Consider the following 131,616-nt stretch of genomic DNA (forward strand, 5'->3'; position numbering starts at 1 on the left):
GACATATGAGTTAAATCACTCAGTGAGGTGTTCTGTCAGAGAGAGGTGTTTAGCTTACAGCAGCCTGTGACGGCCAATAATAATTTAAATGTCTTCCTTACTGTAAGCAGTTATGAAATACCTGTTTGTGAAAGGTTATTTGTTTTCTTTATTGTTCAGATAGAAACCACTGCTTTCTGCTCACTGGTGAGTTAGCCTCTGAGTGTTAAGCACATCAGGCTGGCAGCTGTATGGGCATTGCTCTATGGTAGCTGTTATTTGCACATTGTTAATCATGAGCAATGCATCCTTACATTGTTTAACTGTGAGGTGTTACACAATTGTACTCTGGAGAGCTTTTAAAGGTAAAAAAATAAACGGCATGATGGGATTTGCAGTACCAAATATGTAAAGCACTTTTTTGTTAATGTATGATTTGCTGCATATAAGGAATAAAACAAAAATCCTCTGTCGTACCATATTGAAGTATCATTATTTTTGCATCGTGTTGAATCGCATCGTATCGCCCCGAATCGCATAATGTTGAATCAAATCGTATCGAACTGTATCGCAACAGGGGTGAATCGTATCGTATCGCATCGCCTGGTGTTTCAAAGGTATCGTTAATGTATCGTATCGTGGCAACGTATCAAGATGCGCATCGCATCGGCCTCAGTGATGGAGATGCACATCCCTAGTCTATAGACAGAGCATAGACTGTATATATAAATGGACGTAGGGTCCGTGACATCACCCATAGGATTCTGCAGAGTTGCCGAGAAGCCCTTAGTAGGCGGAGTCGGCCACTAACGGCTCGACACTGACGTCAGAGTTCAACTCCCGCCTTCTCCAGCCTGCTCCAAATAAGGGCAAAGAGGCGGAGCCGAGGCGGGACCTCCTGCCACGAGCTGAAAGTTCCAGAGCTAGCTGAAGTTACCAAGCTAAGCTAACATGCTCCCCATATGCACACTGCCGTGGCATTTCACGTTTCTAAGGTAAGCGGACATGAAACTATTCATCAAAACTATAAATAATAATCTAAGTTATTGAGTTTTTAGCATAATACTTCAGAATCTTAAAATCCCTAAATGTTTGTATGCAATTTTGCTAAATTCAGCACTGGAATCAAGCAAATATTAATATGTTTGCATGACATTAGTTATTTATATTTTGATATCACTTAATTATATGTTTAATACATTTAAGTCAAGCTAAGGTACATGTGATGGTAGTTAGTGCTCTTACCTTTGAGGACTCCTCCAAACAGCATAATAACCAGACTGTATCATTAAAACTAAGTACCAGTTCTAGATCCTTGACTTTAGACAAACAATTCAAAAGACAACATGTATTTAAAGACCAGAGGTTGCGCTAGACTTTTTCACTGCCCGTAATTTTGACGGACAGGATCGTAACATTTCCGTCAAAATTCAGTATTACCCGTCAGCCTTTACACTCTGGGGAGGGGGGAGGGAGAGAGAGAGAGAGAACTGTCAACCGGGGGGTGAGAGAGAGAGAGAGAGAGAGAGAGAGAGAGAGAGAGAGAGAGAGAGAGAGAGAGAGAGAGAGAGAGAGAGAGAGAGAGAGAGAGAGAGAGAGAGAGAGAGAGAGAGAGAGAGAGAGAGAGAGAGAGAGAGAGAGAGAGAGAGAGAACTGTCAACCGTCAACCGGGGGGGAGGGAGAGCACGGTCGTGAACTGTCAACGGGGGGCGGGGCGCACGCTTGTGAACTGTTAGCGCCGTGTTATGCATGCCCACTAGAGATGTTAAGATTCACCGATTCGCATCGGTGCACCGGCATAAACGTTCAAGATGCGAGTGCACCGGTTGAAAGAGTGCACATCGGCTACAGTTTGGGTTGAACTCGCGATGCATCGATTGCGTAGCGTCTTTGCATCGGTAAAAAACCGATTCATTCATATAAAATCCCCTTATCTTGTCAACGTTCAGCAGAGACGATCTTTGATATTTGCTTCGCCACTACGGAGAACGAGAGTCTCAGTTATCAACACACACGGAAGTTGAGGAGAAAGAGAAACACAGCGCAGCGAAAAATACCTACAAATCAAACGTTTGGCAACACTTCGGATTGTTCAAGAAAGACGGTGTAATAGTCATTTATGCAATATAGTTGACCGCAGGTCATGGAGAGTAATAAGGTATCCGTAGACCTTTGTATGAGGTATCTTTATTACTTAACAGGTCTACAGCCATGATACATAGATCCGTCCTAGATGCGGACTTGCATACACACAGTATCACTCCGCAGCCGCACCCCATCAGTAACGTCCTGATGGTATATGTGCGCGGCACTATTACTACAGACGGTCAACTTGAAAAATCACTCGCAAATTGTTAACGATGCCGAGCCGCTTTAAATTACACAAGTAGTACGAGGAACTTAGCGACGCACATAAAGAGGCGACATGGGGTCTGCGGCTGAAAAGAGAAACCTGAAAGTGAGACATATGAGTTAAATCACTCAGGGAGGTGTTCTGTCAGAGAGAGATGTTTAGCTTACAGCAGCCTGTGACGGCCAATAATAATTTAAATGTCTTCCTTACTGTAAGCAGTTATGAAATACCTGTTTGTGAAAGGTTATTTGTTTTCTTTATTGTTCAGATAGAAACCAATGCTTTCTGCTCACTGGTGAGTTAGCCTCTGAGTGTTCAGCACATCAGGCTGGCAGCTGTATGGGCATTGCTCTATGGTAGCTGTTATTTGCACATTGTTAATCATGAGCAATGCATCCTTACATTGTTTAACTGTGAGGTGTTATACAATTGTACTCTGGAGAGCTTTTAAAGGTAAAAAAATAAACGGTATGATGGGATGTGCAGTACCAAATATGTAAAGCACTTTTTTGTTAATGTATGATTTGCTGCATATCAGGAATAAAACAAAAATCCTCTGTCGTACCATATTGAAGTATCATTATTTTTGCATCGTGTTGAATCGCATCGTATCGCCCCGAATCGCATAATGTTGAATCAAATCGTATCGAACTGTATCGCAACAGGGGTGAATCGTATCGTATCGCATCGCCTGGTGTTTCAAAGGTATCGTTAATGTATCGTATCGTGGTAACGTATCGAGATGCGCATCGCATCGGCCTCAGTGATGGAGATGCACATCCCTAATGCCCACTGCTCCTCGCGGGAGTACGCACAGCGTAAAGCCAAAACTCACAGACATTTGTGAGAATGATTTGTACGGCAAAGTTGGGTTTGGAAACGGTATCATTTCCTTTTTGGCAGGCATGCTTAACACTGAAACCTCGCTGCGGGGAAACTGTGGCGCTGTTCGTAGTTTGTTCTAATCCGTCAAAATGACGGACTGCTTTCAGATTTTTCCGTCATTGTTCAAAAACATCCGTCATAGACGGAAAATATTCGGTTAACGCGACCTCTGTTAAAGACCAATCTTTATTTGAATGTGCCTCTTAACCTGATATATTAGTTATACAGTAATAGTATTGACAATCTAAAAAAACTGAGCAACTCAACACTCAACTTTATGTTTCTTATTGTCTAAAGCAGGGGTCACCAACCTTTTTTAGGATGAGGGCTACTTTCAAAAAATAAAGCAAGTCGGGGGCTACTTTTACTCCTCTTTTCTTTTTTTTTTGCAGTGTATATATTTTATATTTATATATTATATGCTTACCTTTAACCTTTGTGTGCTGTTTGGGTCTGTGGGACCCGTTTTCAGTGTTTACTAAAAGAAAATGTATGCAATTTAATAATTTTAACCTGCTTTATTTGGGGGTGGACCTCACATCCTCTAGGGGGGGCCTCACATCCTCCAGGGGGGATCTCACATCTTCTAGGGGGGTCCTCACCTCCTCTAAAAGATATTTTTTTAAATGTTGAAGTGAAATGCACCAATCTGCTGCACTTTGAGTACAAAATGAATTTATGGATACAGCTCTCAACACTCATATGAAAGGGAGCTGTATACTTTTCAATACTCCAATCATCTTTAGAATATTATCACAACCAATAAGAAATCATTTAAACTGGTTTATTCTTATCTTATGTTACCTAATTAGCATTCTTTCTTTTTATTTATGCATATTTTACTAATCACTCCCCTTTTAAACTGTTTTTTGTACTGTCCTATAGTACACACTGGAATGACTTCTTACTTTATCTATATTAAATAGATAAAAGTGTGCTCTCCCTAGCTCTCTCTCGCTCGCTCTCTCTCTCTCTCTCTCTCTCTCTCCCTAGCTCTCTCGCTCGCTCACAGAGGCTGTGTGCTCCTCCTTGGCGATGACGGGTTGCGTTAAAAAATAATAATAAACATATTTGTAAAGTGGGAGGACACAAACGGGATTTCGAAAAGTGCGGGGGACATGTCCCCCCTGTCCCCATTGGAGATTATGCCATGCGTGTGTGTGCGTCAAGTGGAATAAATAAATATATATGCAAGTTAGTATAGGCTGGCATGATAGGCTGTTCAATGGGGCTGATGTGTTGTGTAGATTCTGCCAGAAGGAAAATCAGCGGGGAGGTGCCACATTGCTTTTCTTCCCGACTGCAACGCTGGTCCCGCAAATCAAGCAAGAACGTGATTGGTCGATATTCATTGTGGGGGTGGGGAAGAAGGGGTGTTAGATAGATATAGAGTTGTAGTAAGTAGATAGAGTTCGCTATGATTTAGGTTTTGTTTATGCATAGAGTAGATTATTTTAATTACATTTCCTTTTTTGTTTTGGATTTTCTTGGCAAGCTATTTTTAGAACATGCCCGGCGGGCGACTCACGTTGCCCCTGCGGGCGACTGAGTACCCGCGGGCACCGTGTTGGCTACCCCTGGTCTAAAGCATTTATTATTTTCATTTTCCCCCTCTCATATTCAGTGTGGACGGATTGAGACAGCGTGGTGTCCAGAAAGCTGCAGAGACTTCAGGGAGAAACCTCTGTGTGATGGACGTCCTGTCTGTTTGTTTGGCCCGGAGAGGACTGAGGGTCTTTCCTCTGCGAGGAGGACCAGGCCTGATGGAGGAACCCATGCTGGGCAAAGCTGATACCAACTGCACAGGCCTAGTCTGTCACGTTATTTGACAAAATGTGTTTACTTATACATGTAATAGGTTTACACCTTCTGTCCATATGTGCTTTTATTTAAAACATGTTTGATTAACTTTTGGTTCACATTTCAATAAATTGTGTTTGTATTTGCACTCCTTTTGTCCATTATTCTTACTGAAAATGTTAGATTACACATTCACATCTGACTGAAGATTGGCCCCATTTATTTGTGACATTGCAAACTCTGCGGTACAAGGCACAAGTGATGTGAAGCTCATAAAGCGAGGCAAATACAAATAATCAGCTGATGGAGTGTTGATGTGGAAATAGGTGCATTCAATCAGCTGACTGTTTTTACAATAAAAGTAGTGTCTTAGTGTACTGGTCTTAAAATCTCATAGCATCAGCTTTTAATTTTCCTGTTGGATGTTCTTCTTGACCCTCAGAGAAGGAGAACATGTCGTGTCTTTCAGGCATGTCCTTTCCTAACAAAAATTACAGGAAACATAAAACATATTATTGTAAAACAAGTGTGTTATTTATGAAAGTGGTGTGTTTGTGTGTTTAGGGGCTGTAGATATAATTATTTTGTAATTGTAATGTTTTTTTTTTATTTCAACAGCGAGCTACAAAGACAATCAGATTATGAATGAACAGTATGAAGTTCATCAACATTGAAATGTATGTTATTATCAAAATAATATTTAACTGTAGTGCAACTATAGAAGGTTGCTCTGTTGTCTCACTGAAATAATAACTTTTACCACGTTTTTTACAGACAATATTGAGAGATAAATAGTAGCAGTTCTCACTGTGTTAAATATTTGCCTTTAATACATTAAATCAGATCATATTGCTTGTTAACATCTAAATGTAACTTTTTGCATGGAAAAAACCCTCAACTTCACTGATGTGTAGGTGATCTAGTATTGTTTAATGGAATGTATTTCAGTGTATTAAAGTCAATACTTCAGTCATTTAAACCAATATCTTTCTTGATTCTTTGTACAGTATGAAAAATAGAGTATTTATACCTGTGCTGAAGTTCACTGCTGTGAGGAGTCCAGTTCTGTCTCTCACTCTCTGGTCCAGCCTGTCTGCATCACCTGGACACCTTAAACAAACAGATATATGTAAAGTACCATGTGTACAAACAATATAACTGATTCTCTTCTGTTGAACATGTTGGATTGTGTATTGTCCGAGTCAGGGTCCTTTTTATTTTACTGTAACTTTGGAAGTTGTGTTACCAATGCTTGCTGTTTATTTGATACCCATTTGGTAATGCAATAATAAAGACAACAAGGTTTGGGTTCGTTCTTCAGATGACTGTGACGTTAACGTGTAAGCTCAATAATGAGCTCCAGATCAACCAACCATACTGTATTGTAATATCTAAGTAATCATCTTGAAATATGACATTAATAATTGTAATATACACACATCTTATTATGAGGTTGATTTCACATACACTACTTCGAAGTTAGCTTGTCTACATACTTGAGCACAGCCAATTTAAATTAACCTTAGCGATGCATACAGTTCCTACCTACATAATAAAATATCTCTCTAAGTTACAAGGATGACCTTATTTTATCAACCTCAAACAGAAGCCTTTTGTTGTACAGTATTATCCCACTTAACGCTTAACACTTGTCTATTTCGTTTTAACCTTTATATATAGTCTATGATTTTTACTTGGAGGCTACTATTAGCATCGTTAGTACCGATGTAGCTACCACTCGCTTACACGCTAACCCAAGCCTTAACATTCATTACGTAGCTGATTAAAATCATTAACACATAAACAAAGTACTCAAATTTCACTTACCGCAAAACCGCATTAATGCACCGTCTGTTTTAACCGCAGAGCGAGTCACAATAGTCCGATATACATGTATAAGCATGAAGAACAAACAACCACGGCCGGATCAGGTTGAGTTCTCTGGATGAACTGAGCATGCAGAGTCCCTGTAGCTAGCTTCACGGAGCAGCTAGCAGAGAGACAAGAAACTAGCAGCAAAAGTCATTGAACGGAGCTGTCACTCAATGTGACCACGCCCTCATTTATGCATAACTTTAAGACTGAATATTAATTAAACAGATGAGTTGAGAAAAAATTCACTCCAGGATCCATAGACAGGAAGGGGGAATCTAACTATACTGAGAATAAAATGTTTTGAAACCACGATATAAAAATGTTTATTTCTGCTGTAAAGTTGGGCATTTTAACATTGGGGTCTATGGAAATGTCTCCCTTCTGCAGACTGCTCCTACTGGCCACTAGATGAACTGCAGTTTGAGGCACTTCCTGATTCGCATCCCGGAAGTGGCCCAGAGTTTGCCGCTTGGTCTAGAGCAGGGGTTTTCAAAGTGTGGCTAGGTGAGCCTCCCCTCAGAGAACATAAGAACAGCCGCGCCCCCCCCCCCCTCCCAATTATTATTGCTGTTATTATTATTATTATTATTATTGTTGTTGTTGCTATAATGCAGGGGTATTCAATTGCATTTCAAAGAGGTCCAGTAAGAGAAAATGTAATTAAATGCTCGGTTTTCGCTGTCTACCTTCCGCCATTTGAAATTACTCCGACTGTTTCTGTCCTCTTGTCTCGTCTCTGTGTGTGTGTTTGAATCTATCGTGCTGACTGCACCGATTTGATTGGCTGAGTAGCGTCACCTCCTTAAAACATTAAACAATAACTTTTTAAAACCTTTTTATTTTTATGTTTTAAACATATTGTATGTCTAGCGTCACCTCCTTAAAACATTAAACAATAACTTTTTTAAACCTTTTTATTTTTATGTTTTAAACATATTGTATAAAACTCCCCCACTACTTGGACTATTCCTTGCACCCCTTTAGAATAAGCCCGAATGGTCTCAACCATATTGCATCAGTAACGTGTACTTGTTATTATAACAAGATCGCAAGGACGCTGGTAGCGATCGGAAAATTGAGTGTTGTTCAGTTTGTGTGTTGTGGAACATGCGTGTCCGTGCATGAAAATATAGCACACACCCAATTACAATTGCATGTTCAATTCACTACCCTGGAAGTTAATACAGTTGTTAAAGTTGGAACAGCCTGTGGACAGCCGTTCTTCCTTGCATGTCAGTCGCCTACACCTTCTTACAGAGGACAGTTACATCTAGCTGCAGCACGACCCGTATATTTCAACTATCAGCAGGAGGGCGGGGGAGCCTCGTTGCGGGGAAGCAGTGTCTGGACCTGTCAGCGCAACTTACATGATGCCGAATTGAACAAACACATTTAAATAATTTGTTTAAACGGCATAATAATAAGGACGATCGTCCGTTCTGTGATTCTCCAGAGCACACATGTTATGATATTAGGAGTCAGAGTTAGATGAGATCGCTGTCCCTTTAAGAGAGAGAGAGGGGTGTGGCTTGTGCATGTGTGTTTGTGTGGATGGTAGAGCGACAGTGAGGGAAATTGTGTATGTTTCTGGAAGTGAAACGAGGAAGCAGAAAAACAGAGGTCTGTTATGTATTTTGTGAAACAGAAGAACAGCTAAATAAATGCAACGGCCTCCCAATAAGAGCTCGCCTCTCTCCAGTCATTTAAGCTAAAGTGGGTTATTGAACCTGAAGCTTGTTGCTTCTGCCCTCCTCGACTACGGTCTGGGAGCCGACAGGAAAGTTCAACACACAGATGGCCAGTCCGCCCCTTTGTAGCATATAATTTCGATGAGAGATGAGCAGATCGCCACTGGGCTTTCAACTAAAGACACAGCCACACAAAAACTGCGGCATTTGTACAGCTCCTTATGGGTACTGCTGCAATTTGTGAAGTGCTTTCCTCCGTGGTGAAACAATCAACACTGCACCACGGAGGAAAGCGACAGAAAGTCACCTGGAGTTAAAGAGAGCGGGGCTGCGTTGCGTGCATGGCTTCCTTCTGCATCCAACGGGGAGACGCGCTCTTGCGGCGGTCTCGTTCAGGATCCGAAAATACAATTTAAATATTTTTGCACACTTATTCCACTTATTCCTAGTGTGCCACTGGTTACGGTGCCGCGTGCCAATGCTGGCACGCGTGCCAGGGGTTGCCGACCCGTGCACAGCTATATTTATCTCATTTGTTTCATATCAATTTGATCAAGAAATGTTTCCACAACAGCTTAAATGTAATAAAGGACATGTTATGTAAGCATTTTAATTCTTAAATGGCTTGAATTTTATTTTAGCAACAAAAAAACAATCTTGGACATGTTGTTATGGGAACACAAAATCACATGACCTGGCCCATGACCCACCAGAATGTTCAGTTTGTCACTTATGAAATAAAAACAAGGCTAAAGCTGTACTCTCCATTTAAATGTTGTTTCACGTTTGAGACATGATACTTACTACAACTCTATATCTATCTAGCACCCCTCCTCCCCCACCCCCACAATGACATGACATCCTTATGGGGAAGAAAGCAAACAGGTTCCTGTGCAGCAACAGCCAATCCCTGTGTGTTACATATGCTTTTATCTCATTGGATTATGCTTGAAAATAAATCCTGTGTACATGTGCCAACCCCAAGAAAGTTTTCAAAGGAAAGCCACACTGACAGAGACAGTTGAGTCGTTGCACAACTTTCTTGTTGGCCGCATCTCAAACTGTATTTGACAGAGATGAATTCTGAAGGCTACCCATCTGACAGTGTCCCATTGCAGGGGAGATACGAAGGGTTTCATGGACAGCCTGGAGGATCTACAGTGGTTCAGTGCACATCTGTGAGCGTCCTCCCTGAGCCCCCCAGGGACCACATCATCTGGTCCCTCTGCTGCTTTTTCTACTCAAACCCCTGCTGCCTGGGACTGGCAGCTCTCATCTTCTCCATCAAGGTAAATTTCATTCATGGGAAATATTCTGTTATGGCAAAGAATAGTAAAAAAAGAGTTTAAGGTCGCATTCATGAACGCAGCAATAGCAAGTGAAAACAGCAGTGGTAGCAGCAGCATAAGCGAGGCAGAGGCAGGAAGACCTGGCAGCTTAAATAGAGCAGCATGTTTAGGAGAATGTGTTTGGTTGGTTGTAAGAAGGACGAGGTGCGTCACATGTTAATGTATGATTCAGCCTGTCCTCCTACAAAAAACGACCATATAGGCCGATTGTTCATGCCCTTATTACGACCCAGAGACACGTTTTAAAGTGTATGTTGTTTCTTACACTTGCTCTAGTGGTCGTGTAAGAAACAACATGCTCCCGGCCCGTTCATTGCAAACGCTCCGGAGGGACGTTAATTCACAAATAACCCTCTCTGGAAAATCCTAAATTGTGGAATAGTTTGGCCATTAAAATGCTTTTTGATTCGATTTCTGGCGAGAAGTGTATATTGTACTCTTAGAATGCACGTCCAGTCGATGTGTAGGATCTATAGTTTGATAGATCTTACAAAGAGGATTTGAGGTCTCGCCAGGATAACGTGTATGCAGCTTCCATGTGAAGTTACGTGGGTGAAAACATTTTTTCCGGTCTCGAAGTTTTCATAATAAAAACGGATATATTCCCCTCACTGTCAAATGATTACACAGTGATATCTGCATTACTCATCCACTAAAAAACATCAGTTTATCCTTGTTAATTACACAACATTGATTGGTTTCAATTGTGTACAATGCTTTTGTGTTTTTAACCTTCGATTCAGAGAAACAAATAGTTTTCTAGGAGTTTGGACACTACAGCTTCCGAAGTCACTACTCTACCCAGAATCCCCAGCTATAGTTTAGGACTACAGCCTCCGCCTTGCTTTAAAAACCCCGTGATTATTCATCAAGTCCTGTGATTGGATATTGTAGTGGCAGTGCGACAAGGTTACGCTGAGCGTCAACAGCTTTTTAAACCAATAAATGTTGTATAATTAACAAGGATAAACTGATGTTTTTTAGTTGATAGGTACTGATATCACTGTTAAATCATTTGATCATTGGTTTTATTATGAAAACGTCGAGACCAGAAATACTGTTTTCAACCCGTAACTTTACATGGAGGCTGCCGCATACCTCAAATCATCTTCGTAATATCTATCAAACTATAGATCCTATATCGACTGGACGTGGATTCTAAAAGTACAATATACACTTCTCGCTACAAAATCTAATCAAAAAGCGTTTTAATGGCCAAACTATCCTACAATTTAGGATTTTACAGAGAGGGTTATTTGTGAATAAACGACCATCTGTAACGTTAGCATTCAACGGGAGCACTAGAGGGCGAAAACTTTCAAACGTAATTATAGGTCGTATTAAGCGCTTGAACAAACGACACATTTGGTCGTAATAAGGGCCTGAACAATCGGCCTATCTGGTCGTATGAGTTGGAGGACTAGTATGATTGCTGCTCGAGTTGGCTGCTTGAAGCTCACAGGCTTCACCCCATTTCTTACAAAGGAGAGATTACAAAGGTTTATTTCACGTTTTTAGAAAATTAACATCCCTCACTTAGTCCATGATAAGAATCATTCAGAGGACGGGCTGCTGGGGGAAAAGGAATATTTATCTCAAAGATTCTAGATATGTGCTCAAAACGTACAATTAAAAATAAATAAATAACTTAAATAAAAACACAGACAATTTAAATGTGTTTCAAACTATCTGTACTGTAAGTGACATTTTTGACAGACAAAGAATTAAAGATAAATTATGCAAAGAGAACTATGTGGATGAAGTTATCCCGTTGGAAGCATGAACATATAGCAAAACCTGAATCTAAAGCATTTTAATTGAGACAATTTTCGACATTTAAGGCTCTTAGGGGTTAAGTAAAGCTAAGAATCCAATTTGAAATCAATGTGCTTTTGGTCCTTTCAGTCCAGAGACCGGAAGATGGTTGGAGATATGGAAGGAGCCCGACACTACGGCTCCACCGCTCACTGCCTCAACATCTGGGCCACAGTCCTGGTTTCCATCATGATCCTTATTTTCATTATTGCATTCATCACTGTATTTGTACAGGCAAAGCAGGCCGTCCAAACATACGGTGGCTTCAATTACAATCATAGAGGTTAAATTGTGTGAGAGTTTTCTGCAGCAGTGGCTTGGTGATAATTCTCTTTACCTGCTTTGCGGTTATGGCTCCTGCTTTGAACTTTTTACTTATTTTACAAAAGTCTTAACTGGAACTCCTGCATGTTTCCATACTGACAATTTGTAGTAAAGTTTGACATTCTTGCAAGACGTTGTTAATAAACGAAAAACCCTGTCTGCAACAGTTTCATTTTGTGCTAAACTGTAAAATATGTTTTTTTCAAAATAAAGAACCCCACCCAAAGAAGAAAAGGGAACAGAGTACTATTTCCTTATTGTACTATTTTTGGTGTACTATTGAAATGTTATTGTCTGTAACTGTTTCTACCGTAACTGTCCTGCTATCTCAGCTAAAAAAAACTCTTATTTAAATCAGAGTTTTCCAGGTTTATTGAAACAACACTTGACCCAGTGTTATAGACAGCGCCAAAACACAATAGATTTTCCGTCTTCTGTATGAACATGAAAAGATCAAATGTATGTGTGTATACAAGAAAAAGAGTACTGGCATACCAAAGACCACTGCACGAGATGTAGGTAACAGTATTTAATGCGAGATGGTAATGCATGTAATGCTCAGCACTCCATGCATTGTATTAACACTGCATGAAGTGCTCAGAGTAACTGTGTATGGGAAATATGTTTTTGCAGGGCTGACAACTCTAACACATTGACCGTCAGACTCAACAATTTAAAGATATTTAGTACATTTCATTAAAGGGTAAGTGAGCTCTAATGATATTGTAACACTTCACAAATGTCCTCCTTTTTCAACTCTGATATAGTTAATTTCCTTCAGTGGTCATTTTTGTTGTAATGTATTGCTGTCAGGTAGATGCTGACTATTACCATGCAACATTTAAAAGACAGCTCGAATTACTTTAGAATACAATGATGATTTTGATATTCATACTATTATGAAATAAATTGACACCAGTGGGGTTAAGACTCATGTGTATGACCGCGACTACGGTGGTAGTACTGAAAAAGAAGGACAAATATATCAAATACTGCGGTAAAAATGGTGGTGCAGAAAGAATCCTCAAATGTCGTGCTCAAGCGGATAAACACAAAGCAGTATCCTGAGCCCTATCACGGGTAGCATCCTCCAAGATGTGAAGGCTTAAATCTCCACCAGGGGCATTTGATAAAAAGTCAGCAAATCGGTTTTCATCTACAATCTTTCATAAATATATATTATACCGCGGTGTTTCCCCGACCATTGTCTTGGAGGGGCGCTGCGCCCCGCCAAGGGAGCCCCGCGCCCCCCCTGAAATTCAAGGTGTTTTTCACATTTAACATGCACTCTTTTATTGAATAAACTAAACGCTTTCATTTTAAGTTGTGAGTTTAGTGTTTTTGATCCTAAGAAACACTGATGCACTCATCAATAACAATAATCCACAGCTCTTCTCTCTTCTCCAGAGGATTTAAAAAATATATATCCGAATGCCACCCCCTCCCCGCTCAGGCAGCACCCCCCCAAAGCAGTAAACCTAGGGGAAACACTGTACTGTATATACCCATGGTTAATAGTCTGCATATTACTTTCATCATTTTACATGGTATTACTTTATCGTTACATCTTTACCAAACTAATAGCATCTTATTTCCAATCTATAATTTAAATTGCTAGTTGTATTTAAAGGTCCCCTATTATACTGTTTTTCATCAATATATTATAGGTCTCAGATATATACAAAACATGTCTCTGAAGTGCTTGGCTCCAAACACCAAACAGATCATTGCAGCATTACCCATAATCCCCTCTGTTTCAGCCCTGTTTCAAAAGTGCTGATTCTCTGTCTGTTACTTTAGATGAAAATAAGGAGACACTCCCCACGCCCCTCTGAGAGATATTTGGTTAAAAAGAACACACTGGAGCTCTAGAGGAGATTCAGGTGATAAGGGGGGGGGGGAGGTGTTACCTTGGTTGGTTATTGGCTAATGGTTACACAATTCAAGAAAACGTTATGACATCATGAAGTTGCCAGAATCTGATCAGCTCATTTTCAGACAGGTTTTTATATAAATGGATCAGGACAAAAAGTGACTGAATCTCTTTACACAGAGGGGACACATGTGTATGTATAAAAGAAATGAAAAAGTGGATTTTGCATAATAGGTGACCTTTAAGTATTGTGGGGGAAACTTCTGAAGCAATTGGAAACAGGACTCAGAGAGACACGAGGAGAGCTGGAGCTTTGATGGCAAACACTGACGGTTTATTTGGAGCTTCGGCCGGAGAAAACATTTCACGGGACACGAGTTGACCACACGGATGAGATGCCAAACCAATTCTGAAGAACTCTGCCCCAGACCCGTGTATTTAGCTAGTTCTGAGAGAATAATCAACATTTTGCATAACAAGATAGAACCATAACACCTCTATCAGCTGACGCCAACAGGCAGGAACAGGGAGTCAAAACACTGAGAGCACAGCAGCCAAGGTTGCAGGTGCGTGTGCTCAGTCAGGACAGTTTAAACTGATAAACTGGGTGACAGTTGGTCCTTGGAAAATATTTCCACAACGAGTATATTTTTCGTTTAGCACATGTAAGCATTTCCTTTACACATTGTCATGTGGAATAAAAGACCATATGAGTTAGTTACCTGTAGCAGTTTTTATGCAAATAGACTAAAATACTTGAAACCTCTTCAAGACCTTAAAAGAAAGCAAACAGGTTCCCTGTGCAGCAACAGCCAACCCCAGTGTGTTACGTATGATTTTATCTCATTGGATTTTGCTGGAATATAAATCTTGTGTACGTGTGCAAACCCCAAGAAAGTTCCAAAAGGAAAGCCACACTGACAGATGAGTCATTGCATAACTTTCCTGCCGGCAGCACCTCAAACTTTATTTGATCTGACAGCCATGAATCCTGCAGGTTTCCGACCTGAGACTGTCCCATTGCAGGGGAGATACGAAGGGTTTCATGGACAGCCTGGAGTATCTACAGTGGTTCAGTGCACATCTGTGAGCGTCCCCCCTGAGCCCCCCAGGGACCACATCATCTGGTCCCTCTGCTGCTTTCTCTACTCTAACCCCTTCTGCCTCGGACTGGCGGCCCTCATCTACTCCATCGAGGTGAGTTTCATTCATGGGAAATATTATTTTATGGCCTATTAGTAAAGAATAATGCAAGAAAAAAAAAGTTAGAATACAATGATGATTTTGATATTCATACTATCATGAAATAAATTGACAGCAGGGGGGTTAAGATTCATGTGTATGACCGCGACTATGGTGGTAGTACTGAAAAAGAAGGACAAATATATCAAATACTGCGGTAAAAGTGGTGGTGCAGAAAGAATCCTCAAATGTCATGCTCAAGCAGATAAACACAAAGCAGTATCCTGAGCCCTATCACGGGTAGCATCCTCCAAGATGTGAAGGCTTAAATCTCCACCAGGGGCATTTGATCAAAAGTCAGCAAATCGGTTTTCATCTATAATTTTTCATAAATATATACAGTAGAAGCCATTTTTAGAAGCAGTGTCAGAGCCAGAGGCCATGGGAGCAGCAGGTCCCAGATCAGCATTCCCAAACATAGAAGTCTGAAGTCTAGTTTCATTTCTCGAGGCGGATAAGTGAATCCCTCCTCAGCACGTTGTTTTTTTAGGAGGACATGTTGCTCTGAACAATTTGAATGTGAAATGCATATGAAGATTTTACATCATTCACCTTAAAATGACTTCCATACAGAAAAAAACATTAGATTACGGAAAATGTGTGATACAACAAATAATGTCTCTGTATGGTGGAGATCATTATTAAACTCCAGATTAAAATCAGCCTCAGCAGTCAGAAACTAAAGGCTAAGGTCCTTTAATACTGCAGGTACACACCCTGGGAAAGTCCATCTTTATTTTAAGACTTAGTTGCATAATTAAAGAGGAGTGTGTGAACAGTATAATCAGAGCATCATTTGGGAAGATTATCCCTCCATAATCTTAAATGATATGACCGACGTTGGCTCTGATGAGTGATGTAACTTGTTATTGAGCCTCAAAGGGTTTACAACTTTAAATTCCTCAATAATATAGTTTGTAAGGCAAGTTTAAACTGATTAATTGAGGGGAAAAATGCCTATTGACGAGATACAGACATTTTTTGACGAGATACAGAAATTGTGTTTTTGCCCGGCTGTCCTTGTTTGCCCAAATTCACTCAGGCGTCCCGTGACACAACAGAAGGAAAAGTAGGCACAACCGTGGTCTTGCTTAAACCCTCTGTTGTTCGGTTTGGCCTTGTTTGTGGCGATTGGGGATTGTCCGGTGAAACAGTGTTATTCTTCACTTACTGGCTTTGCTTGAAAAGCCGGACATATCTGGCATAGCTTCCTGCAAGAGGCTTTGTGACCGAGATTAAAAGAACGCTGGAGAGAATCACAACACCAAGCGTGGAGGTTTTCTGTCACACTGGAGGACTGAATGTCCACATCCTGCCCTCCTGCCAGGAACCAGCGCACCATATTTTCTCTGAAAGTCTGAATATAGATGATAAATAACAGGCGCATCTGCTTTGATTTAATATCTGGAATACCCCCTTAGAATATAATGTTATATTGGATGAGAAGATGAATTATTGCACGGTAAAGAATCGGCCTTCAGAAAGTAAGCAGACCCCTTCTTCTGTGTTGTTGGCAAAGCTGTAAAAATCAGTTTTATTAAAGTAACAATGCGTCAATTGACTACAAACCCACCAAACATAACGGTTCTCTTAGCTTTAGAAAGTCCTTAAGCATATAGTGTTAGCCACATGAAATAAAGAACACTCTACTGACTTAGCATTGCACTCTTTTAAACACAGTCTACACTGGCCAACATGAGGCAGGGCTCTCAAGTTTTGAACAGAGTTCAGAGTGAGATTTTGGCAGCGGTGTTTGGTACTCCAACTTCTGGCTCCCCTCAATGAAGCCCTCTGTACCGCGAATGTCAACGGGGGGGGGGGGGGGGGGGGGTGGGGGGGGGTGCTAGTGGAGTGCACGCGTCTCAAACAAGCCTAGTACAAAAATTGCGGCGCAACTTGGTGGGCGGTACCCTGGAAAGAAATCTCTGCGTGAGAAATACAAGGTGTGGCGTGCGAGCGTGTGAATGGAGTGAAATGCGATGCGTGAGACTTGAGAGCTCTGATGAGGCCCCACGCAAAGTTATATAATGAGGCCCTCTGTTTCTGTTCCTTGTGACACTCTTGTTCTTACATAACCCTCAAGGCATCTCTAAAGACGACAGTGTCAAAGAGTTTGAGGAATTGGGTGTGTTATGCTAACGTAGCAGTTAGCCTGACGCAGATATAAGAACTCTACAACTAGCTGATAATCCTACACACATTTGACATATTACTACCTCCTAAAGATGTTTGCAAAAACTCTATTTGTTATTTTTATAAACAGATTCAGCTAATTTGGAGCAACATTAGCGTTAATGTTGAGTTGTATTTGAGGCCATACAATACATGTAAGTCCATAATGACATTTCTGTCTGCTGTTGGATTTAGAGCGAGTAGTGTACAGTTCAGAACGTTTTGCAAAAAACTACAGCTGAAAACATTGTTAAACAGTTAGGGCCTTTACAGGGGAACCGTCAGTGCAGATAGAGAGATAGGTAAATGAAAATCTGGATGCGTCGAGTTAGAAAGAAGGTACTTTACTAGACCTTTGTAGCTGACTTCTGCCCCCATGTGGCCAAAAAGGGAAACATTAGATTAACTCCTTTCAAAATAGATTTTTTTTTAAAGTTTCATATTTTACAGTACTAATGTTTTAAACAGATTTGCAGGGTTCAAGTTCATATTGTCAAAAGTCAAAGTCAGCTTTGTATACATGTGTATACAGAAATCTTGAGATACCGTTTCCCCCAGTCCCACAGTGTGACACATAAAACAAGATACAAAAAGGGCCTAACGGGGTTTACAACTAAGTAATAGTATTAATAAGTGCTGAGATGGGTAGACATTGGCTGAGGTTCTCCGGGACACAGAGACTCCCGTGTTCTCTTTTATTGTGTATTGAACGATGAAATGTGAATCTTAATCATGTTCACTCTGGTTCCTTTTATCCTCTTTCTCACACTCTTTGTAGCAGAGGCCTACATGGAGAAGTGCCGCAGAGATAGTTGTACTTCTGGAAGTTTCCATCCTCTGCAGAAGAAGTCATAAAGGGGCGCTTCATTTGCTCAGTTACTGTGTTTGGCAGCTTTACAACCCTGGTGGTTTTAAATTCCTGATGGAGTTCACTGTGCTCCTGGGGTCCTTTTTGATGCTTTTGTAATTTATATGTAAATGCCTGTATCCAAATAAACCGTCAGATGTGTGAGTTGTCTTGACTTCATGGATTGGCAATAGATCATTGATTGTTAGTTATGTTTTTTGTCCGAAGAAGACAATAATAAAAAAATGTAGAATATTTCCAGCCTGCCAAAACTTTACATTTTTGAAATTCTTCAACAGCAAGGACACACACATGTACTCATACCAGAAAGCATACAACAAGCCTGTTCGGAAGAACAAGACTTGTGACTTTGACTGCAGGGAACAACAAATTACTCGTAACATTCTGCAGTTGAAAGACCTGAAAAAAGCGGGGAACGAGTTCAATAAAACAACAGCCGAGGCACGTCCACAAAGATAAGGAAACACAAACACACAGGGTACAAATCGGAGGGGAAGCAGTTCCGACAAGATAAGTATAAATATAGAATGTGAGCGGCAGCATGGGAAAGGTCGCTGTGGGAACTGGGCCTTGTGTTTTTGTCAATGAGTTTCAGAAAGTTGGGCTCTGACTCCGGTACGGCAGACTTTTGGGTTCCCACCCAAACCTGTGCCGGGTGAGTAGTGTCACGTCCATTTCTTCATTGTTCTTCAGTTTCCTCTCTGGTTTCTTTCCCCCTGCTTGGCTGCTTGCAGAGGTTTCTCATGTTGTTCTCTGGACGGAGCTTTCTTTCTGGACGGGGCCGAGGCTGTGGTGACTCGCCGGGTTCCCACGATCTCCTGCCCTTCCTCCACAGTTACTGCTTGCTCACCGCTCTGAACAGGAAGCGGGGCAACAAGGCCACGGAGAGTGTGTGTCGATTAAGAACAGCTCTGTTGGGTTTCTATTGTCTTAAATGGGAATTAAGTTAAAAAAAAGATGATGTGAATGTATTCATTTCATTTCATTTCAAACCTTTATTTATCCAGGTGTATCCCATTGAGATCATTGATCTCTTTTTCAAGGGAGACCTGCTCAAGTAGGTTCCACATGAAACATAAAAACATAAACAGAACAACAAAAAGGACATCATACAGCATCATTACAGGGATTTACAATTCACAAAAGCTATCCACATGAACAGGTACCAACAGCTTCTGATTGAGTAGCATCCAACCGAGCTTTAAAAACATTTAGTGGCACCAGATTGTTCAGTTTCCATTTCAATTGCAGACTATTCCAAGACAGTGGAGCTGCACATCTAAATGCCATCTTCCCTAAGACAGCAGTTGGCACATTTAATAAAAACACAGCATGCGATCTCAGGCAGTAGCCACTTACAATTCGCCGTGAGATCAGGGAGCGATGTAGGATGGAAGTTTCCCTAACATGGCTTTATATATAAAAATGTACCAGTGACTGAGCCTCCGTACAGTTAGCGAAGGCAAACCAGCCCTTGCATACAGGGTAGAGTGATGGGTTAATGCTTTATAGTTTCTCACAAATCTCAGTGCACTATGATACGCAGCATCTAACTTGACCAGGCAATTGGCAGGTGCATTCATATAAATCAAATCACCATAGTCCAGCACAGGTAAAAAGGTCACAGTGACTAGCCTTTTCCTGGCCTCAAGCGAGACGTTTGACATGACGTTTAAAAGTGAGACAATCATCAAGCCAGATACCAAGGTATTTGTAACAGGTAACCACTTCAAGTTTTATTCCTTGCGTAGTTACAATATCTAAAACAGGCTCTGGTGTCTTTTTAGCTTTTGAAAAGAGCATTACCTTGGTTTTATCAACATTTAAAAGAAGCTTTAGTTCAGTGAGCTGAGTCTGAATAATGTTAAAAACAGCTTGCAATTCAACAAAAGCCTCCTTAATGGAGGGACCTGCACAATACATAACGGTATCGTCCGCATAAAAATGTAAGGTTGCTCCATTTACATTTTCACCTAAACTATTGATGTAGATGGAGAATAAAAGTGGACCTAAAACAGAACCTTGAGGAACACCATTAGTAATGTTTAACCACTCAGAAGACAGCCCATCAAAGTGAACACATTGGGACCTTTCAGAGAGGTAGTTCACAAACCACCCCACTGCATTGCTGGATATGCCAATACTGACCAGCCCCTGCTTCAAAATGCAATGATCGAATCAATATCGTATCAAACGCTTTGGACAGGTCAATAAATAGAGCTGCACAACTCTTCTCATTATCTAAAATACTCGCCACATCATTCACCACTTTCATTGTGGCAGTGATGGTGCTATGTTGCTTTCTGAAGCCTGACTGATGTTTAGACAGGATGTCATTTGTACATAAAAACTCCTTTACCTGTTCACTCATTAGGCGTTCAAGAACCTTAGCCAGAGCTGATAATTTAGAGATGGGCCTATAATTATTTAATAAAGTGGCCTCTCCACCTTTTAGTAGAGGCAGGACATATGCTGACTTCCACAATTTTGGAATTGTGTTTGTGCTGAGGGAGAGGTTAAAAAGAGTAGTGATTGGTGGAGCAATAAAATCTGCATCTTTAAAAAGAAAGGTTCTACGTTGTCCGGACCAGCCGGTTTCTTAGGATCTAACTCTGTTAAAGCTTCACGAACAACATCAACAGTAAAAGGAGTAAAACTAAAAGGGTTTTCCAAAACACATCAGAGTCACAGACTGTGGTGTTTACAGAAGCAGAGTTAGTGACAGAATCAAACAGAGAGCCACAGGACACAAAATGCTCATTAACAATTTAACATAGTGGCCCTGTCCGATATAGTGCCAGATGCTGTGGTAATGCATGGAGGTAGCTCATTACGGATATCACCGGTGGATATCGATTTTATGGCTTTCCAACATTTTCCAGGATTATTCAGGTTCTTTGTGGTTACTGACAGATAATACTTAGACTTAGCACTTTTTATTTGTAAAGTGAAGCTATTTTTTAGCTGCCAAAAACGCAGCCATTCTACCTCTGAAACTGATTTCCTAGCCTTTGCCCAGGCCTTGTTTCTCTCATGTAGGAGACTGGACAGTTCAGCAGAAAACCAAGGTTTGTCTCGTCCCTTCACTCTAAATGTACGCAGGGGTGCATGTGTATCTATAATTTCCATAAAACCAAGATAAAAATAAGAAATAAGAGAAGATAAGCACACAGATCGATTTTACCCCAATCAAAATCAAACAGATCAAGTACAAAACCCTGCTCCACAAAATGTTTTTTGTCTCTCTTACGGCCCGTCCACACACAGGCATGAAAAAAATCTTTCAAAGCTTCGCTCATTCACTTGAATGGGGTGACGTAGAAGATTTGGAATCTTCGCCGAACTGCATTGTGGGGAGCGGAGCATGGCTTTGCAAGCACCGTGAGCATCAAAAGTTGAGCAATGTTCAACTTTTGATGCTCCCGATGCTTTCGAAGCTGGCATCAGCCAATCAAATCCCGTTTATGCAAATCTGACAGTACAAGCGCTAGCCAATCAAACCGCGTGCAAGCTGGGAGAGCCAGACCGCAGTTCATTTCCTCATATTCCAAACGAGAAATTACGGTAGCAAATCACCCGGTTCTTTACGACTAGACCTATTTACCGGGATACAAACCGGAGGAACCAGGCATGGAGGGAGGGGGCAGAGACAGTGGGTGAAACTGGTAGGTTTTCGCCTGTTTGGGGAGTTTATATCCAGTTTACTTCGTTTTAACATTGCTATTGCTTTGTATGTCGGGGGCGGGTGATTGGTTGTTGGCCACGTTGCTCGCTAAAATCGCCAAGCTTCAGACACACCCAGCATCAAGATCTTTCAAGATTTCAAGGACAGCAGCACACGACAAGTGGAAGCAGGTCCCCGGCATAACACAAACTGGACAGGTGGAAAAGGAGGCCCCAGCCCAAGCAACAACGTGCAGCCGCTCCGTCTCTCCGCTCCGTCAAACTGACAACAAATAGAAGCTTGTTGGTCTCTTACTTACAGCTACAGAGTTTTTAGCTGAAGCTATATTTTCTGAAGCTCATCACCAGTAAAAAGAGATGGAATTCACCTTAGGGTGGGCTGAGCCTCTCAAACAAGAATTCATAGGTAAACTAATCAAAGTACAACAATAACTGTCAGTTTAATGGACAAAGTTGACTAACGGGTCGGTGTGTGTATTCTTTTTAATATTTCAGGTCCACAATACAGCATTTTTTAAGCAATTGAAATGCAAAACAATCATGTTTCAAGGTTCAAGGTTCTTTATTTGTCATACGAATTAGGTTACAGGCTTCTCCAACAGTGCAACACAATAACACAGACAAACAGAAAAATATTATGCAAGTAAATAGTAAATACAAAAAGAAAAATTGTTTAAAAAAAGTTATTGTTATTGTTGTTAAAGTTATTGGAATTACATTTAAATTTAAATAATTAAAGTTATTGGAATTAAAGTTATTGGAATATGATATATTAGTATCAGTATTAATTAATTAGTATTAATTAGTATTAGTATATATTAGTATTTATTTATTTATATTATTATTTATTTATATTATTTATTTATATTATGATATATTAGTATTTATTTATTTATTATATAATATTATTTATTTATTATATAATATCAGTTATTGTTATTGTTGTTAAAGTTATTGGAATATGATATATTAGGTAAATAGATAAATCATTGCTAAGTAGCAGCCAGATTAAAGTTATGGATGTTGTTTCAACAGTTCAGGTGTTTGACAGTCTTATTGCCTGTGGGATGAAACTGTCCCTGAGTCTTTTGGTTTTAGTCCGGATGCTGCGGTACCGCCTGCCAGCTTGTGGCTGGGGTGATGGGGTGATGGGGTGATGGGGGTCTTTTATAATCCTGAGGGCTTTCTTCCTGAGCCGCTGGGAGTAAAGGTCCTCCATGGATGGCATCTCCGTTCTGGTGATGTTCTGTGCAGTTTTCACCACCCTCTGTAAAGGCTTACGATTGAGGGCGGTGCAGCTGCTGTACCAGGCCGTGATGCAGACAGTCAGGATACTCTCTATGGTGCACCTGTAGAAGGTCAGGATACTCTCTATGGTGCACCTGTAGAAGGTCAGGATACTCTCTATGGTGCACCTGTAGAAGGTCAGGATGCTCTCTATGGAGCACCTGTAGAAGGTCAGGATGCTCTCTATGGAGCACCTGTAGAAGGTCAGGATGCTCTCTATGGTGCACCTGTAGAGGGTCAGGATACTCTCTATGGTGCACCTGTAGAAGGTCAGGATACTCTCTATGGAGCACCTTTAGAAGGTCAGGATGCTCTCTATGGTGCACCTGTAGAAGGTCAGGATGCTCTCTATGGAGCACCTGTAGAAGGTCAGGATGCTCTCTATGGTGCCCCTGTAGAAGGTCAGGATGCTCTCTATGGTGCACCTTTAGAAGGTCAGGATACTCTCTATGGTGCACCTGTAGAAGGTCAGGATGCTCTCTATGGAGCACCTGTAGAAGGTCAGGATACTCTCTATGGTGCACCTGTAGAAGGTCAGGATGCTCTCTATGGTGCACCTGTAGAAGGTCAGGATACTCTCTATGGAGCACCTGTAGAAGGTCAGGATACTCTCTATGGTGCACCTGTAGAAGGTCAGGATACTCTCTATGGTGCCCCTGTAGAAGGTCAGGATGCTCTCTATGGTGCACCTGTAGAAGGTCAGGATGCTCTCTATGGAGCACCTGTAGAAGGTCAGGATGCTCTCTATGGAGCACCTGTAGAAGGTCAGGATGCTCTCTATGGAGCACCTGTAGAAGGTCAGGATGCTCTCTATGGAGCACCTGTAGAAGGTCAGGATACTCTCTATGGAGCACCTGTAGAAGGTCAGGATGCTCTCTATGGAGCACCTGTAGAAGTTGCAGAGTATCCTGGAGTCCATGTTGAACCTCCTCAGCCCGCGGAGGAAGAAGAGCCGCTGTCAAGCTTTTTTGGTGATGGTGGTGGTGTGAAGAGTCCATGTCAGGTCCTCAGTGATGTGGACCCAGAGGAACCTGAAGCTGCTGACTCTCTCCACCGTAGTCCCATTGATGGCAATGGGGGCGTGTCCCTCTCTCTGCTGCTTCCTGTAATCCACAATCAGCTCCTTGGTGTTACTGACATTTCCTTTTAGATCTCATTAAGGCCTACATGCACCAGAGTTTATTAAATTAAAAACAAGTTAGAATAGGTGTGTCCTTCTATGGGGGAACATGTATACAAACCTGTGTTACGATTGTAAAATGTTTGAGGAGGTCAAATTGTTTCCCCTTTTGTCATTGAGGCAAGCTTTATGTATAGTTCACAGTTATTTGTGATGGGAAAGAGGCTTTGATTAGATTTGTATTTGTTTATTCGAGGCTGGGAACCAATGTCTCACTTGAGATACAGAGGAAGCTCTGCAACCCCTAACCCTGACCTATAACCTCCTTCAGTGGAAATGTGAGTTATTTACTGGTAATGAAGATAATTCCCATCTTTCTGTCCTTATAAGTACACGTTTTACAAGTTTAAACCATGCCCACACACCATTGGTTATTATCAGCCTGCCTCAAACTATTCCATAACCTCTGTAGTGTACTGCTGTAGGTCTACAATGTTCCACTGAGCTATAACTTGAATAGCGTTGGTAACATAGCACCCTGAGCTTTGCTTGTTTGCGTTATATCAAGTGTGAGGTGAATCGATATTGCCGTTCCACTTGGTAGGCTAGTTGTAAACATATTGTCAATTTGCAGTCATTGAACTTTTGCAGTTCTGCAGTTGTGGTGTTGTAATACCTACAATACAGGACTGTCTCAGAAAATTAGAATATTGTGATAAAGTTCTTTATTTTCTGTAATGCAATTAAAAAAACAAAAATGTCATACATTCTGGATTCATTACAAATCAACTGAAATATTGCAAGCCTTTTATTATTTTAATATTGCTGATTATGGCATACAGCTTAAGAAAACTCAAATATCCTATCTCTAAATATTAGAATATCATGAAAAAGTATACTAGTAGGGTGTTCAACGAATCACTTGAATCGTCTAATTAACTCGAAACACCTGCAAGGGTTTCCTGAGCCTTGAAAAACACTCAGCTTGGTTCAGTAAACTAAATCACAAGTATGGGGAAGACTGCTGATCTGACTGCTGTCCAGAGGACCGTCATTGACACCCTCCATCAGGAGGGTAAGACACAAAAAGAAATTTCTCAAAGAGCAAGCTGTTCACAGAGTGCAGTTTCAAAGCACATCCACAAAAAGTCTGTTGGAAGGGGGAAATGTGGCAGGAAACGCTGCACAACCAAGAGAGATGACCGCAGCCTTAACAGCATTGTGAAGAAGAGTCGCTTCCAGAATTTGGGGGAGCTTCAAAGACAGTGGACTGAAGCTGGAGTCCAGGTATCAAAAGTCACTGTTCACAGACGTGTCCGGGAAATGGGCTACAATAGCCGTATTCCCATGGTCAAGCCACTTCTGAACTCAAGACAACGGAAGAGGCGTCTGACTTGGGCTAAGGAAAAGAAGCACTGGACAGTTGCACAGTGGTCCAAAGTCCTCTTTTCAGACGAAAGCAAGTTTTGTATTTCATTTGGAAGTCAAGGCGCCAGAGTCTGGAGAAAGGCTGGAGAGGAGCAAAATCCAAGTTGCTTGAAATCCAGTGTGAAGTTCCCACAGTCAGCGATGGTTTGGGGAGCCATGTCAGCTGCTGGTGTTGGTCCACTGTGTTTCATCAAGCCCAGAGTAAATGCAGCTGTGTACCAAGAGATTTTAGAGCACTACATGCTTCCGTCTGCTGAAAAGCTCTATGGAGATGAGGAATTCATTTTCCAGCATGATCTGGCACCTGCCCACAGTGCCAAAACCACCAGTAACTGGTGTACTGACCATGGCATTACTGTCCTCGATTGGCCTTCAAATTCCCCTGACCTGAACCCCATAGAGAATATGTGGGGTATTGTGAAGAAGAAGCTGAAAGACACCAGACCCAACAATGCTAATGAGCTAAAGGCCGCTATTGAAGCATCCTGGGCATCCATAACACCTCAGCAATGCCACAGGCTGATTGCCTCCATGCCACGCCGCATTGATGCAGTAATCCGTGCAAAAGGATTCCCAACCAAGTACTGAGTGCATTAATGGACATTTTCAAATGTTTGATTGTGTTTTGCTGTTATAAATCTTTTTTTTTTACTTGGTCTGAGGAACTATTCTAATTTTTTGAGATAGGATTTTTGAGTTTTCTTAAGCTGTATGCCATAATCAGCAATATTAAAATAATAAAAGGCTTGCAATATTTCAGTTGATTTGTAATGAATCCAGAATGTATGACATTTTTGTTTTTTTAATTGCATTACAGAAAATAAAGAACTTTATCACAATATTCTAATTTTCTGAGACAGTCCTGTATCATAACTTAATAAATATATTTGTAATACTTTTCTCATGGACCCTAAAGCATTTATTTGTTGTTGTGTTAAGATATACATTTAAACACTGTATACAAATACCTCTTGTGCTTGTTGCTCACCCCATAAACAGTACACATTACATTAATGCACACCATGTGAATGATGTCTTGATCTTTTTAATGGTGTGAGATCTGCACAGCCCTCCACTTTAAACTCTAATATACTGTATTTTGCCATATTTTCACTGTACTAGGGTCTTGTTTTTTTTCTATATTTGTATTTGGCTTAAATATGTCCGTCTTTTTTCAAGTTAAATAGATTTACAAATATTTGTCTTGTTTTACAATCGTTATATTTTTGGTTCTTCTCTTTCCTATTACTGTGTTTAGGTTTCCACCACTAGGCACAAAAGCAAATTCCTTGCACTTGTTCTTAGCAATGAACCTGATTCGGGTTCTTCTGGTTACAGCTGAATGTGCAGTATATTTTTGAGCCACCAAAACTACAATCGTCAAACCTTAATCATACTTCATGTTTAACTTATTTCAATGTTCCTCTACCTCCCTTTCTCTCCATCCTCTCCATCTAAGCCTCAGGAATGTGTTGAAAGTAATAAGTCAATCCACAACGGACAGTAGCTTTCCGCCTGCTCTGTGCAGACCAGGTGGCCTTAATGCTCTGTGCAGACCAGGTGGCCTTAATGCTCTGTGCACTCAGGCCAGGGCATGTATCTAATTAAAGCCCCAGACTGGACACATATTTCTGGAGACATGATAAAAGCTGTGGCATGGGGACACTGGTAAGTGCTCTGATAGAGACAATAAAAGTGCTGCTGCATTCCTGCATGGTCTCATATTGCTGGGAACACAAAACCAGGGCCAAAAAGGTGGGTGGATGGGGTCTGGAGGACGGGCCCGGGCCGACGGCTGACAGCCCAAGGCAGAGATCAAGGAGGGAGACTCGGGCGGACGGCCCGGGGGCAAGACAGAGTTCGAGAAGGGGCGAAGGCCACAGCGGACGAACTCAGGGGGCTGGGCATGAGGGCGAAGGCAGCGGCTGGAAGAGTCAGGGGGCCGGGCCCGAGGGCGAGGGCCGCGGCCGGGAAAATCAGGGGGCCGGGCCCGAAGGCGAAGACCGCTCAGCTAGAAGAGCATCTTCCTCGCCTTTAATTTTCTTCTCTTCTGCCAGGCGTATCAGACGAGCCTCCTCCACTAAGCGCATCACCTCTTTCTGCTCTCGCATCAATCTCCGGTTCTCCGCCAGGATCTTTGATGCCTCAGCAGCAGAGTTAGTGCCAGTCGAGCCTTTAGCCAATCGGCCGTCTTGCCTCCGGAGTCTCCGTTCATGGGCGCGGGAAGGGGGGTGCTGAGGTTGCTGCAGTACCCCCTAGCGGCAGGCAGGCCGTGCGGAGCTCCCCTGTCTGAATTATTATTTGACGGTTATTGCTGCTCCTGCTGTGCATAATCTGTGCAATATGGAGCCAATAAATTCCACATTGTTGGTAAAATAATATTTGACATCTTTGTAGTGTGTGTGCTCGCAAGTGGCGTCGCCTGGCCTGCCCCAATGTTTTTTCTGTAGCCCCGGACAATTCTACCTCAATAATATAATACATTAACCGTGCTTTACGTGAACCTCATCATGACACTAGAGAGGACGGCAGGACTGTAATTTCCCGTGTTCAGTGAATGCAAGACACCAGACCAATCAGAGAGTTGCATGGAAATAAAAGTGTGCTTGTGTCATTCAAGCTCGGCTCTGTGTGTGTGTGTGTGTGTGTGTGTGTGTGTGTGTGTGTGTGTGTGTGTGTGTGTGTGTGTGTGTGTGTGTGTGTGTGTGTGTGTGTGTGTGTGTGTGTGTGTGTGTGTGTGTGTGTGTGTGTGTGTGTGTGCGTGTGGAAATAGCACATTTAGTGTGTGAGAGAGAGAGAGAGAGAGAGAGAGAGAGAGAGAGAGAGAGAGAGAGAGAGAGAGAGAGAGAGAGAGAGAGAGAGAGAGAGAGAGAGAGACCGGTGCCAGCAGGGACCATGTTGTTAGCATCTGGTTAGCTAGCTGCACTAATGGACATAAGGAGCTGTTTGTTCCACAACAAGCTGGAGGACAGTCCTCTCCTCTCAGAATGAGAGACTCAGGTGAGCTAAAGGACTCTCTGAGTGTTTAGATAGTTAACTTTAGTCTAAGTTATCTCAGTGGGTCTCAAACGGTTTGGTCAGAAATCACTCAAAAAAATATTTCCGCGGCACACCTTCATATGATCATTATCGTTATAAAAAAAACAAGAGAATAAAGGAAAAACAGTTGTGAAATACTATATGGCAATAAAACAAGAATAGAGTTTGAAAGGGGAATGATTTGTAAAATATCCATAAAGAAAAAGAAAATCTGTTTACCATAAATTAATTTTGCTCTCAAAGTGCACCAGGTTGATGCATTTAACTTCAATGTTTAAAAAAAAAAATCCTCCCGGGGGAGCATGCTCCCAGACCCCCCTATTGGAGGTGAGGACCCCCCCAGTTATAAAATAGCACTTGATTGTAAGAGTTGCGAGGACACTGTGTATATGTATGTGCGTATTCCACTGTAGCGCCAGGTACATTAATGGGAAACCCTAGTATGTACATGTTCAATACATTTGTAACACTGTACACATGAACGTTTCTTTTTTTGGTTCACCAAAAAAAAAATCTCACTCCAAGCTGAACTCAAATGTTGGCAGCCCTGTAGTCTATATGTCATTATACATGTGTGTCAAGTGTTAACACCATGGATGAAGAACGTTTACACTGCTCCGTTGTCAATTAACTTCCGGTAAAAGTCGCTTCAAAATAAGAGTCCCGATCTTATTACTATCAAAATAAAAGTGCAAAATGAGAACGTTACCATAGAAAATATTGGCATAAAAGTATAATCAATTCTAGTAAAAGGTAACACATTTTAAAGATAGTTAGACATATTAAAGGTCATTTACACTGACTATTACCTTGCAACATGTAAAAGAGAGCTCGAATAACTTTATAATACAATGATGATTTTGATATTCATACTATCATGCAATAAATTGACAGCAGTGGGGTTAAGACTCATGCATATGACCGACACTACATCTTTACCAAACTAATAGCATCTTATTTCCAATCTGTAATTTAAATTGCTAGTTTTATTTAAGTATATTTTTCGTTTAGCACATGTAAGCATTTCCTTTGCACATTGTGCCTTGTGGAATAAAAGATCACATGAGTTAGTTACCTGTAGCATTTTATAAATAGACCAAAATGCTTGAAACCTCTTCAAGACCAGACCCATTTCTACTTTTGGGAAAATTAAAGGGAACATAATTTAGACTAAATAGACCACATAGAACACATTTCTGACAAGACACCCCCCCTAGTGTCAAATATCTGAAAAGAGACAATATGTCACATTGGGCTAAAGCTCCCATGTCTTGGCCATTTCTACTGATCATTATTCCATTGTTGAGGTCTACTAGAATAGATTTACAGGACTGTCTCAGAAAATTAGAATATTGTGATAAAGTTCTTTATTTTCTGTAATGCAATTAAAAAAACAAAAATGTCATACATTCTGGATTCATTACAAATCAACTGAAATATTGCAAGCCTTTTATTATTTTAATATTGCTGATTATGGCATACAGCTTAAGAAAACTCAAATATCCTATCTCTAAATATTAGAATATCATGAAAAAGTATACTAGTAGGGTGTTCAACAAATCACTTGAATCGTCTAATTAACTCGAAACACCTGCAAGGGTTTCCTGAGCCTTGAAAAACACTCAGCTTGGTTCAGTAAACTAAATCACAAGTATGGGGAAGACTGCTGATCTGACTGCTGTCCAGAGGACCGTCATTGACACCCTCCATCAGGAGGGTAAGACACAAAAAGAAATTTCTCAAAGAGCAAGCTGTTCACAGAGTGCAGTTTCAAAGCACATCCACAAAAAGTCTGTTGGAAGGGGGAAATGTGGCAGGAAACGCTGCACAACCAAGAGAGATGACCGCAGCCTTAACAGCATTGTGAAGAAGAGTCGCTTCCAGAATTTGGGGGAGCTTCAAAGACAGTGGACTGAAGCTGGAGTCCAGGTATCAAAAGTCACTGTTCACAGACGTGTCCGGGAAATGGGCTACAATAGCCGTATTCCCATGGTCAAGCCACTTCTGAACTCAAGACAACGGGAGAGGCGTCTGACTTGGGCTAAGGAAAAGAAGCACTGGACAGTTGCACAGTGGTCCAAAGTCCTCTTTTCAGACGAAAGCAAGTTTTGTATTTCATTTGGAAGTCAAGGCGCCAGAGTCTGGAGAAAGGCTGGAGAGGAGCAAAATCCAAGTTGCTTGAAATCCAGTGTGAAGTTCCCACAGTCAGCGACGGTTTGGGGAGCCATGTCAGCTGCTGGTGTTGGTCCACTGTGTTTCATCAAGCCCAGAGTAAATGCAGCTGTGTACCAAGAGATTTTAGAGCACTACATGCTTCCGTCTGCTGAAAAGCTCTATGGAGATGAGGAATTCATTTTCCAGCATGATCTGGCACCTGCCCACAGTGCCAAAACCACCAGTAACTGGTGTACTGACCATGGCATTACTGTCCTCGATTGGCCTGCAAATTCCCCTGACCTGAACCCCATAGAGAATATGTGGGGTATTGTGAAGAAGAAGCTGAAAGACACCAGACCCAACAATGCTAATGAGCTAAAGGCCGCTATTGAAGCATCCTGGGCATCCATAACACCTCAGCAATGCCACAGGCTGATTGCCTCCATGCCACGCCGCATTGATGCAGTAATCCGTGCAAAAGGATTCCCAACCAAGTACTGAGTGCATTAATGGACATTTTCAAATGTTTGATTGTGTTTTGCTGTTATAAATCTTTTTTTTTTACTTGGTCTGAGGAACTATTCTAATTTTTTGAGATAGGATTTTTGAGTTTTCTTAAGCTGTATGCCATAATCAGCAATATTAAAATAATAAAAGGCTTGCAATATTTCAGTTGATTTGTAATGAATCCAGAATGTATGACATTTTTGTTTTTTTAATTGCATTACAGAAAATAAAGAACTTTATCACAATATTCTAATTTTCTGAGACAGTCCTGTACATTGTTCAACACGCCTTGTTGGAGCTCCTGCTCCCACCTCCACTGTGCTCTGATTGGTCAGCTCACCCACTCTGTTCTGATGAGTCCACCACCGTTACAGCGGAACATCAGTGATTATGTGTTACAATGGCGTTAGCAACCAGAAAATGACACCGGTAATGACAAACAGATGAGAATGCTGCGTGGGGTCTGGGTGCCGTGTTGGCGGGACGTTGCGGGGCTCGCTGGTCCGTCCTGTGGGGCTTGAGGAGCGGATAGTGTGAGCTAGAATACTGGTGTCGTTTCCTGGTTGCTGCGTGGGGTCTGCGTGCCATGCCAGCGGCTATAACACAGCTGGAAATCCACCTCACACTGTCCGCTCCGGGAGCCTCGCGGGGCGGACTCCTGAGCTGCTCGGGACGGGAGTTCGCTCTGGCAGAGGGTGTGCATATTGTTCTTTAGCTGTGTGCCAATTGGTCCATTTGGACTTTGTGACGTCAATAAGAAAAAAATGGAAAAATAAAAATCTCCAACGAGGCGTTTTGGGGCAGCATAGACACGTATTTTATGTGTTAGAGTTTTACTCGTTACAGTTTACTTTGAGGGTTTGTGACTTTGCAGACCATTTGCATGCAGAAAAAGCTCATTAACACACAAGGGGACTCGTAATAACCAGAAAAGCATATGATGAGGCCTTTAATGGTAAAATAACTCTTATTTATAACTTCATTAATGAGGAGGATTTTTTGGTTTAAATTATTTTCAACATTCTTTGAATTGAGGAATAAAGAATATATTAACTAAATATAATTAAATCAGCTAAATTAACTGAGCAGATCGTAATCATATTTCTAATTGTGACATATGTGCCACTCCGGGTTTACTGTGAAAGTTTAAGGTTAATGTCCCGATGTGACATCAGTGTCACAGCTATATTTATCTCATTTGTTTCATATCAATTTGATCAAGAAATGCTTCCACTACAGCTTAAATGTAATAAAGGACATGTTATGTAAGCATTTTAATTCTTAAATGGCTTGAATTTTAATTTAGCAACAAAAAAACCCATCTTGGACACGTTGTTATGGGAACACAAAATCACATGACCTGGCCCATGACCCACCAGAATGTTCAGTTTGTGTCACTAAAATAAAAACAAGGCTAAAGCTGTATAAGGAACAGCCAGCTGGCAACAGCCAATCCCAGTGTGCTTTTATCTCATTGGATTATGCTGGAATATAAATCCTGTGTACATGTGCCAACCCCAAGAAAGTTTCAAAAGGAAAGCCACACTGACAGAGACAGTTGAGTCGTTGCACAACTTTCCTGCTGGCCGCATCTCAAACTGTATTTGACAGAGATGAATTCTGAAGGCTACCCATCTGAAAATGTCGTATTGCAGGAGAGATTTGAATGGTTTCATGGACAGCCTGGAGGATCTGCAGGGGATCAATGCATCACTGTGAGCGTCCCCCCTGAGCCACCCAGGGACCACATCATCTGGTCCCTCTGCTGCTTTCTCTACTGGAACCCCTGCTGCCTGGGACTGGCAGCTCTAATCTTCTCCATCAGGGTGAGTTTCATTCATGGGAAATATTCTGTTATGGCAAAGAATAGTAAAAAAAGAGTTTAGCATTATCTTGCCATCACAACTGACAGCTCTAACAAAGGAGAGATTACAAAGGTGTATTGCAAGTTTTTGCAGACAAAAAAGAAATATCCCTCACTTAGTCCATGAGAAGAATCATTCAGAGGACGGGCAGCTGGGGGATAAGGAATCTTAATCTCAAAGATTATAGATATTGTGCTTAACATTTACAATTGAACTCTGAATAAGGAAAAACAAATAATTGAAATAAGAACACAACAGACACTTTAAATGTGTTTCAAACTATCTATAAGTGACATTTTTGACAGACAAAGAATTAAACATAGATTATACAAAGAGAACTATGTAGGGATGTAGTTATCCCGTTGGAAGCATGAACATATGGCAAAACCTGAATCTAAAGCATTTGATTGAGCCAATGCTCAACATTTAAGGCTCTTTGAGGTTAAGACAAGCTAACGCTGGCTGCGTTCACACCGGACGCGATGCGAATATTCGCTTCGCTCTTATCGCATCGCTCTAAACGCTTGAGTTTCACCGCGGCTGCCAGCTGTGTTTACTCACATAATTCAAACAAGACGCGCTGGCTCGGGGGCTACAACTGAACAATGAAGATATTTTACCGTGATTAAATTGTAATACACGTTTCTAAATGATGCCGAAGTAACAACATACTGATACCGGTTAGTGAAAACCATGAATTAATGCTTGACAAGTCTGCAGACAAGACGGCAGGCGAAAAACCTTTTAAAATGCTTGTTTTCTGAATGGAGATCGGATCGACCAGGCTAAGCTAACGTTGTATATGCTCATTCCACACTCATAACAACGGCCTACAGACATAAATAAATCAGTCACTGTATTCGCCATGACACAGAGAGTCTGGTTTGTACTTGTTTAACTTTTGTCCAGTTTCTGAACAGATATGAGGAGCTGTGAGCTCTGTGTGCTAACTGCTTACAGCTAACGGCTGATGTTTTCTGGTTGAACGTCAGTGACGGCTGGCTGAGATCCTCACGGCTGATTGGCTACCGCGAGATCGCGTCACACGATTATGAAGCTAGTTGAAAAAATTGAACTTGAGCGTTTGTCGCGGCCCCCTTCAATCGCCTGCGGAATTCGCGTCCACCGCTTCATGCTCGCGTCTGTCCTCGTCTCTGCATTGACGTTATATGTAATCGCGCCGCCCGCAAACGTTGCATCGCGTCCGGTGTGAACGTAGAATTACAATCCAATTTAAAATCAATGTGCTTTTGGTCCTTTCAGGCCAGAGACCGGAAGGTGGTTGGAGATATGGAAGGAGCCCGGCGCTACGGCTCCAACGCCCGCCGCCTCAACATCTTGGCCTTTGTCCTCATGATCCTGTTCATTACGTTCGTCGCTGTATATGAACTGACAACAAGGCAGGGCTCCTAAATATACAAGCACTTCAACTAAGTTTCAAGAACATGAGAGTTTTTCTGCAGTCAGCGCAACTTCATCTTTCCATCAGAACCGGCAGGTGGATTTACACATTTGCAAGTGTTTTCATGTGGTGAAGTTAGCTTAACGAATATATATTAGCTTTGTTATTAGGAATTAAATAACAATTTATTAGCTTTACACAACAAACAAAAGGTAAATATTGAATTGCTTCACATTCTTCCCTGGTGTTTCCTAAACGTTCAACTGTTGAACTACATATTAATTTATTAGAATGTAAATAAAGGAGTAAACCTTAAACATAGATTTCATTCACTGGTTTTTGCTGGTCACATGTGGTCTGCTTTCATTCATTCACTTATAAAAAATGTCATTATATTTCATATAATTTCATTCATTCATAATTTCTCTTTTTAAGAGTTATGGTTTTGTAGTCATACATTTAATAAAATGTTATTCATAAGGATTTATGTGTGAAATATCAGCTACATTTATACGAAGCCAAAATTCAATAACAGACTTAAAATTACGAGACGATAACAATGATGGCTATAAATGTATTCTTTAGCTCAGTGGTTCTCAAACTTTTTCTGTCAGGCCCCCCCTTTGGAGAAAAAAAAAAGTCGGGCCCCCCCAACACAGATAGTCAGGCTCAGTGGCGGCGCCAGAGATTTATTTTGGGGATGCTGTGGGGTAGCTTGACGTTTCATAGAGGGTGCTCAAACATTTAGGGTTTCCCATTAATGTACCGGTCGCTACAGTGGAATTTTCTACTGCAACATTCCCCACGCAAATACACAGTGTACCCGCGACTGTTACAATGAAGGCTCGATAATCAGCTCAAGGCATATAGGTGTAAGCAGGGGTAAAGTGCTTTTTAATAGGTGGTGTGTGGACCTCACATAGGGGGTCCGGGGGGATACTCCCCCGGGAAGATTTTTTTTAAAATATTGAAGTTAAAAGCATCAATCTGGTGCACTTTGAGAGCAAAATGAAGAGATCTATGGATTCATCTCTCAACACCTATATGAAACAGAACTGTAAACAGATTTACTTTGGATATTTTACAAACCACCCTTTTAAACTTTATTCCTTTTTTACTGTCATATAGTATTTCATACCTGTTTTTCATTTATTCTCAATTTTTTTTATAACTATAATGATCATATAAAGGTGTGCCTCGGAAATAATTGTTTACATAAATGGTGACCAAAACGTTTGAGACCCACTGAGATAACACTGAGAGAGTCCTTTAGCTCACTGAGTCTCTCAGGAGAGGACTCTTCTCCACTCTGTTGTTGAAAAAACTCCTTAAATCTGTTAGTGTAGCTCGCTAGCACCAGAAGCTAACAACAACGATCTCCGGTACCGGTGCACTCTCTCTCGCGCACACAAAATGGCTCGTTCCACACACACACACACACACACACACACACACACACACACACACACACACACACACACACACACACACACACACACACACACACACACACACACACACACACACACACACACACACACACACACACACACACACACACAGAGCCGAGCTTTAATGAAACACAGAGACACAGACGTAATAGTACTGTACTGCATCATATTATTTTCGAATCAATAATTTTTCAATTTATGAATTCTTTTTTTTTTTTTTTAATAACCATTTTTCCTCCTGGTCTCTCGCGCCCCCCCTGGTATGCCTCTACGCCCCCCAGGGGGGGCGCGCCCCCCACTTTGAGAACCACTGCTTTAGCTGGATTGGGCTCAAAGAAGTATTCTGTTACTCAATATTAAACAAAGTGTTTCTAAAAGTTGATTACTTGATTAGTTTTGAGTTGTCAATTATAAATTCATATTTTGGTTTAGTTATTACATCTGCTACAAAAAAATCATGATACTGGTGCCCCGTGTGAGGCCGAATACCGCTTCTGATTGGTGGGGTCTGTTTAAGGACAAAACTAAACCAGAGTGTTTTACACACAACATCACGTTGATCACGTCATAAAAGAGATTTGAGAAGATTTATGTTTCAGACGCAGTGAAATGTGCTGACCAGTTTCTACCACGACCACACAGTGAGTAACAAATTAGCTCCCAGCATCAGCATTGGTGTTCCCTTTTTTTTTTTTATGACACAACCACATTGTACATATTTAGGTATCAATTCCTGATAATTGAAGTGTAGTCCCTAACTACTTTACATTTTATACAAATGAATGTGTTTACCATTTTGAGCTATGATTTATCAATACATATTTCGGTATTCATTTTAAAAGTAACTACAAGCAATTCATGCTACATGTGTATGCATCAATACTTAAGGTGCAACAGGTTTACGTTGTCTTTCTGACCAAGCCTCATAAATAAAGCATCATTCATATTTCCTTACCCAAAGAGAGGAGAATTAATTCTTCGGTTGTTTTTTTCAAGCAGTCAAAGCACTGTCAAGTAGATAAACATATTTGTAAGGTCATATGAACACAATATGTCTGTGATTTAATGAAACTACAGAAAATACATTCACACTAAGCTGTCACAGAATTGCTAGTTGAAGCTTTTGGACTGAGTCTTTTCCTTTTCTTAGCCGCTTATGACATCACCAACATAAACAATGTCTGTTGTTTATGCTGGACTGAATTTATTATACAAGCCTCGAACCATGATCTTGATCACATTTCTTTAGAAGTTGCACCTCCTGCAGATCACTACACGTTTATCCATAACTGCGTGATTGGCGCTGTACAAATGTAATATGTCACTTATCAGTATATATTGCATTGAAAATCTGTTTTATTTAAGTTTGTTAAAGGTCCCATGTCATGGCCATTTCTACTGATCTTAATTCCATTGTTGAGGTTTACTAAAATAGATTTATGCTGCGCAATTTTCCAAACTCACATTGGTTTCTCATACAGCATCTCTGTATGGTATGTGTATTCACTCTCTGTCCTAAACGGCTTGTTGGAGCTCCTGCCCTACGCTGTACATATCCGGCATGAATCGCTGAAAGGTTTTTGAAGCTTTGTTTCGTGAAATGCTGGCAGAGGGAGGGTGTGGCCTCTGGGCATTCACACGTCACAGTACCCAGGAAGTAAGCAATGGTAAATGAGAAATCTCCAACGTGGCATTTTGGGGCAGCATAGACTGTGTTAAAGTTTTACTCGCTACAGGGTGTACTTTGAGGGTTTTTGACTCTGCAGACCGTTCACATGCATAACAACCTTCATAACACACAAGGGGACGGGTAATAACCGGAAAAGCATGACATGGGCCCTTCAAGTTAGGGTTAGGGTTAGAACTGGGAACTACATTGTTAAAAGTAATCATTTTTATTTTATGAGAACATTTTTAACTATATTTCCAACACGACTTAGAAAATCTTTAAGAAGTAAAACAGATTTTGCTTAAAAATTGTTTTGATCCCAAAAACAAATATCAGGAATGTTTAAATAATGTTCAATTATAATCTATATCTAATTAACTTTAACAGTACTAAATGATTATTATTTTTCTGAAGATGAGGATGTTTCTCCTAGTCTTCGTCCTCTGCCTGATAACTCGTTTTGGCTATAGTCAGCTTAAAAGTGATTCTGGTCCCGAATGTAAAATAGGATAAAAGGGCCTCTTTAAAAGTTCTGGATAAATGGGTTGGACATTTTCGCACCTTTTTATACTGGTCTAAATTATATTTAAAGGACAGAGACTACTTTGTATCTATAGGTAATCACAAAGTGAAGCAGACAAATATGACCTGTGGAGTATCTCAAGGCTTAATCCTGGGAATTTTTCCTTTTTAATTTCACTGGCTCAGATTATGTCAAACAATGATACAAGTTTCCATATATGTGTAGACGATAGAGACATTTTCTTGACCATTTTACTAAAGGACTATGGTCTAATTCAAGCATTTCTGCAGAACGTTTCCTGATGTTGTAATGTTTATTGTTCTGTCTGAGTATAGTATATTATAATAAAATATAAAAAGTCAGAACATCCTATTTCTTCATTTAAAAAACTGATTCCAAAGTTAAAGTATTGAATGCAATACAATGTCATAGTAAAACGTGTAAAGTAATTAAATCAAAAAGTCATAGAGTGGTATCCCATAAGGCGCGTTCACACCGGAGTAGGCTACTTCTCCCACAATAGTTCATCACAACTCAGACATATTTGCATTCACACCAAAAAGCCCCCTGAACTAAATTAGTTCATCAGAACCATTTTTACCCCCTTTTCCGTCCCTGCTAGAGAGCAGGGACTTTCGTGGGAGAAAAGGTTCCTATGTCTGATTGGCTGGGCGGATTGCAAACCACGCCCCGTAAAACTCCAAAAACGTTTTGTGAAGCCGCCATTTTATTATCCTCGCATTAGCATTATTAGCATTAGCCCAGCGCAGAAACGCAGAGAGACTAACTTATGGCAACACAAAAGAAGACATGGGAGCGGTGGAGATGAGGAGGTGTCGGCGTTCTGGCCGTTTACTCGGAAGGCTTCAGTAGAAGCTGCTGGGAGTCCCAGCAGCTTCTACTGAAGCCAGTCCCCAACTCCGGGAACTTCCGGCCGGGGGCTTCGGGAGGCAGTATACGCCGTGAAGTTGTTTGCGGCCTGCCAGTAAACCCAGAGCAGAACGAGAAGAAGTGACGTCAGCAGCTTCATTTGCCTAATCCACCCCTAGGAACTCATTGCGGTGTGAACGCGATCTGCTTTAGTTCATCAGAACTAAAAGAGTTATCATGAACTGAGTTCTCATGAACTATTGTGGGAAAAGAACTTGGTGTGAACGCCCCTATAGAAATATTAGTAAAGAAGTTGTACGAAAATGCCATAAAAATGTCTTAGTATGTATGCCTTTACTACGAAGCCCCTCAAGGGACATGGAAAAACAAAATTTAAAAGAGAGAGAGAAAAAAGTGAGCACAAGAAACTAACCCCTTATCCCAACTATTCTTTTCTTGTTTTGAGAAAGTTACCGGTGTGCCCTGGAGGAAGTGGAGCACACAGGAGACAAACATTTCATTGCAGACTGTTATGTTTACGTGTAGACTTAATTTTAAGGACATAACTTTCTAAAAAAAAAACTAATAAAAAGTCGGGATAACGGGTTACTTTCTCGTGTGCCCGTTATCCTGATTTTTTTTTTTTCTCTCTCTCTTTTTATTTTTTGTCCATGTCCCTTTAGGGGCTCCGTACTTTACAAAGTCATCGTATAATGTAATCAAAATAATCACTTAAAAGGTCATAGTATAGTATGCCATGAAAATACTATCAAAAAAGTCACACTATAGTATGTAATACCTGAATCTCCTCCTAGAGCACCATTGTGTTATTTTTAACCAAATCTCTCTCAGAGGGGCGTGGGGAGGGGCTCCTTATTTTCATCTGAAGTAACAGACAGAGAATCAGCACTTTTGAAACAGGGCTGAAACAGAGGGGATTATGGGTAATGCTGTAATGATCTGTTTGGTGTTTGGAGCCAAACACTTCAGAGACATGTTTTGTATATATCTGAGAACTATAATATATTGATGAAAAACAGTATAATAGGGGTCCTTTTAGAGTCATAGTATAGTATGCCATAACAAATAATTAAAAAGATCATAGTTAAGTAACCGATGCATTTTGTTGCAACATATTGCATCTCTGTATTTTCAGTCATAAACTTTGACTTTGTCAGAAGAGTTGGTCAAAAATGCTTTCTGTCCTACAAGAAGAGAGGCTCATTCTCCAGCGCCGTCGAGTTCTGATCACAACAAGGCTTGGAGCTGGCTCTGCCCCAGAACGAGGAGGAGAACAGCAAACTGACTCAAGTGTTTGGGGAATATTTCAAAACTGCCTGGCTCAATGTGAACAATAACAAAGATCCTAAAAACAGACCTCTGATATTCTCCAAATGGGGGGAAGGGCAGCCAGAAGAATCCATCCAGGGTACAGGCTGCACCATGCTGTCAGAAAAGTGTCTGGAGGGTGACACGTGAATGCTCCTCAAGGGCCTACATCATTCGTCAGAAATACGTCTTGAATCCCAGATTAGAAACCATTAAACTGAGAAATATTTACTTTCAGAAGTTACAGTTCTCCTCCCCAAAACGTTATCCAAGATATTAGTCTCTACCAACGGAACATATCATTGCACCATTACCATCTATATGAAAAATAATTTGTTCTATAAGTACTGGCATACATTTATAAAAATGTATGATACATGTTAAGTAACAAAGAAACCCTTTAAGCAATACCTCACAATAAAGTGTACAGCAATGAAAGAGTCTCATTTCAATCATTCAAGACTCCAGGCCAACTTATTAAACTGGTTTGGCAGCCAATTTATGTGATAAAATGTGAAGTAGAAAGTGTAAAGTATTGGTAAAAGGACATTCGACAACTATAAGGAAAAGCAGTACAAAAAGTAACAGTCCTAAGACGTACTTCTAACTATTGACACTGACAGAAATATTTCAAACATTAGAAATGCACACTGACCATGCTTTACATAAAAAACTTTTTGAGAATTCCCTGATATTCTCTGGAAAATCTCAAATCATCCAACACTGTGCTACGAAATGGCATCACCAACATAAACAACAACGTCACTTGTTTACGCTGGACTACATTTCTTTATAAAGCTTTGAATGGTTTAGGCCCAAAATACATTTCTGACCTACCTACTGCTAGATTATGAACCATCCAGATCTCTCAGGTCTTCAGGGACAGGTCAGCTTTCTGTCCCCAGAGTCAGAACTAACCATGGTAAAGCAGCGTTCAGTTATTATGCTCCAAATATCTGGAACACACTCCCAGAAACCTGCAGGTCCGCTGCAACTCTGACTACTTTTAAATCCAGACTAAAGACTTTTCTTTTTGCCGCTGCTTTTAATTGAACTATTCACATCTTAAACTGCACTTTAACTTTTATCCATGTATTTTTTCTTTTAATGTTTCTTTTAATATCTTTTCTTTTTAATGACTGATTTTAAATGCCATTTTTCTTAATGTCTTTCATTTTTTGTAAAGCACTTTGAATTGCCTTGTGTTGAAAGGTGCTATATAAATAAACTTGCCTTGCCTTGCCTTGCCTTGCCTTGCCTTGCCTTGCCTTGCCTTGCCTTGCCTTGCCTTGCCTTGCCTTGCCTTGCCTTGCCTTGCACAAGCCCTCTAACCATTATCTCGATCACAGTTCTTTGGAAGTCGCGAGGAAGTATTATATCCTGCAAGCCTTTTCCTTAAGTTCTTAAAGGTCACCTATTATGCAATGTGTAAAGAGATTCTGAAAGTTTCAGGAAAAAAGATTCGCTCATTTTTTGTCCATTTATATAAAAACCTGTCTGAAAATGAGCTGATCAGAGTTTTGCCACTTTATGATGACGTAGCGATTTGTTGGCTTGTGTGACCATTAGCCAATAACCAACCAAGGTAACCCCTCCCCTGAGAAATATATTGATGAAAAACAATATAATGGGGGAAAAGGCTTAACTACATTTCTAATACTTAGCTTCATATTATTTTGATCCCAATGACAAACATCATTCATGATTAAGTAAAGCTTTCTCTGTATTTTCAGTTATAAACTTTGACTTTGTCCGGAGAGTTGGTCAGAAATGATATGTGTCCTACAAGAAGAGAGACTCTTTCTCCAGCGCCGTCGAGTTCTGATCACAACAAGGGTTGGAGCTGGCTCTGCCCCAGAACGAGCAGAACAACGTACTGACTCAAGCGTTTGGGGATGATTTCAAAACTGCTTGGCTCAACGAGAACAATAACAAAGCGGAGGGGAATTTTATTGTTGATCTGAAAAACAGACTTCTGATATTCACCAAATGGGGGGAAGGGCAGCCAGAAGAATCCATCCAGGGTACAGGATATTTAGTTTCAGATCAATGGTTTCCCTCCTCAGAGCCAATATCTTAGCTCTTAGTTCCTCCCACAGAAACGTATGATTGCTTTATCACAACATACTGTATATAAAACATTCTAAAATGACCCGTACACATTTAAAACAATGTAGGATACATGTAGAAACAGTGATTTGAAAGCATGATGTACGTCACAATAAAAATGTAACCCAAAATTGTAAATTATTTTCACCAGGGACTGCTCATAACATGATCTTGGCCAAGAACATTTGTAGACTGAAATAAAAAAATTAACAAAACAGAAACAGTTTGGCTTACCATGGTTGCATCATATACGGTTTCTCTAAAAGAGGCTATACTGCAGGATCTTAAACACTGTATTCAATTTAGGAACATTAGAGCATCCACTTTTAAGTTTGTTATCTCAAGGATTGTCTTGTGTGACTTAAATAATAAAATAAAATAAATAAAATGTGACTATATTATTTCAGGAACAACTACTACATTTTGAGTTGGTGCTACCCTGATATAAAACAACATATACCGCTATTTAAGATTATGGCCATATCCCCCACCACTATCATGCAACTTCAAATTGGCAAGGACCAGGACAAATCATGTGTTTTAAAAGAAATTCAAAGTGGATTTGTTGTTTCTTAGCTCTGTTTTCCCAGAGCAGAGGGAGGATCTACTTCTCCTTTCTCTGTCATGTCCAATAAAAAGCTGTCCACCAGCTTTCATTTCCACTGGACTGAAGACTTGCATTTTTGACCGAAATATTTTCTTTGCAACTTTGTTTTTGCCAGCAGCAAAGAAACAGCACATCCAGATCACTCTTTGTTTATACTGTGAGTTCTTTTTGGTTTTTCAACAAGATTATCATCATTGACATATTCTGAATCCCTGTACTATATGTTTATAGTAAATATTGTATACTTAGATTAAAAAGTAAATACATTTATAAATGTTATAACAAGATACCATTTGCAATACTTGGCAAGTTTATTTTTGTCTTAATTGTGAAGTGAATAACTTTTGCTTTAATAATCTTTGTATAAATGTATTTTAAATTATGAGGAAGTTTATTTCATATTAAGCCTGAAAACTTTGAAAATGATTTACTGTGTTTGAAAAGGATTTGAGTTCAGCCTTCAGAAGATGAGGCTGTGTCTCCCATTCTGCGTCCTCTGTCTGATGGCTACCACTGGCTACAGTCAGATGGCAGATGTTCCTGTTCCCAAAGGTGAAAGAGGACATCCTGGATATCCTGGTATCCCGGGTATGAGAGGTGAAAGCGGACCTCCTGGATTTGCTGGTGTCTCGGGTAGGAAAGGTGAAAAAGGTTGGTGTCACTGACTTCACCAACAACTGTTTCTAAACATTGTTTTCTGACCTGACTACAATCGGGATGTATTTCATTTCATGTTTTTTTAAAGAAATAAGAGGGAAATTAGTCCTACCATTGGATGTCAAGGAGAAGTCTGAAAAGGCAGTTTTCAGCATGCAGGGAAAGATAGACCATGACTTTGTGTCCTGACCAGAGATGGCACAAGTACACACTTCCTTTACTTAAGTACAGATAATCATGTTTAAAAAAACTCTGGTAAAAGTAGAAGTACTGACTAAACTTCTTTACTCAATTAAAAGCAAAGAAGTATGGGATTCAAAATGTACTTAAGTAAAAAGTACCCATAACTAGCAGCTGTTTTAAAGAGTACCTGACCTCCCTTTATATTAATAGAACAATAATGTCATTGTTAGCTAATGAATGTTTCCATGCTGAACAACGGCAACATGTCAACGTTTTCATCGGTCGATCTTCTTTAGAGAAGACCAGGAAATGATGGATACACAGATTGTGTTCAAATCAACAGGCACGCAATGACTCTAAATAATAATGATCACGCCACCAAACACACATTCAAACTAAAGTGACGAACCTGTTTTGAAAATGTAAGAAGTAGAAAGTACAGGTATTTGTGTTAAAAATGTAAGAAGTAAAAGTAAAAAGTCGCCAGACAAATAATTAGTGGTGTTAAGTACTGATATCAGAAAAATGTACTTGTACCAAAGTATTTGTACTCGACTACTTCCCACCTCTGCTCCCGACCCAGAGGCCTATCAAGGTGATTAAATCTGTCCACGGAAAACAGATGGACATATATGATCACCTGGGAAAACTGCTTCTTTGGTGGTTCACACTACAGTAGTTGTCTCCATGACCATATTATTCCACGATGACAAAAAAACAATTTGACAAAGTAACTAACAATACCGGCTGAACAGATGTTAACGGGAGTGTAACACTCCAAAATACACCGCTCAAAGCTAAATTGCAAGTGCTTTTTTTTTTATTATGTAAGAAATTAGAAACAAAATTAATCCTAGCAAGGGTTGTAAAGATAGACAGTTGCATGTCACCCTTCCTAAACCAGGTTTTCCTTGTACACCATGACACCCGATGCTCTGTGTCAGCCAAGTTAGCTCAGAAGAGCACCTTAGATCATAATGTCACATTTGTAAACATAACAAACCAACAGACATGCTGTGCTATTAAAACTTGATCCGCCTGAAAGATGAACCATTTCACTTCAGGTTGCAGCTGATTTTTAAATGTTTATGTCATCGATCTAACATTTTGTTTGTGTGTTGTCACTTGGGCTTTTTGATCTTGTTTAATTTATTTTTACCTGCTGTTCCGGGGATATAGGGATATCTGGATTTCCTGGACGACCAGGAGAACCTGGACTAACTGGAGCATCTGGACCACGTGGAGAACGTGGATTTCCTGGAGAACGTGGACTACCTGGAGCACCTGAAGCCCCTGGGAGTGTTGGTATGTGTGAAAACTGTGATTTCTTTCTTTTTAAGAGAATATATTAACAGAAAAATGTAAGTATGTTTTAAAAGTAAACAATAACAGTTCAGCAGTAGTTCAACTTTTTTAGAAATATTTTTTTGTAAGAACTTGTTCGCTTTATGCACAAGGAAATGGACGTTAGATTTGGACACCCTTTTGTTTTACTCTCAGTTTAGGGCATTTAAAACTTGATCTTACTTTTCTCCGAATTAATAGAGTATGTTGAAGAGAGATATATCCAAACCCAAGTCCAAATGGAAACTAGATGTCATGTGTCCGTTATGTTTGCCCCTTAGATTTTGACGTATATACAACTTTAAAAAGATTAAGATCGTTATTATAATTTCAAAGGAAGGGTTAGGGCAGAAATAATTATTCATACATGAGTTATCAAGTTTCACAAGTCATCATTATCTCAAATCAGATGTAAACTACACATTTTAACACAAAACCCCTTTAAATAAGCACAGATGTGAATCAATATAGCTTGAATTAAAGATATTTATTCATAGTGCTTGTATTTATTGCAATGGATTGTAAACTGGTTTGCATTATATTGTAAGGTGTACAGTATTGTAAAGGTAAAGGAAACAATACGACTTTCTTTTGTAGAGATTGCACATCATTTAGCACAAATGTAAAGCAACTTTGGTAACTGAAGTTATTCTTCTTTATCCAGAAAACGTTGGTTCCCTTATCGAGGACGGTGGCAAGTTAATGAAGCGCATTGCTAAATTAGACTTGGGTAAGTTTCCTATTCAAGGACTACGATGTTGTGAGTGAGTGTGGATCATGATTATTACAGCTCTTATTTGCAAGAATTCACAGATTTTGTGTTAAGTTTGTACCATTACCTCAGTACATTCGAAGTATGTGGCCCTTCTTCTATGCAAGGGTGTTCGAGAAAGGAGCAATGAGCAAGAAATGGTGCTCTATTGGGTAACACTCATCTCATTAAGCTGAGGACAGAATAGTATTTTTTTATATTTGTAGTTCATATTTTGTTTGGAATAGGCAAGGTAGAAAATAACAAATATTTCAAACGTGTTTTTCTTTAACATTGGATTTGGAACTTTAACGAAGTGAAATTCTGATAAAGAACAAGTTGACCATGGGTTTCACCTAGGCACGAGGGGAAATCAGTGCTACGTGTCAGTGGCTAGATGATCAAATGATTTGGGCTTTATGCAAAACAAATGTCTTTACTTTGTGATTTAATCCTGATTTCCTGAGAGTTATTTTCCTCTCTTCAGCGATATCCTACGACTTTGTCCGGAAAGTTGGTCAGAAATACTTTGTGTCCTACAAGAAGAGAGACTCTTTCTCCAGCGCCGTTGAGTTCTGCTCACAACAAGGCTTGGAGCTGGCGTTGCCCCAGAACGAGGAGGAGAACAGCAAACTGACTCAGTTCTTTGGGGACATTCACAAAGAAGCCTGGATCAACGTCAACAATAACAGAGCAGAGGGGAATTTTCTGACTGATATGAAGAACCGACCTCTGACCTTTACCAAGTGGGGAGAAGGGCAGCCAGACAAATCCATCCAGGGTACCGGCTGCACCATGCTGTCAGAAAGTGGTGTCTGGCAAGTGACAAGCGAATGCTCCATGTATGCTTACATCATATGTCAGATATAAAAAGGTCAAACTGCAATTACAATTTTCTTCTGTATGTTTTATGTTGGTAGAAAGTACTATATTACTGTCTGAAATGTAAGGAATTAGCGAAAAAAGTATTACTTTTGCATTCTGACATATATGTGGACTAATCAATCAAAATGTAAACTGCTTCAATGATTCAGATTGGGACAAACTGCTTTCAGACAGTTTTACTTTCAAGTGTAACCATTTCATAAATCATCATTAAAAGTGTTTAACTGCTTTAGCATTACTGTTGCACATATTTTCCTATGTGAAAAATAATAAGTAAACAATGTATGAAATATTATTCAAGTATATTCAAACAAAAATATGTATTCTTAAAGCATATGCCCCAGTAAAAGTACACAACAGTACAAATATTCATTGATTTTAGCATGCCTAGGAATCTTTTAAAATGTTTTTTAGCAATAGCGAGTGTGTGGTCCATTAATAAATTCTACAATGACTCAATACCACCTGCTGATAAAAGTGAAGGTGTTACCCTCTAAGCTAACAGCTGTTGTGGCGATCCAGCACAACACAACAGGAAAGAATGAAACAGAGAGGAATCAATAAAACACAAACACAGATATAGCTGATCAGTAATTATTATTTAGTTGTTGCAACAAACAAACAATAATGGGAAGTACATCACCTGCTGCCACAGCAGCCGATCGCGGAAATGCCCCCCCAATAGTAGCAACAATCATACAGCATATATAGCCACTGTAATGAGCACACATACATTCTCCCTAAGCATGTTTAACGCACACACATTTTATCATGCAGCCTACCACATAAATGTCCCATGTTTATCTCTCTGAAAGCTATACTTGTATATGTTTAAACGTCATTGTCTCATGACATCCATAGGATTAGTTAACTAACAAAGTTGAACTGTTTTTATAACTTGAGGCCTTCTCTGAACTTCCTCTACCCTCGGTGTCAGCTCACTTAAAACGAATACTTCTATTGATAATTCAGAATGAACATTGCCTCTCTAACTGTGTGTGACCCAACTCAGTAACACACATCATATGGAATACCATGTGATCTTTAATAAATATCAGAAATACGCTGTATTAAATATTCCACTATAACACAGCAACAACAATGGCTCAATCCTAAACGGGACTGACAAGCTGCTCCTGAGTTTTTTGCAGCCTCCACCCACCCACTCATTGTCTGTGGACTGATGTTGTCACTGAGATGGCAAAGATCCAGTCACCAAACTTTAAATATGTGTACTTGAGTCTTTTAATCAATCATGGCCACCTAAAATCACAGATCAGGGTGCAAAGTCAATACAATTCTTATGTTATCTCATTGAAACAACGTTAAGTTATGTATCTTATTACTACACTATCATTATTGGGTTAAAAAAAGAGGGAGGATCTTGGGCTGATAAACTGCCTCTATTCTAAGAAAAATCCCAAACTTTGCATCTGTTGTTACATCAGACCAGATCACTCATACATCAAACTTTTTTCTTTGGAAGTAGAGAGGCAGCAGCACACAGCAGATCACTCTCATTTATACGGTGAGTTCTTCTCTGCTTATCACTATGTATTACTTGATTGCAGAGGTGGGACCAAGTCATTGTTTTGCAAGTCCGAGTCAAGTCTCAAGTCTTTGCGCTCAAGTTCAAGTCAAGTCCAAGTCCTAAACTTTGACAAAACGAGTCATAAACAAGTCATTATGTGCTTTTCACTAGTGGATCGCCGGAGCTGTTAGATTAACATTAACATGCTTATTATAGTTGTAAGTGCACTGCCTTGCGGCCTGTAGCACTGTCCTTGATGGAGCATATGTGTGGGCTGGACCTGTATTTTACAGGAAAGGAGTAAGCAGAGAGTAGAGTAGTTGTCGATTCTTGTTCTGTTTTCTGTGAATATTTGCCTCACCCTCTCAGACTTTGAGTTGCGTGCGCTACTAAAGAGACGTGTTACCATGGAAACCAAACAATGGTGTAGCTGTATTAAAGTCCGAGTGGAAACAGTGGTGTGTAAATCTGATTTTGTCAGAAATCGGGAGAAAGGCGGGAGAAATATGACCCCGGGAGGAAACCGGGAGAAGGCAATGAAATCGGGAGTCTCCCGCGAAAATCGGGCGGGTTGACAGGAGACCCCTGAATTAAATTATCAAGTCACCTCAAGTCAGAAGGCTCAAGTCCAAGTCAAGTCCCAAGTCATTGGTGTTCAAGTCCAAGTCGAGTCGCAAGTGTTTTGTGATTTTGTCAAGTCGAGTCTTAAGTCATCAAATTGATGACTCGAGTCCACACCTCTGCTTGATTGTGTTATAAAGTCCTTTAAAATAACTTTTCATTTAATATAATGTTTCAGTTCTACACTGAGAAGATCAAGATGTGGCCCCTATTCTGCGTTTTCTGCCTGCTTAATTGTATTGGCAGCAATATTATTAATGGGCAGACAGAATGTTGTGGGCCACCCGGTCAAGCTGGTCGTCCTGGGACACCTGGGACACCTGGGACACCTGGGACACCTGGGGGAAGTGGCCCAACTGGTGTCTCTGGTTTACCTGGGACACCTGGGAAACCTGGTGCTGGTCTTCCTGGTCAAAAAGGTGGGTATTTTCAATTTCAGCAGAGTAGTGTTCTGAAGAGTTTTATTTCTGACCAAACTAAGGCCATGGTTTTTGTCTGAATTCTGGCACATTGCCACGGGCAGTACGAGAAAAATAAAGACCTTTTTGAACATTAAAGCATGTAAACGTGTCCGAGTAGAAGCACAACATACAAATGTGACCTGGAAAGTATCATAACATGTCCTCTTTAAGGCCTACTGTTACATCTATTGTGATTGAATGGTTGTAATGCCTTTGATCGAAATTGAGCTTGCTTCCCCCTAACTCCTGACCCATTAAGGTGTCCCCTAAATTCTCACTGTTGGGCCTCTCGTGTCAAGATGTTGAATTAAACACTTCATAATGTTCATAATTAACTAATAAGAAACATTGAGCATTCCCTGATAAGGAGAATTCAGGTATTTTTGTCTCGCTCTACAGGAAGTTTGGGTCCTAAAGGAGATACTGGACCACGTGGACTACGTGGATTCCCTGGAGTTTGCCAGGGTAAGATATTTTACAATATATATTTATCAAACTCATTATAGTTGTAACAATTTTTCATAAGCTTTGCTTAGCTAAACAAAATGGCTTTTTTTGTCATTTACAAGAGTGTTCAATACTATACAATTTCAACTTAAGATGGCTGCAATATTTGATTTACAAACAGCAGACGTAACAACATTACTGAGTTATTGTGATGTTAATAATGAAAATAACTGAAGATGAAATGAATTATGAGCCTTTGATGTGGAGGGATATAGACTTTGATTGCAAAAAAATCTTCTTTTTTATTAAATTCGAAATATGGACTAGTGCAATATCCAAATAGTAGTTGGCACAATATTTTGTAATAGCAAAATATGTTCATAAAGTATTTTTTTGCAAATTATGTTATATTGTAATTTCCTTTTATATCGCCAATCATATCGCAATTGATCAGTCAAAATGATCTCAAATAGTCTAATAATTGAATGTATTGTGTTTTAATCCAGATTTTGGAAGCAAGGACTACACAACCTTAAAAGAGAGATTTTCTAAATTCGAGCTGGGTAAGTACCTGTTACGAACTCAGACACTTAGGATGTAGGACCCCATTGCACGACCCGGGAGAAAGAGGTAAAGTATTGGTAAGATACTTTATTTTTCCAAAATACAGCAAGATGAACAAAAAATGGTAACTATCAAATCTCAAGTTGAGATGACAAAAATTGAGAACAAAATGAAAGCGCTCACGTAGTGAGGAACACAACCTTTCAAGAGCACAGAGAGCATAGACCTGACCATGGCAAGAGACAAGACGAACTGACCCTGAACACTGGGAGACAGGGGAATTGAAACACATGACAACAAGACACAGGTGAAAACAATCAGGGGCTGGTGATGATGAGCACAGGCGACACACAAGGGAAACAGGTGAACACAATCAGACACACCAGGGAAACTAACGACAGGGAGGAAAACACAGGGAGAAGGGCCAGACAATACACAAGGAGGAAAACATGACAGGGAGAACAGCAAAATACCCATAACAAGACATACAAAACGTGACATAACACAAGAATCGTGACAGTACCCTCTTTGAAACACCATATGCTGGGCTTTTTCCGGCAGTGGCTAAGTCAGTAGGGGCTTGGACTGTGAGCCGTAGGGCTGCTGGTTCAAGTCCCCAAACAGACCTAAAATAGGAGTGTGGTCTGCTACTTGGAGAGGTCCCAGTTCACCTCCTGGGCCCTGCCGTGGTGCCTTTGAGCAAGGCATCGGAGAGAAAGAACAGAGAGGAACCTTTGGTAAAAAAAAAGGTTAGTTTATAAAAACAAATGGTTTCACTCGATCAGTTATATATATTTTTTCTGCATATGCTCTTCTCTTTTTAGCTTTAAACTATGACTTTGTCCGGAAAGTTGGTCAGAAATACTTTGTGTCCTACAAGAAGAGAGACTCTTTCTCCACCGCCGCCGAGTTCTGCACACAACAAGGCCTGGAGCTGGCGTTGCCCCAGAACGAGGAGGAGAACAGCAAACTGACTCAATTGTTTGGGGTACTTTTAAAAAAAGTCTGGATCAACGTCAACAATAACAGAGCAGAGGGGAATTTTCTGACTGATATGAAGAACCAGCCTCTGACCTTTACCAAGTGGGGAGAAGGGCAGCCAGACCAATCCATCCAGGGTACCGGCTGCACCATGCTGTCAGAAAGTGGTGTCTGGCAAGTGACAAGCGAATGCTTTCAGAATAATTACATCATATGTCAGATATAAAAAGGTCACACTGCAATTTAACTTCTGTATGTTTTATGTTGGTAGAAAGTACTATATTACTGTCTGAAATGGAAGAAGTTGGCAAAAAAGTAGGCCTTTTGCATTCTCCCATTAATATCTGTGAACTAATCAATCAAAATGTAAACTGCTTCAATGATTCAGATTAGGACAAACTGCTTTCAGACAGTTTTATTTTCAGGTGTAACCGTTTCATAAACCATGCTTGTGATATGTCAATCTCATTAAAAGTGTTTAACTGCTTCAGCATCATAGCATTACTGTTGCACATGTTTTCCTATATGAAAGTAAACAATATATGAAATATCATTCAAGTAAATAAAAACAAAATATGTATTCTTAAAGTAGACCTATCATGCTATATTTGAATGATATGACCATACCTATATAAGGCATATTTATACTTTTTTATTTTTCAAAATACCAAACAAATCATGCATTTTAGCCATTCCTCATTTTGCTCAATGTAACACTGTCTTTGCATGGGCTGATTCTGTGAGAACAGCACCATCTACAGGCCTGGCATATGTACTACAGCGTCTCCAGCGCTTTCCAACGGCAATGTCCGTGGCTGTCTCCTCCTGATTGGTGGAGTTGGCCCAATAGCCGTAGCGCCACTTCTGTGACGTCATAGAAGTGTTCAAATCTGGATCAGTCTGTATCAAATCCGTTGCAGCCCCTTTTTAAGAGATTTGGGTATGGAGGAAAAGAGAGGGTTGTGTTTGCTGACACTTGGTGAGTTCCCTGGAACACCGGGGACACATATTCATTTATAAAAGACAAACAAAAGTGCATGTTGCATGATAGGTCACCTTTAAAGCATATGCCCCAGTAAAAGCATACAGCAGTGAGGTTCATTCATTCATTTTAGCATGCCTAAGCATCTTTTTAAATGTTTTAGCAATAGTGAGTGTGCGGTCCATTGAAAGAGAATGAAGTCCTTAGTACTGTAGCCTTGCAGTGTATGTATACTTTGTTTGTCGGTAAAGAAATTCTAATATTACTCAATACCACCTGCTGATAAAAGTGAAGGGGTTACCCTCTAAACTAGCAGCAACAACAATGGCTCAATCCTAAGCAGGACTGACAAGCTGCTCCTGAGTTTTTTGCAGCCTCCACCCACCCACTCATTGTCTGTGGACTGATTTTGTCACTGAGATAGCAAAGATCCAGTCACCAAACTTTAAATATGTGTCGTTCAGTCTTTTAATGCAACATGGCACCTAAAATCACAGCTCAGGCTGCAAAGTCAATACAATTCTTATGTTATCTCATTGAAACAACGTTAAGTTATGTATCTTATTACTACTATCATTATTGGGTTAAAAAAAGAGGGAGGATCTTGGGCTGATAAACTGCCTCTATTCAAGAAAAATCCCAAACTTTGGATCTGTTGTTACATCAGACCAGATCACTCATACATCAAACATTTCTATTTGGAAGTAGAGAGGAAGCAGCACACAGCAGATCACTCTCATGTATACGGTGAGTTCTTCTCTGCTTATCACTATGTATTACTTGATTATGTTATTAAGTCATTTTAAACAAGTTTTCATGTTTCGCTAATTACATTTAGCCTGTAGTTTTGTATTAATTTAGATGGTAGTAGTAGGCTACCTCTGTTTGGAATATTTGTGCATCGAAAATACCAATTTACATTCAGCTATGAACTATTAAATTATGATACACATATTTCTAGTGAAGCTCTATAATAGAAAATGCTCAACTATATTTAATATTCATTTCAGTTCTACACTGAGAAGATCAAGATGTGGCACCTATTTTCCGTTGTCTGCCTGTTGAATTTTATTGGCAGCAGTATTATTAATGGGCAGGCATGTTCTTGTCTGGAACCTGGGCCACCTGGTCTTGATGGGCCAGCTGGTGTTGATGGGCCACCTGGTCTTGATGGGCTATCTGGTGGTCCAACTGGCCTACGTGGACTACCTGGTTTCACTGGGACACCTGGGGAACCTGGTGCTGGTCCTCTTGGTCAAAAAGGTGGGTATTTTCAATTTCAGCAGAGTAGTGTTCTGAAGAGTTTTATTTCTGATCAAACTAAGACCATGCTTTTTGTCTGAATTCTGGCACATTGCTACGGGCAGTACGAGAAAAATAAAGTCCTTTTTGAACATTAAAGCATGTAAACGTGTCCGAGTCGAAGCACAATATAAAAATGTGACCTGGAAAGTATCATAACATGTCCTCTTTAAGGCCTACTGTTGCATCTATTGTGCTTGAATGGTTGTAATGCCTTTGATCGATATTGAGCTTGCTTCCCCCTAACTCCTGACCAATTAAGGTGTCCCCTAAATTCTCACTGTTGTGCCTCTCGTGTCAAGATGTTGAATCAAACAATTCGTAATGTATTAATTATTAATTAACTAATAAGAAACATTGAGCATTCCCTGAGAAGGAGAATTCAGGTATTTTGTTCTCGCTCTACAGGAAGTTTGGGTCCTAAAGGAGATCCTGGACCAGTTGGAGGACCTGGAGTTTGCCAGGGTAAGATATTATGCAATATATATATAACAAACTCATTATAGTTGTAAAAAAAATTCATAAGCTTTGCTAAGCTAAACAAAATGACTTTTTGTCATTTACAATAGTGTTCAACGCTATACTACAACATGTGCACATTTGACTGTTTTCATTGTAACATATCGCAATTGATCAGTCAAAATGATCTCAAATAGTTATTTTTTCCAAATCGAGCAGCCCTGATATAATCACATGTGAGCTCCAAAGTATTTACAATATAGTAATTGAATGTAATGTGTTTAATCCAGATTGTGATGACTACAAAACCTTAACAGAGAGATTTTCTAAGTTCGTGCTGGGTAAGTACCCTCTTTGAAACACCATATGCTGGGCTTTTTGGAAAGTGTCTGACGTTAGCTGTTTTAAAAGTCAACTGCCTTACTGTGCTCAAAGAGCTAAAATAGGGAATACAGTGGAATAAAAAAAAACACTAGATCACTGAAACACGAGACTATATTGTTTTTTTTTTTGGCATTAACAAAATTAAATGTCCTGTTTGGGGTTCCTTTTCACCAAGCCGCTAAACATACGGGGAAATAAAACATTATTAGCTTTTTTAATGTAGACATTAAGAGGAATGTAATTTGTCTGAATCAGGAGGTAAAAGAGTAAAAAGGTTTTACTGTCAGAAAAAGAACAGAGAGGATCTTGAGATTTGTAAAAACAGTTATCTTTGTTTCTTTCTGAACATGCTCTTCTCTTTTTAGCTATAAACTATCACTTTGTCCGGAGAGTTGGTCAGAAATTATTTGTGTCCTACAAGGAGAGAGATTTTTTCTCCACTGCCGTCGAGTTCTGCACACAACAAGGCTTGGAGCTGGCTTTGCCCCAGAACGAGGAGGAGAACAACATACTGACTCAGATCTTTGGGGACATTTACAAAGAAGCCTGGATCAACGTCAACAATAACAAAGCAGAGGGGAATTTTCAAACTGATATGAAGAACCAACCTCTGACCTTTACCAAGTGGGGGAATGGGCAACCAGACAAATCCATCCAGGGTACCGGCTGCACAAGGTTGACAGAAAATGGCTTCTGGGAAGTGACCACTGAATGCACCAACAATGGTTACATCATTTGTCAGTTATAAAATGTAAGTGAAAAAAATATGTATTCGCTCATGCTTATATCCAACAAAAAATAAATAAATATTCACCTTAAAGGTATGTGTAAGCATCTGATGGCCAACATCACACAGAGATATCAAACCCAGACATGTTCTTAAAACCTTTGCCAAGTGACCTCTGATTAAAACCTATCATTTAAAACAGAATGAATCGAAGAATATAGACGAGCCTAGGCCACACTGTTTAATACATTAACATTAACTTACCAGTGGCCTTTAACAAACGTCATTATTCGGGAAAATTCACAATATGGTATAGTTGTATTAGTATTCATGTGTTAATAAGACCACTTTTCAAATAAATTCAGTCAATTAAAGTTGGAAAAATGTTCTAACATATCTTAGTTGATAAGAAAAAAGCCCAATGATCTGTTTACATAACAAGCTTGAAATACACCCTTTCTATTTCTCCTTATCATAATCAATGTGAGGCTTCTGTTTTAAGGGATGAGCTGCCAACAGTCACAAGCATCATTTACCTACATTTGAATGATTTTCCTAATTTATAACTGAGCTTATGAAGGCAATATACCTCTAGTGAGCGGCCCAGCCCTTCATATATGTATTCCTTATTCCTTTATTCCTTATTCCTAAATATGTATGCTGCGTGTATTTATTGTCTTATGTTGTGATGTTTTTTTGTTTTGATGGCACCCTTGAAAGGGAGAAGCATTTATTATCTCATTTTACATGTATAATGACATTAAACGATTATATTCTATTCTATTCTGTTGTTAACCCTTTATAGGGCACTATTAGAATAACCCTAACCCGTTTCAGGCCTCTGCTGATTGGTCAAATTCCCCAATGGCGCACTCTGTGGCCTAGAGCGATCTTCGCTGATTGGCTGGGAGAGAACCACATGCTTCTCAACCTCACTGAGTCACGGGGGGGACGCCATGTTTGGTGTGTGCGGAAGTTAACCCAAATATGGTTCCTCGCCCGATAAAGGGTTAAGTGGCTTTTCCAAAAAAAATGTATAAAGGCTTTACAAATATTAATTGAATAAACATAATAAAGACAGTTGATTTAAGAGTTGATAAATACAAGAGGAAAACTCAGCTCCAATGCATTATTCACAAGAAATAGTGTTTACAAAATGCATCCGAAAGCATTCACTATTTGGGTCAAATGTACAGTTGTTGTTCAGTTGTATTTCCTTTCATTCAACAGAACAGGAAATATCCATAGAATATGTCACTTAGTCAGGGGTCGTCAGTTTACATAATAGAAAATGGGTCAAATAAGCAATTTTAAGAATTGATTACACAACTTGTTTTGAAGACATTAATACAAGGTGCATTTGTTATAAAGATTCTTTATTATTATGACATATTTATGGATAAATACATGATCATTAACTTGAGAAATGTCCAGAATGTTTGGTTTCCACTGTGAACAGCGTTTCACACGGGATGCCTTGATGTCCTTGATCTCCTTCTCCAGTCCTGGACCACACCTTCTGCTTGTGCTGGTTCAAAGACTGTATGCATGGCATCATGAAGATCTCCCCCTCCACAGCTCTGTAGTGCTGCTGTGGAGTATCTCGCTGAAACCATAGAGGGAGTTGTGTTTTTAAATGATACAGTCAAAAAGGGCTGGGACGCCGTTCACAAACACATGCTTCCTTTTAAACACACATTTGAAGCAAAGGTTGTCAACTGGTATTGAAAGACAATTCAAGTTTAAACTTAATAGCCTACCTGTTATTTTCACTTGATAGTTTTTCGAACATCAACCTTCCAAGAACATGGGAAGGCTCAAAAGCCCAAGAATGTATCCAGTTTGCATTCTGTGTCTGTAAATCTTTTAACGATATCGGTGCTCTTAAGTCTTCGTTTTCCCCCCCTTACTTTGGTGTTCACGGTCAAATTTGACCGGTCCGGTTTTAACTGCTATTACATTAACACAAACACCATTAATCATCACCAAATGTCATTTAACACCCTTTCAAACTGTAAATATTGTATCAGACTACTGGTATACATAAAAAACTACAGTAAATATACAAAGAATAGACACTGAACATGTATTGCGTGTGCCAGGTGTCCCCCACATTTATGTGCCCATCCCCCCGATGGGCACATAAGAGCATGAAATGTATCAAATTGTTCTGTGCGTGTTTGTGTGTGCCAGGTGTGATTTACATGGGGGGGGATGGGCACATAAGGGGGGAACACATCTAGAGTATTTGTGTGTGTGTGTGTGTGTCTGTGTGTCTGTGTGTCTGTCTGTCTGTCTGTCTGTCTGTCTGTCTGTCTGTCTGTCTGTCTGTCTGTCTGTCTGTCTGTCTGTCTGTCTGTCTGTCTGTCTGTCTGTCTGTCTGTCTGTCTGTCTGTCTGTGTGTGTGTGTGTGTGTGTGTGTGTGTGTGTGTGTGTGTGTGTGTGTGTGTGTGTGTGTGTGTGTGTGTGTGTCTGTGTGTTTTATCTGATCCGGATGGTTACTAATTCCTTTTCTTTATGGCCGGGAACACCATGGGTGTTACAAAGTTGACTAAATCATCCAAAATTCAATGAAAGTGGTGATCAGCAATTTTATATGTTCAAATGTCTACTGTGAAGGATGTCATAAAGCCTTAATGCAATCTAATGTAAAACAAAAAAGTTATGATTGATGAAAGTATATTAAATCGGTCAGATTTGACCCTAAGACAACAGGAGGGTTAAACTTTCGAAAAAGAATTCTGTGTATTACCTCATCTCGGGTTCTTGGTATTTCATCAATGTCATATTACTCTGGTGTGAAAACGCCTATTGCTTGAAATCTTCCGGTCTCTTGTGTGGTAACATGAGGTGGGATATTATCACAGTGCATGTTGATGTAGAAGGTGGTATTTCCTGTTTGGTTATGTTTTAAAGGATTTAACTAGAATCGGCTCTTGTCTTAAATAGTAAACCACTTCCTATCTGGGTAAACTAAGTAAGAGTTGTTATTTCTTAGAGTCATATTTTACTCTGTTGCAATGGTTTATGTGTATAGTGTCATAATATTTATAGGATTTTGGGCATAAAAAATAAATAAATAAATAAAGTAGTAGACAGCAATTCTGATAGGAGACAAAAGGCACTGCCTTGAAGAAGACACATACATTTGATGTTATACAATTAAGGTATATAAAAAAATAAAGGGAAACACAAAGTAAATTAAGAGGACAAAAGCGTGTATACTGTATACAATAAACTGGACTGGTCAGACTACACTGATGCTCTCTTCAGGAAGGGACAGAGCAAACTGTTCTTCCTCAGGAGGCTCAGGTCATTCAATGTGTGCACGAGGCTGCTGCAGATGTTCTAACAGTCTGTGGTGGCCGGTGTGCTCTTCTTTGCCGTGGTGTGGTGGGGTGGAAACACAAACAATAGGGCCACTGGCAGGCTGAACAAGCTCGTGAGGAAGACTAGCTCTGTAGTTGGAGTACAACTGGACAATCTGGAGGTGATAGCAGAGGGGAGGACGAGGAGGAAGCTCGACAGCATCCCAGAGAACCCCTCCCACGCACTATATGCAGAGCTAGTGAAGATGAGGAATACGTTCAGCCACAGACTCATCCCTCCACGACACAGCACCAAGCGCCTCGGGCAGTCCTTTGTGCCTGTAGCTATCAAGCTGCACAACAAGATGTCAATAATGTGAACAATCCCTGGACATAAATTCACACTGTTTCCACACACCCATGTTAATATATATAATACGTAATATGTATATATGACCCAATTTGTATATATGTCCATTTTATTTTTATTTTTTTGTTTTTGATCTTATTTTTTATTTTATGAATATGTGTGAATCTGTGCCATCCTGTTTTTTCACCCTTACCCTGTTGCTGTTTGAACAACTGAATTTCCCCACGGGGATTAATAAAGGTCCATCTTATCTTATCTTATTTTATGGTAAGTCGTAAAGAAGACCCAGCTTTTTCAGCATTAAAGTGTAAGCAGCTGTCAGCTGGTACCAGTGTTTCACAACACCTATGTAAATAAGGTCATCTATGAAACTAAGGAGGTCAACTGAAAATGTTCTGTGAAAATGTTTCAAAATAACTTTTTACTTAATCTTTATGCTGAGATATGTTAGGCTTGTTAAGAGTGGAATTCAACTCCTCATTTCCCTATCAGAAAGAAAACTAAAATATAGTTGAAGTCCATTCATCCCTGGCTTTTTGCTTCTCAGTATACTCTGTCTGCTCGACAGTTAGCGTGCAGAGTCAACCACACAGTAAATGTGCATTATTGTGCTGAAAGCATATTTGGAAACCAAAACAGAGAGCTTAAAGAAGCTAAAGGTGATCCTTTTAAATTGTTCTTAATATAAACAAATGTATGATTAACATAAATAAATAACTATATATAAAATATATTTATTTGAAGTAAAATGGAGACTTTCTCTATAGGGGATCAAGTAAAACAGGTCATACACATGTTTGGTATACACAGTAACAGGAAAGGATGAGATTAAGAGCAGCATGATGTGACAACATTGACATGAATATAACAAATGCAGTGTAAATGTTTCCTGCAGAACACTGACACATAATGTGTGCTATGGCAGAACATGTGTTATAATAGAGAAGGGAAAACCGATTACCTCTTTGAAAAATAAAACAGGGATTTTATTTAACACTTTGAAAGCAAAACATCAGCTGTAACAAAAATACGTAGGTTCTAGAACCCGAAGTCTATAGGCTGGTAACAAGAAGCATCATACATTACTTATATAAGGACCTTAGATGTCTTTGGGGAAAAGTCAACAATACAAGATTTTACAAGGAAATATAAGAAAAAGGTACATGTCAAAAATGTGTTTTAAGGATCTTCAGCTTGCCTAAAACATGTTTGTATACTGCATTTGTAGCCTACTGTTTTCATCTTCAAGTCATATACTCAAAATGTATATTATAAAAGACATGTATTCTGATTTGCCTAAACATTTGACCATGACGGAACATCTTGACTTGTCTGAGGTAAAAGCCTTATTTTAGATGCAACCTGCGGGGCAGGTAGGTGATAACGTAGCTGCTTCCAGAAGGGGGAGGAGGGCGGCATGGACCTCATACCCTTCCAGGTGACACTAAATCTGTAGGGCCTCTGGGAAGGAGCCAGATCTCAACACTTCTGTTTTCTCAGTTTTGATGAAAACCAAACGGGTCTGCCAATCCACCAGCGCTGCATGGACGGCACTCAGCAGGCCAGATTCCGGGACCAAAGCCTGGGACCTGTCTGGAGTTGGAGGTATCTCGTTCGGGGAGCTTGAGCATACTTGCCAACCTTGAGACCTCAGAAATCGGGAGCATTTCCAAAACCACCGCAGGGGGTGGGGTAGTTATTGTAGTTGTAAGTGCACTGCCTTGCGGCCGAAGCACCATCCTTGATGGAGCATATGTGTGGGCTGGACCTGTATTTTACAGGAAAGGAGTGAGCAGAGGGTGGAGTTGTCGATTCTTGTTCTGTTTTCTGTGACTATATCTGCCTCACCCTCTCAGACTTTGAGTTGCGCGCGCTACTAAAGAGACGCGCTACCATGGAAACCAAACAATGGTGTAGCTGTATTAAAGTCTGAGTGGAAACAGTCCTGAGTAAATCAGATTTTGTCAGAAATCGGGGAAATGCGGGAGAAATATGACCCCGGGAGGAAACCGGGAGAGGGCAATGAAATCGGGAGTCTCCCGCGAAAATCGGGAGGGTTGGAAAGTATGAGCTTGAATGGGAGCGGTGGCAGCTGGTGTGTGGGACACTGATTGCCGAGCGCACGCGGCTCTGTTTGGATGCTTGGCTTAGATCCGACTGCTGAACCGTGAATGGCGGGTAGCCAATGTTGAAGAGATCTTCATCTGACTCCGGTGAGTTGATCAGCAGTTCGGGATCCATGGTGAGTTTAATGTTCTCGTGGTAGCGTTTAGCTTGTTTGAACCGTGACGACGCGCGGCGTGAATCACGTTCTGGCTGTCAGTCTTTGAAAGGATGGAGAAGCAGTGACCGGAAGTTTTGCCGGATATACTGTAAATAGGGGTGGCCGGAGTAGCATGAAGCTGCAGCGTCTGAGACTGCACTCTCACAACCGCATTCCTACGACCGCACTCCCACGACCCTAGTTTTTCGTGACACTGCCACCTAGCGAGTAGCTCCCGGGTAGCAGTTCTCTTCCCTCCCTTCAATCTAACCCTTCCCTTCCCCCCATCCTAACCCTAACCACTCCCTACCTTTTTACCTAATCCTAATCTTCCTTCCTCCCTCCCACACCTAAACCCCAAAACCTCAATGTTTCAATGTTGATATGACGTAATTTAAATTAAATACAGGGTTTTAATTTAAAGCAGTTTTATTCTGAAAAACCCAAAAGTTCACACTAACGATTAACTTAACACTTTTATTCTGAAAATTCTTCATTTCCGGTTAGCATGTGGCTAACGTTTTGAAAACCGTGAATTGAAGGTGAAATGACATGTGATGTTGTACACTAAACACACTGGGATTAACACTCATTTATTGACGCTGAAATAACGTTTCATCAGAATTATATATATATTAATAATATAAGATATATTATGTTACTTTATATATACAGTGAGTATATGGAAAATACGACGATGTTGCAAAACAACTATCGTGGGAGTGCGGTCCTGAGAGTGCAGCCTCCGACGGTGCAGCTTCATACTATTGGGTGGCCGTGGTTCGAGGCGGAGTTTTAGGCGTGGCCATGCTCCTGAACCTATGTTAACAATTTAACCTCATTACTCAAGTAAATGTACTTCTCTGCAGCCATCCAACCAAACCCTCTGAGAGCACATTCTCACCTGTTAATGCTGAAAGGAGGAGAAACAGTGGGAGCACAAGCACTTTCTCCATCGTGATCCCCTGCAGTGCTGCACAGCAAACACTCAGTAATCTCATAATTAACCCTGCTCTGGACAAACTGTACCCACCCGCGGTTCTGCTAAATTGAACATGTTTCCTAATCATGTGAAACAAATCTGAAGGAAGAGCGTCCCATCGCCACCGCATTCAAACTTCCACTGAATCCCCCATCATGAAAGCATTGTTTAAGACAAATGATAAATGCCCTAATTTTAGCCTATGGATTGATCTTGAGATGTTTAGCTTTCGTGATATTGATCTTTTCCCTATAGGAGAATAATATAGACTAGGGTGACCATATTTTGATTTCCAAAAAAGAGGACATGCTGCCCCCAGCCTCGAGATACTTAATGATACACAACGTTTACTCAAAGATGCCTTATTGTTTTAAAGTATGCCTCCTCTGTATGGATATACAATTATTATTTATATTATTTTACTGTATATAACACAATAATATCTCTCTATAACCAAAGACACACCAAACCAAGGTTACTCAACAATCAACATGCTTTATTGTACCAAAAATCATCTCTGACAAATCTCAAATGCACAAGAATAACTTAAACATCAATCTGTAACAAAATAATAGCTCTCTTTTCAAGTCTTACTGGACAAAAATAAATAACAAAATATATGAAATAGTAGAAAATAGAAAATCCAGCTTTAACAAATAATCTCTTTGTATCTTGTCAATGTAAACAATAAAACAGTAACCTCCCAAAGATACTAATGTAATTATTTGAAAAGTGCACTATGCAGTTTTGGATTTCACATTTGCATAATTTCCATTAGTGAACATAACCTAACATAACATTTGATTACCTAAATCAAACCAAACACATTTTGAGGCACCATGAACCAAATATAAGCCTACTTTAAATGTTTGTAAACACAATTCCAGGCCCTGTCATTGTAAACAACCACAGTGAAACGACAACTTTTCACATATTTCTAGCTTCAAACTGTTTTCTAGGGTCCCAATTTAAAATTAAAAGTTTAAAGTTTCTCTCCCACAGCTACATAGCTTTCTCTCTCTGCATAGCTGCATACTTCAATCTTCTTCATCCTGCTTTTCTTCTTCATCCTCCTTGTCTGCCCATCGATATTTAGCTGTGGAGCTGATCTTTCCCAGCAGGTTTCGGTTGCTCAACAAATAAGCATGAAAGTCTTTGCAAGACATGTCTTTCAAATTGTATTGCACAAATAGAATCCCCTTCAGTAACTCAACAGACAGCTGGTTCCTCTCCTTGGTCCACTGGCTCTGCGTCAGTGAGAAAACCCTCTCAACATTTGCATTGTGAGAGGAAAGTGCAAAGACAAACTGTGCAATCTTCAGTAGTTCTGAGTAACATGCAATGCTTTTGGCCTTCTCAAAATATTTGGTCCACCTCTGGTGCACCTGCAGGCGACTGAACTCCTCATCACGGTTGCACCTTTCTGTGAATCTCTTCAGATTGGTGACCTGGTCAAAACACTTGACATCACCAATTACCACCCCCTTCTCTACTAGGAACTTGATGCAGGCCTCCACATCATTCCACTCTGGTGGCTCACTCAGATCCATCCACGTGAATGTGGAGAACTCTTCCATGGGAGTCATCCACTTCTCCAGATAATCCAGACATGTACTGTACAGGCCTTGCACATCAGCAGAGAACTGGTCATATTCCTTACCAAGTCCATCACTACGCTTTTGTGCCAGTAGTCCCTTAACTTTAAGGGACATGCAGTTGTTGCTCTTGCGTTCAAGAAGAATGGTGTGGATGCTGTTCATTGTTTTCTTTACCTCCATAGTGGAGTTCTTCTCCTTTTCCATGTCTTGAATGTGGGTGTGGAACGCAGACATGAGTGAGTGCATGTGCCAGAGGTAGATCTCACTGAATTCATTTACAAAAAACTTCTTGATCACTGTGGGTGGTTTTTGCTGAGACAGAAAGAATGTCTTTAAGGCTGGAAACATCTGTATCATCCTCTCAATGCCTGGGAACAATGACAGCCACCTTGTCTTGCTGTGAGAAAGCATCCTTCTGTATTCAATGTCAACAAAATCACAGTACTCCTTCAGGCTCTCAGTGCGCACAGTGTAAATGTGGAAGAACTGGTAGATTTTGAACATGATATTCTCAAGGTCAATATCTATTTTGTCTGCCCCATGATGAACACAATTATTCAATATGTGTGCTGGGCAACCCACACCGATCACAGTGGTCTTCAGCAGCAACCTCTTCAAATTTGCAAACACATTCTTTCCCCCTTCATCACGTCGGATTCCCCCAAAGTTTGTGTTGCAATTGTCGCCAGTAAATGCTATGCATTTTTCAGACAAATTGTTTTTTGCCAATGTTTCAATGAGATATTGTGCAATGGTTTCTGCTGTCTCATTTGGTGTGTCTTTAAACTCGATTAATTTTGTTTGCATGCCACCCCTCTTCCAGTCAAAGTACTGGATTATGATTGGGAATATGTTCACTGCTCCGTGGTTACTCCCGTCTGTAGAAACACCACAGTACTGGATTTCTTTGAGTGCTTCATGTGCGACATCAATCGAGTGGGGCGCTATAACACCATTGACAATGGCTTCGGTTTTAGTGCGCGCACTACTGAATTTTTTAGCAGTGTCAGAGTCTGGAAATGCTTTTTTTAGCAAGGCACTTGTGCAATCCATAGATCTGTAGCTGTTGTGATGTTTCACAGTGTGAAATGCAAACGCACCCTCCGCTGCATTTACAGCATCCTCTGTTTTGCCTGGTCTAACAAAGAAGTCTGTCAACTTTGCCGACAAACTCTCACCTTGCACAGCTTTTCCTATTTTCCTATTTTTTCCATGTGCGCTTTAAGATCGCCTGCACCTTTATTGGACACACACACGTATGTGCAAGCTTTGCACACGGTGCACTTCGCCTCCCATTTGTTCCGACCGGGCCGGTACATTTGGAATTTCTTCTGCAATTCATCTGTAAAAGTACATTTGCGCTTTGGCATTGTGAATGTGAGCGGCGATCCGCTCTGTCCCCTTCCTCTGTTTGTGTGTCAGCGTAGTTGTAGAGCCGCCCACAAAGCTTCAGACTCAGGGATTACGTCACACACGCAACAGAGTACCGTAGTATTCTGTGCAATTCGCCAGTCAATTTAAGTACATGCAAACAATCCGCGAAACCCGGACATTTTCATGAATTTATAAACCCCCCCCGGACGACCCGGACAGGGCGTGAAAAGAGGATATGTCCGGGCAAAAGAGGACGTTTGGTCACCCTAATATAGACGTCAACTCACAAAACTATCTTTTGTCAGTTTCGCTTCTTCAGCATTGACAGAGGCATGAATCACTGTTGTGGCTTGGAAACGGGAAGGGAAACCCGCAATCGTTTCATAAAGATAAGTTTATATTAGTAGTTTTAGTAATAATAACCAGCGAAAATGATAAGAATCGGCGTATTCACAAATGTTGACAGGGAAGGATAACTGTTGAGCATATTTGTATAATATCAAAGTCATGTTTATGTTCATGTGTATGGCATCATCATAATGTACATGAAACGTGGTGATGCGTTGATGTATGCATCAATGTAATCAACGGTCCCTCACAACGGGAGGAGCTGCCGCGGTGATCACGTAGAGCTGCGTGTCTCCGTCACCTCTCTCTTTCTGCTTCACACACGTTGCATATAGCTGTTTTATTGTCTTATCAGGACACCTTGAAAAACTGCCAGACCGGTGAAGCCATTTTGGTGAGCTTGTTTTGCCGCACGCAGAGAAAAGTCTCATGTACCCCTGCATAAGCTTCTCTCCCCATGACAATGATTATGAACAAGGCCGGATTAACCATATGGGCAACCTGGGCAAGTGCCCAGGGGTCCTTGAGCAAAGAGGGCCCTCAGTGACAAGATAAAAAAAAAAAATATATAGGCTATATATATATTTTTTCGGGCAAAACCTCACTCATCATACATTGTTTTAAATGACACTCACTCTTCGCCATAAATAACACAGCTTTTCCATAGGGTCAAATTACTGTAGGCCACTGTACTGTAGGTCTCACTATGTATGCGCTCAACTTTATTACTACGCGGCGGCGGTGTATAGCCGAATCACAGCCCCACCCTTGAGCAACCACACAATTTCACTACATATTTTACTTTTGTAACTCTCGATGTTTGTGACAAATAGAACTCCTCGTGTACTTGTACAGCCAGCCAGTCATATTTTGGCATTAAGTGGGGTGCTGCTCTGAGGTTTTGATTGATATTACCTAGGTCTTCTTGAGCAGGGGCGGACTGGGACTAAAATTCAGCCCTGGAAACTGACCCAGTCCGGCCACATGAAATGTCAAATTTTAGAAATCCGCTGTTTATTATTTAAAGTTTTATGTCCGATTCGCTCCTTTTTTCCTCTCTGTACACAGCTCCAGTTTGGGCATTGGCCTGTCATCAGATTTCATTTTGAGTTGCTGCTGTAGCGGAAGTTTAGTAAAATTATTTTTGATGAAATACTCCAAATCTCCACCCTCCATAATTGCACTTGCTTCAGTTGCTTGCTACTTTTTAAGGGCGGTGATGACAGTTACAGTACGAACTGAAGTTGATGCGATTTGATTGGATTGTGAGGCATGACGTGAGCCTCATCTGATTGGTCAATCCCTCCGTTTTTTTTACCAAGGGAAGCCAATTTCGGCTAGTCTCCTTTCGCAACAGAGAGTGCCATCTCCTGTTTCATCATAACATCTAGAGGGGCGCTGTTTCACTCTTCGTAAAATACTCAATGAGAATGGAGGAGAAATGGGCCGGCAGAATAATTACCGAAACTAAACAAAGTGTTTTTATTTATTTATTAAAATTATAACTACAATCTAAAAAAACAGGGGAAGCCTGGCTTCCCTTGGCCTCCAGGAGAAAACGCCACTGAGTTCAAGGGATAATTCTCACCCACCTCTTGCTCTTGCCCTGCACTTGTATGTGCCAGTTGAGCTGGTTCTTCCACCAGCTCAACTCTGTCCCTCATCATGAACGCAGGAGGCTGGCTATCTGAACTTGCACCCTCATCATTCTCTTCATCATCTTGCACTTGTTCTAAGCTGCTGCTGATAGAGCTTGTAGCAGCGCTGCTGCCAAAAAGGTCTGTCAATTTGCGACATGTATATGCTTCACCTGCGAGTGACTTCACTTTTTTTCTCTTGCCTTCTCGGCCCCACCTTTTTTTTTTCTTTTTCTTTGATTTTTATCCATGTTTTTTCATTCTCCCTGTCTGCCGCGGCGTCTAATCCCTTCTCTTCGTGTGGCCGGTCTTTTTTCTTCTTCGTGTGTGATTATTTGAATGATAAGAACCACAGAACTGCATTAGCGGCCGCTGTCGCCCTCTGTTGGCCATCAGCGCAACTTAAATGATGACGTTAAACAAAAAATGTTTAATGGGCCGGCCGGCCGTCAACGGCCCTTGACGACCGGCCGTTCTGTGGTTCTCCAGATTCTACAGATGGCCAGTCCGCCCCTGTTCTTCAGCCATACACTGTCTTGAGATCTTATCCATTGTATCTTTGTCTTGTGATTTTTGACAGAAAGGGCAAAAGGCTAGACCTACTTTGGTTGAACTATGTGGCTCCGTCCCTGCTTTTGATAAATAGGTGTGCGATTTGACATGCCAGATTGACTGAAAATTCTAAATATTGGTGATGTTGGTAGGATTGGGTAGGCGTGGTGCTACTTGTTGGAACGTGGGTTGGGGGGGGGGGCATTATTGATCAGTGCCCAGGGGCCCCTGGAGGTACTAATCCGGCCTTGATCATGAACCATTATTACCATTATCCAGGGGCTATATGAACACTCCTGTACCCGGCCTGGAGCATCCCTGACTGGGTCCTGTTTAATGACACTACTTCCCCCCCCCCCCCCACATTTAAAAGTGCCTTTCCCCTATTCCCCTGGAAGTCCCAGGGCTTTTGGGAATTGAGACACCCCAACCAACTAACATTACAGTAACATGGTCACATCTCCTCAACCCCAATTCAGCTAGCAATAGGGGAAAACACAGGCAATTAATTTCAGTGCTTTTATTTATCTGTGTGCACTAATGTTAAACCACCTTGACTTTCTTTCTTTTTTTCACAGGAAGTGTGAAAGGGAGAGGAGCATTCCATTGCAGGACTAGGCAATCCTATGAAGTGGAAATGTAAGTTCTGCACGTTTTCGTCATGAATTTCATCTGTTGCCATTAGGGTGTAGATATGCTCTACCTGCTCTTAAGACTAATCGTTTTTAAAAATCATTCATCCCCATTTAAATTGGAATTATCCACATCTCTGCCCCCGGGTGTATCTATCTGTGGGTTTTCTTCCTTTATGCTCCTCACATGACATAAACTGCTCACAACCAATTGCCCCTCGCAGGATTAATAAAGTTGTTGATTAGTTATTCAATGTTTTCTGATATAATTCAGGCCACTTACTCAGAGGAGGCGGCAGCTGTAAACGGAGTGGATGTTGGCGTACTGATCGTCACAGAAGAACGGGAGCCGGGGCACCTGCTCTGCTCGGGCTCACGGACTGCAAAACAAATTGCTTCAGTAGGCTACACAATATACTGCAGAGATGTGCTGAGAGATGTGGTTCCCTACCTTATCTGGGTTCCACCTTAAGGTTCTTTGATGTGGTTATTTGATGAGCTTCACAACTCCAAGGCAGCCAGCAAGACTTGTTCCATTCCTTGTTCTGTTACAGCTAAACTGCGTTACAAATGTTTTAACAATTTCCTTTTTAACAGGGTGCTAGATTTTCCCTCTGTTGTTAATTTTGGAATTATATGTTAGCTTGTTATTTTATGAAACGATAATATATAATATATCTGTCAGGTATAGAGTGCCAGAGTGACGCGTCCTAAAACGCGGAAGTAAGCTGCGCATGGGTTCCTTCGACAAAAAGCATTGCAATTTCTCCTTAGGATTTTGGAAAATGGCTGGAAATAAGGTCTGTGGTTGACACACATTTAAGAGACGGATCACGTTTTGTTCAGCTGGATAATATCACATGTTTACCCTACTTTTATAATTTTCGAATCATAAATCTAATCGATAGATTTATAGATCCTATGGAGAAATTGCATTGGTTTTTGTCGAAGGAACCGGAAGGAGTTTACTTCCGGGTTTTAGGACGTGTCACTGTGGCACTCTATAGCAACATGTTTATACAGATTTGGTTAAAGGCACAACTTTTCATTGTTTATCCATATAAATATTACAATACAATACAATATCTGTTTGCTGAACTGTAGCATGTTTTGAAATTTGGCTTGTTTGCGGTTGGATAGATGTTTCAAAGAAAGGCGTTGCCTTTAAACATATATTACTCGAGGCATAGTTCGATGTACTATTAATAATGTGCTGCTGATGTTCCGCCTTGAGCTACTGCAAGGTATACATTATGAATAAATGTATGTTTTTGATTGTTAATTGTTTCAGAAATTCACTTCACCGGTTTGAAAATGTTGGATTCGGTAGCCACAGCAATTGTTTATTCAAAAAAGTCGTATGAATTTAAGATTGCTAGACCAGACAACTTTCTATGTTCACTGAACATAAAGTCAAGTTTAAACAACTTTAATAACTTTGTTGGTACTGCTAAGACTAATAAGTTAATGAGACTTTGGGTAGTTAGTTCATTCAGTGTTTTATTGACTACACAGTTTGTCAATTGAACTAATTATTATAAGTTTGAGACACTTAAGGGTGAGTTGAGAGAATTTGAGAAAAGTTGTTGATGCAACAAAAATATTTGTTCATTTGACTAAAAAAAAGAAGTTCACCGAACGGTTTACTTGCTTTATTTAGAGTCCTGTGAACTTGTTTTTTTAAGTTGGAGAAACGTAATTGAGATTTGAAATGACTTGATATCCTTTCCTGGCTAAACTGAATTGTAAGTTGAAATTACTTGAGATACTTTCCTGGCCCGACAGTGTAGCTAAAGGCTATAGTCAAGTAGAGGGAATTGATTACAAGGAAACGTTTTAACCGACAGCAAATATGACTTCTGTATGTACATTGATGCAGGTGGCTATACAGGATGGTCTTATCCTACACCAAGTGGATGTGAAGACAGCTTATCTCCATGCACCAATAGACTGTGAGTTATATATGGAACAGCACAAAGGTTTTGAGGCAAAATCTAAAACAGTGGAACACTTAGTGTGCAAAGTCAACAAGTCATTGTGTGGTTTAAAGCAATCCGGGCGAAACTGGAACAAGTTACTGCATGATCATCTTCCAGAGAATGGGTTTGTGCAAAATGATGCTGATCATTGTGTCTACAGAAAAGAGTCTGAGAAAGAAAGAGTTATTCTGTTGATATGGGTAGATGACCTACTTATAGCGGCCAATAACAACGGCTCACTCAGTGATGTCAAAGAGATGTTGAAGAGGAAGTTTAAAATGAAAGATTTGGGGGAACTTAAACACTTCCTATGTATCAACTTTACACAGAGTGAGGGGGAGATCAGAATGAGCCAAAAGAGACACATAGCAAAGATGCTAGAGAGGTTTGGCATGTCAGAGTGCAAACCAAGGTCAACTCCATGTGAGCAAAAGTTACATTTTGACACTGAGGGTGAAGTTATCGATTCAACAGGATACAGAGAGATAGTAGGTAGCTGGATATACATTATGACATGTACTAGACCTGATCTGAGCTGGATTGTGAGTAAACTATCACAACACTTAGCAGAACCAAAACAACAACATTGGGCTGCAGCAAAACAACTGTTGAGGTATCTAAAGGGTACAATAGACCAAGAGCTACATTACAAGAAAAGTGAGGAAAGCCTAAAGCTTGAGGGATACAGTGATGCTGATTGGGCAGCTGATCAAAATGATAGGAGAAGCACAACTGGATATTGTTTCAGCTTAACTGAAAATGGTCCGGTTATATCGACCTGTGAGGCCGAGTATATGGCATTAGCGCAGGGGTGGGGAACCTTTTTCCTCTCAAGGGCCATTTCAATATTTTCAACATCCTCTGAGGGCCGTACAAATTATTGACCTCTGCTTAAAAATACTAAAATCACAGCCAATTCATTTGGCCTTTCTTTCATGCTGTGCAAAGAAAAAACAACCTCTTAATCCAGATATCTTACCAATGCATGACTCGCGTATTCACGTGCACGGTTGTTGCATGACCACCAAAACAGAAAGATGTGGACACAAGAAGTGTGCAAAATGCAAATGTATTTAGTTTCCTATCCATGTGGACATGATTTAAGTGGTGGGGGACCTAACCTCCGCGGGGCATGCTCCCCCGGGAAGATTTTGTTTTTTAATGTTGAAGTTAAAAGCATCAATCTGGTGCACTTTGAGAGCAACATCAGGAGATCTATGGATACATCTCTCAACACCCATATGAAACAGAACTGTAAGCAGATTAATTTTTCTAAATGGATATTTTACAAATCGCTCCTTTTTCAAACTGTATTCTTGTTTATTAATAACAACTTTTTTTACTGTCATATAGTATTTTATACCTGTTTACTTTATTCTCTTATTTTTTTATAACTATAATGATCATATAAAGACGTGCCTTTACCTCACTGGTTGTAGAAAAAGCTTCTTATATTCGTTAGCATAGCTAGCTAACCAGATGCTAATAACAACAAAGTTATTGACTGTATGATCAGTATGTCAGATGAACAGATCGCCACTGGGCTTTCAACTAAAGTCACAGACACCCAAACCTGCGGCATGTGTACAGCTCCTTATGGGTACTGCAATTAATGAATTGCCGGAGTGGCGATCTGGTGCTCTCTGTCAGAACTGCACCCCTATCAAACGAGACATAATACCACGTGATGACACGTTAGGCTCGTGTTGTGTTCAAGGACCCTGACCTTGGCTAGGAAAAACAGGCACTCTCTTGTTTAATTTTTTTGCGGTCTAGATTTCTCAAATGTTTTTCTTTTTTGCGTGTTCTTATAAATTATCTCAGGGCCGTACCAAATTGTCTCGCGGGCCGTAGACGGCCCGGAGGCCGGAGATCCCCACCCCTGCATTAGCGGCTACTACTCAAGAGAGCATGTACCTTGTACAGTTATTAAAAGGGGTAGACCATAATAGCCCACATGTACCAGTGAAGATATACGAGGACAACCAGGGAGCAATAGCTCTATCCAAAAACCCTGTATCCAGACAGAGAAGCAAGCATATAGACATCAAATATCCTTTTGTACGATCTGCACATGCTGAGGGGAAGATATCTATTACATATTGTCCTACTGCAGACATGGTAGCTGATGTCCTAACCAAGCCGTTGACAAAGGCACAATTTGACAAGTTCAAAGGGTATTTGTTTGGAGAGTAATGTAAATTGCAGGTATACAAATTGAACACTGCTAGAGAAGCTTTTGTTTTGTTTATTTGGATTCTGTGTACCACTGTAGAGAGTTATCAACATGTCTTTGAGTGGGAGTGTTGAGCATATTTGTATAATATAAAAGTCATGTTTATGTTCATGTGTATGACATCATCATAATGTGCCTGAAACGTGATGATGCTAATGAGCATGCGCAGAAACAATAAACGGCTCTTACTCCAGGCCAAACTCTGAGCGATAGTGGTCGTGTGTTCTTTCTGTGAGTTAGCATACTTACACTACTTTGGCTGACTGCAAACGTGGAGACGTCTGCTGAATTATTCAATGTTCCTCCTGGCTGGAAAACTGGTCCAGTCTCTGGCTTAGGTCAGACTGGTTAGGTCAGTCGAACTAGGCTCAACAAGTATGGATACAATTAAAGAAAAGCAGGGAATAAAAGCAAAAAAAGTAAAAGGATAAGCTAGACAAAAGATCGCACCACTGATTCAAAATGAGATTTAGATTTGAATGAAAGTGGATTTTAGAATTAGCTTTCAACACAATTAACAAAATGAGTTTTGAAGGAACATCAGTTGTTTCTAATTATGTGAAACTGTTCTATGCAGATACAATAATATTTACTTAAGTACAATAGCAATACCAAGATGAGACAATACTCCTCTGCAAGTCTTCCATTCAAACATGTTTAACATCTTAATTATATAGCTTTCAGAAATGATCAGAAACATTTTTACACATGTCAAATATCAAAGTACACAACACGTCTCAAACAATAAGTTGCATATATTATTGGAATAGTATAACTGATTCATCTGCATGTAAACTTAAATGTTGTCATGGTGGAGCAAATTTAACAACGTATACAGTTGGGTGTCACAAGAAAATATCAAAAACACTTTGAGATGATCAACAGGTAGGAATGCAGAAATAGTAGGCCTATACTTTATATTTTGTAACTGTATTGTAACATGACCCATAACATGTTTATTGTATGCATCAAACACCAAGGCGTCTCCCTTTTAAGTGAAATTCAACATGAAAATAATTTTTATTTAGATTTTCAAGTGTGCAACTGAGAAAACACAAGGGTGGTTTTTGTTGTGAAGAAGTCACAGGAAATGCAATGTGGCCTTCACATTTGTTAGCGTAGAATAGGTCATCTGAAAGGCATCCACTAGGTGGCACAAGACTAAAAGGTTTCCATTCACCTGAAATATACTTATTGTGCTTCAGCAGTTCACAGAGCATGGGCTACCCATACAAAAATAACTGGAAAAAATAAGGCACTGAATTTGATGCTCTTATAATATTTTACATCTTTCCTGTATAGCCCATATCTTACAGGCCTTTTCCACACAACACTGACATTTCACTGAAGGAAATACACAAATACATACTATAATTATTGATGAATGAAATGGTTAAGATCAACAACACATTTCTTTTTATCACAACGAAATAAAGACAACTCTGAAGAGACATCTACTACATTTCTTATCAAACAAATGGTTAAGCCAAAATGTTAGTGAGGGAGTGTGTGTGCTTCCTCACAGTCACATAGGCCTACTTTTATCAATATGATATATTTATTTTTGACTAAATAAATAAGGGTACAGTGTGACATGGGATAGAATTTGTTTAAAACATTAGAACAGATATTTACATTATCAACGGAATGTGAAGAGGTTACAGTGATTAGTTATGTTAAAGATTGAATGTATTGCCTTTCTAGATACTGAAATTAGCATGCTAACCAACAACTGTAGCGGAGGTCTGACCCTGGGTTACTGCTCTTATTTCTTTTAGATATATAACTGACAGTATATCTATGTCACATGGACCCAGTATAGAGGTGAAATGCTACCCCCCATTTCTTTAGAACATATGGATAGGCAAAAACAATTGCACTTTTAATATGTCCTAAGTATAGTCTGAGCTAAAAGCCTGATTTTTACGCATACTGATCATTTTCAACCTCACATAGACAACTACTGCCAAAATCATCACCACAAAGCCAACAATGCAAAGAGCCAGGGGAACATACGAAGGGGAATCTGTGGGGAGATAACAGTGGAAACATATTAGTATTAAACAGTCATTTCAAATTATTATAATGGTCGTAGACAGTCACTTGAACGAAAGCTAACATTTCTGATTTTATATTTTGACTCAGCCCACTCAAAAAGTACCACTATGAGTTTATGTAAAATTTGAGGGAAGGATATGAACATGAATTATATCTATCCGTCCTTCTTACATACGTTTTTGGGACAAGCTGATGGTGACAAATGTTGAGCGTCCAGTAAAGGTTTGCAGTTTACAGGTGTAATTTTTTAATAGATCCTCATCTGACACCTTTTTGAAAACTAGAGATGCCGTCATCTTTATCTCTTCACCATTTAATTCCCTGGAAAGGAAAGGGAAAGTACAGGTGTTAGTTATGATAGGTGTGTGTGTGAATATCTGGCTATGGACTGTATAACATTTGAACTTGCCGGTATATTTGTGTCAAACATTTACTTTGTGTAATTGTAGAAAACGGGAAAGCTGCTGTTTGTTTCCACAAATGAATCACTGCTAAACCAGAACACCTCATCAAAGTCCGAATCCATGACAACTTCACAATCAATCACCTTTGGAGAGCCTAGAAAAAAACGAAATTTACACAGTTCCATAATTTGTTCATTTAGTAAGAGGGTAAATAAGTGTGTTCATCCATGTGTGTGTAGCCACACTTCAAGATTTATGCTCACCCAAATTTACATGAATTACATCACTTTTTGGTGATATGATCACTGGAGGAAGTCCAGGTTTTTCTGGGTGAAGAAAGGTGGAAACATTTTACATAGTGATTTCTTCAAAATACAAAAGTAAACAGTAAGTGTTTTTCTTACCCTTTGGTTGGATATCAAGCACCACTGTAAAGGTCATGATATATATGTTACCATAATACAGGTAATATTTGGTACAGGTGTAGACACCATGGTCCTTCTCTTCAACACTTGAGAAGTTACTGGCTTTTGCCGATGACTCGCCTTGCTACAAGGAAAATGAAGTTGTAATTTAAAAAAAGTGAATGAAAACGAGCCTTAAATATAGAAAATGCATTATATTTCAAATTGGTTCATAACATGGGCTAAAACGTTCTTTCAGAAAAATGACCACCTGACCAATGTGTGGAAATATGTTGTGCTTATACCTTGTGCCAAATGTCGTTGTTGCTGGTTGCAGCAGGTGCGTTTACATTGGGACAAATCAATCTGCAGACCTCCCGTGTATAACATATTTGAGGGTAGGTGCTTTCGTTTCTCTGCTTTGTGTAAACTGTCACCCTGAACCAGAGCTGGCTACTGGAGTTGCTGTCATGACAATAAGGACAAAGGTTAATATAAATGTTTCATTTTACATCTGAATACCAAACACTCATAATGAATGTGAAAATAAATCAGTTTCTCAATTATACATTTCCCTTTCGTAGTTTTGGTATCATTTTACAAGATTTGGACATGAAACTCAACATTTGTATCTTGACATGGTTACTAGAAAGCTGTGAACAGTTCAGGAAACAGGAAAGCTTTGATGTCTCTTTGTGATGTATTTGGTTTTCAAATGAAGACTTCAGGGGAGGCGTCCCTGGGATCAGGTTATTGTCTGTCATTATAGCTTGCTTTGTATGAAGACATCCAGGACTATAAATATAAATGCTTTCTAATTTTAGGAGTCCATCTGCATGGCTGGCAGCTAAATGCACAAAGGTACTTACAGTATGCCACATTTGGTATACTGTCAGACCTTAAATAAAGTAATAATAGTGGTAGCACTGATAAGTGTTTACCCCAGAGAGCAGGAGTAATTCCCCTGATGGTTTGCAGTGGCGTTGAGAATCACCAGGCTCCTCCCATGAACCAGCAGGTCACTGTGCCTCTGCTCAGCTGACGACATGTTGGGGGTCTGATCCATCTCCTGGCTGGGGGGACTGGTCCAGATCAGCTCAGCATCACGGTGATTATCCTCTACATTCAGATGGCAGTACAGCGCCACCATCTCACCAGCCTTCACATAAATCTCGGTGGGGCTCCGGGGACACACACCTGCAAATGAGTGTCACACATTGGGTAGTTATAAAGGTTATCTTTATAAAAACTTGAACTGGCCTATGGCTTGTCACTTACAGTATATGTTCAGTGTGTCACCCTAGATTGTATAATGTTAAATATTGTCTGGAAAGATCATTGCTCTCAAAAATAATGAATCTAGATGGCACTTGGGTTGTAATTCTCAAAAACATTAGAAAAAAACAACAGCAATGTCTCTTTCAAGAAATCATGAGCCGGTTACTGAATATAAGACTGACATTTTGTTATGGGCAGTTTCATGTGGGAACTTTTTTCTTTCAACTATATCAAAACAAAGAAGGAGACACATCTATGCAGGTATCTGGAGACAGCGCAAGAATTACACATTTCACAAGTTTTCTCTTTCAGCTGAGCTGGTACAAAGACTCAGGAGTTTCATGTCCTTGAGCAGGGGTGTCAAACTCAATTTCATCGCGGGCCACATCAGCATTATGGTTTCACTCCAAGGGCCGGTTGTAACTTTAAGATTATATAAAAATACATATATGGAGGCGTGTGGTGCAGTGGAGTCGAACAAGTAACATGTAATGTGATGTAATATATAAATATTTAATATTTATAAAATAATGTATTATATTACATTATTGCCTCTGCATTGGATTATTATCAGATAGGGTAATAACTTAATAAATAACTACGTCTGAAAGCAGAAGTCAGGGCAAATAATTGCAAGTCTCTTCAGTGAGAATGTCACAAAATTATTTAAAAAGAAAAGCCAAATTCTGAAAAGACAAGTAAAAAAAAAGAAGTGACACTTTGAAAAAAAAGGCAAATTCTAAGAAAAAGGCACATTTTGAAGAAAGAAAAGTCAAATTCTGTAAAAAAAAGGCATATTTGAGATGCATGTATACTTTATGGACAACGTGCTTATGTAAATCGGCATGTAACCGTATAATAAACTATTATCTTATTTCAGAGCTCTGGCGGGGCCACATAGAATGAAGCCCCGGGCCTTGAGTTTGACATCCCTGTCCTAAAGCACTCCTATTGTTTTTGCTGCCTGTTAATGCATTTTCCATCAAACTAAAATAACAAGCTTAAAGAAAATAAGTGATTGGCAAATGTATCCAACATTTAAAAGTGTCTGCAATAGTTGCACAATGTTTAATATCCATGGTGATCATATCTGTATGCCACTATATAGCACAGAAACAGTCTGTGCAGTTATTGTATTTTGGGGGCAGTCAGGACATCTATGAACATTCCTTCTTGGTGGTTTTTCCTTACAGATTCATTCCAGTACTCTTCCAGTATTTTAAGTCTATTTTTAGCATACTTTATTTCAGCATTTACATGTTCTGATGCTATCATTTCACACTACATTTCAGAGGCATGGACCCAAACTATAGTTTAAAAAAAAGCAAAGAATATAACAAAGAAAATTAAAAACATAAAAGCAAATTCAGGCGGTAGGTATATAGATTCAACCTAGCAGTATAAGCCTGCATAACAGTATAGCTTACAAAGAAAAAATACAACCTGCAAGGGAACACAGTTCCTTTTTTTGTATCCTGATTACGTAATCCCATTATATGTAATCCATTACTCCCCAAGCCTGTCTATCCATCTATCAATCCATCCAGAGGTGGGAGAAGTACTCAGATCTTGTACTTGAGTAAAAGTAGAAGTACCAGAGTGTAGGAATACGCTGTTACAAGTAAAAGTTCTGCTTTCAAAGTGTTAATCGAGTAAAAGTACAAAAGTATTAGCATCAAAATATACTTAAAGTACATACAAGTTAAAGGACTCATTGTGCAGATTGGCCCATTTCAGAATAATCTTATTGTGTTATGATTATAACAATTGATGCATTCAAATGTTATCAAAACTGGTAAAGGTGCAGCTAGTTTCAATGACATAAATGATGATGTGAATTCACTCCAAGTTTAACTAAATTCGGATTTAAGTGTTAAGTGATTATATTACATCATTAATCCAAATCTGTAAAATAACTAAAGGTATTAATTAAATGTAGTTGAGTAAAAGTACACCACGTACTTCTGATTTATAGTAGAAGTACAAAGTCACAGATCGCTCGCCTGGTACAGACTGCTATGAAAATGATGGGGGTTAAAAAACACCCATCTTTCCAAAACATATACGAGCAGTCCATTATCAGACAGGCAAAACAAATCGTGTCTGATCCCACCCACATACTCCACCCAGAATTCCAGCTCTTACCTTCTGGTAGAAGATTTAGGGTTCCCAAGAGCAGGCTGAACCGCTATAAGAACTCATTCCTACCTATGTCCATTAAGCTTCTTAACATTCACATGAAATGAAATGTAGTCAAATGTAATGAAATGTACTTTTTAAATGTTGGCCATGAGGGGGAGTGCAATAGGTCGCCCTTGTCAGTATGTGCGTCTGTGTATTGTGTTTGTTCAGACGGTGTATGACTGAGGATATGTGTATGTCTCTTAATGTCCACTATGTTTGTATATGTGCATGTAAGCGGAACTGCAGGACGGAGTCCAGAACAAATGTCCTTACAGGGACGATAAAGTATATCGTATCGTATTGTAAGTAGCATAACATGGACATGCTCAAGTAAAGTAATTTTCAAAGTCAAAATTGTACTTAAGTACAGTACTTGATTAAATGTAATTCCCACCTCTGCAGCCATCCAACCAAACCCTCTGAGAGCACATTCTCACCTGTTAATGCTGAAAGGAGGAGAAACAGTGTGAGCACAAGCACTTTCTCCATCGTGATCCCCTGCAGCGCTGCACAGCAAACACTGTGTAGTCTCGTAATGAACCCTGCTCTGGACAAACTGTACCCACCCACGGTTCTGCTGAGTTGAACATGTTTCCTAATCATGTGAAACCAGTCTGGAGGAAGAGCGTCACATCGCCACCACATGCAAACTTCCACTGAATCCCCCATCATGAAAGCATTGTTTAAAACCAATGATAAATGCCCTAATGTTAGCCTATAGGATTGATAATGAGATGTTTAGCTGTCGTGACATTGACCTTTTCCCTATAGGAGAATAATAAAGACATCAACTAACAAAACTATCTTTTGTTAGTTTTGCTTCTTCAGCATTGACAGAGGCATGAATCACTGTTGCTGCTTGGAAACGGGAAGGCAAACCCGCAATTGTTTCATAAAGATCTAGAGAAGTTTACTGTAGCAGTTTTATTAATAAAGAAAATGCAATTCCTGATGAAATTGCTAGTGGGAATGCTTTATGAGGAAAAGCTGACGCTAAACTGCTATGCTGAAATGTAATGTGTAAGAAGAAAGTGAAGAATTTAGATTGAAATGATACATGAACACTGGGGGCTTGAATGTGTGATAAGAGAAGCAGCAGAATATTTGAACTGCAAACTTTTGAACTATTTGATGGTGAATGATCTGTCGCCATGGTAAAGGTATTTGATGTCGCCCCATAATACGCTTTGATGTGTTAATGGCTACATCGTTACCAAACCTGTGAAGTTGTTTGTCATTTGGAGCATTTTCAGTGAAGTTATGAGAACACTTTGGTTCATGGCGAGCCTTGTGTTAGCATGGCAACAGCATTTGGAGAAATCTCAAAACTGATGTCGTCACGCTGCACACGTGAAGTTTAAGCCCTTTTTGACGATTTTCATAGTAGTTATAGCAATATAATATATTATATATATATATATATATATATATATATAATATATATATAATATAATGATCTCTGGACACGTCTTTAGCTCAAATATAAACAACTGTGTCATGGAACACGATGATGTTGTAACTCCAACTGACATGCTCAGAGCAGCAGACTTCAGATAATGGTTAACACAGCTATATGTCAATTATAGGGTGTCATCATAGGGGTGTCATCATATGCCGTTTCCATGGAATCGCATCCCACCACCATAATGCCGTTTCATCCCTCGCCATGGAACACGATGTCGCTGTAACTCCAATGGACACTGTTCGATCGTCCCCAAACTTTGCTTGTATGTCACCGGTCCATGCCTCAACAGCTCTACGCCAAATCTGAGATCTCACCATAGGCTGTTTCCATGGAAACACATCCCTCGCCAAAAAACACGATGTTGTCGTGATACCTATGCAAATGGTCTAAAACAGCAGCAGACTTCAGATAATTGTTAATTGTCCAGCCATCAACAGCTCTGTCAATTATGGGGTGTCATCATATGCCGTTTCCATGGAAACGCATCCGTCGCCATAAAACACGATGTCGCTGTAACTCCAATGGACACGGTCCGATCGTCCCCCAATCTTCACGTGTATATCACCGGTCCATGCCTCAACAGCTCTACGCCAAATCTGAGACCACCTCACCATATGCCGTTTCCATTTAAACGCATCCCTCGCCATAAAACACAATGTTGTCGTAATTCATATGAAAATTGTCAAAACAGCACCAGACTTCAGATGGTGGCTAAAGGCCCAGCCTTCAACATGTCCATGTGCCATTAGTGAGTTTTCCTCAAAAGCTGTTGCCATGGCAACGCATCCCTCGCCCTCAAACATGATATTGCTATAACTCCTATGAAAATCGTCAAATAGTGCTTAAACTTCACGTGTGCTAACAGTCCAGCCGTGACGACACCTACGTGACAGTTTTGAGATTTATCCAAATGCCGTTGCCATGGTAACACAAGGCTCGCCATGAACCACGGTTTTCTCATAACTTCAGTGAAAATGCTCCAAACGGCAAAAAACTTCACAGGTTTGGGAACGATGCAGCCATCAACACATCTAAGCGTATTATGGGGTGTCATCAAATACCGTAGCCAAGGCGACAGATCATTCGCCATCAAGTTAGTTAAAAAATGTGCAGTTCAAATATTCTACTGCTTATCCAAGCCTTTTTACTTTATTTAATTCTCTTATCACACATTCAAGCCCCCATCGTTCATGTATCATTTCAATCTAAATTCTTCACTTTCTTCTTACACATTACATTTCAGCATAGCAGTTTAGCGTCAGCTTACAGCATAAAGCATTCCCACTAGCAATTTATTCAGGAATTGTATTTTCTTTATTAATAAAACTGCTACTGTAAACTTCTCTAAATCTTTATGAAACGATTGCGGGTTTGCCTTCCCGTTTCCAAGCAGCAACAGTGATTCCTGCCTCTATCAATACTGAAGAAGCAAAACTAACAAAAGATAGTTTTGTGAGTTGACGTCTTTATTCTCCTATAGGGAAAAGGTCAATATCACGACAGCTAAACATCTCATTATCAATCCTATAGGCTAACATTAGGGCATTTATCATTAGTCTTAAACAATGCTTTCATGATGGGGGATTCAGGGGAAGTTAGCATGCGGTGGCGATGTGACGCTCTTCCTTCAGACTGGTTTCACATGATTAGGAAACATGTTCAACTCAGCAGAACCGTGGGTGGGTACAGTTTGTCCAGAGCAGGGTTCATTACGAGACCACTGAGTGTTTGCTGTGCAGCGCTGCAGGGGATCACGATGGAGAAAGTGCTTGTGCTCCCACTGTTTCTCCTCCTTTCAGCATTAACAGGTGAGAATGTGCTCTCAGAGGGTTTGGTTGGATGGTTGCAGAGGTGGGAAGTACATTTACTCAAGTACTGTACTTAAGTACAATTTTGAGGTGCTTGTACTTTACTTGAGCATGTCCATGTTATGCTACTTTGTACTTCTACTACAAATCAGAGGTAAATGGTTTACTTTTACTCCACTACATTTAATTAATACCTTTATTTATTTTACAGATTTGAATTAATGATGTGTACTATAATCAACACTTAAATCAGAATGTAGTTACACTTGGAGTGAATTCACAAGCTACCCTGCAGTTTACAGAGTCATTGAAACTAGCTGCACCTTTACCAGCTTTGATAACATTTGAATGCATCAATTGTTTTAATCATAACACAATAAGATTATTCTGAAATGGGCCAATCTGCACAATGAGTCCTTTAACTTGTATTTACTTTAAGTTTATTTTGATGCTAATACTTTTGTACTTTTACTCGATTAACACTTTGAAAGCAGAACTTTTACTTGTAACAGAGTATTCCTACACTCTGGTACTTCTACTTTTACTCAAGTACAAGATCTGAGTACTTCTCCCACCTCTGGATGGATTGATAGATGGATAGACAGGCTTGGGGAGTAATGGATTACATATAATGGGATTACGTAATCAGGATACAAAAAAAGGAACTGTGTTCCCTTACAGGTTGTATTTTTTCTTTGTAAGCTATACTGTTATGCAGGCTTATACTGTTAGGTTGAATTTATATACCTACCGCCTGAATTTGCTTTTATGTTTTTCACTTTCTTTGTTACATCTTTTGGGTTGTTGCAATGTATTAATCTAAAATGGTGCATTTCTGTTATCTCATATTCTTTGCTTTTTTTTAAACTATAGTTTGGGTCCATGCCTCTGAAATGTAGTGTGAAATGATAGCATCAGAACATGTAAACGCTTAAATTAATTATGCTAAACATAGACTTAAAATACTGGAAGAGTACTGGAATGAATCTGTAAGGAAAAACCACCAAGAAGGAATGTTCATAGATGTCCTGACTGCCCCCAAAATACAATAACTGCACAGACTGTTTCTGTGCTATATAGTGGCATACAGATATGATCACCATGGATATTAAACATTGTGCAACTATTGCAGACACTTTTAAATGTTGGATACATTTTCCAATCACTTATTTTCTTTAAGCTTGTTATTTTAGTTTGATGGGAAATGCATTAACAGGCAGCAAAAACAATAGGATGGTTAGAAACCGCAGCTACCAACCCACAAACTTTTGAATAAGACAACCTAGTTTTATTTTGTTTTCAAACATGTGATTCAACAGTCAATTCAAATTCTGCTTCTCTTCTTTTCACATGCAATGTACCTCTGTCCATCTGAGTATCTCACCATCTTTTTCTCACAAGCCAATCAGAGCAGACATTTAATAATAGTGTTTATGTAGGAACTATTTTCTTTCCTTATCACCAAGCAAAAGGAAGCATATATTCTATAGGACAAGCCAAGGCAAGGCAAGGCAAGTTTATTTATATAGCACCTTTCAACACAAGGCAATTCAAAGTGCTTTAGGACAGGGATGTCAAACTCAAGGCCCGGGGCTTCATTCTCTGTGGCCCCGCCAGAGCTCTGAAATAAGATAATAGTTTATTATACGGTTACATCCCGATTTACAGAAGCACGTTGTCCATTTTTCAGAATTGGACTTTTCTTTCTTCAAAATGTGCCTTTTTCTTAAAAATGTGCCTTTTTTTTTCAAAATGTCACTTCTTTTTTTCAAAATGTCACTTCTTTTTTTTTTTTTTTACTTGTCTTTTCAGAATTTGGCTTTTCTTTTAAAATAATTTTGTGACATTCTCACTGAAGAGACTTGCAATTATTTGCCCTATACTTCTGCTTTCAGACGTAGTTATTTATTAAGTTATTACCCTATCTGATAATAATCCAATGCAGAGGCAATAATGTAATATAATACATTATTTTATAAATATTAAATATTTATATATTACATCACATTACATGTTACTTGTTCGACTCCACTGCACCACACGCCTCCATATATGTATTTTTATATAATCTTAAAGTTACAACCGGCCCTTGGAGTGAAACCATAATGCTGATGTGGCCCGCGATGAAATTGAGTTTGACACCCCTGCTCAAGGACATGAAACTCCCGAGTCTCTGTACCAGCTCAGCTGAAGGAGAAAACTTGTGAAATGTGTAATTCTTGCGCTGTCTCCAGATACCTGCATAGATTTGTCTCCTTCTTTGTTTTGATATAGTTGAAAGAAAATAGTTCCCACATGAAACTGCCCATAACAGAATGTCAGTCTTATATTCAGTAACCGGCTCATGATTTCTGGAAAGAGACATTGCTGTTGTTTTTTTCCAATGTTTTTGAGAATTACAACCCAAGTGCCATCTAGATTCATTATTTTTGAGAGCAATGATCTTTCCAGACAATATTTAACATTATACAATCTAGGGTGACACACTGAACATATACTGTAAGTAACAAGCCATAGGCCAGTTCAAGTTTTTATAAAGATAACCTTTATAACTACCCAATGTGTGACACTCATTTGCAGGTGTGTGTCCCCGGAGCCCCTCCGAGATTTATGTGAAGGCTGGTGAGATGGTGGCGCTGTACTGCCATCTGAATGTAGAGGATAATCACCGTGATGCTGAGCTGATCTGGACCAGTCCCCCCAGCCAGGAGATGGATCAGACCCCCAACATGTCGTCAGCTGAGCAGAGGCACAGTGACCTGCTGGTTCATGGGAGGAGCCTGGTGATTCTTAAAGCCACTGCAAACCATCAGGGGAATTACTCCTGCTCTCTGGGGTAAACACTTATCAGTGCTACCACTATTATTACTTTATTTAAGGTCTGACAGTATACCAAATGTGGCATACTGTAAGTACCTTTGTGCATTTAGCTGCCAGCCATGCAGATGGACTCCTAAAATTAGAAAGCATTTATATTTATAGTCCTGGATGTCTTCATACAAAGCAAGCTATAATGACAGACAATAACCTGATCCCAGGGACGCCTCCCCTGAAGTCTTCATTTGAAAACCAAATACATCACAAAGAGACATCAAAGCTTTCCTGTTTCCTGAACTGTTCACAGCTTTCTAGTAACCATGTCAAGATACAAATGTTGAGTTTCATGTCCAAATCTTGTAAAATGATACCAAAACTACGAAAGGGAAATGTATAATTGAGAAACTGATTTATTTTCACATTCATTATGAGTGTTTGGTATTCAGATGTAAAGTGAAACATTTATATTAACCTTTTTCCTTATTGTCATGACAGCAACTCCAGTAGCCAGCTCTGGTTCAGGGTGACAGTTTACACAAAGCAGAGAAACGAAAGCACCTACCCTCAAATATGTTATACACGGGAGGTCTGCAGATTGATTTGTCCCAATGTAAACGCACCTGCTGCAACCAGCAACAACGACATTTGGCACAAGGTATAAGCACAACATATTTCCACACATTGGTCAGGTGGTCATTTTTCTGAAAGAACGTTTTAGCCCATGTTATGAACCAATTTGAAATATAATGCATTTTCTATATTTAAGGCTCGTTTTCATTCACTTTTTTAAAATTACAACTTCATTTTCCTTGTAGGAAGGCAAGTCATCGGCAAAAGCCAGTAACTTCTCAAGTGTTGAAGAGAAGGACCATGGTGTCTACACCTGTACCAAATATTACCTGTATTATGGTAACATATATATCATGACCTTTACAGTGGTGCTTGATATCCAACCAAAGGGTAAGAAAAACACTTACTGTTTACTTTTGTATTTTGAAGAAATCTCTATGTAAAATGTTTCCACCTTTCTTCACCCAGAAAAACCTGGACTTCCTCCAGTGATCATATCACCAAAAAGTGATGTAATTCATGTAAATTTGGGTGAGCATACATCTTGAAGCGTTGCTACACACACATGGATGAACACACTTATTTACCCTCTTACTAAATGAACAAATTATGGAACTTTGTAAACTATGATTTTTTCTAGGCTCTCCAAAGGTGATTGATTGTGAAGTTGTCATGGATTCGGATTTTGATGAGGTGTTCTGGTTTAGCAGTGATTCATTTGTGGAAACAAACAGCAGCTTTCCCGTTTTCTACAATTACACAAAGTAAATGTTTCATACAAATATACCGGCAAGTTCAAATGTTATACAGTCCATAGCCAGATATTCACACACACCTATCATAACTAACACCTGTACTTTCCCTTTCCTTTCCAGGGAAAGAAATGGTGAAGAGATAAAGATGACGGCATCTCTAGTTTTCAAAAAGGTGTCACATGAGGATCTATTAAAAAATTACACCTGTAAACTGCAAACTGTTACTGGACCCTCAACATTTGTCACCATCAGCTTGTCCCAAAAATGTATGTAAGAAGGACGGATAGATATAAATCATGTTCATATCCTTCCATCAAATTTTACATAAACTCATAGTTGTACTTTTTGAGTGGGCTGGGTCAAAATATAATATCAGAAATGTTAGTTAGAGTTAGTTTCCGTTCAAGTGACTGTCTATGACCAATATAATAATTTCAAATTAATACTAATATGTTTCCACTGTTATCTCCCCACAGATTCCCCTTCTTATGTTCCCCTGGCTCTTGGCATCGTCGTCTTTTTGGTGATGATTTTGGCAGTAGTTGTCTATGTGAGGTACAAAATGATCAGTATGCGTAAAAATCAGGCTTTTAGCTCAGACTATACTTAGGACATATTAAAAGTGCAATTGTTTTTGCCTATCCATATTTTCTAAAGAAATAGGGGGCATCATTTCATCTCTACTTCTGGGTCCATGCGATCTAGATATACAGTCAGTTATATACAGTGCTTGAATTGGAATAAAAAAGGTGCCAGTACTCTAAATCAGCAACAAGTATTTGGCACAAAGTCATAGTATATCCTATAATGCTGGTGGGTTTGTCTCTTTACTGTATATTTTAGAAAGGCTCACTGTACTTAAACAAAATGACTCAGGGTGCATCTGAGATTAGAGGGGGTGCAGTGGTAAAGTGCTATTTTTATAAGTGGGGAGTGGACCTGACACCCTCTAGTCTAGGGGGGTCCGGGGGCATGCTCCTCCGGGAACATTTTTTTTTAAATATTGAAGTTAGATGCATCAATCTGGTGCAATTTGAGAGCAAAATGAAGAGATATATGGATACCTCTCAACATCCGTAATGAAACAACTGTAAACAGATTTACTTTTTCTTTATGGATATAAAAGAAAGTAAAGCTTGACTCCTACTGGCTGGTTAAATGACTCCTCGTCCCTGAGGCCACTACCAGTTTTTTGTGCCATTTTGCTGGATTTATTTGTCAATAGCGTTGCTGCACAAAGTGATAGCCCTCTAGTTTAAATCTACTACCCAAAAAGAAACATATGGAGATGGGTTAGTATTTAAAAAAAATTGCAAATCTATTTGGGAACAGTGGAGCCGGGCCTCAAATCCTATAGGGGGGTCCGGGGGCATGCTCCCCCGGTAAGATTTAAAAAAAAATGTTGGACTTAAATGCATCAATCTGGTGCATTTTGAGGGGGAAATAAAGAGACTACACCCATATGAAACAAAAATGTATACATTTAAATAATCATAAAATCATAAGTACATGGCCATAACCAATAACATACAATATCCAATATGAAAAAACATTGAAACTTGTTTATTTATTTGTTTTTGGTTCATTTATAGTTGTGAGTGTGTCTGGGCTCCTGAATCGGCCTCTCCTGTCTCCCTCCTCTCCCCCCTGCTCCTCTTTGAGGCAACAGCAAAGACTAGTTTTAGCTCTCAACAAGTTTATCTTACCTTTTTTCACCTAGTTAACATTTTGTTTGTATTATTCATGCATATTTTACTAATCACTAGCCCCTCAAATGAAAATATGTGTTTACATAAATGGTGACCGAACCGTTTGAGACCCACTGAGATAACTTAAACTAAGTTAACTATCTAAAGACTCAGAGAGTAATTTACCTCACCAGAGCTGTAGTTATCAGCCTCTCAGTCTGACAGCAAAGGACTCTCCCTCCACCTTGTTGTTGAACAGCTCCTTATATCCGTTAGCGCAGCTAGCTAGCACCAGATGCTAACAACAATACACGTAACCAGTGCGCGCGCTTTCTCGCTCGCTCGCGCCACACATACACCAACACACACCCTCCAGAGCTTGAATGACACACAGAGACCAATCGAGGGCATTAGTATGATCTGTATGAAAGTGGCAATGTCGGCAGGCCACGTCATGTAGACAGCCAGTCACCCTCTGTGAGGCAGAGTCAGACCCACATTTGCGCTGCGTTGCGTTTACAATATATACGTATATTGCCGGCGGCTGAGTACCGGCATTTTACTGAGTACCGGCAAGGTGCCGGTACTCAGTAAGAAGTGCCGGTACCACATGGGTAAAAATCAGAAGTGCCGGTACCGGTGAGTACCGGCCCAATTCAAGCACTGGTTATATATCTAAAAAAAATAAGGGTCAGTTCGCTACAGTTGTTGGTTAGCATGCTAATTTCAGTATCTAGAAAGGCAATACATTCAATCTTTAACATAACTAATCACTGTAACCTCTTCACATTCTGTTGATAATGTAAAAATCTGTTCTAAAGTTTTAAACAAAAATGCTGTCCATGTCTTACACACTGTACCCTTATGTATTTAGTCAAAAATGACTATATCATATAGATAAAAGTGGGCCTATGTGACTGTGAGGAAGCTATTGATTTCTGTTCGTTGTTTCTCAGCCAGGAGAAAGTTAAAATAAGAGACAATGTAGTCTCGGAAAAGGTTAAAATTGGGTACTTTAATTAAGTAACGTGGTTTCGAAACAAACCGAGCGATAGAGGGACAAAAGCTGCGGTTGGGAGGCGGGGTGAAGAAGAGCACGAACAAGCCAGAATCTCCCCGTCTATGGGTGTTTCTCAATCGCAAGTACGCTTGCTTGGTAGCACATGTCTGCCGAGCATCTTGCTTCAGAAGCGAGGCAAGAATAGTGGAACAGGCTAGCAAGTGTGAAGATGTTCTTCAAACGATAGGCCCCGCCTTACATTTTCCGCCACAGATTTGGGGAAATTGGTCCGTGCGCAAAGCATTGTGGGGATTTTAAGACAGCGGAGTCTACACATGTGCAGCCTCGACATTTCTCCTAACGAAGTACGCTGTGGAATTCCAAGTATACTGGAGATTGGAACAGTACTTAGGCGGCACTCGATGACGTAGCATCCTTGAAATATTGGCTTGGAAGCCAGTATCCTCGAGATTGATGATGCATGGCTCCTCCTCTCAATGGCGGCTGTGACAACGGGGGTCCACCCTCCTCTTTATTCTGTGTCCGATATGCCAAAATCATAGGATTTAGACGTTGTCTTGACCAACAAGAGAAAGATTCATTCATTTAAATAAATATTTAACCAGAAATGGGCCGGTTCGGGTTATTCAGTTAAGCCCGATGAGAGGAAATACAGCTGTGCACATGTCATCATTAACAGACGTAGTTTAAGAGTGACGTTTGAGTGAACGAGGACATCCCAATTAATACTCCTCTGTCCTCGCGTCACCTCCTCGTGTCTCTCGCTCGCATCTTACGGAGGTGGAGCTAAGATGCAAGGAAGGGACCGAGGGAGGGAAAGGAGGAGTCGAGGAGGGGTATTGGGATGAGGCTTCTGTGTGCGGGCCCGGGGGGGGCGGGGCCTAACAGACACGCTGCAGCGGCACACAGAGATCTGCCGTGGACGGAGCGTTCAGAAGGGACACATGCTGGAGTCCTTCAAGTTTGAAGGACTTTGTATACTGCAGGGTAGCTTGTGAATTTACTCCAGGTGGAACTAACGTCTGATTTAACACTTGATTAGATTTCGCATCATTCATCCACATCTGTAAAGTAACTAAAGCTATTAAATGCATGTTGTTGAGTAGAAGTACCAAAGAGCAACACATTTAAATACTCTAGTAAAGTACAAGTAACTCAACATTTTACTCAAATACAGTACAATATTTTAACATAATTATATATTTCAGTTATTTCACATTTAAATAAAGCAATTAATTCGGTTAACAATTTGTTAGTTTTTCCCTTTAAAAAAATTTAAAAAAATTAAATACAAGAATACCGTTAAAGTACCGGATCGATAAGCAATATCGATAAGACTAGTAGTAGGCTACCGTAGAAAACCTTAACGATACCCATCCCTAGATATTACACAAGTAAAGTTTTAAGAGAGTGAAATGTTGCTCTACGAATTTCAACACTTGTTACTGTCACATTGATACCAATTTCAGATACCTGTATTTGCCTAACTGAATTGGTTTAAAGAGAGAAAACATTTTGAGTAAATGTTGACTAAAATGTAATTTTTCATCGACTAAAAGCAGACTAAACCGTTTTGAGTTTTCGTCGACTAAAACTATTAAGGATAGAAATGACTAAAATGTGACTAAAACTAATAACCATTTTCGTCTAAAGACCAAGACTAAATCAAAAACAGCTGCCAAAATCAACACTGGGGTGAGGGAAAAGAGTAGGAACTAAGATGTATGCGATGTATCTATGCCATGAGCGCATTGCTCCTAAAAGTGTTTTTTTGGCACTGACACTAATCAACAGTTGTGCGTCGACTCGGCAGGGATCAAGGCACGTATATTCCTTTCCCTGCTTCCACCGTCTACAAACACAACCAAATTAGAAACATAATTAGAAAGTTTTGTGAGTTGACGTCTATATTATGTGCATATATTATTCTCATAATATAGGGAAAAGGTCAATTTCACGAAAGCTAAACATCTCATTTTCAATCCATAGGCTAAAATTAGGACATTTATCATAAGTTTTAAACAATGCTTTCATGATGGGGGATTCAGGGAAGTTTTGCATGCAGTGGCGATGTGACGCTCTTCCTTCAGACTGGTTACACATGTTTAGGAAACATGTTCAATTCAGCAGATACGTGGGTGGGTACAGTTTGTCCAGAGCAGGGTTCATTACGAGACTACTGAGTGTTTGCTGTGCAGCGCTGCAGGGGATCACGATGGAGAAAGTGCTTGTGCTCACACTGTTTCTCCTCCTTTCAGCATTAACAGGTGAGAACGTGCTCTCAGAGGGTTTGGTTGGATGGCTGCAGAGGTGAGAAGTACATTTACTCAAGTAGCCTACTGTACTTAAGTACAATGTTGAGGTACTTTACTTGAACATGTCCATGTTATGCTACTTTGTACTTCTACTACAAATCAGAGGTAAATGGTGTACTTTTACTCAAATTCATTTAATTAATACCTTTAGTTATTTTACAGATTTAGATTAATGATGTGAAATATAATCAACACTTAAATCAGACTTTAGTTACACCTGGAGTGAATTCACAAGCTACCCTGCAGTTTACAGAGTCATTGAAACTAGCTGCACCTTTAGCAGTTTTGATAACATTTTAATGCATCAATTGTTATAATCAGAACATATAATATTATTCTGAAATAGACCAGTCTGCACAATGAGTCCTTTAACGTGTATTTCATGAATGCCTTTAGGTTTTTAATTTTCTGGGTCCATGCCTCTGAAATGTAGTGTGAAATGATAGCATCAGAACATGTAAATGCTTAAATAAAGTATGCTAAAAATAGACTCAAAATACTGGAAGAGTACTGGAATAAATCTGTAGGGAAAAACCACCAATAGATGTCCTGACTGCCCCCAAAATACAATAACGGCACAGACTGTTTCTTTGCTATATAGTGGCATACAGATATGATCACCATAGATATTAAACATTGTGCAACTATTGCATACACTTTTAAATGTTGGATACATTTGCCAATCACTTATTTTCTTTAAGCTTGTTATTTTAGTGTGATGGAAAATTCATAACAGGAAGCAAAAAAAAATGAGGATGTAGATACCGCAGCTACCAACCCACAAACTGTCAAATAAGACAACATGTGATTCAACAGTCAATTCAGATACATTTTGCTCTCATATTATCATATTTCAATGCACACATTCATATATTGTCATATAGTTATACATGTTTCCCTCACATATTTATACATTTTGCTCTCATGCACATTCATTCAATGTTTACATTTAATATTATAAATAATATACATGTCTGAAAAGAATATATGTATGCAAGAGAAGAATGCATGTATGTGTGAGAGAAAGTATAGTGGAAACGGAAGGCAGGTCATTATCGCGCTGTGATTGGCTCAGAAGGTCGAGAGGGGCGGGCTCATGTTCAGAACTTCGGATTCAAATCAACATGATGGAGGGGGATCTTCGGACCATTTGTTTTTTTTAATTAAAAAAGTAAACGGAAGAGCGTCTGCGAGGCGTTTTTATTTTTTGTTTTTTACCTTACAAAATGGTCTAATGGTCATTGGAGCGAGGGAAAATGACCACAAATATTTTGCAAATAAACCAAGGTGTAAAGATACATATCATTTCTGGTTTTACAAGAAGTCATGTGCAAGACTATTTCTTGCTTGGGTGTGGTTACTTCTGGGTGACAAGATTTCAGGGTTGGTTCTTATATTATTTTCACTTTTTATTAATATAAGAAGAATTTGGCTGTAGCTTCATATTCTTTCTACAGACATAAGAGTGATGTCTATCATCTTAATATTGGCAGGTAATAACATACTTTTCAAATGTCTAACTATTCCTTTAATAACATCCTTTTAATTCAGAATTGAAGCTATTCTCTGATTGGTTGACAGCAGTGAAGTGTCCATTTACTGATTTTCTTATTAGAAAACTAGTTTCCCATACCCTTTGACCATAAAATATTACTTTTCAATCTTTTAGTTGATTTTTAAGGCCCATAAACACATTAATATATTTAGGTATTGGAAGTACAATTAACAAAAAATGTGTGATACGCATTTGCAGGTGTGTGTCCCCGGAGCCTCACAGAGATTTATGTGGAGGCTGGTGAGATGGTGGCGCTGTACTGCCGTCTGAATGGAGAGGATAATCACCGTGATGCTGAGCTGATCTGGACCAGTCCCCCCAGCCAGGAGATGGATCAGACCCCCAACATGTCATCAGCTGAGCAGAGGCACAGGGACCTGCTGGTTCATGGGAGGAGCCTGGTGATTCTCAACGCCACTGCAAACCATCAGGGGAATTACTCCTGCTCTCTGGGGTAAGGTCAAAACCAAGTGATAAAGAGTATTTCTCTTTTACAATCTTTCAAAGTCTCGGAATCTGTCATTAAGCAAGGATAGGAATAATGACATAAATAGTTCGGACATGTAAAGAGGTTTTTATAACCTCCTTGGCGGACAAGTCTTTTCACTCAAATCCATCCAAGTCATGGACCAGTCCAGACTTTATGGGGACCATGAATGTGTGTTTTAGAAACTGTTCCTTGAAGCCGTCTCTATCTTATTTTTTAAAACCTCTGCAAAATGTTTAAAACCTAAATGTGAAATCTTTTGACATGACAGCAATACCAGCAGCCAGCTTTGGTTCAGACTGAGAGTTTGTACAAAACAGTCCAGAGGGTGCGAGCAGAGGAGCCGTTACCCTCAACCATGTCACTCACAAGAGGCCTGCACATTGCAATGTCCTGATGTAAACACACCAGCTGTCACCATCAACATTACCAGCAATGGCGTTATATGGTACAAGGTAAGTCGACTCAAGATATTCTTGATTTTATTGGGAAATTAAAAGCTACGTTTTGCATTGTTCATTATTTGTTTTTACATTATCACGCCATATCTCTATTCATTGTATGCTTAAATTGACAAGTACATTTTCCTTGTAGGAAGGCGAGTCAACGCCAAAAGCCAGTTACTTCTCAAGTGTTGAAGAGAAGGACCATGGTGTCTACACCTGTACCAGATCTTACCTGTATTATGGTAACATATATATCATGACCTTTACAGTGGTGCTTGATATCCAACCAAAGGGTAAGAAAAACACTTACCGTTTACTTTTGTGTTTTGAAGAAATCACTATGTAAAATGTTTCCACCTTTCTTCACCCAGAAAAACCTGGACTTCCTCCAGTGATCATATCACCAAAAAGTGGTGTAATTAATGTAAATTTGGGTGAGCATACATCTTGAAGCGTGGCTACACACACATGGATGAACGCACGCATTTACCCTCTTACTAAATGATCAAATTATGGAACTTTGTAAACTATGTTTTTTTCTAGGCTCTCCAAAGGTGATTGATTGTGAAGCAGTCATGGATTCGGACTTTGATGAGGTGTTCTGGTTTAGCAGTGATTCATTTGTGGAAACAAACAGCAACTTTCCCGTTTTCTACAATTACACAAAGTAAATGTTTGACACAAATATACCGGCAAGTTCAAATGTTATACAGTCCATAGCCAGATATCCACACACACCTATCATAACTAACACCTGTACTTTCCCTTTCCTTTCCAGGGAAAGAAATGCTGACGGGATAAAGATGACGGCATCTCTAGTTTTCAAAAAGGTCTCAGATGAGGATCTATTAAAAAATTACACCTGTAAACTGCAAACCTTTACTGGACGCTCAACATTTGTCACCATCAGCTTGTCCCAAAAATGTATGTAAGAAGGACGGATAGATATAATTCATGTTCATGTCCTTCCCTCAAATTTTACATAAACTCATCGTGGTACTTTTTGAGTGGGCTGAGTCAAAATATAAAATCAGAAATGTTAGTTAGGGTTAGCTTTCATTCAAGTGACTGTCTACGACCATTATAATAATTTTAAATTACTGTTTAATACTAATATGTTTCCACTGTTATCTCCCCACAGATTCCCCTTCTTATGTTCCCCTGGCTCTTTGCATTGTCGGCTTTGTGGTGATGATTTTGGCAGTAGTTGTCTATGTGAGGTTGAAAATGATCAGTAGGCCCTATGTGTAAAAATCAGACTTTTAGCTCAGACTATACTTAGGACATATTAAAAGTGCAATTTTCTTTGCCTATCCATATTTTCTAAAGAAATGGGGGGTAGCATTTCACCTCTATACTGGGTCCATGCAACCTAGATATACAGTCAGTTGTGTATCTAAAAGAATAAGGGTCAGTACCCCAGGGTCAGACCCCCGCTACAGTTGAAGGTTGGTATGCTAAATTCAGTATCTAGAAAGGCAATACATTAAATCTTTAACATAACTAATAACTGTAACCTCTTTACATTCTGTTGATAATGTAGATATCTGTTCTAATGTTTTAAAGGGGAGGGGGGCATTTGGGTTTGTTCGTTGCTGGTGAACGCAGCACCAGGCATGAAGTTTTGTGTTCCTGTAAAAGAATATGGAAGGCTTAGAAATAAAACTTCTGTTTATTTTTTAAAGAAAACCCTCTCTCCCCGTGTTGTTTTTTCACCTGCACCTCACATTGTAACAGTCACATGTATATATTTAAGTCAAGTCATACTGCAAGTAAGCTTGCCAACTATATTTAACAGATCATTTATATTTAACGTTAATTGTTATAATATTTTACAGATTTTCAAGATTCACAATTAACAACTTTTATTTAATCCCTTTAACTGTTACACATGTGATTTTCTCCACCCGCTCTTCCTCACCATCACTTATTTTCCTATAATCCTGTGTAAAATGCAGTGACTTAGTGAAGTGGTGTCCGCCCCATTTATCATCTCTCCCAACTACCCACAGGGGATGGGCCCCTGTTTGGTTGAACACATGGGGAACAGACTTTTTCACAGCAGTCATATTGACTTGTTATTGTGATAAAAAGAAATGTGTTGTTGATCTTAACCATTTCATTCATCAATAATTATAGTATGTATTTGTGTATTTCCTTCAGTGAAATGTCAGATAGTTGTGTGGAAAAGGCCTGTAAGATGTGGGCTATACAGGAAAGATGTAAAATATTATAAGAGCATCAAATTCAGTGCCTTATTTTTTTCCAGTTCTTTTTGTATGGGTAGCCCATGCTCTGTGAACTGCTGAAGCACAATAAGTTTATTTCAGGTGAATGGAAACCTTTTAGTCTTGTGCCACCTAGTGGATTCCTTTCAGATGACCTATTCTGCGCTAACAAATGTGAAGGCCACATTGCATTTCCTGTGACTTCTTCACAACAAAAACCACCCTTGTGTTTTCTCAGTTGCACACTTGAAAATCTAAATAAAAATTATTTTCATGTTGAATTTCACTTAAAAGGGAGACGCCTTGGTGTTTGATGCAAACAATAAACATGTTATGGGTCATGTTACAATACAGTTACAAAATATAAAGTATAGGCCTACTATTTCTGCATTCCTACCTGTTGATCATCTCAAAGTGCTTTTGATATTTTCTTGTGACACCCAACTGTATACGTTGTTACATTTTCTCCACCATGACAACATTTAAGTTTACATGCAGATGAATCAGTTATACTATTCCAATAATATTTGCAACTTATTACTTGAGACGTGTTGTGTACTTTGATATTTGACATGTGTGAAATGTTTCTGATCATTTCTGAAAGCTATATAATTAAGATTTGAAATACATGTTTGAATGGAAGACTTGCAGAGGAGTATTGTCTCATCTTGGTATTGCTACTTTTACTTAAGTAAATAATATTGCATCTGCATAGAACAGTTTCACATAATTAGAAACAACTGATGTTCCTTCAAAACTCTTTTTGTTAATTGTGTCGAAAGCAAATTCTAAAATCCACTTTCATTCAAATCTAAATCTCATTTTGAATCAGTGGTGCGATCTTTTGTCTAGCTTATCCTTTTACTTTTTTTATTTGTATTCCCTACTTTTTTAAATTGTATCCATACTTGTTGAGCCAGTTGGACTGACCTAACCAGTCTGACCTAAGCCAGAGACTGGACCAGTTTTCCAGCCAGGAGGAACATTGAATAATTGCACGTTATCTTTTCCTGTTGACCCCCTGTCAACATTTGTGAATACGTCGATTCTTATCATTTTCGCTGGTTATTATTACTAAAACTGCTAATATAAACTTATCTACATCTTTATGAAACGATTGCGGGTTTCCCTTTCCGTTTCCAAGCCTCTGTCAATGCTGAAGAAGCGAAACTAACAAAAGATAGTTTCGTGAGTTGACGTCTATTATTCTCCTATAGGGGAAAAGGTCAATATCACGAAAGCTAAACATCTCATTATCAATCCATAGGCTAACATTAGGACATTTATCATAAGTTTTAAACAATGCTTTCATGATGGGGGATTCAGTGGAAGTTTGCATGCGGTGGCGATGTGACGCTCTTCCTTCAGATTGGTTTCACATGATTAGGAAACATGTTCAATTCAGCAGAACCGTGGGTGGGTACAGTTTGTCCGGAGCAGGATTCATTACGAGACCACTGAGTGTTTGCTGTGCAGCGCTGCAGGGGATCACGATGGAGAAAGTGCTTGTGCTCACACTGTTTCTCCTCCTTTCAGCATTAACAGGTGAGAACGTGCTCTCAGAGGGTTTGGTTGGATGGCTGCAGAGGTGAGAAGTACGTTTACTCAAGTACTGTACTTAAGTACAATGTTGAGGTACTTGTACTTTACTTGAGCATGTCCATGTTATGCTACTTTGTACTTCTACTACAAATCACAGGTAAATTGTGTACTTTTACTCCACTACATTTAATTAATACCTTTAGTTATTTTACAGATTTGAATTAATGATTGGGTCCATGCCTCTGAAATGTAGTGTGAAATGATAGCATCAGAACATGTAAATGCTTAATAAAGTATGCTAAAAATAGACTCAAAATACTGGAGGAGTACTGGAATAAATCTGTAGGGAAAAACCACCAAGAAGGAATGTTCATAGATGTCCTGACTGCCCCCAGAATACAATAACTGCACAGACTGTTTCTATGCTATATAGTGGCATACAGATATGATCACCATGGATATTAAACATTGTGCAACTATTGCAGACACTTTTAAATGTTGTATACATTTGCCAATCACTTATTTTCTTTAAGTTTGTTATTTTAGTTTGATGGAAAATACATTAACAGGCAGCAAAAAAATTAGGTTGTGGTTAGAAACCGCAGCTACCAACCCACAAACTGTCAAATAAAACAACCTAGTTTTATTTTGTTTTCAAACATCTGATTCAACAGTCAATTCAGATTTGGCTTCTCTTCTTTTCACATGCAATGTTACACATTTTTCTCACAAGCTAATCAGAGCAGACATTTAATAATAGTGTTTATGTAGGAACAGTTTTATTTCCTTATCACCAAGCAGAAGGAAGCATATACTCTAGGTCGGACATGAATAATTACAACCCAAGTGCCATCTAGATTCATTATTTTTGAGAGCAATCATCTTTCCAGTCAATATTTAACATTATACAATCTAGGGTGACACACTGAACATATACTGTAAGTGACAAGCCATAGGCCAGTTCAAGTTTTTATAAAGATAACCTTTATAACTACCCAATGTGTGACACTCATTTGCAGGTGTGTGTCCCCGGAGCCTCACAGAGATTTATGTGGAGGCTGGTGAGATGGTGGCGCTGTACTGCCCTCGGAATGGAGAGGATAATCACCGTGATGCTGAGCTGATCTGGACCAGTCCCCCTAGCCAGGAGATGGATCAGACCCCCAACATGTCGTCAGCTGAGCAGAGGCACAGGGACCTGCTGGTTCATGGGAGGAGCCTGGTGATTCTCAACGCCACTGCAAACCATCAGGGGAATTACTCCTGCTCTCTGGGGTAAAGTCAAAACCAAGTGATAAAGAGTATTTCTCTTTTACAATCAATCAAATTCTCGGTATCTGTCATTAAGCAAGGATATGAATAGTGACATAAATAGTTCGGACATGTAAAGAGGTTTTTATAACCTCCTTGGTGGACAAGTCTTTTCACTCAAATCCATCTAAGTCATGGACCAGTCCAGACTTTATGGGGACCATGAATGTGTGTTTTAGAAACGGTTCCTTGAAGCCGTCTCTTTCTTATTTTTTAAAACCTCTGCAAAATGTTTAAAACCTAAATGTGAAAACTTTTGACATGACAGCAATACCAGCAGCCAGCTTTGGTTCAGACTGAGAGTTTGTACAAAACAGTCCAGAGGGTGCGAGCAGCGTTACCCTCAACCATGTCACTCACAAGAGGCCTGCAAATTGCAATGTCCTGATGTAAACACACCAGCTGTCACCCTCAACATTACCAGTAATGGCGACATATGGTACAAGGTAAGTCGACTCAAGATATTCTTGATTTTATTGGGAATTTAAAGCTGCATTTTGCATGTTCATTATTTGTTTTTACAAGTACATTTTCCTTGTAGGAAGGCGAGTCAATGCCAAAAGCTAGTTACTTCTCAAGTGTTCAAGAGAAGGACCATGGTGTCTACACCTGTACCAGATCTTACCTGTATTATGGTAACATATATAACATGACCTTTACAGTGGTGCTTGTTATCCAACCAAAGGGTAAGAAAAACACTTACTGTTTACTTTTGTATTTTGAAGAAATTACTATGTAAAATGTTTCCACCCTCTTTCACCCAGATAAACTTCGATATTCTCCAGTGATCATATCACCAAAAAGTGGTGTAATTCATGTAAATTTGGGTGAGCATACATCTTGAAGCGTGGATACACACACATGGATGAACGCACGCATTTACCCTCTTACTAAATGAACAAATGATAGAACTTTGTAAACTATGTTTTTTTCTAGGCTCTCCAAAGGTGATTGATTGTGAAGCAGTCAAGGATTCGGACTATGATGAGGTGTTCTGGTTTAGCAGTGATTCATCTGTGGAAACAAACAGCAACTTTCCCGTTTTCTACAATTACACAGAGTAAATGTTTCATACAAATATACCGGCAAGTTCAAATGTTATACAGTCCATAGCCAGATATTCACACACACCTATCATAACTAACACCTGTACTTTCCCTTTCCTTTCCAGGAAAATAAATGCTGACGGGATAAAGATGACGGCATCTCTAGTTTTCAAAAAGGTGTCAGTTGAGGATCTATTAAAAAATTACACCTGTAAACTGCAAACTGTTACTGGACGCCCAACATACGTCACCATCAGCTTGTTCCAAAAACGTATGTAAGAAGGTGGATAGATATAATGCATGTTCATATGATTCACTTTAAACTTAAATAAACTCATCGTGGTACTTTTTGAGAGGGCTGAGTCCAAATATAAAATCAGAAATGTTTGAGTTAGCTTTCATTCAAATGTAAGTGACAGTCCCCTTTCAATCAATGACCTTATATTAGTGTTTCAACCTTACATTCAAATATTTGTTTTCTCTGTTTTCTCCCTGTAGCTCGCCATTCTTATGTTCCCCTGGCTCTTGGCATTGTCAGCATTGTGTTGGTGACGGTTTTGACAGTAGTTATCTATGCGAAGTTCAAAATCACCATCACTCTTCTCCTAAGAGACACTCTTGGCTGTCATAGCAGCACCTCAGGTGGGATTCTCAAATTATGGAGACACATATTCGTAATTTCTTTATGTGCAAGCAGTGACAAAACCCTGTTGTTTGTGTGCCTAGATGAAAAGAGCTATGATGCTTTTCTGATGTGCTACAAGAGTGACACAGACTCAGGACTGAATGAAGATGACAGGATGTGTCTGCAGAGTGTTTTGGAAGAGAGGTTAGGTTACAGTCTCTGCCTTTATGATCGTGACGTCTTACCAGGAAAAGGTATTTAACAAATACTCAGAAGAAAATCTAACAAAAAATCTAAATGAAATAATAAATAATCTGATTCCTGGTTGGTTGCAGCTGTAGCGGAGGCCGTGTTGGACTGTATAGAGGAGAGTCGCACGGTGCTTTTGGTTCCCTCCTCTCCAGATACCGGTCCGGGATCTGGCCTGCTGAGTGCCATCCATGCAGCGCTGGTGGAGCGGCAGACCCGTTTGGTTTTCATCAAAACTGAGAAAACAGAAGTGTTGAGATCTGGCTCCTTCCCAGAGGCCCTACAGATTTTAAGTGAGGCTGGGGCCTGTGTCACCTGGAAGGGTATGAGGTCCATGCCGCCCTCCTCCCCCTTCTGGAAGCAGCTACGTTATCACCTACCTGCCCCGCAGGTTGCATCTAAAATAAGGCTTTTACCTCAGACAAGTCAAGATGTTCCGTCATGGTCAAATGTTTAGGCAAATCAGAATACATGTCTTTTATAATATACATTTTGAGTGTATGACTTGAAGATGAAAACAGTATGCTACAAATGCAGGATACAAACACGTTTTAGGCAAGCTGAAGATCCTTAAAACACATTTTTGACATGTACCTTTTTCTTATATTTCCTTGTAAAATCTTGTATTGTTGACTTTTCCCCAAAGACATCTAAGGTCCTTATATAAGTAATGTATGATGCTTCTTGTTACCAGCCTATAGACTTCTGGTTCTATAACCTACGTATTTTTGTTACAGCTGATGTTTTGCTTTCAAAGTGTTAAATAAAATCCCTGTTATATTTTTCAAAGAGGTAATCGGTTTTCCCTTCTTTATTATAACACATGTTCTGCCATAGCACACATTATGTGTCAGTGTTCTGCAGGAAACATTTACACTGCATTTTTTATATTCATATCAGTGTTGTCACATCATGCTGCTCTTAATCTCATCCTTTCCTGTTACTGTGTATACCAAATATGTGTATGACCTGTTTTACTTGATCCCCTATAGAGAAAGTCTCCATTTTACTTCAAATAAATATATTTTATATATAGTTATTTATTTATGTTAATCATACATTTGTTTATATTAAGAACAATTTAAAAGGATCACCTTTAGCTTCTTTAAGCTCTCTGTTTTGGTTTCCAAATATGCTTTCAGCACAATAATGCACATTTACTGTGTGGTTGACTCTGCACGCTAACTGTCGAGCAGACAGAGTATAATGAGAAGCAAAAAGCCAGGGATGAATGGACTTCAACTATATTTTAGTTTTCTTTCTGATAGGGAAATGAGGAGTTGAATTCCACTCTTAACAAGCCTAACATATCTCAGCATAAAGATTAAGTAAAACGTTATTTTGAAACATTTTCACAGAACATTTTCAGTTGACCTCCTTAGTTTCATAGATGACCTTTTTTACATAGGTGTTGTGAAACACTGGTACCAGCTGACAGCTGCTTACACTTTAATGCTGAAAAAGCTGGGTCTTCTTTACGACTTACCATAAGATAAGATAAGATAAGATAAGATGGACCTTTATTAATCCCCGTGGGGAAATTCAGTTGTTCAAACAGCAACAGGGTAAGGGTGAAAAAACAGGATGGCACAGATTCACACATATTCATAAAATTAAAAATAAGATCAAAGATACAAAATAATAATAATAATGAGAAACTATGAAATAAGAAATGAATACAAAAAATAAAATAAAATGAGCATATATACAAATTGGGTCTTATAAACTATGAACTAAAATGAAAATGGACATATATACAAATTGGGTCATATATACATATTACGTATTATATATATTAACATGGGTGTGTGGAAACTGTGAATTTATGTCCAGGGATTGTTCACATTATTGACCTCTTGTTGTGCAGCCTGATAGCTAGAGGCACAAAGGACTGCCCGAGGCGCTTGGTGCTGTGTCGTGGAGGGATGAGACTGTGGCTGAACGTACTCCTCTTCTTCACTAGCTCTGCATAGAGTGCGTGGGAGGGGTTCTCTAGGATGCTGTCGAGCTTCCTCCTCGTCCTCCCCTCTGCCTCCTCCTCCAGATTGTCCAGGTGTACTGCAACTACAGAGCTAGCCTTCCTCACGAGCTTGTTCAGCCTGCCAGTGGCCCAAGTGTTTGTGTTTCCACCCCACCACACCACGGCAAAGAAGAGCACACCGGCCACAACAGACTGTTAGAACATCTGCAGCAGCCTCGTGCACACATTGAATGACCTGAGCCTCCTGAGGAAGAACAGTTTGCTCTGTCCCTTCCTGAAGAGAGCATCAGTGTAGTCTGACCAGTCCAGTTTATTGTATACAGTATACACGCTTTTGTCCTCTTAATTTACTTTGTGTTTCCCTTTATTTTTGGCACCTTAATTGTATAACATCAAATGTGTGTGTCTTCTTCAAGGCAGTGTCTAATCTGCCTTTTGTCTCCTATCAGAATTGCTGTCTACTACTTTATTTATTTTTAAATCCTATAAATATTATGACACTATACACGTAAACCATTGCAACAGAGTAAAATATGACTCTAAGAAATAACAACTCTTAGTTAGTTTACCCAGATAGGAAGTGGTTTACTATTCACAGGAAGACAAGAGCCGATTCTAGTCAAATTCTTTAAAAACATAACCAAACAGGAAATACCACCTTCTACATCAACATGCACTGTGATAATATCACACCTCATGTTACCACACAAGAGACCGGAAGATTTCAAGCAATAGGCGTTTTCACACCAGAGTAATATGACATTGATGAAATACAAAGAACCCGAGATGAGGTAATACACAGAATTTTTTTTTCGAAAGTTTAACCCTCCTGTTGTCTTCGGGTCAAATCTGACCAATTTACTATACTTTCATCAATCATAACTTTTTTGTTTTATATTCGATTGCATTAAGGCTTTATGAGGCTTTTATCCCGCTCTTACTGTCTGTGCCAATCCCCCCACATGGATCACACCTGGCACACGCAATACATGTTCAGTGTCTATTCTTTGTATATTTACTGCAGTTTTTCATGTATACCAGTAGTTTGATAAAATATGTACAGTTTGAAAGGGTGTTAAATGACATTTGGTGATGATTAATGGTGTTTGTGTTAATGTAATAGCAGTTAAAACCGGACCGGTCAAATTTGACCGCGAACACCAAAGCAAGGGGGGGAAACGAAGACTTAAGAGCACCGATATCGTTAAAAGCTTTACAGACACAGAATGCAAAGTGAATACATTATTGGGCTTTTGAGCCTTCCCATGTTCTTGGAAGGATGCTGTTCGAAAAACTATCAAGTGAAAATAACAGGTAGGCTATTAAGTTTAAACTTGAATTGTCTTTCAATACCAGTTGACAACCTTTGCTTCAAATGTGTGTTTAAAAGGAAGCATGTGTTTGTGAACGGCGTCCCAGCCCTTTTTGACTGTATCATTTAAAAACACAACTCCCTCTAGGGTTTCAGCGAGATACTCCACAGCAGCACTACAGAGCTGTGGAGGGGGAGATCTTCATGATGCCATGCATACAGTCTTTGAACCAGCACAAGCAGAAGGTGTGGTCCAGGACTAGAGAAGGAGATCAAGGACATCAAGGCATCCCGTGTGAAACGCTGTTCACAGTGGAAACCAAACATTCTGGACATTTCTCAAGTTAATGATCATGTCTTTATCCATAAATATGTCATAATAATAAAGAATCTTTATAACAAATGCACCTTGTATTAATGTCTTCAAAACAAGTTGCGTAATCAATTCTTAAAATAGCTTATTTCCTTTGTGATATTGCATTGGAGAAAATAATGTAGAATTTGAGTTTCTCTCACGGCCCGTCCACACAGCGGCGTGCGTTGAAGCTTCAACGCTTCTGCCCATTTACTTTTAATGGGGTGACGAACTGCATTGTGGGGAGCGTAGCTACGCGTTGCTCGCGTCGACGGAAGCGTCAGCCAATCAAATCGCATTTATGAAAATCTGCCAGTACAACTGTTAGCCAATCAAATCGCGTTTATGAAAATCTGCCAGTACAACTGTTAGCCAATCAAACCGCGTGTATGCTGCGAGTAGTGAATCACCCGGTGCTGTATGATCAGTCTCTGTTCATCTACCGCAGTGGTCACCAACCTTTTTAAGCCCAAGATCACCGACCTCGGCCTAGGGGAAAGGCGAGATCTACCTATTGCAGAATTGAGTGAAAAAGACGGCCCAGACAATGCTTCCAATTTGAGGCCTTTTATATAGGCTAATTGCATCTGAATTACTGTTACAATGAAGGCTCCATAATCAGCTCAAGGCATATAGGCAGGGGTAAAGTGCTATTTTTTATGAGTGGGGGGCAGACCTCACCTCCTCTAGGGGGGTCCTCACCTCCTCTAGGGGGGTCTGGGGGGATGCTCCCCCGAGAAGATAATTTTTTAAATATTGAAGTTGAAAGCATCAATCTGGTGCACTTTGAGAGCAACATGAAGAGATCTATGGATACATCTCACAACACCCAGATGAAACAGAACTGTAAACAGATTTTCTTTTTCTTTATTGATATTTTACAAATCACTCTTTAAACTGTATTCTTGTTTTACTGCCATATAGTATTTCATACCTGTTGTTCATGTATTCTCTTATTGTTTGTATAACTATAATGATCATATGAAGAAGGTGAGCCGCGGAAATAATCTTTTGAATAATTTGTGACAAAACCGTTCTAAACACTCAAGAGACTCCGTTTAGCTCACCTGAGCCCCTCAGTCTGACAGGGGAGGACTCTCCTCCAGCTTGTTGTGGAGACAGCTCTTTAAGTCCGTTAGTGCAGCTAGCTAACCAGATGCTAACATCACGGTCCCCGCTAGCACCGGTCCCTCTCTCCCTCGAGCGAGGGACCGAGCTTGAATGACACAAGCAAACGTGTATTTCCATGCAACTCTCTGATTGGTCTAGTGACTTGCCTCTGTTGCATTCACTGGACACGGGAAATTGCAGTCCTGCCGTCCTCTCTTGTGTCATGACTCTTGATGAGGTTCACGTAAAGCACGGTTAATGTATTATATTATTGATGTGTCTCAAATATATGTCAATCAAGTGGCACCTGCTAACGGGGTGGTGGATGATAGGTTTACATCTAAACACGTATTTTTCAAACATTATTATTTTAATTTTATTTGTCTTTCTTTTGTTACTTTTTTTGTTAACGGTCCGCGATCTACCCGCACCACACTCACGATCGACCGGTCGATCGCGATCGACTGGTTGGCGACCACTGATCTACCGGGATACAAACCGGAGGAGCCAGACATGGAGGGAGGTGGCAGAGATAGTGGGTGAAACTGGTAGGTTTTCGCCTGTTTGGGGAGTTTATATCCAGTGTACCTCGTTTAAACATTGAATGGACAGCTAGCAGGCATAGACAGTATATGTAGCTAGCATGGAATGCTAGCATTTTATTTTGTATGTCGGGGGCGGGAGATTCATGTGATTGGTTGTTGGTCGCGTTGCTCGCGTTGACTCCCCAAGCTTCAGACACGCCCACCGCCAAGCGCCAACGCACGCTGCTGTGTGGACGCTCTATTATGTAAACTGACGACCCCTGACTAAGTGACATATTCTATGGATATTTCCTGTTCTGTTGAATGAAAGGAAATACAACTGAACAACAACTGTACATTTGACCCAAATAATGAATGCTTTCGGATGCATTTTGCAAACACTATTTCTTGTGAATAATGCATCAGAGATGAGTTTTCCTCTTGTATTTATCAACTCTTAAATCAACTGTCTTTATTATGTTTATTCCAAAAATATTTGTAAAGCCTTTATAATTTTTTTTAGAAAAGCCACTTAACCCTTTATCGGGCGAGGAACCATATTTGGGTTAACTTCCGCATACACCAAACATGGCGTCCCCCCCGTGACTGAGTGAGGTCGAGAAGCATGTGGTTTTCTCGCAGCCAATCAGCAAAGATCACTCTCGGCCACATAGTGCGCCATTGGGGAATTTGACCAATCAGCAGAAATTTCTCATTTGAAAAAGCCTGAAACGGGTTAGGGTTAATCTAATAGTGCCCTATAAGGGGTTAACACCATTAACTTTTGAGTGTGAGTGTGTGACCACATGATTGAACTGAGTGTTCATGTCCTTGCTGTTCAGTGGCAGCAAGTTTTTCCTTTACCTGAACGTGGTGGGAAGATCCAGTGTGGGATGCTCCACGGCGGAGGAGAGCAGTGTAGTACTGGAGTTGGATATAGGTGGGAAGGTGCCCTGCCCAGGTCTCAATTGTAGTACCAACACAGAGGTCATCTGGCACAAGGTGCAGTACACACATTACCGGGATTATCCATTTCAATATGAAAACATATCAATCAAAGTGAAAACTCAACAACAGGTTTGTTTTTTCATAGCTTCATTAACCTGTGTCTTCTTGTCAAAACCGAGACTCCTGTGTGGACGAGACTGGGCGGCTACATCTCTATGAAGTCTACAGAGAGGACAATGGTGTGTTTTTCTGCGACAGAAAGATAATTGTCCCTAAGGGGAGCTGTTAACGTCACAGCTGCACGTAAGTGTGTGTGTGTGTGTGTGTGTGTGTGTGTGTGTGTGTGTGTGTGTGTGTGTGTGTGTGTGTGTGTGTGTGTGTGTGTGCGTGCGTGCGTGCGTGTGTGTGTGTGTGTGTGCGTGCGTGCGTGTGTGTGAGAGAGAGAGAGAAATAGAGTCATTTGTATACACCCCCTAACTTTAATAACAACAGCAGTCGACAAAATTAACACTTCTAGCTGCCAGATTATGTATTTTAATGACTTTAATGAGTGATCGTTTGACATTTACTCCAGTGCCACCATTAGGCCTTTCTTAATCTGCTTTCTTGATGCATTATCATAACACCCATCATGTGTTTCATTTTTGTATGTTTGTATAACATAAAAATGAAAATGCAAAAAGCCTTTCCAGAAAAACTTACTAAAGGGATGTCTCTTTCAAATTCAGTGTATTCTGGGATGTTATTGCATTGCTGTAGTTCCTCGTTAAAATAATTGAGTTTAACTTTGAACAACCACCCTTTAATTTGTTTTGTCTGGCTGCTTATTTGTACAGTGTTTCTCAGACACACAGTAAGATAGATGATAATACAGAAATGTGTGACTTTATTTCCCAAACAGCTGAACCACCAAGTGACCCTCCCAGGGTTTTTAAGCCCTATGGCAACGTGACGCAGGAAGTGGAGCTTGGTAAGGGTGTCCACATGTGCTTTAATATGTAATTATAGTACCACTTTTATTAGGACATTACGGGTTAAAGTATTATCAGCATTTTTTTTTGGTGAGGCGATTGTCAAACTGAGAAAACCTTATCAGTGTGATGGTACATAAATTACGGTGACAACCTGGAGAATAGGACTCCACTACACATGGAGGGGCAAAAGTCAGTCACTGCAGTCCCCTTTGCAATGTTTTTTTTATTGTGCAGCACAAGGGGTTTTGTATAATGTATAATTCTGTAACATTGTAAAAAATAATGACTCGGTTGGTTTGCATGATTAGTGTTCCTTATGATGCAAGGAAACTAAAAGGATGTCTGTGACTCAGGCAGGTGGCAGTGACAGCTACAGAGACCAATGTCTCCAGAGCAGCTATCATAGAAAAGGTGACTCTACAATTGAACCACACACATACCCGCATAGCCAAAAACAGTGTTGGTAACAGCACTGGCACCATCAAGCTCAAGAAGAAAATTAAAGGTATTTTTTATTATTGTCGTTTTATTGTTCTATTGCGTTTTATTCATACTATATTTTGTCATTACATTGTAACGTCAATCTCAGATACACACGATTTCTGAAACTGAAAAATGTCAACTTGTGAAAAATCTAACCAAACCATAAAGCAACTTAATTTCATATTAAGATTCATTAGGCAATGTTCAAATATGCCAATATGTTTATATTTACTATGCTTGATATTAAATCAAGTTCCATCTACGCAGGTACAGCAATTTTTTAGCAAAAGGATCCAAAGGAAAAACGACCTCACTCTATAAACACATCACCAAGTGGTTGAAACCTTGAAAGCTCATCAAACAGGATCCAAGTTGGTTTGATAACAAGTTTATCAAGTGTCAAGTGTTCACTAGTGTTACAAATCAGATTGGCTCCATCAAGTTGGTTTGATAACAAGTTTATCAAATCAACTTCATAGGGTGATGATGAATGATAACATGTTCCTTCCATTTTAGTTTTCAGTGACTCAAGGCATGTGCACATTTTTGACTGGGTTTGTCAGTCTATGGTTTGTACATTTGCCATCGCTGGTTGGGTAACCATTTGCATCTTTGTTGCTGATATCTGGACTAGACTCATTTTATCAGCTTATCTACAGATCTCATGTACAACACGGAAAACATGACAAGGGTCAGAATGCAGACACACACACACACACACACACACACACACACACACACACACACACACACACACACACACACACACACACACACACACACACACACACACACAAACACAACGCAGATCCTCTAGATATGGATTTACTTCTAGCTCAACCACAAAGTGAAGATTGTTTTTGTATTTTATGGCTTTAACTCTATAAGTATTATTTACGGTATATCACTTTATGACCTCTATCTCTATGTAACTTCTGATTGACCAATTATTTAACTAACTTTTGTGGATTGCTGTTTTTTTTTTATAATGTACTTTGCCAAACAGCACGCCACTATGTTGCTTCCTGTTTGAAATTTGGAGCGGAGAACCAGGAACCAATCAGGTGCTTTCACGATATGGCGCGTCACCAGTGGGTTGATATCATGGATGGATGGATGTATAATAAGACGTTGATATCGGCCACAATTCATCCATCGGCCAGTAAGTGCTTGGTTCTACAGTTTATAAGTGATCATTTCCTAATGTAAAACGTTTTTGTAGCTTTAGGAATTGTTTGTGTATGGGTTATTAAATGTGTACAAGAATATCTTCTTTAGTGAGGTTTCACAAAGTCTGAGAGACGGAGACACGGAGTTCCTATCGTATGTAACCGATACTGAAGACACTCATTTATTATTATTTCTTGCTTTGCTTACGCTAAACATATCTTGGACGAGTAACTATAAAATACATTTTCTACAAGAACGATAGTTCGCTGGAATCGTGTCATGTCGCGGTTTAAATCCAAATATAGAAACTATATATTTATAAAGATTCACTGAAATGCTAGGCAGCAGAGTGGCGCAGCGGAAGCGTGCTGGGCCCATAACCCAGAGGTCGATGGATCGAAACCATCCTCTGCTAAGCTTTTTTGTTTCTTTTCGCGTTTCAAACTCACTTATACATTTTGAACACAATGTGTTAAATACGAAGATGCTGTGTTAGATTTTATTCAAGGTTTCACTAGTGTTACAAATCGAATTGGCTCCGTCATATACATAAGTTACGCTAATGGTGAAAACACAAGTTAAAAGTTAAAATGTGTCACTTAGCACTCGTCGTGCATGTATCGATAACTTGTAGTTTCTACAATCTGCGGCTGTCATTGTCTGTTCTATGTCCCCATGTTACGTGTGTTAATTAGTTCAAAATGATGAAGAACAAATGGCTATTACCATCAGTATGGATGCTGATACAGTAAGCTGCCAGCAGGGGGCAGTGTTGTTTCATACTTCAACATTGAACATGTCCCACTATGGGCAACCAAACCAAACCAGTGCTCAGTTTAATTTTAGATGATTATTCAATAATCTGTACATTGTGTTTTGAAATGTCGTGTTTTTTTTAACACAAAACATGCACATACTCAACTGTAACATCTTGTGTCCCTCACATGCAGGATGTTTATGTCAACAATTATGTTTCTGTGTCAATCAATTCATATGTTGCATATAGGCAGAAAGCAAGTTATATTTGCATGGCTCACCCCACTGGTTTCACTGGGCAAATCTGTAAAAAAAATCTGAGTAATTACTGGTGTTCCTTTTAACAAGCCACTGAACACCTCTGTTCTGCCGTGGGGATACCCAGCGGTTGTTCGGGAAACTCCAACGTGAGTAACTGAATGAACTTATTTGCTTAAAAATTAAATAGGCCTATGAGCCAATCCTGCCTTCTGACAAAATAAATGCAAAAACATGTATGTAATAAAAATGTATTTCAACCCTTGTTGTCCTACACTAAACCTTCAGCCTTGAGCTAAAAAAAATAACTATAAAAGAAAAGAATGTCTATTAACATCATTTTAGATGCTAATGTGACACCTAGCCTTCAACTTGCTGACCAGCAGTCTAAAAACAACAGCATTTTGTGAACTATCACAGAGTATGTTACAATAAGAAGCAGCAAACCATCCCATTGAGAAGCTGGAAACAGAGAATGGTTGGCATTTAAGCTTGAAAAGGACCAAAACTAAGTGTATTTTCTGTTAATCAACTTGTTGTTTGAGCTTCATCTTAAATAGAAAGTATTTTTAAGCTGGATGATTTCCTTATTTTAGGTCTTATAACCGCAAAACCTTGTGGAATTGTCAAATATTTTAGAAATGTGTTATCAAATATGACCTTTTTGCGCCCACTCAGTTCCATTAGAGACCACATTGCAGACTGGTCCCTGAAGGCCTCCCTACCTACACTTTACTCAACCACCGTCCACCAGACCTTAAAAGACAGCCGAGGTGATGGCCACTTTACTGGAAGAGACTGCGCACTGCTCCCTTCTATTCGTAGTCTCTTTCTCTGTCCTCTCCTTCATGCAGCTTTCTGTCCCTCTATTTCAGTCTCTCTCAGACCACATAATGACAGACCTGCTGTGTATTAAAGGACCCTGCCCTTGTGTTCTCTCACGGTCACCTCCCTCTTCATGGGCCTTTATAAGCCTCTCATACAGGGGGGGCACTACTTTTCCAAAGAGGTACCGTGCACCAACTCCTGAACAGCTTGCCAGTTTTACCTATCCGCACACAGCAGGGGATCTTCTATCTAAACGGCAACCATGGACAACCATTCGTACAACTTCCCCTCGGACTGCACCCCGCTGACCAACAGTAAATCTGCCCGAAAGCCAGCTGCTTCCACCGTGGTGAACATGGGCAACGCTGGCAAGTGTCCTCCCAAGGACTATCTAGTCTGGTCGCTGTGCAACACCTTGTACGTTAACTTCTGCTGCCTGGGATTCATGGCTCTCATCTACTCCATCAAGGTGAGACACTTTTGTGCAACACTTTACAGGCATGTTTCAGTTTGTTCCATGAATCATGCAACATCTCAGTAAATAAATCAGGTGTCAAAAGGAAAAGTTGAATGTTGAAAATAAGATTTCAAAACAATGACCGAACCATACTTTTAACGTATGTGTTTTACTGTAGAGTCCAACAACACAAGCCAACGTTCACTGCCGTGTATCTGACACTGTTATAATAACCTTTTAAAAGATCTTTTGAAATATACTTATAAGCCTTTCCAATTCATTGATTCTTATTGACTGATAAACTTTGGAAATCTGGTAAATAAAAATGCTATATACACTGGAACAGCGAAAAATGCTAAAATTGACCAAAAAACAGATTTAGAAAAATAAGTTAACATTCTGCAATATATTGACAATTTGGTGCAACCTTATCTGCTTATAGGATCTACGAGAACTAAGCCTTCTTTTTCTGAAATAGACAAAAGCTGGGTCAAGTTGGCAAGGAAATCTATAAAAGAATGTACAGTGTAGGCAAATGCTACATTGGGAAATTAAACACAGCCAGCTCTCGTTAAAAAAGAAAATCTTTTTTGTAAAATGTAAAAAGCAACATGTTGAAATTGTAGAGACTTGCTTTTGTCCCTGGTCCAATGGCGCACACTGTATAGAGTTTGTGTGCCCTCACCGCAGGAATGGAGCTTTGGAGACACAATAAAGTAAATCAAAACTAACGCTTTGCTCACCGAAAAGAAGATTCGGAGTTTTAACAAACTGTGACTACCTTTTTAAAACGTTTACTTTAAAACTGACCACCAAAGGGCGTGTATACCCTTTATTTATGTCTGTATTTGAATCTTTCATCTGTGTGCGTAGGGCGCAGCTCTGAATCACAGGCCTAGCATTGGCTCAGCACTCAAATTAAAGACGGTGCCTGGCTGCTCGGCTGGGGAGTTAAAAATGGTGTAATTGGCATCTTCCTAATGGGCAAGTACTCATGGGAAATTAGAGAGTGCTAGGGAGGGACTCCGCCTGATCCGTTCTAAAATATATGGAGGCACTTTACCGTAGGAGCAGCTCAAGGATTTAATATCACTCCACCCTCCCTCAACCTTGATCTGCGCTCAGTGCAGGAAAACTAGGAATAATGGGACAAGCTGCAATGAAATGGTTGTAAGCAAAGACACAACTGAACATTATAACATGCCTTCGTTTGACCTCCTTTTACTATTTACAGAATAGACGGGTGTCGACGCCAACGTAAAACTGTTGTTATGTATGTCCATAAATTGTGTTTTAAAAATAATTTGAGAGTCAAATACTTTAGGTCTTCAAGGGTCTTTAAACTATTATGAAATATAGTCATTTTTTTTGTTTTTGTGATACAGTTCTTCTACTAAATTCAGATAGACTGTCCATATTCTTTCACCGTTATTTATCATATTTGTATTGAATTTTCTTTTCTTTTTCTCACACATTTTTGGGAGTTTTTACAATGTTGTCTTTAATAATATTTCTATATTGGCTTTTATTTAATATTGTAATTGATATTACTATGCTCATGTATGCCCAGAAACAAAATTGCAATATGTGAAAACTTCTTGGCAATAAACTTAAAGGTCACCTATTATGCAAAATCCACTTTTTCATGTATTTTATACATAAACATGTGTCTCCTCTGTGTAAAGAGATTCTGAAAAAAAGATTTGCTCACTTTTTCTCCATTTATATAAAAACTTGTCTGAAAATGAGCTGATCAGATTTTGGCCACTTTATGATGTCACAACCATTTGTTGGCTTGTGTAACCATTAGCCAATCACCCCCCCCCCCCCCCTCCTTATTTTCATCTAAGGTAACAGACTTTGGAAACAGGGCTGAAACAGAGGGGATTATGGGTAATGCTGCAATGATCTGTTTGGTGTTTGGAGCCAAACACTTCAGAGACATGTTCATATATATCTGAGACCTATAATATATTGATGAAAAACAGTATAATGGGGACCTTTAATTCTTATTGTCACTCCAGTGGTTGCATGTAATAATGTGTGTTTTTGTGTGTGCAGGCCAGGGACCAGAAGACTCAGGGCAACCTGCAGATGGCCCAGGAGTGCTCGGACAAGGCCAAGTGGTACAACATCCTGGCGGCCGGCTGGAACATGCTAATCCCTCTGCTGGCCGTGGTGCTGCTCGTGCTCCTGCTGATCCACCTGAGCACCTCCCAGGGCTCCTTCGACTTCTTCGGAGAGGACGGCTTCCAACACTTCATGAAACTGTTCAGCTGGTAGATGGAGGCAAAGGGAGGGAAATAAAGAATACAAAATACAAACACGGATCAGTCTTAAAGTCAACACATTCACACTCACCGGAAGAGGGTATTTTGATTAGTTTCAGCAAATTATGGCTGACATAATAGCTCCACATATTTGTTGACTATCTGAGCTAAGTTATAAAGGAAGTCTTAAAGGAAACTTGAGCTGGCTAAGATCAATCCTACACTTAAGTATTTTTAACAAGGATTTTCTCTTTGAGATGCACAAGTACAAATGCTGGTATTACAAATTATGGCCCTTCCACCAGTATGAGATTCACATAACACAATGGACAAAACATAACACTTTTGAACCAGTGACTTAAAATGACCAATACTAGTTTTAGTCAGCCACACATTGATTTGATTCATATTAGAATATGTATTGTGAGTGCTGTATTGGTGCATCCCTAACAGTATTAAAGTTATTTTAGCTTACACGAGCCAATCTCCCAGACACGGTCAGTAGAAATGAGAAAAGTTGATCAAAGACGGAACAACCTGCAATGGGAACAAACAGAGTTCAGAACGTCTGAGTGATTGAGCAATAAGGGTCATTTCCGGTGTTATTTATTGTATTTATGTTGAAAGGAAATTTGATGACTGCTTAAATGATATCTTGTCCAGGAAAGAGGAGAGAGAGCAGAAGACTGTGGAGACTGTGGCTAAGTGTCTTGAGGTAGAAAAGGCACTTGACAAAGGACAGTCAACATTCACCTCCCAATGATAGTCATTATTATCCTTATTTTTCAGCTTTTTTTTGCATTTCATTACTGTTACAAAATCCATGTTTTTGGACATTATTCATATATTTGTATTTTGTTGTGTTAAGTATTTTAACCTTACACCATGTTATTGCTGATAGCTTCAGTAAATAAAACAGATACTGTTAACTCAGTATTGTATTTTAAACTATATTCTATTTCTCTTTTTCATGAGGTTTATCAGCATTTTCCAGATTTTTCCAGCAAATGAAATCAGGGATGTTGAGCTGTTCTCTGTGGCTCTTGCTTCTCTGCTGCAGCTTGCACCTACACCCATTCCAAGAGATAATTTGGGGCTTCGTAGCTTTGATTCTGGGGCGGGTCTGAGGCAACACGGTTCCTTTAATCCCAGCTGTGAGCCTGCTGCTGTACCAACTACAGAACATCTCTTTTTAGGTCTAAGTGTGCCCTTGGTTGTAGGGCAGAGCCGCCCAGGCAGACCACTACAGAGCCGTGTGCAAACCTGCAGCTGGACAGGATTATTACAACTAAATCTGTGCACAGTCGGAGGATTATTGCAGATGAAATGGTGGAATATTTTGGAAAAGACTTTCATTAAATATTAGCCTTTTGCAACCTGGGTAGTGCCACAGGAAACGCCTCATAGCCATAGCCTTGGTCCAACTTATAATGCCTGTCATCACAGATAGTGAAATTGCAAGTGCTTTTTTAGCCCACATTTCATGTTTCCAAATATATGGCATGCTAAATCCCAGAGTAGTACGCTTAAAATAATAAGACAACATATTGAGTTTGATGTAAGGATGCATTAGACAGAACTACTTGTGTTAAGTTAAACTAAGGAGTGACACAAGTAGATTCAGAAAATATAAGTATAGGTTTAAAACAGGAACCCAAAAATGTTGTGTTTTTAAGGCTTTTTAGAAATAATTTCAACTGCAAGCAAAAGTCAATTTGACTGACACAGCTATCATTAGCTACATCTCATGTATGTGAAGATTAAAGACAGCATAGGAAGGTTGCAAATCAAGGAAGATGTGATAAAAGTCTTAATCAAGTTTACTAGCACATTATGTACAAAATAACCACCAACATTATAGAGACTAAATCTAAATGTCCTATACAGAAAACCCTCGGAGAATCCACTTGTCTTCCTGCTCCTCGTCCCTTGTCTTTGATGATTTGGGTGTCCTGCCGCTCCAGACCTCCCACCCTCTGCACTCCCATCATATTAGCAGCCTCTCCTTCGCTCACAACTTTATTTATACGCACCCAAATCACAGCCTGTAGCTTCCAACTTTCTATTTTCCTCCTGTGGTCTGGGAGAAATGCTTACAGATGTCAGAGCTGAGGGGAATTACAGGCTAGGAGCTGCACTCTAGAGGGAGGGGGCGCTAACTTCCCAATGCTGTTTTTGGGAGGAGGCCTGGGGGAGCAGGAGGAGGACACACACTCTTCTTGTCATTACAAAAGTTATGTTCAACAAACACTCACAAACAAGAAGTCATGCTGAACTTTTAATCAAAGAGTGTTATCAAATTAATTAGGCAGTTAGTTCACGTTTGGTTAAATCAAGCTCAATGTTTATGATACTGATATATATGTTCATGGATTCGTGCAATAATGATTGTATTATTGAATTAGTTACTCTTGAAAATTAATTTCTTTACTTTTAACACTAAACTTTTGTATCTGAATCTTAATGAATGTAAACCTGTCTTGTTACAATGTCTTCAGTTGTGTCCCTTTTTGATACATATTGGTTCGTATGATACTGAAACCAATAAAAAGCTAATGAACCAAACATATTTAACATTTCCCAAAACAACAGTCAACATTAAGATAACTAGCTTATCCCCTTAACTTTCAAGGTAGTTGTTTGTGTATAAATTAAGTATAATTTGTCCTTGTTCTTATGTTTGGACCTTTTATCCACCTTTAAAATCTACAGCCCGAGCAAAATCCAAGAAGTCTCTACCGACTGCAAACTTGAGCCTTTCCAGCAATCCTTATTAGATCAAGATGCTGTACCGACACCGCACACAAGATGGAGCAAGAGGAAAGCTGATGTCCAATGTGGAGAGAGTCTAGGGGTTTTGATAATTAGCTATTTCCATGGTCATCTACATGTTGGATTTTGTGTTACTTAAGAAAAAACTACATTTTGACCTAAAGGTGATAAAGACATTAAAAACACATTTCATGGGATTCTGGTAAAAAAAAAAAGCGTGTCAAAATTGGAAAACTACACACAGGCAAAGAGATATTTACATACTGTGCACACACACGTAGGCCCACTCAGGTTTACAAATAGGGACACACACACACACACACACACACACACACACACACACACACACACACACACCACACACACACACATACACACACACACACACACACACACACACACACACACACACAAACACATGTTTTAGTCCTTCCTCACAATTGTGGCTATCTTTCCTTCTAATCCTTTGTTTGAAAAGTAGTGTTTTTAACTTGCTGATATTTACGGTGGATTATCATGAAACTCAGTAGATTTATATGTCGCATTAGCTAACCTCTTCTATGGTTAAATGCCTAATAAAAAAGGAGGCTAATCGCATTCTAACTTAACAACTTTGATACTGAGAACTCCATGGAGCAGAAAACATCAACCTTTTTATTCCCACAATCAATTTGAACATAACTTGCCTCTAATCCTCTGTCCCTAATGATATGTTCCCAGCTCTACATGTTAAATTGGATCGAGGTTGGATTACTTGGATTATAAAAAAGAACATATTATCCAGACGATGTGTATTTACATTAGATATTGCATAAGATTTCCTTAAAAACATACAGGAGGTGACTGCAGCTCCAAAATGTAAAAAGTTGTTGAAACATTTTAAACGGGTGCTACATTTTGATTGGTACTCTGACATCAGAATCAGAAGTTCAGGTGACATTTCCATCATTTCACAATGATTAAGTGGGATACAGTTAAACTGGTTTCCACGCCCTTTGTCCCTGTCCCAAGGCAAATAATAAGCCCAAAATGAAACAACGAAAACGGGGCTTACAAGTTAAGACTCAGGAAAAACAACTCTTATCTTTTCTTTTCAGATAGAACTTTACTTTGTATAGGTAAAGCAGGTTGGCGTTTAAAATCTCCTACAGTTGAAATATGGTATAAACTGCAGAGACAATTATGCCTAAGATGCTATCTCCTCTCTGTCAGAAATTGCAATATGACAAACAGATGAAAGTAAGATGTTCATGTAGATTTGGGTTTGTGTAATGAGATGATTGTGATAAGTTGATTCTGCAGAGTGCACAGCTGTAAATGCATGCAGGATTTAATGATAAAATCACTTTAAGATCTGTAGTCGGTTTACTGCCAAGGCCGACACCACCCTGTTGAATTTAAAAGAAAGATGCCAATATGTGTCAATGCCTTAAAATACATTAGGATGCAGTAGTCGTTTTATACCAGCATAACATTTGAAAAACTTGTATTCTAGTAAGGATAATGTACAATACAAATATATACAGTAACAAGTTATAAGAATCATCATTATTAAGACAGTTATGTTGTCGGCTGTTCAGAATCAGGGAATATCGTTTTTTTTATTCTTCAGATTTTGAAAGCAAAAGTAAGTCCTCTCTGTTGACTATACAGTTCTTTAGGTTATATAAACATCCTGTACTGTTGATGTAACACTGCATCATGTGGGAAAGACATTTTTTCAGGTCGGTCATAAATGAAAGAGAATGAGAGACGTAGCCCTCAACAGTGTTGGAAAGTAACAAAGTCAATAAATTATATATTTCACAACACCAGTTATTTTTACCCATTTCATTTATTAAAACATTTGAATAACTAGTTAATCTGCAGCTTTAAATTAATAATACAAAATATAATCAACAAATAGGTTGTATTTATGACTGGTTGAAAAAGGCCCTATTGACCAAGAGAGGAAATTCACATACTCTCCAAAACATAACTAAAATCTGCCTCACCTTTACCAGCTGCATCGATATTATGATAAATACATGAATTGACATTTTAAATCTATCAATATACTTTTAGTGCTTTAACAGGTTTATACCGTTTATATTCATAGTTTGGAGCTTTACATTTGAAAGCAGTACTATAACGTGTAAGTTACTATATATTTATATCGTGTACTATTCATACTTTTCAAAAAAGTAATAGCATTATCAACTGAAATGCAATTGTCTGTGTCTGTGGCACTGTGCATATGTTTTGAAATGTTGTTGTTCAGTTTCAAGATGGATTCCACCATCCATATTCTTTCTAAGTCTCTTATGCAACAACAACGCCTTAGCCGTAAGACATATCTCTTATTGGTTAGAAGAACCAGACTTGTATTGCTTTTCAAACACACATGTAGGCCTGTCATTGACTAAAGGACGTGCCACTGCAAAAAGAGGTCCATCCACTGATGCTTATTGCTTACATATTATTATGATTTTTCCCTTGCATATTCTGCAGCCAGCATTTCTTTCGATGGGTGTGTTATGCATTAATCTACAATGAATACTAAGAAACACTCAGGAGCATATTCCACATGTGCAGTCTTGTAGTTATGATGCAAGTTTTGTATAGAACATATTTTTCCTACAACATTTGTAGTTAGGCTACTTGTTGTGGGTTATCTGTAGCCACTTTTTAATAGCGGGTAGCTGGCTCCTCCACATGAACTTTTTCATTTCTCAAAATAACAAACATTAATCCTAGGGTTAGTGTTGTTCAGAGAGTCTGAAAAAAAGTGGCGACAAACCCACAAGTACACATTTTATTGTAGCTTTTATTTATTTTATTGATCGATTAATCATTACTATTTTATTGATTTGCATAAGCTTAGAAAGGTCATATAATTGCAGGTCTACTACATCACAAAGACAAGGAAATGGGAGTAGCCTAGCCTCTCAGTCCAGTAGACTTCCTTGTGTTGGCGCGCCGAGAAACTCCCCCAGAAAGCCTCTCCTCCAACACGCCCATAGAGCAATACAGGATACCTGGAGGATTTGACGATTCGCTTTTGCTTACACTGCAGAATTTTAAGAGCAAATTGAGGCTCCTGGACCAGCGACACCAGCAGCTCAGCACCACCAGAGCCAAAAGCAACACACCCTCAACCTGAAGGAGAACCAGCCGGAAGTCAATATGAGCAGGTAAGGGTCTCCAGTTGAAGTTCTTGCACAACTTTTACTCTCACTTCTTTCTGCATAAGAGAAGGCATGCATTTAGTTTAAAGTGCATGTATACCTTCCTGCTGGGCTTTTCACTTGAGAATGTTAGTGAATGCTCTCAATTAAGTATTTATAACCACCACCACCATTGCTGCTTCCAGGGGCGGACTGGCCATCTGTAGAATATGTAGTATCACAGACGGTGATACGGCCACGGCACCGCCCTTAATTTGTTATGATTTTAAACGGCATCATTGAAGTTGCGCGACAGAGGTCCACCGTTTCCCCGCAGCGAGGCTCTCCCTCCGTTAACAGTTCACTTGGGCTGGGCTGTTTGACAGCAATAACTGTTGCAAAGGGTTGCTAAAAAGAGGTTAGCAAAGTAACATGGAACATTTTAAACTGTCCGGAAATAATGTGCATTTGAGTCACTACCTGCCCATTAACACTGGCTTCTTGCACAACAGAAAAGCATGCTTCCTGCAAAACACATTTATTGCTTCCACTCTGTTTGCATTTTATATTTGGCAGACTTTCAAATACCTAATGGAACCAATTCAAGACACTTATGTGGTTTTATTGATGTGCTTTTTATTATGTATTATGTATGTATGTGCACTTTTCAATGTTAGGCTTTACCTGAGCAGATAGATGACAGAGGCTTTCTTTTAACGGACTCCTTCTACCACATCACATTTCATCACATCAGACCTCAGTTTTAAAAAACATTTTAACTTAAACATTTACTCTAAAATATATCAAAACAAAAGAACAGCTGCAGCATTCTCTAGTGTGTGTGCTTTCTCTTGTAGATCTGTCTTGTTTATTCCAGAAAGCTTGGCAAAACAGCACATATTTAACCCTCCCCCACATCCATTAAAATGTTTTTAAGTTCCTTCTTCTTGTGATTTATGATGCTCTACCTTAGGCACAAATACTTTGGAGCAGTTCTTGAATGCATCAAAACCAAGCTATTACATGGATCTGTTTCCATGGATGTTTGTCCTGTATAGAGTATTGACCTTCTTTGACACACATTGTAACATGACCCTGCAAAGGAAACGCCTCCCTGTTCTTTTACCCTTCATAAATGCTCCAAAAGAAATGTAATCAAAGACAGATTATGTGTGGCTGTCTTTCTTTCAATGTGAATTATGTGTAACAGGGACAGTTATGTCTCATTTGTATATAATATATTATGTAAATATGTCTATATAATTACACAAAATCTGTGTTTATTCTTGTTTCATCTTGTGTTAATACCTGACGCAGTAGGACTCACATCAGTATGTGGAACTATAATTTTAGCGTGTACCCCTACGTTCCTTATGTATGTGACACTGTTCCCCTTTTTTTCGCGGGGTTCATGCATCGTTCTCCCCTTTTGATACTGATCTCTGTGGGAGAGGTAGGCGGCTCTTCAGCCAGAAGCAATTTCCGTGTTTTAGTGTCGACTTTATGCAATTTAAGTTACTTTTTATTACTTATTTTTGTTGTAGTGTCTCACGGGTGTTCACAATGTATTTCTGTGTTGTTTAATTTGTATAGGGGCACGTTAAAGAGAGTACTGACTGGAGAAATGTTTTCTTTCTGTCGCTGTTTCGTCAGGTATGTTGTGTTACTTTTTACGTTATGCCCTTTTGATACTGATCTCTGTGGGAGAGGGGCACGTTAAAGAGAGTACTGACTGGAGAAATGTTTTCTTTCTGTCGCTGTTTCGTCAGGTATGTTGTGTTACTTTTTACGTTATGCCCTTTTGATACTGATCTCTGTGGGAGAGGGGCACGTTAAAGAGAGTACTGACTGGAGAAATGTTTTCTTTCTGTCGCTGTTTCGTCAGGAGTGAAAATAAATGTACATCCTGAATGAAGCTACACGTCTGGGTCGTCGTCTTTCTACACAACACAACGCAGAGTCAGACACAGCCGGTTACACTTGGTGCCGTGACGACCCGTTGTATCCGCGACCAGCGCCGTCTGGTCCCCGGGGTAAAGCTGCTGCCCACCGGCGGGAAGAAGGAAAGACTGGAGTGTGTGTTTTTTTTTTTTTTCCTCTTTTTTTTTTTTTTTTCCCCCTCTCTTGCTGCGACGGCAGGTGCGTTAAAGGGACAGTGTACATATTCAAATTGAGAGATGCACTGAGTCTGAGAGGACACTTACCACTGAGTATATCTGTCTATCTGTGTTTTATCATTTTATTTTATTTTAGTGTTTTATCTCTTGTGGGTGGCTTTAAACTGTGTTTTGATTGCTTTGTGGGATTTTTTTGTTGTTGTCATTAACAATATGGATGTTAGTGGGCATGATGTCACATTTGGGTTGGGGAGGGGCCAGCGACTTAAAGGTAGTGAAAGATTTGGGTTCGCTAGTGATTTCAACCCGACATTAACACCTGCTGCAAGCTCCACACCTATTATGCAGCCAGACCGTAAACTTACACAAGTAGTATCTGTTGAAGCTTTTGGGGAAATGATAACAAGTTTGGCTAAACAGATAGGTGAGAACATATCAAGCACCATGCACCAGCCCAGTGCTGCCCAGCCTCAGTCTCCCACCAATCCACACCCGTCCCACCAGGCTGATTTGTCTCAATTGAAGGTTGTGGTGCAGTCAGACACCAAGGCTCCGCCTTACTTCAGGGGTGATCGTGCTGATGTATTTTCTATTCATGAATGGGAGGACATGATGAGATGTTACCTGAATAGAGTGAAATGTGACACTCACGTAGAAAGGTTTGATCTGATTATGTCAAGACTAACAGGTAAAGCCAGGGATGTGGTGAAAGTGTCAATCCGCAGCCGACCTGACTTGAGTGCGACCGACCTGCCCACAGCTGTGTTTGACATATTAAAGGGTAACTTTAGTGAGCTGTCATACTCTAACTTGCCCATGAAAGATTTTTACGGCACTGTTCCACGTGCTGGTGAAAGTGCTATGGACTATTGGATACGCCTTAACAAGTCAATAGATGCTGCGGACGAGTGCCTCCGGAGGCGAGGTAAATGTGTAGATGACCCCAGTGCAGAAGTGGTCTTGATGTTCATTAATCACTGTCCTGACCCCAGTCTCGCCATATCATTCCAACTGAAGGCACCTGAGCGGTGGACCACGGCTGAGGTTCAGGAGCGTCTGGACGCCCATATGAGAAATGTGAGAAAAACAGCAGCGCAGTCTCATAATGTGGTGGGTCTGTCAGTTTATAGTCAAAGCCCTGTGACTGATTCTTTTCGCCCTGTCAATCTGGGGATGTCTCAGGCCTCATTAGCGCACCAACCAGACCCCCCTCCCAACTCTCTACCGGCCACTGCCCTTGCTTACAGTCAGCCTCAGCCAGACCATGCTAGGGTGAGTCCCCAAGTGTCCCCCTTATCCCTGCCTCTCTCTGCTGTCTCTGACCCAGCCCCTACCACCGTCAACCCACCTACTACCGACGCTGGTGTTCAACAGGTAGTTGCAATGTTTGACAGAGTTCTGGCTATGTGCAACGCTTCCCTTACAACCAGTCAAAGGCCAGACTACCATCAGCCAGGTAACCACCAACAAGCCCACCGTCAGAATGGTCAGCCAGGCAACCACCAACAAGTCCACCGTCAGAATGGTCGACCCCGTTACCAGCAGGCATCTGAGTCCTTTCCATGCAAGGTTTGTGGCTCCAGGGACCATTCAACCCATGCACACTGCAGGCTTTACAGATTATGCCTTAACTGCTTCAGTCCTGGTCACATAAGAAATCAGTGCCCACAGGCCTCTCCTTCCTCAGCCATGCCACCTTCTCCCTCCAATGCTGGTTTAAACTAGCCCGCCCGTGCAGTGAGAGGGATAGCATGGGCGGCACTAGTGACACCCTCAGTGAGGAAAATGACTTAAGATCAACATATGTGAACTGCTGTAGTAATCTTCCTGATGACAAAACTGTGATTGCTGTGGGTTCACATAGAGTTGAAGGAGCCAATGACTTGTTTTATACCCCAGTGTTAGTAGGGGGTCAGTCAACTTTAAGGGGGATGCTTGATTCAGGGAGCATGTCATGCACACTCAGCGAAGAGGCAGAGTCCAATCTTAGAGCTGCTGGTGTCCTCCCTTGTCCTCAGCCTGTGCCAGAGAAGGTGGTCCTAGTTGGCTGTGGTGGCCTTATGACACAACCCAGATGTATCTATGACCTGGAGATTGAGGTTTACGGTTCTAAATTCATTGTGCCAACTTTCCTTGTCCCAGGGCAGAGAGACGAACTCATTATTGGTAGCAACGTCATCAGGCCCATATTACAGAGGATGAAGTCTGATGAGAAGTACTGGGAGCTCATCCAGTCCAACACCTCAGACCCCGACTGTGAGCAGTTTCTTCAGTTGCTCAGCTGCATCACTCGTTGGTCTGGTCCTGAACTGCCTGACAAGGTTGGCACGGTCAAGCTACGGCAAGCTATCACTCTAGCACCACAGAAGGAGTATCTGGTGTGGGGAAAGCTACCTGGCAGTGTTCCTGTGTCCCCTGGGAGCACTGTCATTGTGGAGCCCACCTCCTCCCGTTCAGCCCCCAAAGACATTATTGTGGGACGGGTTGTGGCACCCATGTGGGGAGATCGTTGGGTCCCTATGAAGGTCCTTAACCCAACCAAGAGTCCCGTGACACTACGCCGCAATGCTAAAGTGGCCGATGTGTTTACTTGTGTCGCGATGGAAGACCTTCCCCTCTCTCAGGGTGTGAATAGGCCACAGACCAGTCAGGCAGCTGACCCTCCTCCCAACTCAGATGCCAGCTCTACCCACACTCAGCAGCTTAAAGACTGTGGATTGGCAGACATCGACCTCGAAGGCTGTGCGGTGTCAGATGAATGGAAAAAGAGACTCTCTGAACTGTTGCTCACTTACCAGGATGTCTTCTCCAAAGACAAGCTGGACTGTGGGGAAGCGAAAGAGTTCGTCCACCGGATTCATCTCACTGATGATCACCCCTTCAGGCTACCCTATCGCCGTGTCCCTCCAGCGCACTATCACAAACTGAGAGAGGTGCTGTCTGAGATGGAGTTGAAAGGCATCATCAGTAAATCAGTCAGTGAGTATGCATCGCCGCTGGTCCTTGTCTGGAAGAAGTCAGGAGAGTTAAGGATCTGCACTGACTTTCGCTGGCTTAATGCCAAGACCGTCAAGGACGCCCACCCGCTGCCTCACCAGGCCGACTGTCTTGCTGCCCTTGGTGGAAACGCCTTTTTCAGCACCATGGATCTCACATCGGGGTTCTACAACATCCCCCTCCATGAGTCTGACAGGAAGTACTCGGCATTCACAACACCCTTAGGCCTGTATGAGTACAACAGACTTCCCCAAGGTCTTTGCAACAGTCCCGCGTCCTTTATGCGGATGATGATGAGTGTGTTTGGTGATTTGAACTTCTCCAGCCTCCTCTGTTATTTGGACGACCTGCTTGTCTTTGCTCCATCCGAGGAGGAAGCCCTGAAACGGCTGGAGACTGTCTTCTCGCGGCTCAGAGCCAACAACCTGAAGCTGTCTCAGAAGAAGTGCTACTTCCTTCGCAGGACTGTGGGGTTTCTGGGTCACGTGATAGACAGCAGTGGCGTCTCAGTCGACCAAGAGAAGGTGAGGGTCATCTCAGCTTTCGGGAAGGAGGATCTCATGAACGACGACGGTTGCACCCCATCTCAGCGGAAGGTCAGGTCTTTCCTCGGGATGGTGCTGTATTATCAACACTTCATTCCTGGCTGTTCTTCCATCGCAAAGCCACTCTACGCCTTAACTGCAGGGCAGAAGAGGAAAGCCAAGGGCTCTTTCGGTCGGAGAAGAGCTGGCACCTTTCGAGAACTGACTCCTCAGGATTGGACCCCTGCCTGTGAGAAGGCATTTGATGATCTGAGACACGCACTCCTCAACAGCGTGGTGCTGGCACACCCAGACTTTGATAGGCCTTTCATCCTCTCCACCGATGCTTCCCTTGATGGTCTGGGTGCTGTACTGTCCCAAATTTCTGCTGGTGAGGAGAAGGCAAGACCCATCGCCTTTGCAAGCAAAACTCTCAGTCGCAGCCAGCTCAATTATCCTGCACACAGACTGGAGTTCTTGGCTCTAAAGTGGGCGGTTTGTGAGAAGTTTAGCCACTGGCTCAAGGGTCACAGATTCACCGTCTGGTCAGATAACAATCCTCTCACATATATCATGACCAAGCCGAAACTTGACGCCTGTGAGCAGCGGTGGGTTGCTAAGTTGGCTCCGTATTCCTTCGAAATCAAACATATTCCCGGCAGGTTGAACGTGGTGGCGGATGCCCTCAGCAGAGACCCTTTCGTGAAACCTTTGAGGGAACGGTTGCTGCGTGAACCCTACTTGGAGCTACTGGACCAGGTCTGTGACGTCAGTGATGGGTCTGTGCAAGATGCCTTCCGCCTCACCTGCCAACCACAGTCACTGGAGGGTCCATCTCACTCTGACGCCATTGAAGGTTCAATGTCTGAGGATGAGGTCTCTTCTCTTCTTTCCTCCTTCGACGAGTGGGACTCTGCTCCTAGGGAGCGTGCAGCCTCCCTGGTTGATCACCTCACCACCTTTGAACCACCTGGCCAGGACACGTTGCATTCCCTATCTCTTTCTGAGCTGCAGTCACACCAGCAACAGGACCCAGTAATTTCCAGGGTCGCTCTCTATGTCGACAGGAAGCGCAGGCCTTCCAGACGGGAACGCTACAATGAGAGTCAGCCGACTCTGAGAGTCTTGAAGCAGTGGGATAAACTGACTCTTCTGAATGGCGTCCTCTACAGGGTCACGAAAGATCCCTTGACTAGACAGAAGAGGTCCCAGTTCGTGGTGCCGGAGTCGCTAAAGGCAGATGCATTATCTGGTGTTCACGACCATGCTGGCCATCAAGGTCAGCCCCGCACACTGTCTCTGGCCCGCCAGCGTTTCTTCTGGTACGACATGGAGAAGGATGTCCGCAATCATGTGAAGCACTGCCACAGATGTGTTCTCAGCAAGACTCCTGAACCTTCCGCAAGAGCCCCACTGGAGAGCATTAAGACCTCTGCCCCTCTGGAGCTTGTGTGCATCGACTTCTGGTCAGCTGAAGACCGTCACAACAAGTCTGTGGATGTTCTTGTGATCACCGATCACTATACAAAGTTGGCACATGCTTTCCCCTGCCAGGATCAGACAGCTAAGAGAGTAGCCAAGAAGCTGTGGGACAACTTTTTCTGTGTTTATGGCTTCCCTCAGCGCCTTCATTCTGACCAGGGAGCAAACTTTGAAAGTGAGCTGATTGCTGAGCTCTTGCAGTTGTCAGGGGTTGACAAGTCCCACACCACACCTTACCACCCTATGGGGAACGGCGGCACAGAGAGGTTCAACCGCACCCTGGGCAACATGTTGAGGTCTCTACCACTTCGCTCCAAACAGAAGTGGCCGCAGATAATACAGACAATGACTTTCGTGTACAATTGCACTGTCCATGAGACCACTGGGTTCGCGCCCTTCTATTTGATGTTCGGGAGAATCCCAAGGCTGCCAGTGGACCTTCTGTTCAGGAATGTACTTCATGATGTGACTGTGTGTGACTACAATGCCTACGTGAAATCCCTCTTGGAAGACCTGCACTGTGCCATGGCACTGGCCCAGAAAAACTGCACAGCGGAGCAGAGACATCAGAGTGACCAGTATAACAAACGGGTCAGGGGCCAACCTCTGTCTGTCGGTGACCAGGTGCTGCTGGCGAACAAAGGCGCCAAGGGAAAATGCAAGCTTTCTGACAAGTGGATGCCTGTTGTGCACACTGTGGTGGCCTCAAAACCAGCCCTCCATATCTACCGGATCAGGGATCCAGAGGGACATGAGCGTGTTGTTCACCGAAACCTGCTGCTGCAAGTCAACTTCCTTCCGCTGGAGGAGGCCTCGGATGGTGAAGATGATGCTCCTGTGCCCGCACCTACCCCTAGCATGACCGATACCGCTCCGGCATCTGATTGGCATGGGACAGAGGTGTCCGAGTTAGACACAGCAGCTGCAACAGCTGGGCCATCCCTAGCTGGTTCCCTCTCGGATGTTGACGGGGAGGATGGCCGCACCGCCTCATGGGTCCTTGAGCAGTCCCCTTTTGATGACTCTGTTCATCCAGACCACCCACCACCTCCTTCTGTGTTGGTCACCCCCGTTTCTAGTGACCCTGCAACTGCTGTAGAGACCCCAATGGCTTTCCCAGCTCCTCTGCCACAACGGCCCCCTGCCAATAAGCGTCAAGCATCACATGTAGATGGCCAGGTTACCTCACGATTCGGCAGAGTCATTAGACCTGTGCGCCGCTTCATTGAGTCCATGGCACAACTTGAGTCCCTTCTTGAGGGTTGAGATAAGGCCGCGTGCTGTTATTAATGTGTGAAATGTGGCGTGTTAGCCATTATTTGTGCTCTGGTGATATACTGCTGTATTGAGCCTTTTTTTATTTTTCGCTCATCCACATCGTTTGGCCAGGGTGTGGGGTGTAAACTGCACCTCACCTTGTCTGTAGAGTACTGTGGGTTCTTGCTGGGCCCAAGCGAGTCCCTCATTCTCTTATCCTTTAGGTAGGAAGCTCTTATTGCTGTTTCATATGGTTTTGTTGCTTGTTGTAATGGCCAGTGTGTTTATATGTGGATTGTTTTGCGACCCAGAATTTTGCATAATTCTAGCGGGGTGAGTGTAACAGGGACAGTTATGTCTCATTTGTATATAATATATTATGTAAATATGTCTATATAATTACACAAAATCTGTGTTTATTCTTGTTTCATCTTGTGTTAATACCTGACGCAGTAGGACTCACATCAGTATGTGGAACTATAATTTTAGCGTGTACCCCTACGTTCCTTATGTATGTGACACTGTTCCCCTTTTTTTCGCGGGGTTCATGCATCGTTCTCCCCTTTTGATACTGATCTCTGTGGGAGAGGTAGGCGGCTCTTCAGCCAGAAGCAATTTCCGTGTTTTAGTGTCGACTTTATGCAATTTAAGTTACTTTTTATTACTTATTTTTGTTGTAGTGTCTCACGGGTGTTCACAATGTATTTCTGTGTTGTTTAATTTGTATAGGGGCACGTTAAAGAGAGTACTGACTGGAGAAATGTTTTCTTTCTGTCGCTGTTTCGTCAGGTATGTTGTGTTACTTTTTACGTTATGCCCTTTTGATACTGATCTCTGTGGGAGAGGGGCACGTTAAAGAGAGTACTGACTGGAGAAATGTTTTCTTTCTGTCGCTGTTTCGTCAGGTATGTTGTGTTACTTTTTACGTTATGCCCTTTTGATACTGATCTCTGTGGGAGAGGGGCACGTTAAAGAGAGTACTGACTGGAGAAATGTTTTCTTTCTGTCGCTGTTTCGTCAGGAGTGAAAATAAATGTACATCCTGAATGAAGCTACACGTCTGGGTCGTCGTCTTTCTACACAACACAACGCAGAGTCAGACACAGCCGGTTACATATGTTCAAGTGTACGTCATTTATATAAAAAGGAATGCTATGGACAATGGCAACTCAATGCCCCCCTTAGGGGAATTCACCCACAGAAAAGACACTGGACGCTGCACTAGGTCAGAAACCAGAGGAGACTGTGAAGTCCACCGTAGACAGACCACTTTTGGACAAAATGTCCTCTCCATTAAAGGCGGCTCACTTTGGAATAGCCTCCCAACTGAGATACGGGATTGTCCCACTCTCAATAGCTTCAAAGGTCAACTCAAAGAATGGTTGTGAAACAAACAGACGTGCGACCACCGCTAAATGCACTTTAACACAGGGGTATCTTCTCTTGCACTTTATATGTCGTAGCTGCTATAGTGTACTACCATGTCATAAATACTTGTGTATGCTGCTCTTGCTCTTTTGCACTTTTTGCATATCATGTATTTTGTTTTTGCTATGTTTGTAAAATGTAATGTTACGCTTGACACATTTTAAGGTTTTAAGTGTTCATTACTGTGCATTGTCCCTGCTAAATAAACGATTAAATAAATAAATAAAAAACTATAGTTCAAATGCTATATAGGTCGTGGGATTCCATTTACTGTACATACTGTAGCACCTATACAAATACTATGGGGCCTCAGTGTGACCTTGTGACAGGCTGACATTCCCTGGCGACTCTTTCTTTGGACTGGAAGGTGTCACGCTTCCATTATGCAGCCATTGTACGTTAAGTTTTTACCTCTTTCTTGCAGAATACATAACATAAGTTTCCACCTTGGCCTCCTCCATGCATATGGATTTGGTTAGTGCAGCTGTGTGTTTTATCCCCCTATCTCCAACTCAAGTCCAGCCTCCCTGCTGATGTTTATTCTACTTGTATGCCTGCCAGGCACAACCCGGTTATGGTTTGAGTGTGTCCTCTTGAGGAGAGAGACCAGCTTCTTGGAATAAAACCACATTGAACATTTTACATTTATATAATCTGTTCAATATTTAATGCTAATATTCCATCCGTCATATATTTATGTATATTATATATATAATACCTGGTTAAATTCAACATGTATATTTTCTTCTTTCTTGTTTATTTGTATTCTTTGACATTTTATTGTACAATGTCATGTCATGTCTTGTTATGCTGCTGCAACACAAACATTTCCCAAATTGGGATCAATAAAGTACCATCTTATCTTATCTTAAAACATACTAGGGTAAATATCAAAAGTATTGTTTGGCAGCTGGTGTTAAGTTAAGATATTTGAATATGAAAGATACGAGATTTACTAAAAGTTTGGATAGGAAAAAGTATGTGTTATGTCCTATGGTTATGTCTCAAAATGTAGCTTGATCTGCTGAATACAGACTTTGCAACACTTGCACTTCGCTGACATCTGTAATTTATCTGTAATCCTTTAAAGGTTTCAATTTCTTCATGCATTGTTGTTTCATATTTAGCAAACAGACACACTGTAACAGTTGTTTTGGTCTTCTCTTCTAAGGTGAATAAGCAGCATTTTCCATGCTTTGAGGGCAGCAAAATGCTAGAAATCAGTGTGTTGTTTTGATGATTTAAAATGAAATAGACATACAATTGTGATATGTTGTTGCAGTTAGTGGTGGGATGGATTGTGTTGGGGGGGCTGTGAAGTGTGGGTCTACTACACATACATAAACAAAAACCACATGTTTGTGTCACAACTTGATTTAAGCT

The 131,616-nt window shown here is 40.2% G+C and overlaps 9 protein-coding genes and 2 long non-coding RNA genes across 16 annotated transcripts in view; 9 read left to right on the top strand and 2 right to left on the bottom strand.

Moving 5' to 3' along the window:
• Nucleotides 1-1,415, bottom strand: part of LOC307038696 (zinc finger MYM-type protein 1-like) — an 18,998-nt gene extending 17,583 nt beyond the window's left edge. The window contains exon 1 of the mRNA XM_079680308.1: nt 1,225-1,415. The gene's annotated coding sequence lies outside the window, so the exon portion shown is untranslated. The remainder of the gene's footprint in view (nt 1-1,224) is intronic.
• LOC307038702 lies at nt 737-5,165 on the top strand. The gene is made up of 2 exons (XR_013808065.1): nt 737-974; nt 4,842-5,165. It is a non-coding gene; the product is annotated as an uncharacterized lncRNA (long non-coding RNA).
• Nucleotides 5,166-32,982: 27,817 nt separating this feature from the next.
• LOC307040755 (dispanin subfamily A member 2b-like) lies at nt 32,983-35,029 on the top strand. Its single transcript, XM_079683879.1, has 2 exons — nt 32,983-33,271; nt 34,574-35,029. Exons 1-2 carry the CDS (start codon nt 33,059-33,061, stop codon nt 34,721-34,723), a joined length of 363 nt encoding a protein of 120 aa, XP_079540005.1. The 5' UTR covers nt 32,983-33,058; the 3' UTR covers nt 34,724-35,029.
• Nucleotides 35,030-43,247: 8,218 nt separating this feature from the next.
• Nucleotides 43,248-47,318, top strand: LOC307038670 (mannose-binding protein C-like). Of its 3 annotated transcripts, none has more exons than XM_079680262.1 (5): nt 43,248-43,427; nt 43,715-43,920; nt 45,280-45,415; nt 46,119-46,184; nt 46,693-47,318. In XM_079680262.1, exons 2-5 carry the CDS (start codon nt 43,738-43,740, stop codon nt 47,073-47,075), a joined length of 768 nt encoding a protein of 255 aa, XP_079536388.1. In that variant the 5' UTR covers nt 43,248-43,427; nt 43,715-43,737; the 3' UTR covers nt 47,076-47,318. The 3 variants fall into 3 exon arrangements, with proteins under 3 accessions (XP_079536388.1, XP_079536390.1, XP_079536389.1); XM_079680264.1 differs by having other exon boundaries at nt 43,249-43,427; nt 43,715-43,912; nt 45,290-45,415; XM_079680263.1 differs by having other exon boundaries at nt 43,258-43,427; nt 43,715-43,921; nt 45,290-45,415.
• Nucleotides 47,319-48,171: 853 nt separating this feature from the next.
• LOC307038672 (pulmonary surfactant-associated protein D-like) lies at nt 48,172-52,181 on the top strand. Its single transcript, XM_079680267.1, has 5 exons — nt 48,172-48,618; nt 49,421-49,661; nt 50,103-50,168; nt 50,657-50,713; nt 51,539-52,181. Exons 2-5 carry the CDS (start codon nt 49,442-49,444, stop codon nt 51,919-51,921), a joined length of 726 nt encoding a protein of 241 aa, XP_079536393.1. The 5' UTR covers nt 48,172-48,618; nt 49,421-49,441; the 3' UTR covers nt 51,922-52,181.
• A 648-nt stretch (nt 52,182-52,829) lies between these two features.
• On the top strand, nt 52,830-56,327 carry LOC307038671 (phospholipase A2 inhibitor B4-like). 2 transcript variants are annotated; one of them, XM_079680265.1, is made up of 5 exons: nt 52,830-53,424; nt 53,688-53,940; nt 54,388-54,444; nt 54,729-54,779; nt 55,188-56,327. In XM_079680265.1, the coding sequence occupies exons 1-5, from the start codon at nt 53,416-53,418 to the stop codon at nt 55,568-55,570; spliced, it is 753 nt and encodes a 250-aa protein (XP_079536391.1). In that variant the 5' UTR covers nt 52,830-53,415; the 3' UTR covers nt 55,571-56,327. The 2 variants fall into 2 exon arrangements, with proteins under 2 accessions (XP_079536391.1, XP_079536392.1); XM_079680266.1 differs by having other exon boundaries at nt 52,831-53,424; nt 53,775-53,940.
• Nucleotides 56,328-60,916: 4,589 nt separating this feature from the next.
• Nucleotides 60,917-69,853, top strand: LOC307041810. The gene is made up of 3 exons (XR_013808890.1): nt 60,917-61,469; nt 68,560-68,620; nt 68,888-69,853. It is a non-coding gene; the product is annotated as an uncharacterized lncRNA (long non-coding RNA).
• A 3,616-nt stretch (nt 69,854-73,469) lies between these two features.
• Nucleotides 73,470-79,719, bottom strand: LOC307041079 (interleukin-1 receptor accessory protein-like). The gene is made up of 8 exons (XM_079684414.1): nt 79,594-79,719; nt 76,636-76,891; nt 76,000-76,159; nt 75,695-75,839; nt 75,554-75,616; nt 75,321-75,444; nt 75,062-75,207; nt 73,470-74,854 (listed from the first exon to the last, which is right to left on the bottom strand). Exons 1-8 carry the CDS (start codon nt 79,643-79,645, stop codon nt 74,721-74,723), a joined length of 1,080 nt encoding a protein of 359 aa, XP_079540540.1. The 5' UTR covers nt 79,646-79,719; the 3' UTR covers nt 73,470-74,720.
• Nucleotides 79,720-82,296: 2,577 nt separating this feature from the next.
• On the top strand, nt 82,297-87,181 carry LOC307041283 (interleukin-1 receptor accessory protein-like; the record flags this gene model as incomplete). The annotated part of the gene is made up of 8 exons (XM_079684591.1): nt 82,297-82,429; nt 85,010-85,265; nt 85,742-85,901; nt 86,062-86,206; nt 86,285-86,347; nt 86,457-86,580; nt 86,692-86,837; nt 87,048-87,181. The coding sequence occupies exons 1-8, from the start codon at nt 82,378-82,380 to the stop codon at nt 87,179-87,181; spliced, it is 1,080 nt and encodes a 359-aa protein (XP_079540717.1). The 5' UTR covers nt 82,297-82,377.
• Nucleotides 87,182-90,673: 3,492 nt separating this feature from the next.
• Nucleotides 90,674-101,880, top strand: LOC307040408 (interleukin-18 receptor accessory protein-like). 3 transcript variants are annotated; one of them, XM_079683203.1, is made up of 10 exons: nt 90,674-91,590; nt 93,349-93,604; nt 93,909-94,092; nt 94,232-94,376; nt 99,929-99,991; nt 100,101-100,224; nt 100,336-100,481; nt 100,709-100,852; nt 100,937-101,089; nt 101,171-101,880. In XM_079683203.1, exons 2-10 carry the CDS (start codon nt 93,396-93,398, stop codon nt 101,539-101,541), a joined length of 1,539 nt encoding a protein of 512 aa, XP_079539329.1. In that variant the 5' UTR covers nt 90,674-91,590; nt 93,349-93,395; the 3' UTR covers nt 101,542-101,880. The 3 variants fall into 3 exon arrangements, with proteins under 3 accessions (XP_079539329.1, XP_079539327.1, XP_079539328.1); XM_079683201.1 differs by having other exon boundaries at nt 90,674-91,547; XM_079683202.1 differs by lacking the exons at nt 90,674-91,590; nt 93,349-93,604; nt 93,909-94,092; nt 94,232-94,376 and adding exons at nt 97,464-97,856; nt 98,873-99,128; nt 99,433-99,610; nt 99,706-99,850.
• Nucleotides 101,881-110,858: 8,978 nt separating this feature from the next.
• On the top strand, nt 110,859-115,461 carry LOC307040728 (interferon-induced transmembrane protein 5-like). The gene is made up of 2 exons (XM_079683859.1): nt 110,859-112,252; nt 114,302-115,461. Exons 1-2 carry the CDS (start codon nt 112,046-112,048, stop codon nt 114,521-114,523), a joined length of 429 nt encoding a protein of 142 aa, XP_079539985.1. The 5' UTR covers nt 110,859-112,045; the 3' UTR covers nt 114,524-115,461.
• The last annotated feature ends 16,155 nt before the right edge of the window (nt 115,462-131,616 follow it).

The sequence above is a fragment of the Notothenia rossii genome, assembly GCF_949606895.1.
Source record: "Notothenia rossii genome assembly, chromosome: 5".
Taxonomy (NCBI): domain Eukaryota; kingdom Metazoa; phylum Chordata; class Actinopteri; order Perciformes; family Nototheniidae; genus Notothenia; species Notothenia rossii.

Excerpts from the sequence above, each read along its gene's own strand:
- LOC307038671 (XM_079680265.1), top strand. Across the intron at positions 53,941-54,387 it reads TGGTCCTCTTGGTCAAAAAG|GAAGTTTGGGTCCTAAAGGA; the intron begins GTGGGTATTTTC and ends CTCGCTCTACAG. Across the intron at positions 54,780-55,187 it reads ATTTTCTAAGTTCGTGCTGG|CTATAAACTATCACTTTGTC; the intron begins GTAAGTACCCTC and ends TTCTCTTTTTAG.
- LOC307038670 (XM_079680262.1), top strand. The coding sequence starts at position 43,738 with ATGAGGCTGTGTCTCCCATTCTGCGTCCTCTGTCTGATGGCTACCACT. Across the intron at positions 43,921-45,279 it reads CGGGTAGGAAAGGTGAAAAA|GGGGATATAGGGATATCTGG; the intron begins GGTTGGTGTCAC and ends ACCTGCTGTTCC. Across the intron at positions 46,185-46,692 it reads CATTGCTAAATTAGACTTGG|CGATATCCTACGACTTTGTC; the intron begins GTAAGTTTCCTA and ends TCCTCTCTTCAG.
- LOC307041079 (XM_079684414.1), bottom strand. The coding sequence starts at position 79,645 with ATGGAGAAAGTGCTTGTGCTCACACTGTTTCTCCTCCTTTCAGCATTA. Across the intron at positions 75,840-75,999 it reads ACAACGACATTTGGCACAAG|CAAGGCGAGTCATCGGCAAA; the intron begins GTATAAGCACAA and ends TTTTCCTTGTAG. Across the intron at positions 75,445-75,553 it reads TGTAATTCATGTAAATTTGG|GCTCTCCAAAGGTGATTGAT; the intron begins GTGAGCATAAAT and ends GTTTTTTTCTAG.
- LOC307040755 (XM_079683879.1), top strand. The coding sequence starts at position 33,059 with ATGAATTCTGAAGGCTACCCATCTGAAAATGTCGTATTGCAGGAGAGA. Across the intron at positions 33,272-34,573 it reads CTCTAATCTTCTCCATCAGG|GCCAGAGACCGGAAGGTGGT; the intron begins GTGAGTTTCATT and ends TGGTCCTTTCAG.
- LOC307040728 (XM_079683859.1), top strand. The coding sequence starts at position 112,046 with ATGGACAACCATTCGTACAACTTCCCCTCGGACTGCACCCCGCTGACC. Across the intron at positions 112,253-114,301 it reads CTCTCATCTACTCCATCAAG|GCCAGGGACCAGAAGACTCA; the intron begins GTGAGACACTTT and ends TTGTGTGTGCAG.
- LOC307040408 (XM_079683201.1), top strand. The coding sequence starts at position 91,313 with ATGATGGGGGATTCAGGGAAGTTTTGCATGCAGTGGCGATGTGACGCT. Across the intron at positions 100,225-100,335 it reads GTTTTCTACAATTACACAGA|GAAAATAAATGCTGACGGGA; the intron begins GTAAATGTTTCA and ends TTTCCTTTCCAG. Across the intron at positions 100,482-100,708 it reads CATCAGCTTGTTCCAAAAAC|CTCGCCATTCTTATGTTCCC; the intron begins GTATGTAAGAAG and ends TTCTCCCTGTAG.
- LOC307038672 (XM_079680267.1), top strand. The coding sequence starts at position 49,442 with ATGTGGCCCCTATTCTGCGTTTTCTGCCTGCTTAATTGTATTGGCAGC. Across the intron at positions 49,662-50,102 it reads TGGTCTTCCTGGTCAAAAAG|GAAGTTTGGGTCCTAAAGGA; the intron begins GTGGGTATTTTC and ends CTCGCTCTACAG. Across the intron at positions 50,714-51,538 it reads ATTTTCTAAATTCGAGCTGG|CTTTAAACTATGACTTTGTC; the intron begins GTAAGTACCTGT and ends TTCTCTTTTTAG.